Source organism: Halichoerus grypus, chromosome 6 (assembly GCF_964656455.1).
Source record: "Halichoerus grypus chromosome 6, mHalGry1.hap1.1, whole genome shotgun sequence".
In the NCBI taxonomy this organism is placed as follows: Eukaryota; Metazoa; Chordata; class Mammalia; order Carnivora; family Phocidae; genus Halichoerus; species Halichoerus grypus.
In genome coordinates this window covers 159,932,753-160,076,931 of record NC_135717.1, presented here as the reverse complement: position 1 = coordinate 160,076,931, position 144,179 = coordinate 159,932,753, and the positions used below count along the sequence as shown (strand labels likewise).

Here is a 144,179-nt window from a genome sequence, read left to right as displayed (position 1 = left end):
TCTGAAAAACAAACTGAGGGTTCTAGAGGGGAGAGGGGTGGGAGGATGGGTTAGCCTGGTGATGGGTATTGAGGAGGGCACGTTCTGCATGGAGCACTGGGTGCTATGCACAAACAATGAATCATGGAACACTACATCAAAAACTAATGATGTAATGTATGGGGATTAACATAACAATAAAAAAATTAAAAAAAAATAACCTACACTATACTTTGAAAATGAAATAAGTTGATCCATATGACAAGTGCACTCACTATGAGAAAATTCCCTTCATTTCTTCTTTTTTCATAAGCACTTTATTTATTCTCAAATTTCCTTATGGCAGCCATAGCCTCTGGTTCCAATAGGTTTGTACAGGTTGAAGCAAACACTTATATTAAGTGGGATAAAATCTGGGGTAAGGTTCACAGACACCAGGTTAAGGATCCCTGAGGTATGTTTAGATGCTCTAATACTTAGTGTATGACTCTGACCCCAAATGATCAATGTTGCTGTTTGCTTTCCTGTTCTATTTTTGGATGTTTGATAAACACACTAATATCAAAGAGTAATATCAGAGTTTGGCTGTCACACTGGACTTTGCCACTGCCCAAAGCCCTTGGACAATGTGATCATTAGTCATGACTAATTGTTGGCAAAGCTGCAAGGAAGAGTCACTCTTCTATCCAGCTATGAGAAATATAAATTGAGGATACTTTTTGGAAGACAATTTGACAGTCTATATTAAAAACCCAGAAATGTATATAACTTGTATTCTAGAAATTCACCATTAAGAATATCTGGCGGAAAAATAATACATTAGATGTTTGTTTATAAAACCTTGGAGGGGAACTTCTCAATATCCAACCAGAAACCTAATTAAATCAAGTATAGCTTCCCATAAAATGGAATACAATGAGCCACTAGACTTTTCATGATGAAATGAGAAATTGTAATCTATTGCTAAGTGAATAAAGCTGATTATAAAACAGTACATTACATTGAACACTACATCAAAAACTGATGATGTATTATATGTTGGCTAATTGAACTTAATAAAATAAATAAATAAATAAAACAGTACAGTACAATGAGGTTTTTTGTTTTGTGTTTTGTTTGTTGTTTTTACCAAATACACCAAAAGTTTAATAGTAGTTACATCTGCATGAAGGGATTATTGGTGGCTTTTGTCATCCTCTATGATTTTCTATATTTTCTAAATTTTCTGCAATCTATATAAAGTACTTAAACTGATTTCAAAATTAGGAGGTGGGGTGAAAGATGCATCTTTTTGTTCTTAAGTAGTTGATTTAAAAACAACTCTTTATTTTTTTAAAAAATTTTTTATTGTTATGTTAATCACCATATATTACATCATTAGTTTTTGATGTAGTGTTCCATGATTCATTGTTTGTGTATAACACCCAGTGCTCCATGCAGAACATGCCCTCTTTAACACCCATCACCAGGCTAACCCATCCCCCCACCCCCTCCCCTCTAGAACCCTCAGTTTGTTTCTGAGTCCATATCTCTCATGGTTCATCTCCCCCTCCGATTTCCCCCACTTCATTCTTCCCCTCCTGCTATGTTCTTCTTCTTCTTCTTTTTTTTTTTTTTAACATATATTTAAAAACAACTCTTTAAATAGCACTCCATCATAAGGGAACAGAGTAGAGAGCAGTGATTTCTGAGATGATGGGACACAAATAGCCATTGATGGTCATGCAAGATTTAAGGATCAACCTTGTTGATACTTTCCTGTTCTATATTGTTACATGTTTAAAGGATGTTATAAGTTTTCCAGGCTACATGTAAAAGATTGCCTTGCCCAGTTGCATTCCACTCCGTGAATAATACAATGGAATTTCAGTGCAGAAAGGAATCTTCAAAATCAATTCGTTTTGTTCCTTTTCTTAGATGAGGCATCTAAGCTGAGAGGAGCCAAGTGACTTGTCCTGGGCTGCAGAATTAGTTATATACTTATATATGACACAATGTAGAAAGTACATTGAGGTCCATATGATGAATGGGGAAAGATTATCACAGATTAGAAAGACCCATCACAAAACTATCCATCTGCAACAAGGTGGGTACAAAAACAGTAACAAGACAAGATGAAAACTGTGCTCGCCAACATTCCACTGGAGGAGAGCACAGTGTTTGTTTCAAGGAATGTTGTGATAAGCTTACTTGGACTGGAAGTTGAGGCCTTGGGGCCATGAAATGGTTTGGTGCCAAGGCTTCAAGAAGGGGGGCAGAACCCCCTTCCGCAAGAGGGGAGAATTGTATTTTTTCCTTTAAAAGGGAAGGATGAAGAAAGAGGAAAGAGAGAAATGTTGGTCATGAAATGTTGGTGAGTAGTTGGTTTTTTGAGAGGTCCATGAAATAGCTGTGTTCTGTACCCAAGTTGGGGCAACCAGTAGGTCCCAAATCATCCCAGTTTACCTAGGACTTTCCCAGTTTAGCGACCATAGTCCCGTGTCCCAGGAGCCCTCAGTCCTGGACAAACTAGGATAGTTAATCACTCCAGGGCAACATGAATATATATGGGAGTTGGAGACCTTATTTAACATCTAGTTTACAAAAATAACATTTTAAAAATCCAAAAGACTGTCAAATTGTGCAAAACACTGTCAAGTTTTGCAACAGGTTAAATGAGCAAAAGGGGAAAGAAAATGTATTTCCCACATCCAAAGAATGTATAATTTTTCAAAAGCCACTTCCCAGGATAATAGTAATGCTTTAAATTATTTATGAATGTGAGAATCTTAATTAGAAAGCTTCTCTCTTGTCAGTCTTGTGCATGATGAGCAAAGATTAAATTCCCACCCTCCCAATGGTGTAGCACACCAAACTTAGGTGATGCATGTAGAAATCACATCTCCTAAAAATAGAACAAAACTTCCATATGTAAAAAGGAGATGCAATTGTTGTACTATTTCAAAGTTCCAAGGTTTAAATGAGCTCATGAGTGTAGTGATGACTTAAAAAGTTGTTAGTTTCTTTGACTTTTACTGCTTAAGAGCTGTTGTTGGCATTTCTATTCCATTTTTAGATACTCTGCAAATGTGCTTAAGATTGAAGGCAGAAGAAAGCTGAATGTAAAAAGCTCCACATCACAATGCTGGGTCAGAAGCTGCTCCCCAGCCCATAGAAGCTGCCACATTTTCCCCTCCTAATTTTTCCCACTTTTCCTTTCCTACTCTAATTCTCCACAGCTCCAGAGTGAGGATTTGGGTGGCCATTACCCATGCTCTTCCTGCTTTAAAGGAGAACTTGCCTTAGGAAGAAAAGTCAGGCCAGGTGGGAAAAGATGTGCCTTCCTTCTGGTCACTGCATTAAAATCCCCCAGTGTTGGGCACAGGGGTCATAACTGCCTTCCCTTCTCATCATCTCTTTGTGGCCATAATGGAAGATGGAGTAAGGAGGAGGTGATGGAAAGATGGGAGTTGAACAAAAATACTGTCCACTGAACTCCTAAACAAGAGTTAGGAGGACCTTTTTCTAATGGGTAGAAAATAATGGTTCTCAACCCTGACTGAGCATCAGAATCACCAAAGAAATTTGTTAAAAATAGAGATGGCTCAGGATCCATTATAGATTTCCTCAATCTGTAGGTCGGCCATGGCCTGAATGTTTGTGTCTCCTCAGAATCCATACAATGAAATCCTAACACCGCAGGTGATAGTATTAGGAAGTGGGGCCTTTAGGAGGTGATTAGGTCATGAGGGCAGTGCTCTTGTGAATGGGATTAGTGCCCTTATAAAAGATGTCCCAGAGAGATCTCTTGCCTCTCTCACCATGTGAGGATACAATAAAAAGTCAGCAACCTGGAAAAGGTCCCTCACCCAACCATTCTGGGACCCTGATGTTGGACTTACAGCCTCCAGAGCTGTGAAGAATAAATTTTCATTGTTTAAAAGCCAGCTAGTCTGTTGTTATACCAACCCAAATGGAGTAAGACAAGTTTTATATTTTTAGCAGGCATGTGTATATTTAACCACTTCTTCAACTAATTCCAGTGTAAAGCCAGGGTTGAGAACTGTGAGTATGGCATATATGTGGTGCAGTGGGTCTCAGACTGGGGGTTCTGAGGCAAGTAGAATGAAAACTGCACTTTAAGAAAAGCAACGCCAGTGGTTAAGAGCACAGGTCCTGAAGTCAGGAAGACCTGGGTTGGAATTCCAGCTCTGTCCCTATGTGATCAAATTACTTAAGTTCTCACTTTCCTCGGGTATAAATTGGGAATGAAAATAAGACCTTCCTGTTGGATGAAAGGAGAAAATGTTTGTAAAATATTTAGAAACACATTAACAAGGTATACAGCAAATAACAAAAAAATGGTCATACTCTGCTTCTAACTAGTCACTCAGTCCTCTGTGAGTCTCAGCAACCTCATCCACAGAATACAGTGTGCTCAAGGCTCTCTCTATGGTGACTCTCAGTTCCCATTCTCTATGATTGAACAGGATGTAAAGTAGGCATTGGCAAACTTTTTCTCTAAAGGAACAAATTGTGAATATTTTAGTCTTTTCAGACCATATCATCTCTGTTGCAACTGCTAGACTCTGCCATTATAATGTGAAAGGAGCCATAGTTAATACATAAGTGAACAAGTGTGGCTGTGTTGTAATAAAAGTTTATCAATAAAAACAGGCAGTGAGCCAGATTTGACCCTGGGCTATAGTTTGCAGAACCCTGATATAAAGGACAAAAGGAGAAGGGAAGTTCTCGCCACTCTCCAGCAGTGTGTCTTCTCCCAGCTACTACACTGTTAGAATATATTGAGGCACAGAGAGGTTACATAACATGCCTGTAGTTGCTTGTATTTTTTAAATATAGTCATAACAACATCTCCCATTACATATGTTATTCATACAATGAGACTTTGACATCCTGTCATCAAGAGGTGGAGTCAACATTTCCTACCTTTAAGTCTGGGCAAAATTATGACTATGGCATGATGGCACTATATGTCTTTTGAGACAAGTTCATAAAAAGTGATACAGCTTCCACCTGGTGCCCTGGTTCTCTGGTTGGGATACTTGCCTTTGTAACCTAGACACTGTGCTGTGAGGAAGCTAAGGTCTCCTTGTGATGAAACCCACATGGAGAGAAATTGTCAGCACCAAATTGTCAGTCCTGTGAATAAGCCATTTGGAAGTGAATCATCCAACAATAGATGGGCCACCCCAACTGGGAAGAGCAGAGATGAAATGCTCCTGCTGAGTGCTGTACAGGTTGAAGTTCATGAGTCAAGTAAATGATTGGTTTTACTCTAATCCATAGGTTTGAAATGGTATGTTATGGAGCAATAGACAGAGTTTGGTACTGAGAATAGAGGGGGAAAGTGAAATATATCACACTGGCTTTGGGATTGAACAGGACAGAAATCTAAAGTGTCTTGAAGAGAGTGTTAGTGACAGCCTAAAGGCCTCAAGAAGGTATCAAAAGGAAAAGTGAATTCAATGTTATCTTGAAGTTGGAGGAAAGGGTATCCATATAATGTAGTGGCAGAAAATTTGACAAGTGAGTCATGTAGGGTAATATGGCCAATAGGAAATGTACCTAATGAATTTAAGGACTTAGCTAAAGGGATCTCCAAGAATATTAGAAAAACTATCTATGATAAAATGTAAGAGAAGACAGATTAGCTAAAGAACAAACTTTTATATACAAATAAGCCAGGATTTGCAGGGTTTGAAAATAAAATTGTGTCTCATTCCTAGTCTCGCCAAGATTTTCAAATCTTTAAATGGCTTCAAGGCAAAGATGATTAAATACAGGATGTGACTATAAGTCCCTTTGTTAAGACTTCAGAAATATTTAAACTGATGCCTCAAAGACTTTGATAAAAGGACCTCTGAGAATATGAGAAGCATAGATCACCAATTTTCTCCATCAAGTAATAGGGCTTCCAAAATCTTAAAGGCAATGTCATTCAGTAGACTCACAGGAGGCCAAATATTAAAAGCCTGTCTCAAATAGGTTTGTTGGTATTACTTTTGTCTAATGGGTAAACATCAATATGATACATAGAAAACCCACAATGTTTTTAAGATTTTTCTGGTGAAAGCCCAACCAATTTGGGTTGAAAGGGACAGAAACTATACAAAATTAAAAGAGAAATTTGACTGAAATGTGGACTAAGAAAATTACTCAGCGGCAAATGTGGTCTACAGTTTATGGAAAATAGAGGATAATTCAGGAGAAGGAGCCAAGTGTCAGAAGAAAGAACCAAGAGCCATGGAGAACCATTCCCAGAGAATAAGATGAGCTCTACTCAAGGAACTAACACATGTGTCTGGCTGGATTCCAAAATTATTATGGCCCCAACAGTTGTGTGTTTCTTATTTTCCCTCTCTCTGAAAGAAAATTTCTTTGTCTGTGAAGTTATTTAATGCCTGTCCCAAATTATATATTGGGTGTGAAGAGAGCAGATAACTTGCCTCTTTAGTCACAGGTCTTCAGAGCAGTATTCAAATGACTGTACCTGATGCCATAATGTGATGAGATTTGGGGAATCTAGAGAAGGATATAAGTATATTTTGCATAAAGAACAAATGTTAATTATTATGACCAGAAAGTAGATTACAGAAGACTGTATTTTCTTTTTAAAAAAATGGTAAAACAATAGCTCCAATCTCACATGTTCTTCTTACAATGTAGCCTTGGCACTCTTCTATCAAAATGTCATGCTCTGTGACTTCTGAGGCTAGGTCATAAAAGGTGATACAGCTTTTTCCTAGTTATCTTAAAATGCTCGTCCTTGATATTCAGCCACCATGCTATAAGGAAGCCCAAGCTCTCTTGTGGAGAGGTCCCTGTTGAAATTGCCAGCCATGTAAGTGAGCCATCTTGAAAGTAGATCTTCCAACCTTAAATGTGCCACCCCAGCTGACACCATATAAAACAGAGATGAGTTGTCCCCACTGGACCTTACCCAAATTGCAGATTTATGCTATAAATAAATGACTGTTGTTTTAAAGCTATTAAGTTTTGGGGTAGTTTGTCACATAGCAATAGATAACTAGAACACTTAGCAAATGGTAGAGCTCACATTTGAATATAGGCATTTTAATTCCAGATTCCACATTTGCAGTTTATACAGAGTGCTGAACTGCCCAGATCCCCCTGCAGGAAAGAAAGTCCTATTCATTCAAGTGCTGGGTGTGTTGCTCACCAACAGCTCTCAGTCCTCAGGCTTCCACAGTAATTGCGCTTGGCTGAAAAGAGACACCTTGCCTAATGTCATCATTCCCTCCAGGGGCAGCTTGCGTCCAATATCTGGTTCATGTAGAGATATGAAAGCTCAGCTTCCTTCCCCCCAGTCTGGGCCAGCTCTGAAGGGCTTCCCCAGCTTCAGAACTCTCTGGGGTCAGATAAGGCCTTGCTGCTGCCATGCCACAGTACATCCTCTCTCCCAGTCTGCTTCTTGCACTTCCTCCACAGGTGCAGATCCCGAGAAACCTCCACCAAAACTTCCTGCACACAAATCTACGTTTCAGAATCTTTTTCTTGGGGAACCCAGCCTGCAACACTATTCTTATCCATCATTAAAATAGAATGAGATGTTTACAAAGGACACAAGGCATTCAAGCACAGGCACTTGATGGGAATAGGGTAGAGGGAAGTTAGTCTATGTAAATAACTTTTATTGATTGCCTACTGCATGGGAATATAAAAATAAGAGACTGACTTTATCTAGAAAAGCTTACCATCTAATAAAGGATATAGACAAACAAACATGAAATTGTAATACAGTATAATAAGTACTATGAGAGAGAAGGATTCTAACGCATCCATGGGAACCCAGAGGACAAGGAAATGTGTCTCTGTGCTTTGAAATACAAGAGAACATGAGCAGCATATAGGGATCCACAGGCACTGCTAAAAATACAAACGATGGGAACTGGTAAGTGATATAGCTAGAAAAAGCTTTCATGGTCTGGACCATGAAAGACTTCAGTACCCTGGTTAATGGAATGTATTTTACTTTATAGGAAAATAGGGTTCCACTGAAGGGCTTTAAGAAATGGATCATCAGAGTTATATCCATATTCTAGAAAGATCACTACGGCCACATTTTGGAAAATGATTTTAAAAATGGCAAGACTGGAAACAGGAAGAGCATTTAAGGTTTGTTGTAACAATGATCTGGATGTGATTATGATCTTTTTTATTCTTCAAAGGTGCCAACTAAGAAAAATGGGAATTCTGTACCTCTCCCCCAACTCCCTGCCAAAGATTAAACCATCTACTCTGGGCAGTCTATGCTAAATGTGGCTGCCTGTCTTGATTTAACTGAGCAACTAGCTGATTAATCCTCTCTTCCATGGAGAGGCTGAGAAGGCAGAAGAAATTATAGCAGCTCACCAGTTTCATTAGGGAAAAATAGTTCCTCTAGCCCCCAGTACCCCAGAGAAAGCACCAGTTCCTCAAAATGAAGATCTGTATTAGACACTTCTGTGACATGCCACTGCCCAAGCAAATGTTGAGACATTCTGGGCACCCCTAAGGAGTGGCTTCCCTGCCCCAGAGTGTCACGGCCACTCAGAGGACTTCCCTCAAGGATGAGAACATCTCTGCTGGCAATGTATTATCAAGAACATCTAGTCCAGCTTATGCCAGAACTTATTTGTTGTTTGTGTTTGTCTTAAAAACAGTTTTCAGCCACCATTTCTTTGGTTCAAAGGAAAGCAGAGACCTATGAAACATGCAACAGCAAAAGAAGTCTGGAGGAAGTTTTCATGATTGGCTGGGAATGGAGTAATCTCAGCATTAGGGCATCTAAGAGTTCCAGAAAATTGCTGGAATCCTTTGAGATTCAATTCCCTTGTGATTAGAAGGTGGGAACGGAAGTAGGGAGAAAAGTGTCTATTTTGTTTCATTAACTACAGTCTACACATACATACACACACAGTACTCCAATTCACTTAACATTTTAATTTCTTAAAAAAGGTCCTATTTGAGCATATTAAAAAATTACACAGTACAACATATTAAAGTAAAAATATAAGTTTTTTCTCTTTCACTTTGTCTGCCTTTCTCTCATTCTCAATTTCCATGTCAGAGGAATTACTGTGTCCAATTTCTTCAATATCCTTCCAGTGATATTCCATGCATATATAAATATATATACATATATTCACATACATATATACACACATTTTTGCACATATGGTGGCATACTATTCAAACCATTATTAATCTTGCTTTTCTATATTAATAATAAATACTGATGATTTTTCCGTATCAATGTATCAATACAGATAGAGTCTTCTTATTTATTTAGCAGCCACATAAGATTCCAATATATGGTGGTGCAATAATTTGTTTAATCAGCCTCTTACACTGATAGACACTGAGACTGTGTCCAAAATGTTGCTACTATAAATAATTATGCAATGAATATCCTTGTATGTATACATGTATGTATTTGTGCAGATGTGAGTCTTTATCAAGTGCATAAATTTATAGAATTAGACTTACGGCATAGAAGGGTATAGGTGTTTAAAATTTTGCCCTGCATGCCCCCACCATACCCCTTCCTCAGTCACTGATGACTTCCTACTGCAAGCACCTGCACCTCTTTGTCTGAGGTTTTTCCCTGGCCATAAAAGTGTGCTTTGTGCACTCACAAGGTAGGCCAGAAAAATTGGGGACTGAGCATACCCAAGAGAAGTCCTCAGTCAATGACAAATAAATGCCCCCACTTTCTTCACCCTTTGGCAGGGAACAACTCTATACAATAGAGGTCCCTAGTGGAACTGAGCCTCAGCTATCCACAGTGATACTCTCTCATTAACATACCCTTTTATTGACTTCCTTCCTTTTCCTCTCCCTACCAGTGCTACATGGGATCACCTCCTAAGTAAACTACTTGCCCTCAAATCTTTGTCTCAGTGTTTGCTTCTGAGGAAACACAATTTAAAGGTTCCCTCCACAAAGGTTGTGATAATTTGCACTTCCACCAACAATGTCTGTTCCTCATCCCCACCTCAATTCCATCCCCACCCCAACTCACCATCAATTTTATTATTTATTCATTTATTCATTTGTTCATTCATTCAATAGATAATTTTTGGGCATATTCTATGTTTCAGGGACTTAGCTGACCCCTGGATACAATACAAAGCACTAGAAATCAGACATACCTCAATTACCTATATTCTTCCTCCTTTAAGTTGATACCTAAATTTCTTTTAAGAAAGGTAGGTCCAATATTATTCCATAGTCGGAGCAAAAGCATTGAAAATGCATAATCTTGACTAAAGAAACACACAAGTGAGGCATTCCAAAAATATGTTCTCAGCAGCAACAAGACAGATTACCAAATCCTCCCCAGGTTTGTGGAGGGTTGGGGTTGAAGAGAACAGGAGATGTCAGACCCCTGAAGTAGGTCAAGGGGACCTGGGACAGAAGATATTCTTCAGTGATTTCACATGGTGATCTAGACTAGGGTCTGGTCCAGGACAAAAAGAAACTGTGTAATGAGCAATTCTGTCATACAGCTACAAATGTTCTGCTTTCATGATTTATGGACATGTTTTTGTTTTTCAGACTGCCTGTTTTCATAGTAAAAAGCTTTATTCCTGGAGTACTAATTAATGGAGGTATTATTGTTCTTAAAAGAACAAGAAGGAAAGTGACCCCTATCCTGGATAAATGCCGCAGTCTGTCTTCTCTGCTCCTAAACCAGGCTGCCAAGCTTTGCTGGGAAGAAGTCCCTCCATTCTATAATCATGGACTCCAATCACAGCTGGGCCCTGGATACTTTGAATATAACTTATACTTGTCCATGTTTAACTTTCCCCCATTTTTCTCAGCAGCTATTTCAAACTTTCTCCTTTTTCTTTAAACCCCTAATCTTCTACTTTTTGCCTTAATCCAAGCACATGAACCTTTTTCCTATTTTAAGGGGAAAAAATGGGCAATCCAAACATGGGCTTCTCCATCCACAAATTTCTCCACATCTGCACCAACTCCTGCTCTCTATTACTGAGAGGACTCAAGAACCTTACCTATTTCTCTGGTCCTCTCCAACTCATTACTCTAGGGCTCACCTCCTGTAGCTCTTGTATCTTCACCTTCTCAAGGCCTTACTACAGCCCTTTATTTTTAACAAATAAACATGCCCAGATCTTTCTCATTTTTAAATAAAAGGCACTTTTTCTGTCATTCCCTCTAACTGGCTCCCTCTCATTTCTTTGATAATTTGATGTCTTGAAATAATTGCCTATCCTCATTGTCTTTACTTCTTTGCCTCCCAATCATTCCTAACTCCCTGCATCTTCATCCATCCACCACAAACACACATACTGTTCTCCTTTTCCACATTTTCAATTCCAATAAACTTTTTTCAAAGCTCACCTTCTTCAAAATCTCTATAGCAGTGATTCTCAAAAGTGGTCCCCAGACCAGCAAAAAAAGCATCACCTGGGAACTCCTTTAGAGACTTAAATTATTGGACTCCACTCAAGACTTACTGAATTAGAACTGCTGGGGTGCAAATCAGAGTAGGAGATGAACCATGAGAGACTATGGACTCTGAGAAACAAACTGAGGGTTTTAGAGGAGGGGGGATAGGGGGATGGGTTAGCCCAGTGATGAGTATTAAGGAGGGCACCTATTGAATGGAGCACTGGGTGTTATACGCAAACAATGAATCATGGAACACTACATCAAAAACTAATGATATAATGAATGGTGACTAACATAACATAATAAAATAAAATAAAATAAAATAAAAGAACTGCTGGGGTGGGGCCCAGCAATCTGTGTTTTAGTAAGCCCTCTAGGTGACTCTGAGTTTAAGTTTAATACCTCTAACCTCTTCTCTTCCTTTACAAAATTCTTTCTTCACTTAGTTTCTATGAGCTAGATAGTGATGGTTCTTTTACATTTTAAGCTATTCTTTTTAGTCTCCTTTTTCCATTCATCCATAAATATGGTTTTTCCTGGTGCTCTATTATCTCACTATCTGTCCTGCCCATGTGATGTCATCTATTTACAACACTTCAGTTACAACCTGTGTTAGTCACGACTCTTGGTTACAAATGGCAGAAAAGGCAATTCAACCTAAGTGATGTTGAGCTATGTTAAACAAAAGATAGAATTTATTGGTTCATGTAACATGTTTGTCTTTCCCCAGGATCTTAAATAATGTTATCAGGATTTGGCCTCATTCTCTTTGTCTTTTAGTTCTGCTTCCATCCGAGTTGGTTTGGTTTCCAGTTCAGGCCCCCTCTATGTGGTCTCTTGAAGCTCCAAAAGTACATGTTCTCAGTTCCAGAGCCAATTAGTTTATGTGCTCATCATGAATCAACCATTGTCTCCAACAAAGTAGAATATGATTACTTCCTTAAGCCTGAGTCATATCACTATTTCTGGAGGTAGGAGTGAGGTCAACCTTAAACAAACTGACCTTTATTTAACATACATAAAACACTTACTATGTACCCAGTACTGTTCTTGGTTCTAGAAATGCAACAGTGACCAACAGAGTCCAAGTCCCTAGGCTCATGGAGCTTATATTACAGAGGGATATATAGTCAGTAAACAAATAAAACAAACAGATAAATATAAGCATAGGAAGATAAAGGGGTAGAGAGTGATGAGACTGCTCAGGGGGACAGGGGTAACTTCCCAGAGACTATCAGGATGTTAATAGGTATAATGAATTCTAGGTGGGTAAAAACAATAGATACAATTCCCAGGTCTATGTCTTTAACAATTATAACCAATTGCCTATTGACCCTGTCACTTAATAGGAAAATTAAAATGTCCCAAACTGAAATTAGCATATTCCTTACTTTTAACTTCCTACTTGGTTTTCTTTGAATGGATTTTTCTTTTTAAATGAATGATTTTTTTAAACTAATAAGGATCAGTATCTTCTCTTCAACCCCTCAAATAAATAGCAAAGGATATAGAACAGAAACCTCACAAACAGGAATGGAGAGAAGCTAAAAAGACTATTTTTGAGACGTCTTAGGTAGGAAACTTGGGGAGGTTGGCCAGAGTGCAAAGACATGAACAACCTATGAACAACAGAAATGAACAACTTCCTATGAACAATAACCTTCCTAAAAGTCCCTTCCAATCATCCAATGAAGTACTCTGGGTAAAATCTTAAATCTAGAATGACTTCATTTGTCCATTGTCTCTAGCTTCTACTTGATGGTTCCTGATATGAGTAAAGCTGATTATCTAATTTCCCAAGTCAAGTTTCACTCATCAAATCATGCCAATTCTGCCCCCTAAATGTTTCTGGAAAATATTCCCTGACCCACATTCCTGTGACCATTTTAGTCCATGGCTCATCATCTCTTTTCTCTCTCTCTCATTTGAATCATAACCAGTCTTCTTCTTGTAGTCTTATCCCCTCCCCCAACATTCCTCACATTATTTCTGGAAAGGTCGTGGATTTCCAAGCAGTACTGCACTGTAGGTTGACTTGGAGTTTCTGGTAAAAAAACAAAAAACAAAAACCTCAGCTGAGGTTGCTCAGCCTGATCGTTTTCTTCAGCAACATTCAGCTGCACCCACGTAGTCAACAGAGATTCAGAATTGGGATTTTGCCTGACAAGTATGATGGAAGGACTGATGGACAAGGTATATATGCACATGGGGATGTATTAAAGTGATGGGTCACAGAATCTAAACTGGGTAGAGAGGGAGGCAAGGGCATAAGGGAATAACAGGGAAATATGGTAGAATCAAAGGATTGGATATCCCAATGGGGTAAAGAATGGTTAGAGGATAAGTACTAAAAGAAATGAGCTGGAAAGATAGAAAATGGTGTGCAGGGAGTGGTATACTTAAAATGAGGATTTTGGAGATGAATATTTTTTTTCCTTTCCTGAAAACATGTTTATCTAGCATATTCTGAAAATAATGAAAAAATGGATTGAATTCAATTTAAAGTGGAAGCATGCTTCAGCAATGTAATTTTAAGTGATAATATTTGGTAACCTAAGTAAGTGTCAAGTGCCACAAATCCCCAAACAGAAATTTGAATCCTGAACCTTCAGATTAAAAGTCTGATGCCCTACCAACTAAGATATCCAAGATAGTGGTAATTGAAATAGCAATGTCTAGGGCATAGTGTGTGTGTGGAGAGGAGGTGATAGCTGAGATAGAGTGGAGAACAGATGACTGGATGCAAGGAGGTCAAGGAGTTCAAAGGCCACGTTGTCTGATGTACTGTTCGTCCTCAAGAATGGTGACAAGAGCAATGGCGGAAGGAAAAGCAATGATCCAGACAACAAATCTTCAATGCATAAAGGGGAATGACCAAGAAGACAATAGGTAATAGCAATAAGGTGGCAGAGAAGGTGGCATATTCTGGTAGCTTGTGCTCCCAAGGAGTTGGAAATGGAGTAGCTTTGGGAAGACAGAGCAAAAATCAGAAAGTAATCATAGGGAATAAAGAGGACACCTATCCATCATCCCCAGACCCTGTTGTTTATGAAATATAACATGAAAAAATAAAACAGTCTCAAGACTGGGAAAAATCGCTGTCCTCCGGAGAGACAGATGGGTTTCAGTTAGAGCAAAAAGGGGAAGCAAAAGAAGATGAAGAAATGGGGGATTTTGCTGATGACATATTATGAGTTCCAGAGAGCATAGCAGAAGAGTTTAGGGAAGGAATACAGAAGACTAAGGCGGATTAAGGAATGTGTAGAGGAGGATAAAGAGTATCTCACGATGAGATATGACCTGGAATGTAAACAGGGATCAAAAACATGATGGGGTTAGTCCATGTGGTCTTTTAGAGGGAAATTAGTAACCAGCTCTAACTGTAGTCTTTTTTTTGAGACTAGTCTCTGAAGCAGTTTTCAGTAGTGAGGTGGGAAGTGTTGGAAAGCAACATGGTCTTGCTAAAAAGCATCAGAAGCTCTGTTAGCCTTATAAGGAACCCCAAAGCAATTCCTATTAATCTCTGCATAAACTGTAACCTTTTCAGGGACTGTTTGTATTTTTAAGTGAGGCTGTTTTCCTTAAGTGTATGAAGGGAAGAGATTTGTGCCTCTACATCTTGCTCCCTCTGTCCCATTTTTATGTATGCTCCCCACTTCGCCTCAGCTATTAATATGGCAGAACAGAGATTACCACTGCTACTCTCCTATCATCAAATCATCAAAATAAAATAAACACTAATATTTAATGTAATGTTTTTCTAAATTAAAGCTAACAAATATGACAGAGAGATCAATATGACTATTTGTAGGTTGAAGAAATTTCAGAATCTGAAATTTTTTGGATAGCTATTAGGTTCATATTTAGATTTGGTGTCCACTGTGGATTAATGACAGGGATGGTACATTTTATGTAGGTGATATTTCCTAAGAGCTCTGCAATCTTTCATGTTAGCTAGCTTATTTATCAAGACTTACATAAATTTGGGCTCCTGGGTGGCTCAGTCAGTTAAGCAGCTGCCTTCAGCTCAGGTCATGATCCCAGAGTCCTGGGATCGAGCCCTGCATCAGGCTCACTGCTCAGCAGGGAGACTGCTTCTCCCTCTCCCACTCCCCCTGCTTGTGTTCCCTCTCTCGCTGTCTCACTCTGTCAAATAAATAAATAAAATCTTTTTTAAAAAAAGGACTTACATAAATTTGGGAATACCCAAATCAGTTTTAAAAAGGTCACCTTGACCTTGACCTTGACCCAACTTTTCTACTAAAGAGAGGCCATCAGGAAACTCTGTATACAGATAACAAAGTAAATTCCAAATTGGAAAACTTTATGTTAGTGGTTTGTACTAAATATATACAAACATTCTCATACTAACAACATCTATTCTACTAGCACTTTTTGTGTGCTCAATCTGTGAGGTAGGTATCCATATCCTAATTTTATAGATAACTAGCCCAAGGTCACACCAACAGTTAATGATGCTGCTGGGATTTAAGTCCCAGTCTGTTTCAACCTGGGATTGTAGATAGAAAAGCTCAGAGAGAATGAGTAACTTGTCCAAGGCCATAGAACTATTTGGCAATACATCTGGGATTTAAACCCAGGTCTTGTATCAACTTCTGTGACACTTATTTTGGGGGACTATAATTTACTTTTTCCAACATGATGCTTCTATGTCCCAACCTGGACCATCGTGAAGCTTGGCTTATCCACCCAAAAATCTATGTCTAAACTTCCTTTCTTTTTGTGTTACCTCTCTTTTCTGAGGCACACAAATCTAGAAGAAATCTTTTTCCCAAGCAAGTGCCCATCAGTGTGTCAAAGAGGTCATCCTTACCATTTGCCTCTTCTACAAAGTGCCACATGAGTGAATATATGTAGCAAAAATACACATTTCTTCCTTCTTGTTCTCTTGCCCAGTTGAGATCACTGTACCTCATTATTCTGTACATATCCCTCATCAGATCTCCCTTTCTCCATTTCAGTAAGATATTAAATGAATAGGCAGCTGGACTTGAGGTGGTTTCCAACATCCTTTCCAATTCTAAAATGCCATGAATCTCTCAATCTGTACTTCTGATTCTTGTCTTGAAATATGGTACACTAAGCACTGATAGCAGATATGTGCTTTTGTTGCTACAACCCCTTCTTCCCCAACTCCAGCAAAAATATGCATAGTAATTATTTTAAGTGTTGGATTTGCATTTCTGTAGTTTCTTCTGTGATGTGATGTCAAGTAAGGTTTGATCATAAAGATGGAAGGTGGTCATGGTTTTCTGTATTTGCCATCCTAGTTTTTAAATACTAAGTAGTAAGATGAAAAGATGACATTGATTAGCCTCTCTTTGAGGCTGAGAATAGGTATGTATTTATTAAGTGGTTTATGTTCTTCATGTTGATGTCTACAGATTGGCTGTTTTAGAAATTGTCTTGGCAATTTATCAGTTGCAGCTTCTGATTTTTCATGAGTTTTCTCAAATAGCTATCCACCTACACCTAATACAATTTTGGTGCAGTTCTATGAGATAGATTAAATTATTTGCTGCCAATAAACTAAAATCATCATAGTTATAATTCAGTTATATAAGCAGCAGTATCTAATTCACCAATGTGTTCTAAATGTTTTGTGTTCTAAATGTTTATGAACTCCAAGAAATCATAGCTGCATGAAGAAACTGAGGCCTGTGGACATAACCCACTTGCTAGAATATTGGCTATGAAGTCACACTACAATACACAAGCCCTTATTTTTATTGTACCTACTTTTGAGAAGTGCTTTTTTCCTAAAGAAAATACTTCATTTCTATCCAGTTGGAATTGGACCTTTAGAATCTATCCAGTTGGAATCAGACCTTTAGAAATTCTTACCACTGATAAATTATGATTTCCCCTGTTCCACATAACTATAACTATATAACTATATATAGTTATATGTGTGTGTGTGTGTGCGCGCGCGTGTGTGTGTGTGTGTGTATAGTTCAGTGGGGAAAAGTTCAAAAAAATAATGCTCGTGGTAAAAGGAGGGAGAGAAATGAGGTGGCAGCTGGATGGGAAGGTAGAATCAAGATGGGGGAAAGCCAGCATATTTATGTACAGGTGAGAATGATGCAGGATGGAGGGCTAATACAGGAGAATATAAGAGAGAGGGGAAGAATTTCTGGAGTGAGGTCCTTGAATAGGCAAGAAGGGATGCAAATGGTAGTTAGTGTCAACTAGAGCGTGGATATTTACACCTATTAATGGAAAAGAAAACAATACGTGTAGCAACAAAAAATGGGTGGATAGAAAAGTACTGTGGGAGGAGCTTATAGGAAGTCTCTTGTGAAGTTTCTATCTTTTTGATGAAACAGGAAGTAAGGTCTTCAACTAAGAGTGAGGATGGTGGCAGAGGTGGTAGAGAATTTGGGAGAGAAGAGAAAATGAGAACAGCCATCTATAAGAGGAGGTGAGTGAATAGAAAGGAAAATAAAGTATGATTGCTAACCAAGGTCAAGGGCCTATTCTCCCCTCTCTGCTCACCATAGCAATAAACACATACCAATAATCACATAATCTAGAAATTGTTCACATGCTCAGTTTAATACTTCATGATTATATCATCTCTAATTTTTTCTTGTTTGGTGTCTCTTAAGCAAGATAGCAAGCTCCTCAAGGTCATCATAGATCATGTCTTGTATTTCTTTGTGAACCTATAGTGCCTACCAAAAGGAGCTGGACACATAGCAGAGGTTCCATGAATGCTCACTACATTCAATTAGAACCATAACTGCTACCTCTCTAGAATCAGAAACTGACCTGGTGTGGCAGAGCTCACAAGTCCGATGCCAACACAGAAAGAGATGTGGTTCAGAATGGTTGATTTTGAGCTCCTTGGCCTTTGGGACTTGGGGATTTTGGCTGGGCATAATGGTTAGGAGGGCACCAACTAAGATGCAAATACTGGAGAGTTGTCTGCTCTGTGGAGACTTCAGACCACAGAGATGGCTTTGGAAGACTTACTGTGTTCAAGTAATGCAGGAATGCATGACAAAACCTTATTTGGCCCATGGCAAATACAGTAAAATCTTTATCTGTAGCATTTAGATGAGTTAACTGAGATTTATTCTTAATTTATTTTCTTGCTCATTTTTCAAGAAAATTTGAATATTTGTTTCCTAACTGTGCTTTCAATTTATAGAAACTACAATTTCAAATGAGGAGGACATTTGATTCAACTTATAGTACTAAGCTTATTCTGCCAGCGAAAAGGTTTAAGCAACTTGAGATTTTAGCTTTTATTATTGCTTCTTGACACCATGATTATGATAACAGGTGATTTCTATATGTTCAATTTTTTAAAGAACTACCTCTAGATTCTTATATTTCTTCTTATTTCAAATTTAAATTATCTACCGTCTCTTGAGTCCAACCTATTTCTACCTGCATTAAAAGAAAGTAACTTTGGGTTCATGTTGTTTAGTTAAAGCCCACAGTTAGTGCCCACAGCACACTTACCCTTTGTGCTTCTAGGCGGCCTTTTTTCAAAGTAGGTCAGTGACACAATCAATTAAACCAGGTACTGGATAGAAGAGTACAGCTTGAAGAATATAGGTTGTATTTCCACTTCTTAGCATGTTGCCTATTATGATAAATGACTACTTTATGAATGAAGGAATAAATATACAAATAAGTGTCTAAATGCATACAAGAGGAGAAGGGCATGAACAAGTGATATAGGAGCTTACAGGTATGAGTCATCACTTATAGCTAGCGCAGGGGTGAGGAGGGCATGGAAGAAATGCCGGGAGGTTTAAGGAAGGATAGGTGGAAAATGTGCCAGAATTTTCAAGCTAAATGTGCTGGGGTTGAGGCAGGGGTGAAGATAATTTAGTAGGAGCTACAGGTACAAATGGGGCAAAGCATGTTTAGAGTATAGCAAGTAGTCTAACTTGGCCCAAGGGACAGATGAAGTTATGTAACAAGAGGTACATTTGTTTGCAAAGATCAATTCAGGCTGAACGGCAAAGGGCTTGGAAGTTGTATTAATTTCATAATAACTTAAAAAAAAAAGTTGGTGTGATTCAAAACATTACCCTCCAGGATAGAGAACATTGTGAAGCAGATATCTACAGTCTAAAAGTCTAAATACTTTTTAAGATGACTCTTTAGAGGTTGCTTAGAACTCCTCCTTTTGGAAGAGATTTTGAAATTTAAGCAACACAACAAATAGAAGCATCTTGCTCTGATCATGCAGGACATTGAAAGGTCTGATTTAACAAAGGTTGGTTATTCAGTGATACAGGCAAGGTGATCTACATCTGCATTTGCATTCCATGCCCCTAGACCTTTCCAGCAAAGGTTCTGTTTGACAGTGGAAATGAGCATGGCACCATGAGGCTAAACTGGAAAAATCTCAGATGGAAAGGTCCTTCAGTATCTCCTTTGCTTGCTCTTCCTTTTCTTTTTCTCTTTCCTCCCACTGCTTTTTACGTGTTTGTTTTGTTTTGCACACATACACTTACTTAACTGGAACTATGGGATTTAGCATTATAATTCCACACATATCATATTTCAAGTGTGTCTCTGTCTCAGTTACTAAAATCAGACTTCCTGGGCAAGGAGAAAGCCTCCATTTTGCTCCCAGCTGATGATTGGGACATAATGAACATCTGGAATGTATACTCGGCTTCTTTACATGATTACTGATAGACCCAATCCTGTTGTGTTCTTCCAAGACTATAAAAACGTGTTAACATGGTTACATCACACACTTCAGCTGGTTTGTATAAGGCATGATTTTGCCACATGATATTTACTTTAAAAAAGTAAATAATAGTCTCATTTTAAAGTGATGTTGTAACTCAGGGCACCCATGTCAGCCCTGCCCTGGCATTTCTAGCCCATTTTCTGGACTGAACCAAATTACTTGACACTGAGCTATGTAAGCATATTTTAGTATTACCTACTAACGAAGGCAGATAGTTTAGTAGTTATAGGAGAATGTTTTCCCCAATTTGGGGTAACTCTGGCTTCAGTGTGGGTGGCTGGAATGCCCCAACTGATGAGTTGCATCTTCTAGTCCTATGTTTCAGAAATGGCTCTCCTTCACAAAGAAAATCCCTCTTGTGTAGGATAACACAGCCCTGGGTTTGGCATGTTTGGGACATGGTTGCTGCTAAAATTTTTCAAAAGGACTCAATGAGGATCCTGTGGAATTGTTATTTATAAACTGCAAAAAATGAAAATTTATCACCCCTGGTACTAGATGCTGATGATTGCTATTGTCTGGTTGTTCCTGGCTACACTTAGCATCTGTTCTTAGTTCTTCTCTCCCACTGAAAAGATTCCCTTCATTTCCCATGAGCATTGGGTTTTATGTTTTGTCTATTTTGTGTTTGGGTCCTAAGAGTTGGTCAGGTTTGGATCACAAGAGTCCCTTGCCCACTGAGGCTGTCCTTGGGGGCAACACCTGGAAAATTGTCTTTGGTTTGGCAACTCGTGCTTTATCTGAAAAATTCACAAAAGTGAGTGGGTAGAAAAAGTTTAAATGTTGGAAAACTTGACCTAGATAGCCTCTTGGGAAAAACAGATGCCTTCACTTAGCAGCCCCAGCCTCTCTCCAAACCCTGCAAATACTACAAATGCCTCTGGATGTCTCTTGCTTTCCAAAGCAGTGGAGTGAGTTTAACAACCTTGGCACCTTGCAGAGAAGCTAGCCATTCCAGGATATGGGATTGCTACCTTGACGGGAACCCAAGCAGGGAAGGAGCCTGCCAGATGGATTGGCAGTGATCTAGCCCCAGCAAGATCCAAATTTGAAGTCACCATCTTCCTTGTGAAGAATCAGGGATGGAAAGCCAGAGAGCAGTTGATTAAAGGGAACTAGTTCAGCTAGTATTCATCAGCCAGGAAAAGAGCGGAAAGAAAGGGGGATGTTGAAACAGACACAAAGAATAACTGGGAGCAAAAGGTCAAAATACTAGTTAGTGAACATACAGTCTGGTCAAACCATCCTACCTTGAATTGAGAAAAGTCTGTAAGACTTTAGGAACTGTCCCTAATCCATCCTGAGCTCCATTTGGGAATTGCCAGACAGGTAAAGACATAGCTTTCTGAGAACCCTCAAGCTGCACTGGTTCTAAGGCAGGTTGAGAGGGATTTGCTATGTTTTCTATCCCAGGACAACCTGTAGATGTTTTCCTAACCTTAAGAAGTACAGAAACCAAAGACTGAGTTTGCCCAAAGACTGAGTTTCCCCTAATCTCTAAGAGTCTAAGAAGTTGAGCATAAATTACCCTTAAATAGGAAATGTTAAGGTGTTTATGTCTCATTGAAACAAAGTTTATATAAATCAGAGTAGGATTCAGTAGATAGATGCTTGACAGTGTGAGTTGCTTTACTACAGCTGCCCCATCTACATCCCAGAAAATCTATACTCTTTTCTTATTGCAATTGGAAGAGTATAAGTGGCTTCCTGTCTGAGGCAAGCTCTGCCTGAGTTTTTACCTTGGAGTCTTACACCTTTTGCGTCTTGAGGGTAATTGTCTATTTAAGCGACTTTGGTTACTTGTTTTGCTTTATTAGAGGCACCATAGTATAGCGAAAAATCTGTAGGGACTTGTTTTTTTTTCTCTGTATTTCTGAGGCACCTTGCAGAGAAGCTAGCCATTCCAGGATATGGGATTGCTACCTTCCAGCTCAGGCTGGAAGTAAGCATAATCTTTCTTTGTTAGTTTCTCCTAAAATGCTCCAAACATGGCTATAACCAGACTCCACCCTAAGGGTTCTCTGAACTTTTCAGACTAGCTATTTTGGAAATTACTATTACAATTATTCTAAATTCATGTTTAGAATTAATTATCCCTTTATTGAGCAGCAATGAAAGTACAACATTTTACAATGGGGGATGTAGGGGTCATATAACAAAATACTGAAAAGGATCATCCAGCTACTAAAGACGTGTAAATCATGTAGTGCTGTATATTAGACCAGCCTGAATTTGAATCCTGGCTCTGTTGTTTACCAGCTATGCGACATTAGGCAAATCGTTAAATTCTCCTAGCTTAATTTTCTCTTTATTCATCCAACAAATATTTTAGAGAATCTGATTATGTTCCAAGAACTGCACCAGGCACTTTGAAATGAAAGTGGAAATAGAGTATTTCATTGAGGTATGTGAGAATTAAGTGAGACAATTAAAGTAATATGAAATAGGGGCACCTGGGTGGCTCAGTCAGTTAAGCGTCTGCCTTTGGCTCAGGTCATGATCCCAGAGTCCTGGGATCGAGCCCCGCATCGGGCTCCCTGCTCGGCGGGAAGCCTCCTTCTCCCTCTCCCACTCCCCCTGCTGTGTTCCCTCTCTCGCTGTGTCTCTCTCTGTCAAATAAATAAATAGAATCTTAAAAAAAAGTAATATGAAATAAAGAATTGGATAGAATATATATTCAATAATGCTAGCGGTTATTATCATTATTAATTAACAAATATATCTTGAGAACCTATTTAAAAGCAAGCACTATGGTAGGGCTAGGGATATGCTGATGGACAACAGGTTATGAAGAAGCCATGATGGGCATTAGCAAGAGAGGAGGCTGCTGAAGAAAGGGGTGTTTTGAATGGGACGAGAGAGACTTAGATGTGGCCAAGGGACTCTGAGGAGGTGTGAAATACATGAATATGGCATTTGAGGAGGAAACCAGAATTGGCTAGATTGACATGAGGGAAGACTTTTAAGAAGCCCATGCAGTAATCCAGGAATTCATTAATCCAATCTAGAACAGTGCTGGGCAAATTGAGAGAAGGAGGCTGAACTTTTTTAGACATTACAAGGGAAGGTGGAAGAATGAAGGTGAGGCTTGATGAGCGAGTGCATATACATATCATGTAAGTAAGCCAAGACCAAGATGGTAATCATAGATGTCCAAAAGATTTGCAGAGGTAAACCGAGTTACTAGATACACAACCACTCAAACACACACATATATGTTACGTATTCAGTTAATACTAGAGACAGCACCTATCAATGATGTTTTCAATAATTTTTGAGACTTTTCCTGACTATAAAAGTAATACCTGCTGAATATAGAAAATAATAATAATTGGAAAATGCAGAAAAGTATTAAGAAGAAAATTGAAATCACTTGTTGTCCAGGTACTGCAAGGGCCATCACTCCCCATAAAGCCAGGCATGGCGTAAGTCTCTGGAGGCAAAAGCATGTAGGAAACTTCTCTCTCCATTTTGCCAAAAGGCAAGACATCACCCTACCCAAATACCACCACAGGCCTGAAACTTCTCTCCAGTGATCTAAACATCTATTTTTAAAATAAGGGAATGAATACATTTCCTATTATCTAGAGAAACTAAGCACAGATGTTTACATGTGCATGTGTTTGAGGTATATGAGTGTGTGTATGTGTGTTATATGCACACTTGTTCCCCTTAGTGATAGGGAAAAAAACCCAGGTTTTTGGGGGGCGCCAATGAGTAACATCTTCATAAAATATAATGACATAGTCAAGGCAAGTGCCCTGTGACTTCCTTTTATCAATAATCAGGGAAGAGTGAGTATAGAAACCAAAGGTTTAAGAAAAAATGTATGGAAGGAAAACTCAGAATTGGGAAATATAATCCGCTAACTTGAGTTTTCTTTTCTGAAACTGGGAAAAGACTATTATTGTTGTTCAATTTTAGTGAGGGAGGACTAGTGATTGTACCTTTAGAGAACCAGTGGTGTGATGTTTAATATATATGTCAACTTGGCTAAGCCACAGTACCCAGATATTTGGTCACATTCTAGATGTTTCTGTGAAGGTAATTTTTAGAAGAGATTAACATTTAAATCAGTAGACTTTGAGTAAAAGCAGATTATCCTCCATAAAGTGGGTGGACCTCATCCAATTAGTTGAACACCTCCCTGGAAGAAGAGGGAATTTTACCAGCAGACCACCTTTGGATTCAAACTGCAACTCTTCCCTGAGTCTCCAGCCTGCTGGCCTATCTGCAGATTTTGGACTTGCTAAGCCTCCACATTCACATGTGCCAATTCCTTAAAATAAATTTAGATAGATAGATGATAGATAGATGGATAGATAGATAGATAGATGGATGATAGATAGACGATAGATGATAGATGATAGATAGATAGATGGATAGATAGATAGATAGATGGATGATAGATGATAGATAGATATCGACCTTATTGGCTCTGTTTCCCTGGAGAACTCTGATCAATACAACTGTGTTTAAATATTTATTTTGAGTTCTGTAAGAAGCTGAGGACCGCACCACGTGTTGTGAAAACGAGCAAAGTGTGTTGTAGACATGTCTGAATGCCTGCAAGGTGTCCACAGCTGACTTTCACTCCAGGATCAGGGTTCTGTGCTTGGCAGAGGATAAGTTACAGTCTCCAAGGGTACATGCTTACCAAATGGATCATTACCAAGTGCTCCCCTAGAATCTGTATCTCCTCTTCAATTGATTACTCAAACTGCTATTTATGCAGGGAACCTTAACGGGAAGCAGTCTGAAATGTTCCTTAGCAGCCATCTTTAAGTAAAGAATTAAGGCTGGCAGCTCTGTTCCCTGCTCTCAAAGAACACAACAAAACTTCTCTAACTGACCCACATGAAGAGTGGGATGCTCTGATGAACCAGTTTTTCTTTTTTTAAGATTTTATTTATTCATTTGACACAGAAGAGAGACAGTGAGAGAGGGAACACAAGCAGGGGGAGCAGGAGAGGGAGAAGCAGGCTTCCCGCCGAGCAGGGAGCCCAATGCGGGGCTGGATCCCAGGACCCTGGGATCACGACGGGAGCCGTAGGCAGACACCTAACGACTGAGCCACCCAGGCGCCCCCTGAACCAGGTTTTCTAGCAAGTTTAGGGCTCACCAGAAACAAGACCTTTTTGCATTAACCTTTATTCTGCAAAATCTTTATTAAGTATAATTATTTCATTTTTCTATTAAAATTTACTTACCAAAGTAGAAACACAATTTAGTCTTTCAAAATGGAAGCTCTGGAAAGACCACTAGGTGAGCAAGAGATGCCTCAGTTCTTTTTACCTAGCATTGCTCTCAAATTGACCTATGTCCAGGTCTGTTGTTCCATATGTACCTTGAGGCATGATGCCATTCCCAGAGTTAATCACAGATTCAGCTACATACAAATCTTTTTATACAAGGGGATCATGAGAGAATTAGACTGTCTTCTAGCTAAGCGAGGGCTAACTGATGGGGAAAGGAGAAAACCAAAAGGTCTCCACAGTGCAGGAATCTGAGAGCATGGCTACAGGTCATCCCCCACATTGCCCCTACACTGGGAACCTCCTCATTCTGATACAACTTTGTCCATGCTGTTCCTTCTGCCCAGAACAGCCTTTACCGTTTTCTTGTCATCTTAGATGTGAACTCATACCTCAAGACCTAACTCAAATGCTACTCACTCCTCTAAACATTTTTCAACATCTTTAAGCTCTATGAAAGACTAGAATAAAAATGAGTGTGAGCTTAGAGGATATTTAAATTATCAAGAAACATAATTAATACATTTATATGGTGGTATTTTTTATACACAGGGTCTTTGTTCCCTGCTTTTTCATTGTGACTATGTACTTTTTCCCCCAACACATGGCATGTTCTACAGCAGTGATTCCCAAACACCAGATATTCAAATACCAATTACACATTTTTTTGGTCATAACTGTTGGCCACCTGTAATAGTATTTACTTGTTTAAAATTTTTTTTCTTAATTGATTTTTTAAGAGTTAGATATTTGCTTCAAAAACAGCATCACTTGCCCTAAATAGAAGTTATCCTTAAAAATAAATACAATGAAAATAAAACAGTACTGTTAAATTCTGGATAAAACCACTGCATTCGAAGACTTTGGGCTTAAGGTCCATAGTTTTTGTTTTTTGGGTGTTTGTTGTTGTAATCAGACAGGAAGATCAGCAAGTTTTAGAGAAAACTGAAGACAGACTAGTACCAAACTGAGCTTTTCTCCCTTGTACACTCAGGGTAGAAAGAACTGACAATGAGACCACTTTCACCCTTGTGTGATTCTTTAATGCCCTTTTACCATCAGTGCAAAAGCCCACATTTTGAATGCTGATGAGCGCAGAGCATATAGGGAGACTGGATTCGAGATCCATTTGCAAGCGCCTAAATCTGTTTCAGTAAACAAGTCACTTTTCTATCTATCGATGCCCCGCCCTTCATTTTTCTTATTCACCCTCAGGAGAGTTTATGATAGTTTTCACGTGAAATAGTTTACTTTTATCATCACTTATTTTCCAGACTTTCATTAAATCAACAAAATGCTTTGAACCCATACCAGAAGCTCACCACTGAGACTGCAGCCCCGGGGAAGACATTCGTGCCCTCGCTGAGAGTTATCTTTCTTTCTCCCCTTAGCTCTTTCCTCCTTTTTAAAATTACAGCGAATCAAATACCCAGTTTATTTATTTCAAACAGATGAAAAAATTAAAGATCGGTGCAGCTTAAAGTATACTTGAATCCAGAGCTTTTCAAAACGCCCCACTCCTCCCAAACACACATTAACCATGAAGATTGCCGTGGCAGTTTCCCCGCAGGCCACTAGGCGGCGCGCACATTTTTCGATTCCGAAAGAAAGTGCCTATGTGGGTACTACCCCTGAACTTTGGAATTGGTGTCTCCTTTCCCCATTTTCTATTCAACTTGGGGCAATTGTGGAGAGCCCTCAGGTTCTCTCACTCCACTGAGCCATCCTCGACCCATGTAGTGACTCCTTGTCTGCCATTACGAAGAATTCTGCTCCCCAAACGACAACAGTTTTGCTTCTGACTGTTTTCAGCATTTGCTCTTTTGACATTTTAGAAAAAATAAGATCCAAGTTTAATGTTGAAAAGAAAGCACTGATTTATTTAGTGAGAAGATTTCTTCTCCCTATTACTGTTTTCCCTAGCTGTGGGGAAAATGCTCCTCTAAGGATTTAAAGCAGCTCCTTTGAGCTAAAGAGCTTTCTGAGGAATAACAGAGCTCTTTCTGAGCAGATCTTTTGGAGCTGACATTGGTGCCCTTGTCAGCAGCATGTTGTATTTTTGAGGTCCAGCCTTTTTCTCTGAATTTTACATTCTGAATTAACAAGCCCTTGATTTCAAACACTGCAGAATACACTCCCAGACCAACTATCCCTACAAATCAGGATCCAAGACATATATCCAGGAGTTCCCCAAGTTCTTTGCCTGGTGGGTGGCCCTAGAACCTTAGACCTCACCATTTATCTGATCCCAAAGTCCCCTTCCCTCTAAATATCTACTCTGAGCTTTTCTTGGGAGTCAGCAAAGACATTAATGAAATAAATTGTAAATATGCCTTATTGCACATGGATATGATATTGCCTTTTGGATGAGCTCCTCCGAAGTTGACATGGGGAACTCTGGGAACAGGGCTTAAGCAAAAAAAGAGTGAAGACTGGGCCTTGCCCACCCCTTTCTGTGAATCTCAATCAGCCCGTTCTTTAAGGAGATGAGCAACTTTCTTTTTCTTTTTTTTTTAAGGGAGGTGTCAGAAGTCTTCTGAGGCTGCAGCTTTATGCAAATGCACTACTCAAGAAGAAGGCTTTAGGGGAGAGTTATTTATATCCCACAGGCATTACACATGCAAAAGGTGAAACTGTGAATCTCTGCATTTCCAGGAGTGGATGTTCTCATGATGAGCGCATCCTTGCAGTTAGCTGTTTTGGTGGCACACAATTCCCATACCTGTCAGATTGTTCTGGGCAGGAGACTACATAATGATCCAGTAATTTTAGATTGACCCTGTATGTTTCTCTCCCAGGGGGACTGCATGACCTGAACTTTTTCTGGGATTAGATTTACTACCACCTTCATCTATCTAGTAATAGATACATTTCATTTCTTTTTCTCCTAAACAGGTACAGCTCTCAGTTATTAAAAGGTAATGATGTGGCACATTTATTGCCCCTTTCCCTTTCAGATTGACCCCTGGAATTAACAAAGAAAATGGCCATGTCTCTAGGAATTATTGCCCTGCTCTGTCGCCGGCTTACCCTACCCAGAAATACAGACCATTCTCCACATCGAAGTCTACAGTAATCACTTCAGGAAATTGCTTTCCCTATTGGAAACTGAGAGCTCAAATCGGAATGTTTCCACAGCACAGCTGATGATAATTACGACTCACTGAAATTTCAGTTTTCTTTGATTGTGACATAAAAACTGGGACATAAATTAAAACCCAATTATCCTTTAAGGGTAATTGGGGTTATAAAACCAAGAGACTGTGAGTCAGTGTGTCGATATTGCAGAAGCACAGTGTCTGATGGAACAATATGTGTTCTGTATTCCAAACAGCCTTTGACACGAAGTGGTTGGGAATAAGGTGATCTGTGCACAGTGCACACCGAGAGTGTACATCAGACCAGGTGACAGCCTTGGAGAAATGGGCAGTGAGCTTCTAGGACATCTTGGAAAGATTAAAATATGCGAAAACTGTAATGGGAACATCCTGGCCTTCACCTGTGAAGGTGCCCAGTGGTGGAACAAGGCACTCAGCGCCAAGACTCCAGCCAACACCTGAGTGCACACTTGCAAAATGTGGTTCTTTCTACCTGGGCAATAGGTACAGTTCTTTGGTGTAACACAATCTATATCATTATAGTCCACGAAAGGATGGACTTTGTTTTTCACAAAGGGCATGATCCCACAAAGGCTGCAGAAAAGATTTTTGGTAAATCAAGTCATAAATTAACTGCACGAAGGGGAGCTCATTAAAGGAAGATTTGGATTATTCTTTAAGGACAGGAATTGCCCACATACCTGTGGCTCCCTACCAGGCCACTTCTTGATGATGCGTATGTGTATACTCTTCGGGTCAAATCTTATCCACCAAAACTTCCCAACCACGTACCCCAAGCCCTCTCGTGACACATCCCTCATTCTGGATTTTCAAAAGAGTTTCACTTCCCTGTCTTTCTAGAGAATTTTTTATTCCCTTCCATTGTGCACCGTTCGTATTTTTAAAAGAGTACATACCCACCACATGACAGTGACATTTTCCTCTCTGGCTCTGCCACTCTGCCCTTTCAGCGCCTTGACTGTGATGCATGTGTTGGGCACATAGCAGACACTCACTAAATGATGCTGAACATAATGTACCATTGAAACAGCATAACTCCAGATTTTTAATTCTTCTTTTTGGAAGGTAAACGCCATAAGTTATTAACTACACAGAAGACTTGACCAAATCCAGCTCCCTTTCAAAACCAAGCAGGTTTTCCTTTGAGGGCACTCACCTCTGCAAACACTTTTCTGGCCGCAGGACAACATAAAGGTCCAGACTAGGGTATCCAGCAGACCTCTGTTTTTAATTGTTGCATCAGTCTCATCAAGTCCCCTGAGAATCACGAGAGAGAAATGCAAGGTCCAGGTTATTTCCACAACCCTGGGAAACCAAGCTTGGATAGACATCTAGGGAAAGTGTTATGTCTGATCTGGGCTTTTGCAACCTTATTTCATAATCCACTTTCTTATCTACATCTCGCAAAACCAAAGAGCAATTGGTACAAACTGTATTGACAAAAGATCAGAACTTGATTCTCAATGGCAAAGGCAAGTATACATTATAAATAGCAAAACAGCTGGCTTGGACCATGTTGCCGGCCACTCATCCAGTTGAGGGATTTAAATGACATCATAACCCTTGAGAGGGTATTGCTAGCCAGCTGGTGTTATTTAGAATACACAAAAATTGGAGAAAGAAAACACACACACACACACACACACACACACACAGGTTCAAGTTATGCAGAAAAACATGAACAATGGAAAAATAGTTTGCCCCTCAGGTGCCCTTCCCTGGGCGGGGAGGGGAGTTGGGGAGAGGTTGGTAATAGGAAGCCTAGTAGAGAAAGGAAGAAAAAGATTTTATTTTTTCAGTTGGCTTTATAGCTCAGCAAAGTCTTTGCCCTGTTGCGGGCAAAAAGCATGAGACGGTGTCCTAAAAGGAGCCAATTGCAATGCTGCCTGCCCCTTTTCTAGGTTCTAGGAAATGAGATCATTCCCCTTGCTTGGCAACTAGGACAAGGGGTCACCCCAGTGCTGTCTTCCAACCTACTTTATCCCAGTCATTTCAGGGTTAAAATTGTAGGATTTGCTCGAGATGTTTTTTTTTTTTTTTCTTCATTTCTGCTTTTTTATTTTTGCATTTGCTCTAGAATAGAAAAATGCTCGCCCATCCTCCATTGTATGTTCCTTTAATACCGGTAAGGTGTATTAGCAGATGTGTGTGTCTCCATGCCCAGCAGAAAGTTAATCAGAGGACAGATCCTTATTTTTTATGGCAGCATCAGTATATTAATGTCTGCTAACCCTGTCACTAACACACATTCTTTTAAGGGAAAAAAATGCTTCTGTGCTCTAGTTTTAAAATGCAAAGGTATGATGTTATTTGTCACCATGCCCAAAAAAGTCCTTACTCGATAACTTTGCCAGAAGAGGGAGAGAGAGAGAAGGCAAATGTTCCCCCAGCTGTTTCCTGTCTACAGTGTCTGTGTTTTGTAGATAAATGTGAGGATTTTCTCTAAATCCCTCTTCTGTTTGCTAAATCTCACTGTCACTGCTAAATTCAGAGCAGATAGAGCCTGCGCAATGGAATAAAGTCCTCAAAATTGAAATGTGACATTGCTCTCAACATCTCCCATCTCTCTGGATTTCTTTTTGCCTCATTATTCCTGCTAACCAATTCATTTCCAGACTTTGCACTTCAGAAGCAATGGGAAAAATCAGCAGTCTTCCAACCCAATTATTTAAGTGCTGCTTTTGTGATTTCTTGAAGGTAAATATTTCTTACTCTTTGAAGTCATTGGGGAATTTTCTTTAAATTGTGTACTGTTTGCTTCTGCCTAGAAATGTTATTCACTTTAGAATTTTCATTGTTTCGGAACTGGGAGTTATTTATAAATTGCTGAATATGCAATTCTGTGGGATCTGAAAAACTAGCTCCGGGAGATGGATGCCTTTGCACAGATATCTGTATGAGTAGAAACTATTGCAGGGTACTTATGCTAAATCCTCCACTTGTGCAGGGCTTCAGTGGTATCATTATAGAAGATTCCTTTAAATCCTGTCTATGGTTAAGGGCTATAGAGCATGGATATGAACTTTTAGATTTTTTTTTTTTTTGCAGGTGCAGATGTTTTATTTTTAAGACCATGTTTGTGTGTGTGCACGCGCGTGTGTGTGTGTGTGTGTGTGTAACTCGTCAGGACTTTTTATTACAAGGCATGCCACATACGAAGTTACCTTTTAGGTGATATTAAAGCTTTTAAATATGATCTTTGGAGCTAAGGTCCCAGAACTCTCTGCACTTATGCCCAGAGAGTCAAAGTTAGAGCGAAGTTTAATTTGCTCTTCTGAAAAAGAACTTGACAACTCTTGCTGACCCTGCACATTCGTATAATTTAAACAAATGCATACTGTATATATGGAAAGCGGAAACTTTCTAGCAACTGCATGTCCAAGTTTTCCCTTTGGAAGAGGACTTTCATGGGTGAAGTTTGGACTTGGGATTTCGTGTTGTAAAACTGATTTTATACTCGGTGTTGTAAAGTCTCTTTAGGTAAATTTGGCTGCCGCTGTTAATGCCAACTTCTCGTTTCCAATCACTGGCCCTAGTTCAAGTTTCCATTCTCAGCAAAATTATATCCTTCAAGACTTGTGTTTTTCCAATTTGCAAGCATTTTTAAGCCACTGTCACTGGCTCCTCAATGCAATTGCCTAAGAGCTCAATTCATAAAACTTCCCTGCCTCTTAGTACAGCATTCATTTGCTGCTCTCAAATACTCCACCACTAGGACTTTTCCTAGTCAAGTAAGTGGCTTAGGAGTTAAGCGTACATCTTTGTCAGGCACCTGATTCTGCTACCTTCCAGGTGCCAAGACTGGCTACCTTGCTTTTAAAAGAAATGAAGTCTCTCTATATACTATATAGAGAGCATATATAATATACTATGTGGTCTGACAGCTGAGGTTTTTGTCTTCCTACTTAGATGATCATAAAAGGGGTTGTTGAGTGTTATCTCTGCATTAATTACAAGTTTGGAAAACTTTCTCCAAATGAACTTTTCAGAAATAGAGCTAGCAAATGTTGTTACTTTTCCTTTTTACCTGGAGCAAGAAGTGGCTTGAGGGAGCTTCGTGGTCCTTCAAATGTAATTCAATAAGTAAAGGTGTCCTGCCTAGAGGCAGAACTCACAAGCTGACTGTACTCTGAGTCTCAAGATATTTGTAAGTGTTTGAGTCAGAGGGAAGGGGGTAAGGCAGAGGACTAGAGCTTGGGGTCCCTGTTCAGAGCAGCTACAATAGGCACACAATGGAAATTGGTGCCTTGATGGGGGTGGGGGGAAGATGGACTCAAATCCCAGCTGTGCAATTTGTTCATTGTTTGATGGACAAAAGGCAGTTTACCCAGGCTAATGGCATACCTGCCTGGGTGTCCAAATGTAACTAGATGCTTTCACAAACCCCACCCACAAAGCAGCACATGTTTTTAAGTCCTCAGTTTTCTATTCACATCAGCCTCATAATACCCACCCTGACCTGCTGTAAAAGATCTGGAACAAACAAAAAATGGTTACACCTACAGTGAGTATTTTCTTATGACTATTGCCCTCAAATTTTGCTGGGCATTTTCATTGTAGCCCAGACATCTGGAATCAATTGATATTCCATTTATTTAAGATAAAAAAGAAAGGTCTTTTAAATTTTGAATTTGTGAATGATTTTTGAGAAACAGTGCTCTGAATTCTTTTTCTTTCTTTTTTTCTCTTCTCTTTCTGGTTCTTCCTTTCTTTCTCTCTGTATCTTTCCTTTCTCTCTCTTTGTTTCTTTTGTGTTTGACAAAATAAAAGACCAAGAAAAGGACGGACATATGGGGCCACTTGTTTCAAACTTTTAACCCCTAAGCAAGTTTGTTATTGTTTTCTTTGGGGGGAACATAATGTGATAAAATTCTCTGGTTCTCTGTGGGTGTACCGGACTGTTACCTGAACTAAGGGAAAATGCAGTGGAGGTTCTCTCTTGTCCTAGAACTGTAAGTGCTGATCTTTATCTAACAACATAACTCAGCAAAAAAGAAAGAAAAGGAAAACGAAAAGCTATAAAAAAATAAATCTTATATTCTGAAATGCTAGTGATCTATATGTGAGAACTTATATGTGTTATGCCAGAAATAACTATTAAAAATATAGTTTTGACATCTCACAAAGTTCTCAATTCACTAAGGCTACCTCTTCCCATGGATTTTACAAGAACTGAAGAACTTCAAGCCATCTACAGTTGCAGGTGCTTCAGCATTACTATAAACTCAACAAAGAGGGGAGGGATGGAGAAATAAGATTGGGACAGTAGCATGCATTCTAGAACTGGCCCATTGCCAGAGTGTGGGGTATGTTCTGTAAGATCAATTCACAGTTCGCTCTTTTGAAAAAGGCAATGAAGTCCAGACAGGTTGGAACTGTTGAGATTTCCACTGGAAATACTGAAGGGGAAACCCCCCCCCCCCAATTATTTTATGACTAAGAAAAATGTAGATTGGATGAGAACCTGTTTCCTGCAGTCCTGGTGGCTTTGGCTATGTGGAGGTGAAGGGTTTCCATGCAGAGGTCCTATTGAGAAAATGGAAGAAGTGTTCAGTTGAGCTTTCACCTCCTCTTCTATTTTATGTCCATTATTTATGATGATTTGCAAATAGAGGGCGCTTTTCATCTTAAACTGTTTTACAAGCATTAACTGAGTATTTACGTTTTGTTAACGAGAGGCAGGGGTATAAGGTGTTTTTTTTCCCCCCAGTTGCTGAGCTGAAGGTCTGGCCACAAAAATGGAAATCTTAATTAAAATGATGGAGGAAAATCTGCCGCTGATGTAGAGAGCCATTAAGTTGAGAGTTTATGGAGGGCAAGGAAGGCAAATGACTGAGTCTGTTTCTCCAAAAGGGATGGAGTTGAATGGGTCTGCCACTACTGTGAGGTTCAGAAAAGCCTTTTTTTATAATGATCACTTCCAGCATAACTCCATGACCCTTTTGATAAGGTCCCTCGCTTACATCCTGCCAGTGACTCTTCCAAGGCCACTGAAAGTAAATACAGCTGAGAGAGGTAAAGCTACTCACCTTGGGAGGCTTCCTGGAAGAAACCACATCTTTGTGCCACAGTAGCAATATGGAAAAGTTAGTGATCACCTTAGCATTGTTTCTACTACTTTGAGAGAGGATAGAGCCCTGAGCCACAGAAATCCTGCTTTTGGCCAGGCTGCCATTTGTCTGTCACCGGGGGTGCCTCAGTATATTCTGCTATAAAATGGATACAGAGACACATAAGCCCCTCCAAGACATGAAGTCAGAATTCCTGTGGCAGAAAAAAAAAACAAAAAACAAAAACAAAAAACAAAAAGAAAACTTTTGCAGGTTTTGAGCCCAATGCCCTGTTCATGGAAGGCAATCTCTCCACACATGTTGATGTGATACTGCACTTGACACAGAGGACTTTAGAATACAGAAGATGTAGGGTCTACTTAGCATGAGCCAATTTCATTCCTAAATCCTATTTTTCCTGTTTCTGTTTTTTTTTTTTTTTTTTTCACTTCCACTTGTGGTTGTGTTAACTGCTGATATTCCCCAGGTAAGAAGTTTCTCTGTCTCTCTGTCTTCCTCTCTGTCTCTGTTTCTCTCTTTCTCTCTCTCATTAAGTGAAAAAAAGCAAAAACAAAAACCCTGTAATGACATATAGTATTTTCACAAATCCGTTTTTATCCACAGTAAATTATCTTTAATCAGTAGCTGGGGAATGATGTTCTAGTTAACTTAATATTCTGGTCCATAATGAATGCATGGGCCATCTGTGGATGGCCAATCTTTGGAGAATTTAAATTAATAAAATGTATTTGGTCCCAAATCTGGACTCAGCATAGTTTAACCTTTGACAGTTCAAAAGGTTTACCAGGATCTCTGAGTGGTGTGGGATTCTACTGCAATAATAGCAGTTTTCATTTACATAGTAAATGTTTCTAGATATTTTATCTCATTGAATTGCAATAGGAATCTGCAAAGAAGGGGTTCAGTGAAGTCCACGGTGGCAAGGGGATTAAACACAGGTTGTTTGATGCCAAGAAGTGCTCAGGCCACAGCACCCTGAGGTCCGTCATGCACTCTGTTGCACTGCTGTGCAGGGTAGTTCTGACTAATGGCAGTAATGCAATGCTAGGAGTGAGGCACATTTGCCTCACCACCCCTGCCCTTGCAAGGACCAAGGAGGAAACATGACCATCCTTCTATTTTTCTGGCAGGTAAAGATGCACATTATGTCCTCCTCTCATCTCTTCTACCTGGCCCTGTGCTTGCTCACCTTCACCAGCTCCGCCACGGCTGGACCAGAGACGCTCTGTGGGGCTGAGCTGGTGGATGCTCTTCAGTTCGTGTGTGGAGACAGGGGTTTTTATTTCAGTAAGTAGCCCTCCCTCTCACTGCTCTGTGGATTTACAACCACAGGGAGTGTGTGAATAACTGAATGACTGCCCGTGGCTGGCAGCCTTCCTCAGCCTCTGAGATCCCTCACCTTAAAGTAAGCCTAGTGTTTCAGCGGGGCTGTGGCAAGTTTTACAGATTTAGGATGGAATTTTCCTCCTTAGCAGTTTGTCTTTTAACTACTTCCTGCTGAGCTTTCCCAAAATTATTGTGCTCTACCCTCGCTATTCCTTTCCTTTCAGTGAAAGGAAGGGACAGAATGAACCTGGGGAATTGAGGTTTTTGTTTTTGAGATCTGTTGGTGCCCATATAAACATATGGAAACATGGAGGCCTGTTTTAAGTGCTAGGTAATTTGGAGTAAAATAGTAAGGTGGACTGGGAAGAAGAATTAAGGGGGCACATCCCAGATGTCTCCGCGCAATGTGAAATCACCAGGGACAGAAGGTGAACTTTGCTCAAAGGCACATTTACAAAAACACAGGCACTCTCTAAATGCAAACTGAAATGCCATATTAATTTGTCCTCTATGAAAATTGACCTTGATGTTTTGTTATTGCCTTCCTTTGACTTAGCTTTTCTCTGGGACTCTCCAGTGATATCTCCATCTGGAAAAGGGTTTCTGACAAGTGTGGGGTTACTTATCCCATAAGTAGGTCTCAGGTGATTAAAAAGCTGACAGTCAATAAAAAATAGACAGCCCAGTCAATGTTTGCAAATAATAAACACAAACATAAGTCAATGTTGCCTGGGGGAACTGAGCACTTAGAGAATCTACCTCAGAGACATCTATCTCATTGTATATTATAGGACAGTGAAAGATTTAAAGCCAATTGCTCATTCTATATAATTATTTGGAATTTTAGAGAGTTCCAGGAAACTGATGTTCAGGTCCTCAGTGAGCATGAATCATTCTTGGAGGTTCATTATCACTGGAGTGTAGACAGCTTACCTCAGTTGCCCACTAAGCTTTGAATAGCTCCTCTGATGACTCACACACTTAGGTCTCTCTCATCTTCTTCCCAGGGAAGGTGGTGTGTGCCTGTACGTGCGTGCATGTGTGCGTGTGTGTGCGTGTGTGTGTGTGTGAGAGAGAGAGAGAGAGAAAGAGAGAGTAGGGGAAGGGGCTTGAATATAGCAGTCTGGGATGAGTCAGAGAGATGGCAAGGGAGAGGCTGATGGGGGACTGATGATTTGTATTCACCATAGATTTGGCAACAAATAGTCTTTAAACAACTAGTGACAGAGAATGAGAAGTGCTTTTTACTACTTGAATGGGCAAACACCCCTCTCTGTTTCCAGCTAATGCTTTAATAGAATGAATTCATTTATTTTTCTGGATAAAGCAATTCTATCCAGGTCTCTGTTGTAGGGCAAATGAATAAGTTCATTGGGTGGGTACTTTTCAAATAGCAGACTTGTTTTACTTTTGAAATATACAGTGAAAGGCAAATGTGCTACATCAACATCACCCAATGATGGGTTGTCATTATTCTTTACTTTGCTGCTACTGATCCACATATAAAAAAATGAATAAGTAATTCTCACATATTATGCCCAAGAGGATTTTTTTTTTTGCCTTGATAATCCATTTGTGCAATTTCCTTTGATCCAAGGATTAAGGTAATTGCCAAGCCCACAATTGTCTTCCGTTATGTGCCAGGATGAATTGCCTTGTTCAACTTGACGTGCTCCAGGATTTCCATGTACAGTACAAGGAAACTGGATCATTCTGTGCTTATGATGTTTGCATTAGATAATGAATATGGGAATGTAAATAATGATTTGGTCTCAAGTAACCATATAATACTGATACATGTGCACACAGACGGTTAAGAGTATTGGACAACTATGATGGAAACCAATTTCAAGGCACCAAAAAGGTTCTTTTATTGAAATCACCTAACCAGGATCTACCCTCTCAATGGGCTCCTTGATGCCAAAGACTATGTTTATTTACCACTGAATCCCAGTATCTAGCTCAATGCCTGGCTGATATAGAAAAGGCTCTATTTGATCATTGAACTGACAAGCTTGAATTAAATTGAACCCAATTGAATGGAATGGAATTACTTATTTGGGATCTCAGTCTTCAGAACCATAAAGAATTAGGCTTGTCAATTACTTTGGCTAATTCATATATCTCCTATTTACCCAGCTATTGGATAAAATTGTTTTTCTTTTATTCAACTGAATATGACTGTGAGGCTGACTAGAGGCTGCATTTTGGTCATCATCCCTAAGCTACACTGATGGTCTGTTTTGTGTCTGAGCCAATTATTCTAACAGGCATTAACTGTTGTCAACAAATTGTATTGAGTTTCCTTTTTGTCCCTTGAGATTTAGTGTGTGTGGAGAAGTTAGCTCTAAGCATTTATGGGTCTTTGAGATACTTTTTTAGAGGAAAGCAGTCTTCCTCACCTCTATCCCCTGTCAGTTGACTCTTTTCATTGTTTTTACCCTTACTTTCAAAGTTTTATTGCAGCTGTGCCTTTTATTTAAAGCTGCTTCAAATCCACTTTGAAAGTACAGTTTTGTTGTTGTTTTCTTTTTTTAATAGTGGAAAGCAGTTTCTGATCTTCGTTTGAAATTCGAACATCTAAAAGAAAATTGCATCCATATTTATCTTTTTTGTCAGGTCAGAATGTTTAACAAGGAGAGTTTTCTTAACCTATTAGACACAGAACAGTTCTGAATAAAAAAAAATAATGTTTACTTTGTATAGACTGACCCAGTGTGTGAATGAGCTCGTATTTCTCTATAAGCACAAGTTCTACTACAACACAGTGGAAGCAACCTTCTAGATTATCTGTTTTGTGAACAATTTTTCCAGCATAAGTGGAACAGTTCCTCTATAATTAATGCAGCTTCCCCAGACATTTTATGAAATGAAAGTTCCAGTGAAGAGCTAATTACTAATTCTTCCCTATGCATCATAGTAAGAGAAGGTATCAGCCAGTCTTGTGCTCTCACAGTCCTGTGAGGAAAATGGTGGCGTAATGAAGTGGCACATTGGGAAAGAGCTCGCTATTATCTTGCCAGATTGATGGAGCCCTCATAGAGGAGGGCTTGTTATAACCTCATTTTGCATGAAACATAGCAAGAGGAAAAGAGCTTCAAGTGAAAAAGAAGAAGTTAAGCTTGCCATAGATATAATTTTTTGACAGTCATGGTGATTAACCATTTTAACATGTACTTTAAGGGCTTGTGGAATTTCTCTCTTTGGAGATACTTAAAAATTTGAAAGACAACCAACGATCTTGGATGGTTTCAATTAAGAGCAACCAAAAGAAAGCAAGTTTCTGGGGTCCTTTTTAGTTTTAAGAGTCTATAAACAGTCCCTTAAATAAACTGTATATGCTTTACCTCAGCGGTCTGGGAAAAAGGAGAAGTAAATCAAATAGAAAAGAAAGTTGGATACCCTTTCAGCTATTCCAGATTTATAGCTTTTGTAAAACACACTTCCAATTCGTAGTTATTAAGAACAGGTCTGAATAAACTAAGCGCATTCTTCATGCGTTAAAACATACTGCTTTATGGAGTTTAAGCAAAACTTTGCAATGAATTTCACTGTTATTGATTGCAACAAACTTCCTAGATCTAGGTATTATTATTAACTCATGTTTCTTTCATTTGAAATATAGTGCTCAGAAAACTGCTCCCAGACCTGTCACTCATTAGCTGTATGCCTTTGGCAGGCATTTAAACTTCCTGGGTCAAAATGTCCTTGTCCATAAAACAAGGGGATTTTGTTAAAGTAAATGACTTCTTATAACTTTAACAGACTCATAGTCCAGGTTATAATGAACAAGGATTTGGTGCTATTCAAGAAAGGAGAACCTTAGATTTAAGTAGTGACCAAAGAACATTTAGTGTCCTTTAACTTCCCTAAAGAGTTTCTGTTTGCCCCCAAAGATAGAAGATTTCACCTACGTAAAGAAAGAGTAGCTAGCTTCTTTGTTTTGTTTTGTTTTGTTTTAATCTGGGTTTCAACCCCTCAGGAGTGGAATAGAAGCTCAGACATGACCAAATACACGAAAGTCATCTGGCCAAAGGAGCACATGCAAGCAGATTGCCATGTTTCTTTGTGAGGAAGGACCAGCTGACTGTTCTCATCTTTACATTTTCTCACTCTCTTGGATGTGAGAACAAGTGAGTAGGTCAGTTTTTAGTTGCCCTTTATTAAGTCAGATGGGACAAATAAGAATCTATAGGCTTCCAAACCTTGACCAACCGCCTTTTGCTAGCCTATTGATACTGCCTTTCCAATTAAAGAAGGGAGTGTATAGTTCAGGGCATTCAAAGATATACACCATTAGCATTGCTTTGAGTGGGGCTGGGTTTGAGCTGCACCATTTGTATTCCACGGCTTGGTACCCCTTAGACCGCCAGCCATGCATTTGTATGACAGCTGCTCAAAGTTAAGGGTACAGTCTCTGGCTGTGGAAAAGCTTTTCTCTTTGAAATTAATTGGCACATGTGGGGTTTTACCTTATGGCCCTGGGCTCATTAGTACCACTAAGCTAATAGGCCACAGATAGTCTTAAAGAAAAGTAATGTGTTTTTATATTGATGCTAAATGCTTGCATCCCAGAGGACCAGTCTATGCAAACAAAGGACCACTTAAAAAGTGATAGCTTCTGTGAAAAATTAGAAAATAATTTGCATTTTTCTGACATTTTAATATTCTTTAAGACCATCTCCCTGATGGAGAATTATAAGAAGCAGAAGAGTGAAGGGTTCAAGACCAAGAGCATGGTCTCTATTGCCAATAATTCAGAGTTTGAATTCTAGCTTACTTGGTAGGTGGCCTTGAGCAAATTACTTAACCTCTTTGTTCCCCAATTTCCTCATCTGTAAAATGGGGCCTACCTCATAAAACTGGTGTAAGGATTAAATGAGTTAATGTATTAGAACATATTAACTTACAATACTGCCTGGCACATAGTAAGCACCATACATGTTAGCAATACTTATTTACTCTCTTGTGGGGTCAGTTGCAGAGTATATTGTAAAGGTTGAGGTATCTGAACAGCCCAATTAGTTATACACTCATTTTCTCTCCTTAAGGGTAGCTGATAAAACCTATTATTAGTAGTAATAGGTATATAACAATATCAGTAGCAATAAGAATTCTTGTATTTGACTAGTATATTTACTTGTTCAAAATCCACTTGCATCAGCTCTCTCACTTTGGTTTTACCCCATGGAAGGCAAGAATTATTGCTTCACTGGACAAATGAGAAACATGAGACACTGAGATTTTGTGACTTACCTCACTGGACAGATCTAGAACCAAAGTTAGGGTCTCTTGTCTCCATTTGGCCATTTACATTGTTTAGTGGCCCAAAATGTTATGGCATAGAGAGATGCTTCCAAAAATCCCAGCCCTCTTCTGAGAGAGAGTAACCCAGTTGATTCTGAACACTTCTTTGAAAGGAAGCATGAGGGAGATATTCATGTGATCACCCTACATTTTATCTTCCAGAAAAATTTAGGAAATACTAATTGAATATCTTCAGGGTGCACAAGAAAAGTCTTTGATTAGGGGCTGCTGTTGTTCAAGAGACTGGACCCCACTCAGATTGAACACTGCAGTTCACCTGTGAACACCAGGATATGCAGTATGATCCGGGGGAGATCTTCTTCTGGACAACTTCAAGTTTTCTTCCTTCTCTGCCAGCAAACTTCAAGTGCCTCATGTCTTGCAGCTATTAGTTCTGTTGTTTTTTCTCAAAGACTAACTGAAGAAGGGCTGTTTATTTGGACCGGGAATTTTTCTCTGGGTGTTATGGGAGAGAAGCGGTAAAGGAGAGGGGATCACAAGGTGCCATAATCCAGATAAGGTGCCAGGCAGGAAGAGGCTTCTCCAGCTTGGCCATGGAAGGAGTTATGAGAGCAGCCAGCGGTTTGGATGTAAGGCTTCCACCTGTGCAGGTATCACTCAACCAGTTGTTTGACACTATTGGTTTTGGATGTCTCTTATCTTAAGTGGCTGGTAAGTTAGGCATTTTGGATCCAGAAGACAGTTTTGGCATTCTTCAATTCCCTGGGCCACCATATACCTTTTCCAGACATCATGTACCATGCCAGCCCTCCTCAGGGCCTCTGTTAGGAGCCAACCTCATTCTTCTACCAGCCTTCCTTCCCATTTCACAGCCTATAACAAAGAATCAGACAATGAAAACAGGTACAAGATCTCTCTCAAGTAGATTTCTCATTGTTCTCAATAATGGGCTATAAAGCCTTTGCTGTTTTATGCAGCCAGATCTCTGACAACCATGGTGGCAAAAAATCGTTCTTGCACTGGGCTGCTGCCCTGGCAGAGTTCCATTCTACACCTCCCTGTGAAACATCAGCAAGCCCTTACATCACAAAGAATTACTTTTGATTGCCTGGAAAGTTCAAATCCTCGGGCCTTATTAGCTGTTAGACTAAGAAGATGACAACACAGCATTTTGTTTGTCTTTATCTATATGCGAGATCATGTTTAAAACAGCAAAGAGCTGTTATTTGACGTGCAGTTCCTTAACTGCAGTAAGTTGTATGCCTATTTAATGCATTGTTTAGTCTCACATTGGCTAAAGCCACTTAAAGAAGCACTTGGCAAGCTCTGGCTTTTCATTCTTGGCATAGCTGCCCCTCTTACTTTTTCACTGAACCTTAAATACCAAGAAAAACCCTTCACTTACTTTGTATCTGGCATATTGCTTTATGCAATTGGCCAGAACTTTTGCACGTGGCCCTCTGCATTTGTCCTAAGGTAATTAATGGCTTTGCAATATTTGATCATCAGCAGCACGGACACAAAAAGAAATTGTGCAACCAGTAGAGACCACACAGTCTTTTAAATTAAAACCTTTTGCATTTAATGCTCAGGCATACTACAGGATAGGGTTTCCATGCAAAAAAAAAAAAAAAAAAGAAGAAGTCATGCTGAAGCCCTTGGAAAGACACCCAAGAACCTGATTATTGATTAAGTATATATCTCTCTAATATCTCCTTCTTAAAAATACCTGACTATTCAAAGGAAGTAAAATTAAAGATTGCTATAAGTTTGGAAACCCTTGAAAAATAGTCAAACATCAAGAATGAAACTCATAGAGAGGTGATGTGCCCAAGGTCACACTGCTATTTAGTGGCAGAAATAGAAAAAGACACTGTTGATTCTCTTTTCTGATTCTAATATAGTGTTTGGCCTCTGGCAGCAATGAACCATGCCTATGTCAAAGTTACCTGGTAAATTAAAATGGCCTGGGAGAGGCCTCCAATCAAGCTCACCCAAGTGAATATAGATCTTGGTGGCTCTCTCATTCCAATAAACTCACCTGAAACTTAAGTTTAACACTTTCCCTTGCTATAGAAATTTGCACGGACTAAAGGAATTCCTTGCCTGTTTCTTATACATTAGACAAAAACTTCAGATGTGCTTTAGGCATTCCAAGTCCACTTAAGGTCATAATTTAGACTATTATTGTATATTATATTATTCTGACTCTTTGGTCACTCTCTCCAATGTCAACTTGGGTAGAGCTGCTTTGGAATGACTTAGCAAAGCTGTGCTCCTGGAAAATCTGAAACAGTCTGACGAGTTGTTGGATCGGCTTTTTTTCTGGAGATTTCTCTGACGGCCCCTGGCCAAAAGAAATTTACACCTGATTTTTTTGCAGACTTCCAAGCAAATACTCTATGAATCTCTTCAGATTTTCTTCTTTCATCTGTGGTCTTTATGAGGTATTAAAAGGCTATTGGAGGGGTCTTTTTAAACTTTGAAATCTGGTTAGTCATAGAGTCAATTCTGTGAATATTGCTGGGAAGATGGTACTACCTCTGTGCCATTTACCCTGGTGAAAGGGCTCTTTCATCAGAGGCAAGTGATTAAGAAAGTCTGCACTGAGCCAACCTACATGCAGCCAATAACTCCTGATTATCTATGAAACTGGGGAAAGGAGCACCAAGAGTTAGAATTCTGGATTAAACTGATTTGAGGACACTATAGATTTTGGCCTCCTTACTTCTCCTTCCTCACTGCCCCAGCCCCTGACCCTTTGTGAGACCAAGTGGCATGTTTTTAAATCCTACTTCATTCTCATACTCCCCACTCACCTCCCCCAGGAGTGTCATTGGCAACAGTTTCTCAACCTCAGCACTATTGACATTTTGGGCCATATAATTTTTTATTGGGGGAGGGGGCTCTTCTGTGCATTGTGAATGTTTAGCACCATACTAGGCTACTACCCCCTCTGGATGCCAGTATCCTTCCTCCGAGTCATGACAATCAAAAGCATCTCAACATTACCTGATGCCCCCAGGGTGGGGGTGTGGAATCACCCCTAGTTGAGAACTACTGGACTAGAGGTCTCCAGAAGAGAAGCGACTAGAGGGATAGGAAAGCCATGAGTGAAAGAAACAGAGATACTAATTATCAGTCACTGGTTAATCAGGAGCCTATGTTCCATTGCCTAGACTAAGCAATGAGAAGATTCACTGTGGTTTTAAAAACTTTTTTCTGAAAATATAAAGCTCTTCTTATAGGCTATCTAGAAGGTATTTGTAGGTACCCCCTTTTGTGTTATAGCTATAGAACTCATTTATTTTATTTTTTTTATTTTTTTATTTTTTTATTTTTTTAAAGATTTTATTTATTTATTTGACAGAGAGAAACACAGTGAGAGAGGGAACCCAAGCAGGGAGAGTGGGAGAGGGAGAAGCAGGCTTCCCGCAGAGCAGGGAGCCCGATGTGGGGCTCGATCCCAGGGCCCTGGGATCCTGACCTGAGCCGAAGGCAGACGCTTAACGACTGAGCCACCCAGGCGCCCCTAGAACTCATTTATTTTAGTAACAACAGTAAAGGAAGGTAGAAATGGTGTAAAGCAAAACTTTGTGCTTAGAAATATGATTATGACCACTTGGAGCAAATGAAAAAGAAGCCCAGTATCTATGACCTCAATATTTATGGCCGTTTCCTTCTTAGTCGTATAATAAATAGCTGTCAATGTCCCACAGGTGAAAAGGCCTGGCTCAGATATGGTGGTCACAATTTTTCTCTTGCCTTCTGTGTCTTTCCTATCTAAATATCATCAGAGGCATTTTATTGCCCAGAAACAACCCCAGCAGAAAACAGAAAGATCAATGAAGTATTACATTGGAAACCAGAAGTTCCACATTTGAGCCTCACCCAGTTCCCCTTCTTAATAGCACTTCTCCCCCTTGGCGCAGTTAGTTAATATCCTTGGGTCTTACATTCTCCTCATTAGTAAAGTGGGAATTAAAATATTACACCTTGTTTTGAAGCTCAACTATAGAAGGCTTTGAAAACCTAAGGGGCCATCCAAATATGTTACTGTTAATTGATTGAGTTGAATGCTTTGCCTGTCTCTCTTATCATCACCACAAATTATTTCAGTGGTTTGACTTCAGTTATTAATGGCATTGACCCATTAGTTCAATTGTTCTTCAATAATTATAATTTAGAAAAGTTAATTTGGCAGTGTATCATCTCAACCTTATTAATTAGAAAGAAAAGTATATTGGTATCTTCTATTAACATATCACTTTGCATTTAGACGGCCCAAGAGTTAACTAATGGATTTTCAGAATGTTCACCCAGTATTACTGTTCATGTCCTCATTGCGGGAAGTAGCAAAAAGACAGGGCTTATCACTTTACCACACTAAGCTTGCTTAAAGAGTCTGTCTCCTCAAGGTGGTTAGGTAGTCACTGAGGTTTCACATGGAGGCAAAAGATTTCCATTCTCCCAAATCAGCTATTGGTGATTTCTGCTCAGCCTCAAAATGCAGTGTTCAGCAGAAGGAATGTACTCACTAATCAGAAAAGTATCTCTGCACTCTCAGGTTGCCCAGCGTAACTGCTTCCTTATCTCAGCCTGACTTAGGAGAATTGAATTTTTTTTGTTTGGACATGGCTTTGATGAAATCAAAATTGTGAGTTTTATCAACATATGGTCTAGTGACCATGTGGCATGTGGTTCTTCTATCCCAGATGCTTCACATCAAACAGCTCTCAGAGACACAATATTTGACTTAGCAAAGACACTTTTGAACCTCACAATCAAATACTGGTCACTCCTGCTATGAATTTTCATTCTATTTTGAGCTCTTCCAGAAGAATAAAGTTTTAAGGTTGGGTTTTTTTTTCTGTCCTCCACAACATTCGGTGTTGGGCACTTAGTTAACCTGCTTGACTTGATGTTGACAGAGTCATCCCAATAGTTATTTCCTTCTACCAGTCCCCAGAATATACCTCCATAGCTTTCCATTTGCTACTGCCACCATTAAGGATCTGAGATTTAAGGTATAGAATAAAAAAGCCTATTTGAGATATCATTTCTTGGGACCCCTTCACTATTGCCCCAGTAAAAATTTCTCCTAGCTCAACAGTAAGCTAATTCTAGTCCACAGAGAATTTTTAAGGTCTACCAAAAGAGCCTTCACAAAGAGGTTCCATCTGTGGAAGTGGCTTTGTACACAGAACCTCCACTCAGTTCCTCTCTATTTCATCTGAGATATTCATACTAAAAGGAGGGATGGTAGTCAAGGGGAGGCTCATAACAAATGGTAGATCCCTGACAAATAAGCCCCCAAGGTAGGTATAACAGCTGGAGCATCAGCCCTCAGAGAATAAGTGATTTTTATCTGTCACAGCACAACTGAAGAATTGGAGATCTAGAAAGAATTGTATAGAGCAATCTGGTTCAGTGTACTCACTTCCCAGATGAAGGAAGCGAGATCCAGAAAATAACATAATAGGCATGAGGTCACAAAGCACACTGGTGGGAAAGCCAGAACTGCAATTCAGTCACCTCACTTAGTCTAGGGCTCTTCGCACAGGAGGACACTTTAAACTTAACCTTGATAAATTCACATAAAGGTAGCACTAGCAACTCAGAACTGCTATGTCAGTCACTTCTGGTGTAATGTATTAGAATAGTGTTTGAAAATCTGAGCCCTTAACCAGTCAGAAAACTTTTTTTTTCCAACTTCTATCACCCATTGGATAACATCAAGTCTCTTTATTCCAAATCTGATCAACCTGACTGTAGGACTATGGATCTTCATAGATTGTAGTAGTTTGATGGATTAGAGGTTTAAAAGAAAATAGTAAAGAGCTAATTTCTTTTTAGAGATGCCTTTAATTTCAAGTCATGTCTGTTGGTTGCCTAGTTTATGCATTTTGTATTGCTTGTTAACTCAGAAGCCACCCAAAACAAAAGGTATTGTCGAGGCATTGTTTCTGTCTCTACACATTCCTGACTTGCTAGTCTTCCATGAAGGTCTTCCATGAAGAAGCTTAAATTTTCCTACGTATTTTGAGTTTTATGTTTCTTTCCATTAAAGTTTCCAGCCGTTCATAGACATATTTAGTTTGGCAGAAGGTAGTGGTGACTCATGGAATGAAGAAATTTGAAAGCAAAGCTACTGAAAATGGATCTAATTTCTTCTTGGGGTAATTTGGGAGCGAGCGATTGATAATTTGTCTAATTTTTCCTGGTTTCATCAGCTGCCATACTGCCAAATATTTGTTCCATATGGATGCTTTGTTATTACTGAAACATATAACAAATTTCAGCTGCAACTATATCTAATATGGTCAAAGGGTAAGACTATTGTTGGCTCATTTTCTCATTGTTTTTGGCTGGACACCCTCAATCAATGGTTATTGAGTGAAAAAACAGGATCATATTGAAACCATTTTCAGCATGTTCCTTCCTATGGATCCAACCATTTCACTGTGAGTTTGTCAAGCACAGCAAATGTTCCTTATTAAAGGGATGATTATGTTTTCAGCATAGACACGACTGCCAGTTAATTGCATTCACCTTATAATTCCGCTCTCTCAATTTGGTGTAGAGATGTTTTTGGCTTTCCAAAGATCCTTCTTTTCTGCTTATTCTTGCCTCCCACTATAGAACAGATATTTGGGGATAGATTCTGAGAAGATCAATGACATACTCATAAAATAAGCATCATTTCAGGCTTACCTTAAGATAGACAGTCTGTGGGCCCTGAGTCATTTGAATCATAAGACTTACAAAAGATATTAGTGCCACAAATCTGGCTGGCATTTCTGTAGATTACTAGTGCTTTGCATGCAATTATGGAAATCTCCCTTACCAGAGAAGCCAGACAAGGGTTCAGTAACATTGCATGAAAACACTATGCTGTGTAAGCTAAAGACACAGAAGGATTTATTTCTGGCTGGTTCTGAAGTAGGCACTGATCACTTATTGTCTTAAAGTCATCCATCAGGTAATTGATTTCAGTCAATATAAATGATTTCAATATCCGCCCCCAACAAAAAAACAATGACAATAATAAAGAACAGAGAAGTCTCTTAGAAGAAACCAGATGTTATTGAAGACCATGGAAAGTGGCAAGAAGTCTCTTGTTTATGATAGGAAAATCTGGTTTGATTAACAAATGTTCTAAGGGTCACACATGTCACATAGTAAAAATACAGTTTAATGTATGAAGACTAGAGCCTTGCTACTCAAAGCAACCTGATAGCTTGTTGGAAATGCAAAATCAAGGGCTCTACTCCAGACTAATTAAAACAAAATCTGCATTTTAAACCAGATACCCAGAGGATTCGTATGCACATAAGGATTTGAGGAGCCCTGGTCTAGGGAATAACAGGTATATGTTGATTGGTGACTCATTTGTTAAGAAAGAAAACACAAGCTAGTCAGAGTTGAACTTCCACTGAAGATTTGAAAAGTGTTGTTGGGGCCAAACATGCTTGTGATCATTAACAATATATATGTTGATTCAACCATATCAAGTCCCCAATTCCTTCACATTGGTAGAACCTTTCCTCGGAGGAAGTATAGAACTTCTCCAAGGATAACCCCAAGGCCTGACCTTCTATGAACTGGAAATTGGAACTCCTAATTGCTGTGGCTGCAATTTCCAAACCCATCACTGGGGCCAGGAACTGAGATCCAGTCTTTAAGATCTTGCCAGCTTCTTTTTCAATAGTTATATTTTATAAGAACAGCCAAGAAAGAGTCCTTAAAAAAAATATTTCTAATTGCATTGAGTGGACAAATGTGTGTTTTACTCATATCAAATTGTTTCCTTTGTCATGCTTAGCCAGGTTCTAATATTATTTCTTATGACTCTGAGTTGATTAGTTCCATTAGGTTTGCTATTGGAATTTAAAAGAAATGGTTTTGAGCTAAGAGAATTGGGTTTCTGTCTTCTACTGGAAGATGAAGGGTAAACTTTAAAACTGCTTTTCAAATAGGCAGCTGGTTCCCCAGTTGAAAGCCTTCTCACTAGACCCTTTCTGGAATTCGGCAAGTTCCCCAGCCTGAACCGATTTATGAAAGTCCAGATTGCTAAAGGACGTGCTTGTTCAGAAAGACCTCATCCCACAGCAAGGCAGGTAAAAGTGAGAGAGGGCCAGTTTATAACTTCTTTTCTTTGAATGACACTAGAAAAAAGAGGGAGGGCTTTGAATGAGGGACTTTGAGTATCTTGGATTTACTCAGAGGTTTACCACTACATGACTTGGTAAATTTGGTGAATAGTCCCATGAGTTTCAAAACCTGTTTCCATTGGAACAATAATATTAGGTTGAACCATGACATTACACTTCTGAAATGGGGTCACTATGATCTCTTTTCACAGTTCTCCAGAGGGAAAAAAATAAGCCATAGATATAGTTTTCACATTTTTTTCATATACATTTTCCTTAAACTTTAAGTATCTGTCACCTCTTGATTATATTCAATTCAATTGGTGGTATTTGACTTAGCTCACAATTATATATTTAATTTATTTAGACTTAATCCATAGCATTTTAATGCAACATCCCTAACTCCTTGGCAATCTACCCATTGAAAATATTGACAAGATACTCTCTAAGACCTTTTCCAAAACTAACATTTACTGTTGTTTCATGAAAATCTCTAAAATCCTTTAAGAAATCCAACTGGATATAAGCTACTGTTGTTCCTTTATTAGAATTCTTCTTTCATTACTTTTATTCAGAGCTTTAGTAAAATGTATAGAAGTAAAATTATGGCACTAACCTGTTTAATTATAGCATTGACTGGGCACCTGTTCTGTGCTAAGCACTACCCAAGAGAGGATGAAGCCATGCCTTCAAAGAGATTTCTCACTCGTATGTGAGGACCCATTAAATATCAGTCATGAACCCCAAGCTTGAATCAGATAGAAATATTCCTCCCCTATATTATTCCAACCTACACCATTCATTGAGTGTCCTCTGGTTAGCAAAACACTAATGATGAAGGGAATGAGTAAAGATATTAACTACCCTCATGGAGTTACTTTAGAGCAGATGTCACAAAATGGTGCCCTATTCCCACCCCACCTGAATCTAGCCCACAAACATGTTTTGTTTGCACTAGCAAATATACTTTTTACATTTTGGAATTATAAAAAACAAGAGATTTTAAATAAAAAAAAAAACAAGGATTAACAGCTTCTCTTGAAGAGTTAGGTGATCTAGCATTACTGGCCAGTATTCCTGAGTAGCAGCTTTGGCTAGAGTTTTATAGGTAGGATATATGCCCCTCCAGCTCACCACAGTGCCTGACAGGCTTGCTTTATTCATCTATATACCCATCATGCCTCAGCATACATGGACCTGTGCCACCCCTTCCCCAGATATGCAAGATCTCTTTGGATATTAACCATTCACCTTTCTTCTTTATTCAACACAACACTCATTTATTGCCTTTTCACTATCACCCATGCATTAGACTAGTCACTGCTGATTCCATAAAACTTTTCTTTAAGGTGTTTCATTGTTCTCCTCAAACATAGCAAGGGTATAGCTAAGGTAAAATTTAAAAGATGATCAAGTCTTCCTGGTGAAGGAAGAGCCCAAATCTGAAAAACTGAACGTTCAATTATTTAGAGATCATCAAAGGGATATTTCTTCAAGAGTAAGTGGAGCTTTTGGCCAGTGACTTTGTAAAGCAGGAAAGACCAAGTTCCCAGGCAATGCAATGGACAAGTTACGCAATCACTCCAAGTGTTTAGGACAATGGAGACCATCAAACCCAACTCTTTAGACAAAGTGAGTTGTAGCATTGTAGTTTGTTTTGCACCAAGATCCAGAACAGCTGTTACCAATTCACTGGAAGATTACACATGTGTCCTTCCTTCCATTCCCATCACTATTTAGGTCCTCCTCATCACTCACCAAAACTATTGCAACAGCCTCCTCAATGATCACTCTGTGTCCAATATTGCTTGACACCAGCCATCCCACCCATGAAATTAATCTTTCTAAAGCACAGTTCTAATCACTTTATTCCTTTTCTAAACAACTTCAGTAACCATCCATGCCTAAGTAAATTGAATCCAAACTCCACTATTTGACAGTAAGGCATTTTATATAAGACCTCTATCTAACTTTTCAACTGTATTTCCTAACATTTCCCTACAGCAAAGTTCACAAACTGGCAGTCTGTAAATTGTATCCAATTTTCAGAAGTATTTTGTTTGGCAAATGCAAAACTTTGAATTATCTGTCAATATAAATGACTCTTACTTCTACATTAGCACCAAAATCTTCGCCACTTTCTATTGCATTACTATGGCCCACTCACACCTTTACATGATTTGCTTGGCTCTTACAGGCATTTGAGTTTATAAATACTCCCTACATATTCCAACATCTAACCTAGATGATTTCCTACAATATATAAGATTTTCTTAGGCTTTTCTCCTGTTCTTTTTTCAAATGTCACCTCCTCTGAAAAACCTTCTACCAGATTTCAACTCTCTTTCCTCTAAATAACAATACTATTACTCTTACAACACTTATAACCTATTCTATATTGTGTTTTTTGGTGAGTGTTCATGCTTTATACCATCTGGTTGGCTATAAGCTCCTCAAAGTTGAGGGCTGTCTTATTAATCTTCTGTAAAATCCCACATACTCCCTTGAACACAACATGGTCAATGTCTGCATGGAATTAATTAAGCTATCTATTTTTCTTTGCCTTCCAGGCCTAGATTAGTAGTGTGTGCCCATAAGAAGGTAGTAACTCATTTGAAATGCAGACATGGCTGAGCCAGAATGTCCCCATGGACTTTTAAGCATTTTCAAGTAGGGAGTGAGAAATGCTGTATCTAAAGGAAACTACTGAGGGAATTTAGGTAAACAGAACATGATCCTTTTTGTTGGAAGCTGGCTGTGATCTTCCGATTAAATCCCTATTGCATGTCTCACAAGGAGCATCAGCAAACCCATTAGTATGCTCAACTTTCTTAGAATTATAGGAGTCAGTCTATTCCTGGAGGGGGGTGGGGGGCTGAAACAGTGAGTTGAGCCAGTGCCAGGTAGAGCACAAACACCCTTGAAAAAAATGAAACAGAAAGAATTTTGCACACTGCATTCAAAGGTATCCATTTCCAGAGTTACTGAACACCCAGAAAGGCAGTCTCATTCCTGTTTGCCCTGGCAGAAGGAAGAGCCCATCAACAAGTTGCAAGGTTATGGAGTCAGAACTTAGTGGCTCCAGAAATGGATCCAACTTAACGGATTTTGATCAGAATGACAGGTGGTAAAATATGAACTAAAAGGAAGACAGTCACTCTTCTAAAATATAATTCAATTAAGTAATGTTTTATGGACTAATATGTATCCAGGATAGTGCTAAAAATTAAGAGAAAGTTAAAACAAGAATGCAAGTAGAGACAACTAATATATTAACAAGCATACACCATGTTCTCCAGATATAACATTAAAACCTGCCTTAAGTTACCTTCAGTCTGGTTAGGAATGCAAACTTTACCCATGTGTAGGAATTATCATCAAGGTAAACTGACAGCATTAAAATAAATAATAAAATATAAAAATGACATTCTTTTTTTCTATTCCTCCTGGACATGGCAGATGTCAAAACATAAGTTTACTAAATTTCCAAATGAATACTGAGAATTTTCATTCTTCTCTCTATATATAGTCTTGTGAGGTTTTCCATTGATGCTTAAAAGGAAGGTGGAATTTGTTACCTTCATGTACCTTCTGTCTGCCTGGGTCCTTAACTAGGTAGAGGTATGGATGTGCTTTGTTGCTTGAGAGAGGCAAGAAATACTGGGTGAACAAGCTGCTTTGACTTTGAGTTGATGGGAAGTACATGAAAAAATCCCTCCCTTTGTGAAGTTGCCAGGCCAATCTTTCCAACTCAAGTTCAGTGATGTATCCAAATCCTACCTGGAGTCATGAGGTTCCCCTTCCACGAGATTCTCTATATTTCTCAGCCAGACAGGATCTGACGCAGAGAGCATGGGCATTATTGACTCCTTTTCTTTCAGCACAGGGATTCCTCAAAACAGATATTTTTCCAAATTAAACAGAAATCTAACTGTGGGTATCTGTGTATATTTGAATAATATTTTAGGTTAGGTATCAAAAGGGGCTCTGATTATGAGGTGAGGAGACCTGAACACCCTGAGGAGACTTGGCTTTGCTAGTTATAAGCCGAGTGCATTTAGGCAATTCTCTTGCTTGTAAACGGGGTACTGTCAGCCCTGTTCTGCCTCCAAAAGGGGGGTTTTATGAGTATCAGGCAAGATAATACCTCTGGAGTCATCACAAAATTTCTAGGGAATCAAGGCCAGCTACAGGTTTCTAGAGATAACTTGAATGAGGTGTTGTTTGAATTGATGGAGTGCTAGGCTAGAGTACATTCTAAAGTTGCAATTGGGTTAGCCAAGATGACATTCAGGCACCTTCCTCTAGAGGTTGGGACAGCCATTCCTTTTTGGGTCATGTATGCTTTTTGCTGGAATTACAAGGGCAAAAGTAGGAGTAGCTGTATTATTGGTCAGTGCTTCCCATATTCCACCATCCCATGAGTAGGGATAAGAGGTTAATTAAATATATCTCTCGGGCAACAGAAATGATCAAGGCTGTCCCTGGAACACAGTTGCTTCAAAAAGTAGGCTTTTGTTTCAGGGAAAATCTCCCACAGAGAAACATGGAACACCAAAGAGAACTATAAATAGGACTATCATTTATGTCAATTATAAATAGATTTGTTCCCTTTTGATTAGAAGATTAGTTCTAGCTGAAAGTCTGTAGTTGAACTGAAATGAGGGAAAAGCTCCTGACAAAATATTATTACATGCTAACAGATTTGATACCTTTTCCTCCCTGAGGTATTTTCTCTGATTTTCCCTAAATGAAGACATTTGTGTTTAGAATCCACTTTTAGTCTTTGAAGTACATTTATTCATACTTCATCACCTCCTCAGGATCTCTCCTTATCTTCTAAATTAGAATACACACACACACACACACACACACACACACACCACTTTTTAAATTGAAAAATTGAATAAATTGAATATCAGTGTTAGGAATTCAAAAGAGGTAATATTCTCCTCAGAGGCTCCCAAGATGGTCACCATACACTATTACAAAAGTTTGCCTTTTCATGAAGGAGATTCTTTACCAAATTGCAGGTCCTTAGCAAACAAATATTAGCATAATGACTGAAGGGCCAAAGTTAAAGATCAGTAGAGGAAGGGTCGTATCCCACAGGCTGTTGCTACTGATCACTTGTCAGATATGCAGCCATTTTCCTTTCATTCCAGAGGGATGATTTCCATTCAATATCCAGATGGACCCCAACTCTTTGGGTCTGGTTATTCAACTCCTTGTCCTCTGCTCATGTTCATGACTCATCTCTTCCCAGGGCCAGAGAGAGAAGTGGCAGCTTCCCATCCAAGCTGTCTGCTAGGTTCATCCTGGGACGAGGGTTTGTGGATGGAGCAGCAGGGTGCTGCTGTACCAGGCATGATGGAATGCAATGGAATTCATGTTTCCTGCATGCTAGGATGAAGGGTTGGAAAACCTTACCTGAGTCTAACCTACCTTGACTCTTGGAGACTCTTGATCTCAGCTATCCCAGACTCAGCATTAAGAAAGAGACTGTAGGTGAGAGTAATTGGGAGGAGAGGGCAGATTCAATGAGCAGGAACCTTTCTGGGAAATTCCTCCCCCACTTTAAATGCTCTATCCTGATTTCACTGCAGGATATTTGAAAATGAACTTAGCTTGTCAACTGGAAATTCACTGCCTGACCCAAGATTCAAGGGAGATTTCTGGAAAAACACTAATCAGGGATTTGGAAAGCCTGGGCCCCAACACATAAAGAAATATACTGAATATTTTTAAAGATATAAAATTCTTAGAACTGTTGGACAGTTTTCTGTGTGTGACCTCTCTCTTCCAAGTGGCATTGCTCAACAGCCCAGCTCTCATCAGAAGGCTGACATCATGCTGTTGTGCAACTCACAGCCATTGCAATGTCACTTTGCTAACTGCACTTGCTGTGTATTCAACTACTGAGAAGTGGAGCAGCTTTAGGTTTTGAGTCAGAAGTTCTGAGCAGGATCATTCCCGTGAAACCTGAGCCCTTGGTTCTTTTAAAAAGTCAAAATACATTTGGATCTTGCAAATCGAGAATGTCAGAGCCAATATTTTCTTCTTAATCAAAACCCAGGAATGCCACAGTGGGTGATAGGGGCCATGTCCTCCCATTTTCTCATTCCCTTCCCCCACACTCCCAGCCAAAATTCTCCAGGCTTGAAAGAACTGAATGGAAATGAAGTTCCGGGCCTTGCATGTTCAGTCCTGAACTTCTCTACTGAGCACTGCATTATGGCGGACTCTGACACAGTAGGATGTAAAAACATGAGACTGAGATCATCCATTTGTTCCCAGACAGATAGGTAAACAGAAAATAGGAAAGGCTTCTTCCCACTCAGCCTTGCATTCCCAATCAAGTATTTAGGATTCTGTTCAACAGCCCAATTCTCCCTCCAGTGTTGGCCATTGAACCTGCTGACTCTTCGATGGCGAATCTTCCATCCTCATCCCCTTGTATCACTCCTCTAACTCAATCTATGAAATGCTTTTCAAAATTGAGGAGATGAGACCCTTCTCCATTCTAAAATAGGCTGGTTCAGAATGTTCTTGGGAACTTCATGAAGAGCTCTCTCTGAGTCCTGTCTTATTCACAAAGCTGGCAATGGCCTTCAGGAGTAAGTAAAGTAAAACATAGCACATTCAAGAGACCAGGTTTCCCTTGTTCCTTTTGTGTGGCTGTCATCTTTCAGGGAAAACTAGAAATAGCAGAGAGATGAATCTGCCCTTCACTCCCCCTAGGGAAAAGGAAGGGAAAACCCTGACATTCCCCAGACCTCATGAATCACTCTAGAAGATCAGTAGTAGCTTTGGTTAATGGGAAGTTTCAAGAAAGGAAGCTTCCAAAAATTTGCCATGATGCTTGTGAAGTGGAATAAGGATACTCACATTTGGCTAGAAGTTGCATCTGGTGTTTAAGAGAGGTTTTGAATAGATAGGATTTTGATAGATGGAGAAATTCTGGGCAGAGAAAACAACTTAGTGGAAAAGCCATGAACAGCAAAGTATAGGGCATCTTTGCAAGTGCATAAGCCATCCAGCCAGTTGTTGGGGTAGTATGCTAATGGAGAATAGTGCAAAATAAGCCCAAAGAGATAGGTTAGAGAAACATTTGTATTGAAGAAGAATAATAACTAGCACTTTCTAAGCATTTATTATATCCATGGTACTATTCTAAGCACTAATATGTATTAATTCTTTAAATCCTCACAACAAAACTGTGAAGTGTATACTATCAGTATCCTCACTTTAAAGTGAGACTACTGAGGCACAGAGAAGGATATAATGCGTATAAAGGCACATAGCTTCTAAGTGGGACAAATGGGGCAAAACCATGGTTTTAACTCAGGCAGCTGACCCCAGCATCCATTGTACCTGGTAACCTTTCAGCATATTGCCCATAGCATGCCTTTTTTCTTTGCTTTTTCTTCCATCCCCTCTTCCCTAGCTATGGAAATACTGGGTAACCTCTAAGGGCAAGCTCATATATTCCTTCCTTAGTGAGATCTCTTCCAACTCCATTGGTAAGAATTTATCTTTCCCTACTCCAAGTTCCTCTTTATTTGAATTTATAGTAATTTTTCCAATCTTACTTATATTAGAGTTAAGTATGTACTCATTTACAAACTTCTATAATCCAGACTTGTCTTCATATCCCCCTTCATATCCTCAGACCCTGGGATAGTGCTTTACATGTAGAAAGTGCTCAATTAACATAGCTGAATTGAATATCAGAGTCCACTGGTTGAAGCCTGGGGAAATGTCCCCTAATCCCACCATACCTCGTTTATATCATCTTTCCAAATTCAAAACAACAACAACAACAACAAAAGACTAAGAAATCTTGAGCCCTACAAGGAACTCCCCCACCCATCAAAAACCATTTGGAGAAGCATAATGTGGACAGGCCACAGACCAAGAACACCATTCCAGGGTTACCCTGCTTGGCTGCAAAAGAATGCTAACTCTAACAGTGCTTTTACAGGCTAAAAGGTGGCCACACATGGATGAAGTATCTCACCAAGGGCTGTGGGGTTCCAGGATTTCTGAGAAGACTCCCTTTATTCTAATAAAGTTCTCGGTTTCTCAACCCCCAAATCCCAACTCCCTGTGGGAGACTCAAAAACACCCAATTTAATTAAAACCTCTCTTTTTTCACATTGAAGTCACAAGTTTTCACAGGGTGCAACGTATTGCTAACCCAGCAATTTCCAGAGTAGACTCCTCAGGAAGACAGGTACTGTTTTCTTTTTACGGCCTATGTCCTTAAATTGCTTTGCTGCTTAGATATAACTGAGGGCCAGGTTGCTCAGAGAGATTCCAGCCCAATCTCTCCCTCTTTCACCCAGCTCTTTTCTGGCCTGGAAGATTTCTTTCTCCCATAGGTGAGGTTACCCAATAGGAAGAGAATGTCTTACCCTTTTAGAAAAGTATCCTTTTAATGTTTGTCATGAGTTACCTCCAAGTTCAGAGAGTCAGTAACAACAAATAAGCACAGTGTGATGCCTTTGGAAGGATGTCAGACAAGCATGTGGAATGACCTGCAATTATCTAATTGTCAAGGCCAACACTACACAAATTGAGATATGCAAAGTTGAGTGCTGAAATGTGATGGATGAGTGCACAGTTATTTACTGAGCATCTATTATATGCCAGGCTCTGAAGCAGGTGTTAGGGATTTAGTGCTGAACCAAACTGACAGGTTTCCTGAATTAGGTGCTTAGAGTTTAGCCAGAAATGTGCTAAGGTCCAGGGCTAAGGGTGAACAAGGAATGGTGAGACTCTTATGCCCTACATTTGTCTGGGGGGAGAACTATACAATACATGCCCCAAGCTTTCTTTTCTTCCTAACCGTTGGAATATTTTTCTAATCAATCTCCCATCTTCTTCTTCTTACCCTCTCTTATTATTGTTGCCCTCTATAGCAGGCATTGTTGCATATCCACTGTTATAGGCATTGGTTTAGATGCCTTGTGGCAAGGAAGCCTCGATGTTAGGTTCAGTTTGGGCTCTTGCTCGTTCCTCGTCTTATCTCAGACAATCAAAGGAGGCAGCTTAAATTGTGTGACTAGTTTGCTTCTATCAGGAGTCAGACTCATTGTTCCCCTCTGTTTTTCTACACATACTGGGATATTCCATGTACACTAGAGTCTCTTGTCCTGGGAAAGCCCACAGTTCCTGAGGTGTTAAGTAAAGGAAACAATAAAATGTCCATGGGCCTATGTCTTGGCACCTTGATCTCAAGCTTCTAGAAGTGCCAGCTTCCTGGAAATTTATTACCTACTTTGTGTACACAAACAAAATAGAGAATGGTAGGAAACACTGGGCAGGTCTCAAATTACTTGTTTGATAAATATCCAAGTGCCTTGTGCAAGGAAGAGCATGGTCTCTGGTCCTTGATTGAATCTGTAAGGAAGTCACAGGTTTTGATACAACTTCTTTGATGAACTCAATCCCAATCTAGGAGCCAAGTGATTTACCTAGAATAGTTCTGGGAATAGATAAGCCAGACTTAATGTGGGGGATCATTGATCAAATCATATCAAGTTAGATATGAAACTGACTCACTTGATATATTAGAATGTATATTTTGACATTGTTTATTTTTCTCACCAGTAGACTTTTTGGTTTTCCAAAATCCTTTTCTTTGTTAGAATGGAAAGAATGAATCAAAATTAGATGCATAGATAGAAGGATAGAATACTGAAAAACAACATGTAGAACTTGAGAAAGTAAAATCAAGAATAGGAGAGAACTTGTTTAAGTGCACCAAATGAACTTGAAAGAAGAGCCAATGTGTCCTTTATCTGTATTCACCAACATAGAGTAAAAATCATAATCTCCAAATGAAATGGTTGAAAACCCTGGCCTTCAAATGGGAGGTGAAAAGAGATTGAGAAATCCAGAAAAGCAGTGTTTTATCAGGGCTAATTTAGTACTAGAGCTATTGGGAGTCCATTTGTCTCCAAGTAGAGCATTGCCTGGTGTCTGTGTTTCTGTTCATGCAGAAAGCTGCTGGGGCCATCAGAGCAAGAGAGACTTCACAAAGAAAATCAGAAAGCAGTGCCAAAAGGCAAATACGGTTCCTGTCACAGCCAAAATAGTTCACTTAGCTCTTTGTGTTGCTCTTTTACTCTGTAATGGAGCAATTTCTATGAGAGTTGTGTAAAAGTAAGGAGATTTTTAGCTTTGAGTGAATTGGGCAAGAAAAGCATGAAATTTAGTGAGGGAAAGAGTGATAGGGAAATAATATAAAAGCCCTGGAAAAGAGTGCTTCCTCTTTAGAAAATCTACTATGTGAAAATCCACACTTGTAAAACAAATACACTCTGGATGGATTTTCTCAGTTCAGAAAAATTTATCACTTTACTAAATGTTTTTTAAGTCTTCATCTTGTGCCTTCTCATTTAATGTGGTTGAACACTTCTTTTGCTCTCTCTCCCTCTCCCCTCTCTCTACCCTACATCTACTAGAGATGAAAAGGAGAACCCATGAGGTGTAGTCCCTCAGAGGTCTCTGTGCCTACCCATGTTTGTGCTTCATTTCTACCATAGTGACAAGACTTAGAAATATGACAAGACTTAGAAACCCTTGGTAGACCAGAGGATAAGAGTTTCTGTCAAGAATAGAGATTGGGGGGGGGGAGGGGAAGGCACCTGGGTGGCTCAGTCAGTTAAGCATCTGACTTTGTCTCAGGTCATGATCTCGGGGTCCTGGGATTGAGCCCCACGTGGGGCTCCGTGCTCAGTGGGGAGTCTGCTTCTCCCTCTCCCTCTACCCCTCCTCCCCTGCTTGTGCTCAGGCTCTCTCTCTCTCTCACTCTCTCAAACAAATAAATAAAATCTTAAAAAAAGAAAAGAATAGAGATAGAGGGACTATTGAATTACAGGGTTGCAAAAAATCTTCGAACTCATAAAATCCCTCTGCTCTTCAACATCTTGACAGAAGGACTCTGCTGAAACCCCCCAACTTTACTGCCCCGCCATGGTCTGCAAGCAGAAAAACATAGCAATGGGGTGTTATACCAATCCATGAGATGGTCATCTCTTATGAATAGAGGTCACCCCTCAGTGATTCAGCAGGGTTCTTTCTCTGAACCTCCATTGTACCTTGTACCTGCTCAGACACCTACCCTTATTCTGCTTTTTTATTACAGTATTTATGAGTTATCTCATCCCCTGCTGGGTCACAAACTCCTTGAAAGCAAGGGTTTTGCCTTACCCAACTATTTTCACATACCCCTAACACTTAGGATGGTGCATCTTAAAAATGGCAGGTAATAAAAAATTTTGTTTGTTTTTTAAAGTGACTTGTTTTTAAGTTGAATTCCATCTTAGTTCTATAGGAAGACTATCCAGATTAGAAATTATTTTGTCACCATAGATTTAAATTTCCTTAATATTCTCTTAATATTTAATCCATAGAAAGTATGTCTAACACATAGTAGACAATGAATAAGTTTGTTGAATGAATTTATGAGTGAAAAATCAATGAACAGCTGCTCATGGAGGGCGCTCCCCTCTTCCCCTGTGAAGTTGAGGCAGCACTGGGAGAATGCTTTATTTATCTGACCCTCACTCTCCTGTTTCAGTCTAGTATTGCTGATAGAAAGGTGTCATCATCACCGTTAATCCAATACTGATGTAACCTGAACTTTTGCTCTGTGTAATCACAGATATGGGTGAATTTCTTAGAAAAGAACAACCCCTGAACTAAACTGTTAAGTAGACAAAGTATAAATTGGGCCTCTTCCATATTGTCAAGAGCAAAGGAGGCCCTAACTCTGCTCGGCCCCTTTCATCCTGATCCCCCACCCCTGCAGCACCTAGTAAGCCCTGCCACAGAATTATAGGAACCTCAGGCTTGTCTATTTTATACCTCTTCCTACTTCATTCATGCACCCTGAGGGATCTGTTGCCTTCCTTCCCAGAAGTTCTGTATAAATATATCCTAATCCAATGAGACAAAGCCATAATGGGGTCATTTGAGGCATCAATAATAAGCCAGTGACCTTCAATAAACTTTGCTCTTTAAAGAAGTAGTTATCATTAAGATTCTGTGCAAGTAACAGTTCCAGGATTACATTGGCTTAACCAACATGGAAGTTTATTCCTCTCTCACATAACAAGTCCCAAGATACATAGTTCAGAGCTGCTGAACTATCAGCTGAACAGAGCAGCTCAGGTATCCAGGGTCCTTTTAATTTTCTGTTTCACCATGCTTATAGTGTGGCCCTCATCTACATGGCCCAAGATAGCTGCTAGAGCAACTTAGAACAACATTCCTGCCAGCAGGAAGATTTTTAAAAAGCAAAGGATACATGCTGGTTGTCTTTTTAGGAAGGATCCCAGAAGCTGTCTTGTGAAACTTTCGCTTATATTCCATTGTCTAGAATTTGAGCAAATGGTCACACATAGCTTCAAGGGAGGCTGGGAAATATAGTCAGCTGAAAATTAATGTTTCCATTATCATGGAAAGAGGGAGAATGGATATTGGGCAATGAGAAGGAATCCCTGCCAGAAGGACCATCCCAGAAATCTTTAAGTCATATCACTTAGGTGCTCACGTATGCACTGCAAAAATCAAAGGTTGATCTTGTGTCAGCCAGATCCAAATGCCAATTCTGGCAGCCTCACTTAATAAGCTGTGTGATCTCTGAACCTTTTCCCATGCTATCAAACATGGAAATAATACCTCCCACTTAGGTTCCTATAGGATGATGTAAGATGACTGGTGGTGCATAGCACAGTGCCCGGCACAGAGTAGATGATCAGCCAACATTTATTATTATCATTCTGCCCACATATGAGATTCAGATCTGCTCAGTTCCAGGCTTTAGACCAAGTTGGGCATGAAAACATTAACAAAGCTCCTGGTGGTCATGTTTCTTGAATAATTTCACATCCTAACCATTAGCCAGATGTGTTAGAGCAAATGAATTACTGCTCAAGAGAATGTTTTTATCCTTAGTTGTCCTTTCCTTTCTGTCTTTGTTGGATGGTGTCAAACAAGACAAAAGCAATTAATGAACTTCTCAGCACTGTAAGAGATGACAATTAGAATCAGCAACACTCAAAAAGGAGCCTAAAATGATGGAGGGGATAGTGGGCTTTTTAGAATACAAAGAGTATTCAATTCCACTTCACTCTATTTATCAGGTCAAGCAAACTACTGTGGAAAGTCACTCTGGAAAAGGGTGAAGAAATATATATACCACTTTGGCACTTCCCACTGTGCCATATCAAGTAAATGGGTTAAGAGGTATACTGGGCTTTATTTTTCACTGTTTCATATTAAGTTCCTCTTAGAAGATGCTCTAAGATGCACTAAGTTCCTCCCATTGTTTTCTATCTAGTCAGGAAGTTACTATTCTGATTGAAAAGTACTGAAGTAGAATGATTTGGTACTTGGGCAGACATGAGTTTAAATCCTGGCTTGGCCACTTACTAGCTGTGTGATCTTGAGACATATTAATAGACTTTTCTAAGCCTTGGTGTTTTCAACTGTAAGATGAGGATAATAATGGCGTTCATCTTATAGGATTGTTGTAAGAATTAAATGAGATAGTATATGTATAAACCAAATATCCCCAGGTTTTCTGGTCTGCTTGGGTCATACTTTTATCCACTATCTACATAAAATGGCTTGTGACCTCTTTCCACATTCCATGGGAAGCCCATGCACTGCCCAAAAGCTCTGAATATTTGGGGCACTAGGCTTTTCCTTGGTTAGTTCACTCCACAGTTTGTTTCCCTACTATTTCCTACTCCTAGTTGTCACTCTTGATTCCTGAAACTGCCTTCTTCTGTCACCTGCCCCCTTTGTTCTAGGACATCAAAAGATGAATCAAGGGTGCGAAAAAACTAGGGGCAGGAGAGTCGTGAGTGCCTGGAATTTTGCAGAAGCCTTGAGAGCTATGATAAATAAGACTTGATGCAATATATTGCCTGCCTGGATAAAGGGGGAAAGGAATAGCAAGTAAACAAAGGTGACTGTAAAATTTTGAGCCTGGATAAGCAAGAGGATGATAGTGCAGACATGGACAAGTCCAGAGGAAGATTTTACTTTGGTTGACTTTAGTCAATGGCAAAGATGCTGACTTTGGTTTTAGAGATACTGAATCATAATGGTGCATTCAGAAGACAATTCCCAAGGCTCATTATTGGTGCTGGTCCAAAGCTCAGAGAGACAGCAGCCCAAAGAAATAGGTTTGGAAGTTTCCTTGTACACATGATAGCCAAAGCATGATCCCCCTTATCCCAATATTTAAATTTTAAGTTATTTTTTTAAATAGGAAGGAAGAAATAAAATTGCCGTTTTGGGGTCTCAAAAGAACTGAGCATCATCCAATTATATCACAAATGGTCTCCTAAAAAACCCATTCCTTTAGAACAGCAACTGAGTTTTTATTCATTATTATTTTTCTAACTAAAATTTAGAATTACAGAATCAAAACATGCTACAGTTGGAATAAGCCCTAAAATGTTCCTGGTCCAAATGCCTCACTTACATATGGGGAAATTGATCTTCTAGAGAGTCGAGATGACCTATCCTTGTTCACTCATGCTGAATAGTGATGCCAGGTAACTATAATCTACTACTAGAATTTCTGTTCTTCCTTGCTCATTTTTTTCTGCTACAGTTTAGTTACCAAAGATATGTTTTTAGAGATTTACCTGATTAAAAATGTTCTTTCCAACTGAAGTACAAACACAAGTAGTGAAAAGATAGTGTAGAATTAGGAGCCAGAGGGTCTGGATTTTAGTTCCATACAGAAAGAACTGGCTATGTGACCTGGAGAGGTTCATTTAATCTTTCAAGATATCAGTTTTCTCACTTGAGTAGCAAGGAGATCGGTCTGAATTAGCTCTGAAATGCCTTGCAGCTCTGATGTTCCTTGATTCTTGGAAGTATCAATTGTCTCCAACTGGATCCACATTTTCTAATCCCACACAAGATGGAGAGCAGGCCCATTCCAGTATTTGGGAAGGCCCATCAGGACAAGAACTGGCCTCTTTCTGTGGGGGCTGGAGAAGGGAAGCAGCTGAAGCAACACTATCAGTTTCCTTCCCATTCAGAAGAGAACAATCGAGCTCCTCCCAGGGGAAGCCATTCGGATTTTGACAGTGCAGGGTCTGTCTTATGACGGGAATGGAGGATTACTGTAGAATGGGGGTGCTTAGTGGCTATGATTCTGAACACAAAATCAAAGATGGAAGGAAATCCAAGAGGTCCTTAGGTCCAGTCCCCTGTCTCTATCTAAGCCTTCCAAGGCAGATGGTTGTCATCCTACATTTAAAGATCTCCAGGGAAGCTTCCCACAGAGCCCTGGGTCAGCATGTTTCCCCCTTACAATCAAGAAATTCTTCCTGGTATTTAAGTGGAAACACTTTCTGTATAGCACTAGTCTGTTTACCTTTGTCTAGTCCTTAGTGGAGATGAGGAAGAATATTCTGTGTGATAATAACACTTCTTATACCTGGCAGTGGTAAGTAAGTCAACTATTAGCCTTTTTGGGGGACTAAATCTTAACTCCGTTTTCTACCCAGTTAATCTTTTTTCTTTTCTTTTTCTTTTCTTTTCTTTCTTTTTTTTTTTTTTTAACTCCTAGCTGGATTCTTTCCAGCTTCTCCAAATGAGTCTTAAAATAGGAGGATGAAATCTGAGTTCCCACTCTAATTAAAACCTCAGCAATGCCAAGTTTTGTAGAAGGATTACTCTCTAGGCTTTCATTTCATAATTCTCGACATACGCCTGCCTCATATTACAATTTTGTTGTAGTACTTTCTCGCTGACTTGGGGCCCACAGCTATTTTGCTATAGTACTTGTCTCTGCCAGTTGGAGCCCATTTTTATCCATTTTAAACATCTTCCTGCTTTTAATGACCTCCCCCTTTCTACATTGTTAAAGGTCACTTTAAATTTTAATTCTACCTTCTAATATTTGAAGATCTTTTCCTGGCTTCGTGCAATCTGAAAAACATTCTAGTCTATTATTTCATTGAGGAAGGAGTCTCAATTTTCTCCGAATACCCACAAGCATGGTTTGAGCATGAAAAGCACAGCAGACCACCCTTCTCCAGTCATCTATTCAACAAACATCTTTTCAAGCACCAGTGATAGGCACTGGGGATATAGTGATGGATAAATCATAACTTCTTTATCCATCTAGTAACATATACATACAAGGTATACAAAATGTATTCATGAAGTACTTACTCTTTGCAAACCTGTGGTGGGTATAGAGGCTGTAACAGTGAACAGGACATATAAGGCTCTTGCCTTTATGGATCTCACATTCTAAGGGAAGTAGAGGAGGAGGGAGACAAAGTACAAGTCAACCAATAAATAAAAAGTACTATGTCAAATCTTGATAAATGTTCTAAAAGAAACAATGGGATGATAAACATCATAGTGGTGGCTATCTTAGATGGGGTAGACAGGAGAGACCTCCCCAAGGAGGGGGCTCTGAAGACCTTACAGCCTAGCAGGGTTCTGCTATCCTGAACCAATCCTCTTTAGCAAACCAAATCTTCCTCATGGTCTCTTCTCTCAGACCCAGAACTAACTTTTGCTGGGATGTTAATGGCTGATAATGCACTGTTCCTTAGTAAATTATTTACATTTCCAAAGGACTCTTTCATGTTCTTTAATCAAAAGGAATGATAAATGAATTTCAGGATACAGGTGCCTTAGTTCCATAGGCAGTTAATAGACATTTGTGGAAAACAAGGATCCAGTGGTCCCTTAGGTGTGGAGAGAATGGACTTCAATACCATCACATAGATTTCTTCACTGCAGGGTTTCTTATAGCCTTGAATAGGTTGATGAACTTTAGGGCTCTCCCAAATGGGAAGTTTACAGCTGTTCCCTAAGCTTTTGGCATGGAATCTGTGAAAGAACATTCTGTGATGAATGCTGGGCTGAGGAGATGTCTTGGATCCTTTGGTGTCTTTTGACATTGGGTTTGGCATTGGGGATATGATCCCAAATCATAAGCACCCAGTATGTAGGCTAGCCTTGGATGTTTCTGAATGGTATGACAGAAACAAAATGAGCTTCTCCATGAGCCTGGGCCTGTACTTCTCTTGTTTCTGCAGATCATGGAGCATTTTGAGAGTCTTTTGAGTGTCTCAAATTTCCTCTTTCCAGGAAAATACACAAACATACATAATTACACATCATGCGGACGGTTCACAGGTCTCCTACAAAAACGCATGCATGGACTAGAAGATTTCTAAGGACCTGTTCAGTGTTAAAGTTCTGTTTCTGCTCTCAGATCATACAGACCTCTCGGTTCATATTTTTTATTAGCCTGTGGGTTTCTTGAGACTGGGTGTTCTACCTCTTCCCAAGCTTGGTCAGCCTTGGTGGAGTACTCAGTACACAAAGGATGCTAATAAGTATCTGTGAGCCTGTGGTTGCCTCCCCAGAGGGTCCTGTGGTGACTGCTGCCTGAGAAACAGCCAGGGAGAGTGGGGAGACCCCCCAACAAAGAAGTACCAACCAACCATGGGGATACCCAGTTGGCTTCCCAATTAGTGAATGAGATCATTTTCCCTCTGATCTTTTCCAGAAATAGATCTGTGAAGAAGGCGTGCACTGAAATGACCTAGCAAAGCAACGAGAAGGAAGTGACTAGAAAGGGAATTATTAAAAACCCAACTTCTTCTTTAAAAGGGAAATGGAAACAGGGACCTGGAGGAGGGTTATAACTGCCAAGCCAGCACTGGCTCCTGCTTTCCTCCCCATGCTCCCAATATGGATTTCCTGCCTGCAGGGTACCGTTTGATTTAGGGCTATGGGAGCCTCACACACACTCTCACGAGAAGGGCTTGGAAAAGAAATAGAGCAGTGTTTGCCCTCTTCCTGCCACTTCTGTATGAAGGCAGTTAGATTAATTAACCCTGTTTCCTCAGCAGGATTGATCTTGACACTTGCTTGAGAAATTTTGATGATTATGTGTAGCCTGACTGACAAATAACAAATTATGATTTTTTCTTTTCTGCAAAACTGAATGTCCTCTGGTTTATGTAATCACCTTGATTCTATAGGCAATCATCAGTGACATACTTCCCTTTCACTCTCCTTTGCCATGAGTTTTGAATGATCCATGAAAGGATGTTTTGATGATGTGGTCCTGAAGGTGTGCCAAAACCCCACCCCACCTTTTTGGCTTCTCTGCTTTACCCTGGGTGGTTATAAAGGGTGAAGGCATAGAAAAGGTAGATTTGGGTCTTTGGGAAGTCTGTCTTCTGAAGTAAGTTTTACAATTGAGCAGATTGGCTTGAATACCCACCTGACAATTTTGAAAGCCTAAAAATAAATTGAACCTGGTACTTAGAGAAGGTGGCTTTCAATATCAGAGGACGTCCCTGTGTTTCTAGCTTTCCATGTGGTCGGGGAATTTGTTAAGGCTCTAATTTCCTTCCCTGAGACCTGGCTTGTCTTCAGGTGCTAGCTGGAAGTCAGAATGACACAGACTGTGCAAATAAAAAATGCAGGGAAGGGTAAAAGGTCAACATGTGTTTTTCGTTTCAGTTTAGTTTCTTTCTTACTTTGGAGGGTTATGTGTTTTTTTTCCTTTTTGCAATAAAACTGGTCCTGCTACCAGACTAACATATGGATACCTTTATTAGGCAATTATCAAAAGAGATATCAAGCATTTCTGGAGTTTTTCAAGTGTAAGAGGTCTTTCCCAGAACTACTGTCCTCATTGGCCCTTTCCTTCTTGCTAGTGTTCTACTAAATCATATATTACATACACATGTTGGAAGTCTTCATCACACATAGGCATTGGCCTTGGCATTATCTGAGAACTAGCTGGAAATGCACATTCTCAGGCACCACCTCAGACCTACTGAAACAGAAACTCTGAGGGTGGGACCCACTGATGTTGTTTTAACCAAAGATACTGATGCAGGCTCAAGTTGGAGAAGCCTTGATGTGCATCATTGTGTAACTACCCACCTCCTGGTTCATTAATCATGTTGCACACTGGATGCTTCAGGAACCCCCACAGATTTATAAATCTGAAATCCATCCTTGCAGTGGAGACAAGTTGTGGATGGGGAAATTTTACCATTTGAAATCAAAGGAACTTCCAGATTCATAAGTCACTTGAACTCTCAGGCTCCTGGGGAGTAGGGGCAGGGGGACAGGGTGCAGGCAGGGACTGTGTCTCCTTTGTCCTCATCAGTATTCTAAACCCTGAGTCCAGGCAACATAATGGCCATTCATTGACTTTTTGCTGAATAATTATAACTAACATTTGGTAAATGTTTACTCATGCACTCATCAAATACCCTTTGAGGTGGGTACTATTTGTATCCCCTTTTGTGGATGAGAACTGAGATGTTAAGTACCTTACCCATGCCCACATAGTTAGAAATGGTGGGGCCAGCATCTGAATTCAGGCAAACAGGCTCTGGAGGTATAACTTCCCTGCACAGCCTCAAAACTAATCCATGAATAGTGATGCTAAGGATGGTGATGGGAGGTGATATTTCATGTTTGCTCTGTGCTGCTCACTGTTCCAAGCTCTCTTTGTGCCTTACCTCATTACAACCTGATAGAGGTACATACTATTATAGCCCCCTTATTAATATAATTTATTTTTATAAATGATCTCAAGGAGTAGAAAGTTATTTCAATGAAAATATTTACGGCTGCATTAGTTAAAATAAACAGAGACTAGTCCTGATGTTGGAATTACTCTTACCAAGGTAAAAATGTCTTCATATTGCACCTCCTTGTGTACTGTTTGTGCACTTGACTTACCAATCCAACTAATTAATAAGCATTTATGAAGTGCCTGATTAGTGCCCAGTGCTGTCCTTCTAGACACAGAAATATGAGACACAGTTTCTGCTCTTAAGATGCTTCAAATCAAGTTGGGAAAATGTGCCAGTCTTCATAAAACAGAAAATAAAGGCTAATAGGTAGGTAAGTGCTAGTTATGATGTATAAAGTAATCATTTTACACCTTCAGAGAGGTTGGTGGAAATGAAGTCCTCAGACAAGAATTTTCACAAGGGCCTGAAGGAGACTCCTATTTCTAGACTCAGACTTCAATTGTTCTGGGCAACTGTCATTGAACTGTTGAGTTCAGCATCCCTGCACACAGTCTCCTTCAAGCCTATCACAGTAATCAGGATTATAAAGGGAACTGTGACCTGTCCCTCCATTTTTGTCTGTTTTGTTCACTTATCCTCAGTACTGAGAGCAGTATCTAGAACATATTAGATGCTCCATAAACATCCGTGATTAAATGATAATAAGCAGGAGAAGAATAATGTGGGAGAAGGACAGATACAGTTTGCCAAATTTGGGGTTGGATGGGGAGGTCAATGGTCAGGGATATTACTCCCCAAAAGCAGATTGGGCAAGAGCCTGGTATTCCACAGAGAACCTTGGTTCAGAAGGAGAACAGGAACAGAGACTTTTGTTATTTACAATACAAATTCCCCTACTCCATACAGTAGGGTGTGGTGCTGTCTTGGCTCCTTGAGCTCCCACTCTCCCCACCCTAGAGAAGAAACCTCATAGGTACTTGGTAATTTTGAATGTTGAGAACCAGAGTCTCTTGTCATCAATTTCATTTTCCCTGGTTTTATTTCTACTTAGCAAACCTTTGGATACCAAGCCCAAGTCTTGGTTACACCCCATATTTCCTTCAGAGAAAACTGTACTAGTAATTGAAAACAGAAATTGGTTATTTTATTCTAATTCATGGGATGCAGGTAAGATTCCTCTTTGTGCTCCACCTTGGTTGTGTCTTCTCTAATCCTGGGAAAATATCTGGATATAATTCTCTGTTTTAGTCCTTTGGTCTTTCCTTCTGGTCTTTATGCAAAGCCATGGTCTTTCATCAAAATTAGATTGTCTGACAATATCCTTTGAGCCTTAATAATTCCATTCCTTGGGATTTATTCTTTTTTAAAAAAGATTTTGTGTATTTATTTGTCAGAGAGAGAGAGGGCACAAGCAAGGGGAGCTGCAGGCAGAGGGAGAAGCAGGCTCCCCACTGAGTAAGGAGCCCAATGCAGGACTTGATCCCGGGACCCTGGGATCATGACCTGAGCCGAAGGCAGTCAGTCACTTAACTGACTGAGCCATCTAGGCATCCCAACTGAGAATTTAATCCTATAAGTGATCTCAAAGAGTAGAAAGATATGTGCACAAAAATAATGCTACATAAGTTAAAATAATGATAAAACTGGAAATAGCCTAAATGTCTAGTAACAGGAAAATGGTTAAAGAAATAAATGATGAAAAATCTACTCAAAATACTCTGCTGCTTTAAAATTATAATTATGAAGATTGTGTAGCAATATGGAAAATGCTAGCAATATAATGTTAAGCAAAGAAAACACAATACTGTATTATATTTAGGCTGTGACTGTAGCTATGTCAAAATAATGTATGCATCTGGATGAGAACTAGAAAAAAACTTTTAAGTGAAGATAATATTTGTTGAGATACCAAGATTATGGGTAAAATTTCTTTATTTCAATTTCTGCTAAAGTTGTTATAACTTTGGCAATTCAAAAGAACTGGAAACAAGATGGTCTGGCTGCTGCCCCTTCTGGAAATGGAAAGAATCACAGTGAGATGTGAGCATCCCATACCCAGCTGTACCCCAAACCGCAGGATTGCATAGACTTCTCTCTCAAGGGCAAAAGCCACGCATGGCACTCCTTCTAACACTCTCTAGAATACCTAGTGTAAAACTGTCTACTGCATGCGTTCAAACCCTGGGGTTGGCTGACATAGATGGCCTCACCCACATCCTTCATGGGTATTATCATTACATGCCTTTGAGAATCCCAGTAACAGTATCAACTTCAGAGTTTTTCCTCACCTGGGATTTCTCCTGTTTTCAAGGTGTTTTAAGTTGAAGGGAACTGGCTCTGCAACTTTCTAGCTGTATGATTTGGGTCAAGTTACTTAACCTTGCTAAGTGTCAATTTCCTCATATGTAAAATGGATATAGTAATAATGCCTACTCCATGTAGTACTGTAGGATGTAAATTAAAAAAAAAAACAGGAAAAGTAATATTTACTATAGTAGTTTAATAGAAAGCACTCAACAAAGGGAAGCTATTGGTAGTGTTTTTATTGCAAAGGCCCCCATTGTTCTAAATGTCAAAGAAATAAGTTTAAATATAAAATGAACAAAAGAATGAAATGCTGCCTTTCACTCTCAAGAGAAACTTGCATTTAATGGAAAATTTTGCAATCTCATTTGATTGTATCTTTGGGTCTTGTTATATAGTTCTTTCTCTTCCACTGGCTAATCATTATCCTCTGGGTTTGAGTCTTGTCAAATGTTCTTGCTGCGTGCAGGTACTGTCTGCACTATGGTGTTTAAAACATGTTAGGGAGTTTAACTAAGCATCCAACCAGATAGCATGGTTGAGCATAGTAACTCTGACATTTGAAGAAATGCATAATTTCAGGCCAGGTAGAAGGCTAAGAGAAAGAGACACTGCTGCTGATGCCGCAGATGACTAACCAGCTGCGGGAGATGAGAAGTCTGGGAAGCCAAGAGCCACAGCCAAGGACGAGAGAGGAATCTGGTTTGAAAAGAGAGTGTTAAGACATCAAAAGCCTGGAAAGAAAAGTCCAGGGTAATTTGTGGCCTGTTGAGTACCAGGAAAAAAGATGTGGCAAAAGAAGGCACAGATGTTGTGAAGAATGCAAGGAATTTATGACGATTCATAGTCTGACTGCGGGAAATGCCTGCCAAGGGCAGATCTCAGTGGACCCTGGGAGCACTGGTTCAGTGAGAAGATATGTAAAGACTAGGACTTCACAAGTGACCTTTACCAGAGTATCATCTTGAACCAGAAGCAAAGGAAGAGGAGGAAGAAGAGGAGAACAAGAAGTTGTTTGAGAAGAAAAATAAATGTTAGCAAGTCTTTAGAAGTAATTAAAATGTTTCTAGACCAACAGCCCCCTTTTTCCTATCATTCTTTTATTTAAGAAGTCATCATCAATGACTTGAACTCACAGTTCAAGTGGTTGAACTGTGAAATGAGGTTGTATGCAGCTCTCTCCACATTCTCTTATCAGAACCCATACTACTCAGTCAAAAAGCTTTACTTCTCTCCTCTCATCCCAAGTATATAGAAGTTGCTACAAGACCTTCAGGATCATTTCTTCTCATCAACCTGAAGGTTTCTATATGTAGTTTTTATATAAATATGCATCTAGTTGACATAGTGAAGATTATGGAGACCATACCCATCAAGAGGTCAATGGATTTGATATTCTCCTTTCTCACCAGTGTGAGAGGCTTGGTGTGGGGTTACAGGGAAGAAGATACTTTCTGGAAAGCTGGGAAGAGAAAATGGAGGCTGCCCTGCTAAAAGACTATGCATCAGAAGAGATCTGTTAGCCCTCATTTGGGCCCTCACTTCATGCTGGAGTCAAGACAGAGCTAATTTGCCTAAGTATTAGCATAAGCAGTGCCACCATGCAACCTTCCCAAACCCAGATCTGAGCCAAAGAGAGCAGATAGAAGGCAAGTGTTAAGGGAAATAAAATGTCCCACAGGCAGTATCCTGCCCCAATATGACACATTAGTCCTCAGGTTGCTTGTTCCTAATGAGGCTAATTAATTCTCCAACCATGGATAGGTTTTGTGCTAAACTGAAAAACAACTTCTGGGGCAACCGTCTCTAGTTCACAGAAAGTAAATTCATGGAAGTGAACGACTGGCTAGGAGGCCAAGAGGCCACTGCTTCAGAGTGGGATCCCAGAGCGGAGCAATGCAGTCATTCATAGCATGTTTGACTATGTGAGAAAAAATTAAAAGAAAGGAGTTTGGTTTCTCTTTTGTGATTTCCCAATATCACAAGATGAAAGTATTTTTCTTTGCTAAATTTAGTAAAATAAATAAGAGAATCAGAGATTTTTCTTAATTGAGAGTATTTGCTAAATAGCATTCATAAGTTTTGAAGAGGTAGGCATGCTATCAGTCTTAGATGAAATAAAATTAAGAACAGTATTATCATGGAGACAAGCCACAACTTAACCACACCTCTCCCTATCCTTATTCATAATTTACTTCTTCAATTCAGAAAAATAATATTTGGGGGAAGGAGATTGGGATGAGTGGGTGGTTAAAAGCTAACAGGCTTAGTGATTGCCAGATTACTAAGAAATCTCTTTAGTTGACCTTAAGTTTGCTATCACGTCCAAAGATGTATGAAATTCTAAAATACAATAATTTGAGGAAATAACTTCAAGTCTCTTCGTCATGTTTAAGCAATCAAATATTAAGAGAAAAGGGAGAAAAATTATAGCAGCTTGCTTGAGGACTCCTTGTACAACGATTTTAAAATTTTAATAACCTTAACATTAGTTTATTTTACCAAAAAAGGGGGTGATGTTTGAAAAACCATGTTTATAATGGTCATCTTCTAATTTTGTTCTCTGGGCAGATGTTGGGTACCAATAGCAGAGATGATGACCTGTCTGGAAGCCCATTCACTTTATCAGAGATGAGACAGCATATGGTGGTAGCTGGAATTTTCCAGGGAAACTATGCATGTGTCCCCCTGGAAGGAACTGAATATCTCACAGAGGATTCATATACCATTCACAGACACCAAGGAAACTAGTGAAATAAAAAGTTGGCCACTCTGAGTGCTACGAAGTTTAGCATTCTGGCCAATATTAGCAACCCTCCCAAGGCTTGTCGCTTATTCATTTTTTGAAGGTGCAGCTTTGTAAAGAGTAATGGTAAAAGACTGTGCCCACGATTTCACACTAATTTTCATTTCCAAGTGCCCACACAAGTGAAAGCCCATCCCTCACTTATTCCTCAAAGCCTTCAGGACCCTGATTTCCAGAATGTAGTTTGATTCTCTCTACTATTTCAACAGCTCCAAAAAATGACTTTTCTTACCCTCTTTCTAATTCACACCTGTATCCTCCTTGAACTGGTTTCTTCAATCCCCATAGATGGTCTTGCCCCCTCCTCTTACTCAAACCTCCCTCCATATTGGACATTCCTTATTTTCTTCCATCAAATCCAACACTGATCTCTGCTTTCCTTAAATTCAGCCTATAAATCTTGTTTTCATCTAACATTAAACCTGACAAAGAGGAAACTCCTGGTTCTCTCATCAAACTTCTCTTCACTATATATTAACCTATTATTAGGGAGAAGTGCTGATATGCCATATGTATATTATTGATTAAAAAGTGGGTAGCATAGCCATCCAGATAATCCTTAGGGTCATATTGTTAGAAAGAGTGCTTGATTTTATCCAGTACTTTGGCTATCAACATGAGAAAACTGCACCTCAGAGAGTTTGGGTGACTTGTAAGTTTGCACAAAGGATCTGGGGCTAAAATCCAATGTTGTTTTCAATATACCACATTGCCTTCTTTTTATTCCCTCTATGCATATGGCACTCTTGTAGGTGCTATTAGAAACATTTCCCAGAACCTTTCAATTCAGGAACAGCACTGTTGACACACCGGCATGAAAGGGACATCACACGCAACCCAACTGGCACTAAAGTGCACACCATGTGGTTATTTATATCATGTAACACCCTGGCCACCTTCTCCCTCCTTCCTCTTCCTTCTCTCCCTGTGTTCAATCTGTCGCTGACTCTGGCTGTTCCTTCTCCACGGTAATGCCAAGGGCTGTCTCTGCTGCTGTGGAGGCTGCCTTCCAACATCTCACTCCCTGACGCAGGCCCAGTGCCTCTCCTTATGGGGCCTCCACCTCCCCGACACTCTCCCTTCAGACACGCCAGACTGCTCTGGCAGCTGTCACCCCTTCACCTGCCATCCTGACCATGTCACACCCACCCCTGGGAAAATCTCCAGATGTACCCTGAGCAAAACACATAGGCCTGCGTGAGGAGACTGACAGGGAACAGGGCCCCTGAGAACGCAGAGCAGGTGCCAAGTTGTAAAGAAAAGAGAAATGATAGACTTTAGAGTGAAACTAAAAATAAAGAGAATGTGTTTTAATACCCTTTTGGCTGATTCATCTTTCTGTAGCACCAGAGAGAGGGGTGTTACCCTCTATTCACCTGTGTGCCTTATGTTTTGCCTACAAGGCCTCTCTTACCACATTTGAAAGAGTAAACGAACAATAACAATGCAAGTATAGGAGATAATGTTGGTAGCATGGCTACAATCTCCAGGTTGGAGCCAGACTCATCTTACAATTTCCGTCATAGTCTTTCTCAAAAAAAATGAGATAAGTAAAGTCCATATACGTAATTCCTCAACATCCCTTCGTATTCTTTCTCCTGTTGTCTGTTTTCATCTCATTCAGGCATGGGTCCAAGATGGAGTAGTGACTAAGGGGGCCTGGTGACACTGTATACTTGGTGACTGCTTATTCCCAAAGTGAGGTTGGCAGGAGAGGGAGCCCTAGTTTTCAGTCATTCCAGGGAGGGAACTAAACTCTAATTCCTAGCCTACTATGAAGTCTGCATAGCATCAACTTTTGTCCTAAAAATTCATCAGTGAGTAAAAACATCAGTGGCTGTCAATAGCAGGAGAGGAGAAGATATAGAGGAAGAAGAGAAAAGAAAGAGCTGAGGCATGCAGTGAAGAGAGAGGAGAAAAATACATATGCTGGTTGAAAGTGATTGGGAAACCATATGATAATTGACTTTCTCTGCTTGACTTATTTCACTTAGCATAATCTCCTCCAGTCCCATCCATATTGATGTAAAAATTGGGTAAATAAAGGGGGGGAAATCGGAGGGAGAGATGAACCATGAGAGACTATGGACTCTGAGAAACAAACTGAGGGTTTTAGAGGGGAGGGGGTTGGGGGGATGGGTTAGCCTGGTGATGGGTATTAAGAAGAGCATGTACTGCATGGAGCACTGGTTGTTATACGAAAACAATGAATCGTGGATCATTACATCAAAAATTAATGATGTATTGTATAGTGACTAACATAACATAATAAAATAAAATTTAAAAAAAAGAAAAGAAAGTGATTGGGAAACCACTTCTGACCATCTATTTTGCCAACACCCATCTCATGCCTTGCAACACTGTTTTGAAATAAGTGGATGGATGGAGATGGTAACACTGAATAACTATTGGGGAGAAATCAAAAGTAACAAGAGGTCAAGATAAGCCCATATGACTTTGCCTTGTTTGACTTGATAGGAGCAACCATTTTCAGAGTGTCTATTCTAGATTTAAACTATTTAGAACAATCTATACAACATATAGTTTGGGTATCCTTTCAAAGGAACAGTTACTCATTTATTTCAATGGCAAACAGTCCTCCTTTATCTAGAAAGGATCTTTTTCAACCAAACATTGGAAAGGATGCATTTTTAAGAGTAAGGGAAGAAGATGATACCTGCCCAGCTAGCTATGTTATCCAACTCAACTCCATAGTAATACTACTTAAAATAGCTAACATTTATTTAGACTTTATTGCATACCAGACATTGTGCAAAATACTTTACATACATTATCACTTAATCTTCCCATTAATCCTGGGAAGTACTCTTTTACATATGTCCATTTTATATAACCTCTGTGTTCTAGAATATTTGGTGCCTTGCCCAAGGTGAACAGTGAATAAGTGGCAGAATCCAGACCTGTCTGACTCCAAAACCTGTGCTTTCAGCCATTCCACATATTGCCTCCTTCATTGGTATGACTGATGTCACAGGCAGATCATACTCAAATCCTGTAATATGTTCTAAAGAACTGAAACTACATAACTAGAAAATGGTAGCTAACTTATATAGCAGGCCCAACTGAAGTCATTCAAACATAAAAATGACCTCTTGGCATTTGATTATCTTTTACCTTAGACGTTGATAAACCAAACCATTCCCTTAGGACAACATTTCTGTCCAGCAAAGCATTTCTCTTGCCAAAGTATAATTTTGTTGGCTACATCTATCTCCTCCAAGCCCTGGAATCAGACCTAAGCTAGTAAATTGTGCTGTCCTGGCAAGACGCTTGTCCTCCAGGGCATTGTATCAGGCTAAAGTAATACATCATGTTGCTTCCCACTCTGTTGGCCCATTTCTCCAGAGTCCTAAAACGGTAATGTTTCTGCTCTGAATCGCCAGTTTTCTTGTCCCTAGGCCTTGTGCTTTAGCTTCCCGGTCTTAGAGATAGAGGCGGACTAAATTGCACTATTTTTACACCTGCCCTTGAGTTGAGGCTTCCAAAAGAAAGGAGAGTTTAAAGAAAGGGGAAGCCCCATAGATCTCTGCTTCATTCCTTTCAGACCCACAGATACACAAACATCGACTTGATTGGGTAACAAGAAGATTTTGGTCTTTGGGGGTTGTGGGGATTTAGTAGCTGAGAAAGAGTTGCTGAGTGGTGGGGGTGGGGGTGGGTCAATAGGGCCAAGATTCCTAGAAAAGATAACCTTGTCCAACTGAGAAGTAGTAGGACCAGCAAACACCAGCAGTTAAAAATTAACATAGGCCAAAATGAAATCAATGCCTAAATCTGATAGGTTTTCCAGAAAAGTTTGTGACATGTAGTTCATAGAAAAGTGGACATTTTCTCAGTGTTCACTTTTACAGATGTCAAAGGTCAATCCTACTTGGAAAGATCCTTCTGCAGAAAAGCACAAATGTATAGGGTCCACCAGCAACATATAAGGCAGGCAATAGGTATACATTTTAGAAAACCTTCTTCAAAAACAATCCTAATTTCAAAGTGTTTGACAGTAGCCTTGATACTGAATGCAAGTCACTTGACTCCCTGATACATGTGTAAGTGTGTGTATGTATGTTATTCTAAGTGCATAATGATGTGCCTAGTTTACAGAAGTGAAAGCCTCTTTCTATATCTTTACTAAGCATATGACAACATATATCTCAATAATTGTTTTCATTCAAGTGTGATTTCCATAGAATTTTTTAAAGGTAAAATATTGACTCATCAAAAGAATTTAGGCTAAATGAAAATCCTATGAATTCAGAAAATATCAACCATCAATGTATCACATTTTGTGTTTGGATAAATAGTCTTATCACAATGTTCCTTATGTTAGGAATTCACTAAAGGAGCCTAGTTTTCCATATAAAGCCATAAAATGTGTAGGAAGGATTGAGAAGTGATTCTCACTTTTCCACCAATGAAAATAGCAATTAAAATGTTAAAATAGAGACAACTTCACGATTATTCATATTTTACCAAACTTTCCTAGAGTATACCATGCAAAATTATGTCAACTGAATGATTTTTTTATTAAACAAGGTGGCCCATGGGGAAACGTTGCCCTAAGAAATTAATCATTCTGAGTTACTCTAAATTGTCAACATGTCTGGAGGTTTTGGATAAATAGTTGGTGTAAGAAACCTAATTTTCTGGCTTCTGTGGATTCTTACTGTAGTAGTTAATTTTGAGATCAATCCTCAGTTAATCAAAGTTAAATGGAAGTAGTTTCTTATTACTTAATAACCTCATTTGTGTTTTCCATCAAACACATAATTGCGAATTTTTTAAGAAATAGCCAACTTGAATTGTCTTACTTCTTTTTTTCTGCCTTCAAAATATGATTGAATTTAGAACCTACTCCTGTTAGCAATTTCTAGAGAATAGTTTTATTCCTCAGAACCCAAAGAGTAGCAAGTTGTGTCTTCAGAACTGGATATTTCCCTGTTTGCAAAATGTTTGCATTTTTCATTGTTTAAATACTGATTCTTCAAATCAATGTCTCTTCTTTCCACTGATAGGGTTAAAATAATTAAAGTAAAGCTTTCTCAATAAGAGGAGAATTTTCAAAGGGAATGAAAATTGAGTACAACATCCCAACTGCATTCCGAGAAGCCTGTAAGGAACACAAGCATACATAGCACCAGTAGAGGTAGTACCATTTCTACCAGTAATGAACGACTGGAGCTCTTTGTTCTGCAAGTGGTGACCCCAGTTTAATCTCAGCATTACACCTTCTCCTTCAGAGATGGAGGGAAGCAAGTTGCTTGCATCCATGACAAAATGTGAGACTCAGCTAACTGGTGTGGTTTTGATGATGCCACAATTCTGCCCAAAACCCTTGTAACTAGCAAGTTTGCCCTGAAGATTATTGAATTACTCCACTGACCATGCATTATTTAAAGGGAAGTGCTATTATTATAGAAGCCAGCTGCTTAACCATTGGAATTCTGTCTGTTGGCCAACTTTCAAGATACAGCAGTGCACTGTGACTGTGCATTATGTCTACTCCTAGTGGAGTCGAAGCCTAGGTTAAGTGGTGGCCAACTTGTCTGCTAAGCAATATTTGGTGTGCAAGCTTTAGAGCAAAACTGCCAACAAAATAAATAATAAATAAATATATATATATATAAATTTTCAATGTCAAGACTCTATCAGCAAGAAAAATTCTGTGAAATTTTATACATGCCTATCTGTTCATGCTAATGGTTAAGTGAGTATATGGCCACTTCATAACACCAACACCACAGAACTCTGGGACTGTACCTACTTGTAGAAAGGACTATCCTTTTTCTATTCTATTTCTTTTGTGGTAGTCTCAAGTGAGGAAAAATATTTTAAGCCTCTTGGGGAACTCAAGTAATAAATAGAAAAAAAATATTTTCACTTTCTAAGTTAAAAAATATTTGAACCTATTTCTTGAAGACAATGTAAGTAGCTTCCAACCATACTGAATATTTGGCCTAGAAGTGTTTTCTCCTCCATTTCTTTACTTGTTACAGAATCTCTGAAATAGACAGGACCATGGCAGTCATACACTGTGTACAATACAGGAATATGCTTCTAAGATCTCCGGCAGGTGTTCATACAGCCTTTACTTAACTGTTTCTAGCAATGGGAAGTTCATTACCTTTAAAAGAAGTTTGTCCCATTTTTAACACTTTTGAGTACAAATTGTTAGTTTTTTCTTATATTAAGGCAATATTTGTTTCCCATTCACCTACCAATTCTGACACGGCCCACTGGAGCAGAATTACATAGTTCCTAATGAGGAATTTATAAAGGCAAGGATAGAACCATTCATTCCATCTCATTTAAAAATTAATCATAATGACAACAGCTATAATTTACAGTCATTAAAAATCCCCATTTTTCTCAAAATTGATACTGGAGCAAATGATTTTACGGCCTTTCTAGTAAACTATATTGTTTCAGACTTGTAGTTTTAGCCCATAGCAACAAATGTCTTTATTTTAGTTCTAGAAAAAAAAAGTAACATGACTGTACTGGTGGTGGGAATGCAAGCTGGTGCAGCCACTATGGAAAACAGTATGGAGGTTCCTCAAAAAATTAAAAATAGATCATATAATCCAGCAATTCCATTTCTGGGTATTTATCTGAAGGAAATGAAACACTAATTTGAAAAGATATGTGTACCTCTATGTTCATTGCAACATTATTTATAATAGCCAAGATATGGAAGCAACCTAAGTGTCCATCAATAGATGAATGAACAAAAAAGATGTGGTATATAGTATATACAATGGAATATTACTCAACCATAAAAAAAAACAATGAAATTTTGCCATTTGCAGCAACATGGATGGACCTAGAGGTATCATACTAAGTGAAATAAGTCAGATGGATAAAGACAGATACCATATGACTTAGCTTATATGTGGAATCCAAAAAACAACACAAAGGAACAAACAAAACAAAACAGAAACAGATTCATAGATATAAAAAACAATCTGGTGGTTGCCAGAGGGAAAGGGGTGGGGAATGGGCAAAATAAGGGAAGGGGATTAAAAGATATAAACTTCCAGTTATAAAATAAACGAAAAACAAGGATGCAATGTGCAACACAGGGACTAGTTAATAACATTGTAACAAATTTGTATGGTGACAGATGGTAGCTAGATTTATCATGGTGATCATTTCATAACGTATATAAATGTTGAATCACTATGTTGTGCACCTAAAACTAATATAATAGTGTATGTCAACTATACTTCAATTTAAAAAAAAAAGAAGTAATACGAGGCATTTGAAGATAAAGGACAAAACTTTGACCCTCAACTGTGGCCTCTCAATTAGTAAGAAATGATTTTTTTGGTTACATATCTTGATGTAGAACCAGAAATCGAGCCTATAAGACACTTCAAAGGATGAATTAAACTTTAAAAGGCAATAAGTAAAAAATGAAGGTGGGGAAATTGGAGGGGGAGACGAACCACAAGAGACTATGGACTCTGAGAAACAAACTGAGGGTTCTAGAGGGTTCTAGAGGGGGATGGGTTAGCCTGGTGATGGGTATTAAAGAAGGTACGTATTGAATGGAGCACTGGGTGTTATACGCAAACAATGAATCATGGAACACTACATCAAAAACTAATGATGTAATGTATGGTGATTAACATAACATAATAAAATTTAAAAAATAAAAATAAAAATAAAAGATATGGACAAAAGGTAAACTTTTTTATGGGACATTACAGAAAAGTCCTAAATTTCTGTTCCTAAATTCATTGATCTATGGACTGAAAAAACACAGCTATTTTATAGACTGAGCCATGTAAAACTCTGAGCTCATCTAAGAAAGGGGACAAAGCAGATGCCCAGTGTGTGTTATTATTTTTTTGCTGTGCTGATGATTACTTTCTATTTCATAAGAGGAAATAGACCTGTGTTGAGTTTCATGGCTATTGATAGTCGCCAAGAATGGAATATGCAATATATACAGTGTTTTCTGCCTTCCCAAGACGAAGGGTGGTGTCTTCCTACAGAATGAAGATTACATTAGAGATGCATGAAATGGAAATGCTAAAGAGGTCCTGGAGTTGCAAACCCTAACCTTTCCATCTTCAACCCATAAGCATGAATTTTGAAATTAGTTTTTTCTGAGTTAGCCAAGTTTGAAGGTTTTTGGAACCACCTTTACCACCCCACCTTTAAACATAAAATTATTATTCTATATTATACCACAAAAAAAATCCCAATTATGTCCCATTAAGAAATGTATAGTTTTGATAAAGAGCAGCCATTACCTATGGTGAACAACAGGGATACCTCAAAGTAGGCCAAGCCACCTTCTCCTTCCCACCTCAAGAGAAAAACCAGTGTATCAGCTCCTCTTAACTGGCTGACCCCTTCAACCTCTTGAAATAACCACTTAGCAAAAAGTATGTAGAAGTCCTTTGTGGATTACAAAGAACCATGTAAACCCATTTGTGTCCTTCCTCTAATTTATAGTCCCAGGAAAAGATTATAAAAACAAAAAACAAAAAACATTGTTTACATTGCCCGGGGGACTGGCCGAGTCTCAGCTTGCCAGGGCCTGGCTGGCAAGCAGAACCAGAGAGTCTTCAGCTCTAGTGGCAATGGCGAGTGAAAGCACTACTGAGGCTTCAGTTGGGGCCAGCTGCCTGGTCCCTCCCAAACCCCTCAACCATGAGGTTGGGTTTGCCCCTAAGTAAGAAAGCAGAACCCACCCAAAGAGACCACAAACGAACCCTCACTGAGTTACTACCCCCAGCTGCCCTAAGAATGACAATAAACCTGCCTTACGGGGAGGAAGCATCCCTTGGCTCCTGTGCCAAACATCAGGAAAACATTTGGGTTTGTGGAGGATGCCATGAACGGTTGGCCCTTCAAGCAGCAAGGCAGCCAAACTAGTTTGGTAGCAGGCCATTACTATGGGTCTGATCTTCCCTAACTAGGGAGTTCAAAATATACATGGGGATTTTGACTTTCAAAATGCCATTCTGAAGAATGGTGCCATTATGACACAAAAATAAGACTTTTTATTTAAAATATAACATTGTCTTCTGTGTTGGCAATAAAGATTGAATATATGCCAGATTGATTAGTTGGATTCTTCAGGATCCGTGGTTCATAAATTTTCCTCCAGGAAAGCTGGATATCAGTGCAGAAGACCAGGCTCCCCACCTCCCAAAGGAGGTAAGGGAGATGAGAGAAAGCCAAGATTCAGTCCCCCCTGCCTTTGTCTGAGCCAGAGCAGTTTCACTTTTGTCTGCTTTATCTATTGGTATATAGGCAAGATTTGGTTTAACAGAAGTTCTACTTTAACAAAAAGCTTACAAGGAACTCAGGTACATTTTAAGTTCCTGAGTGGCAAGTTCACATAAGCTTGTTTTGTCCTCTCTTTTAATTCTAGAGCCAGGACAAGTGTGTCCAAAAAAAAACTAAACCAAAACCTATTTGCCAAGTAAAGAGGTCTAATTTGCAAATATCAAAAGAAATTTGATTCATGATGTGCCATCTGGGCAATTAGAATCACATGAAAGATGGACATTTAGTTCATTCTGTCTCAGTGTAGTAATTCTATAAGAAACAGAATTGATTGTTCCGGTCTCTCCAGGGTGATAGGAGAGGAAGCCCCATCACACTAGTACTGTTATCAATTCTAAATTCAAGGCTTCTGGATGCACTTAATACTAAAGTTGTTTCTTCACAGACTATATAAGATCCTGGAAAAGGGTACTCAGAGAAAGTAAACCAACATTTATTTAGGATCTGCTCTCTATCAGGTGATGTTCTAAGCACGTTTCATACATTATCTCATGTAATCCTCAAAGAATCCTTATAACAAAGATACTATCAAACCTACTTTACAAATGGATAAACTGGGCCCAGGAGGCTTAAATAACTTGTCCATAGTTACACAACAGGTCTCCTGGGCTCTCTGAGGCACTTGAACTCTGCAGGGAATAGATCTGAGTTTAAATCCTGATTCAACCCCTTACTGCATGAATGACTTGAAGCAAGTCATTCCCCACTCCGAGTCTCAGTTTCCACATCAGTAAAATGAGGAGCCCTTTCCAGACTTAAAACCCCTTTGATACTCAACCTGATGTTACAATGGAAGCAGTTAAGCAAAAGAGCAAACACTTGAGCCACCCTGCACATAAAAACTATGCAGATTTGCTAAAAAGATGAAGAAAATTAAAACATGATCTTCTTTTAATTAATATTCTTAGCAGCCTCCAAACTAAGTGAATATATAAGGAAAGATTAGGTTTGTGCATAGACAAGATCCTTGACTACAGGTTTCTGAGAACTCGAGAATTAACACAAATAAAGTACATGGTGCATTGAGTTAGTGCTAAGGAGTTTGGGGCAGAGTCCAGAGACACACTGGAATCCAGAAGGATCTGTGAGGTCAGGAATTGTTGGGGAAGTTTCAGGAAGAGGTTGAGACATGTAGATTGGCCAGGTGTGGGCAGAGGAGAGGCTTCAGGGGCTGGGTGGAACTGTGAAGATAGCCGATTCCCCTCTAAAGCCAGGCCACTCTGTTTGATTTGCACAGACAAGCCCACGGGGTATGGCTCCAGCAGTCGGAGGGCACCTCAGACAGGCATCGTGGACGAGTGCTGCTTCCGGAGCTGTGATTTGAGGAGGCTAGAGATGTACTGCGCACCCCTCAAGCCTGCCAAGTCTGCCCGCTCAGTCCGTGCCCAGCGCCACACCGACATGCCCAAGGCTCAGAAGGTAAGCCCGCTGGTGGGGAGGGATCCACCAGCCTCAAGATATTGAGGATAACTGCGGGTAGGCCAAACAAATTATGCCCCACAATCTCCCGGCTTACAGGTCAAAAAAAGCAGCATTCTCACCTCAGATGTCCATCCCTTTGGTCACTCCACATTGCAAATTCTTTCCACTGCTCTGGACTATCTGATACCAGAAGACAATGGAGAACAGTCACTAAACATAAGCTTTGGTATCAGACAAAACTGAAGTCCTAGCTTCACCAGTCACCGGCTGAGAGCCCTTGGCCAAATAACATAACCTATCCAAACCTTAGTTTCATCAGTAAAATTGGGATAATAATACCTTCTACATCAAGTCATTTTAAGAACTGATAAATACACATGCAATTCTTTTCACATCCTGCACAAAGTAACTGTTGGACAAGTGTTAACATCTTTCATAATTGTAATTAATAACAAAGCATGTAACTTTTCAAGTCCTGGTATTCTGCAAAGTTGCAAAGAAAAAAAATATGCTAAAATGGGAACTATTTGAAATTCACATTCAATGGCAAACTTAATTAAAGAAAAAACCCATTAAACATAGAAATTTCTGTTTGGCTCTAAGAATACCTAGAAATTTCTAGTGATCAAAATCTGTAGGTGCCTTTTTCTATGACCGGGACTTCAAACAAACCTTAGAGCTACTATCTATGCCATCAAAAGCACATAAATCATCTGATGCATATTAGTCACTTGATAAGTTTTGTTGAATGAGTGAATAAATGAGTGAACAAATGAGAAGTGATTAAATTTTAGTCCTGAAGTAGAAAGAATGAGAACTGAAAAATAGGGGATAGGTGAAGGAGAAAAAAGAAAGTGAGGAAGGGTGGGTAAGGAGAGTAAAGTCCAAGTAGGTCTCCTTGGGGACACTGTTTAAAAAAACAAAACCAAAAAACAAAAACAAAAAACTGTGGTTTTACTCTTTGGAGCCAAAACTAGCACTGTGCAGAAAGCATAAGAAGAGAAACCAAGAAGTTCACAGTGACACATGTGCTGCTTCCTGGTCCTACACTGCAGCTGAGCCTGGAGGAGGACCAGGGAGCTTAGTGGAGAGTGACCCCAGGGAGTCACCATGAATGATGGAAAGGGCTTGGGCATAATCTGGTGCACAGAGAACACAGCAGCCAGTGGGTAAGTCAGGGAGCAAGCATCACGGAAGTAACTTAGGTGAATGTGGTTGAGAAGTGTACTTGAGGGGACAAAGGCAAGTTAATTCTTTCTCTTCCCAGGTGACCCAGTGCCTCGCAATTTATAGCTGGGGAGGGGGTGGGGGTCAGAGATTAGTCCCAGAGTTCTAGAAGTTTGGGTCTTGTGACTGAGGCCTAGACATCCCTCTAGCACCAATGCTGTCTCCTGTACCACATGGAGCCCGGGCATTCTGGGCTAACTCAAAGGCTCTGTTTTCTGGGACACACCAAGGGAACCGCCTGTTCTCAATGCAATTATTTTTGTGATGTTTACAGTATCATCCCCCACCTACCACCAAGAAAATGAAGTCTCAGAGGAGAAGGAAAGGTGGGCCAAAGAAACGCCCAGGAGGGGAACAGAAGGTGGGGACGGAAGCAAGTCAGCAGATGAAAGGAAAGAAGAAAGAGCAGAGAAGGGAGACTGGAGCTAGAAACTGAATGCAGAGGCAAAAAAAAAAAGGAAACTGGAGGAGAGAAGGACTAAGCAGACAGAGGCAAGGACAATGAGAGAGAAGCAGACAGCGATAAAGAAAAGTGGGAAGTGCTATAGAGGAATGAAGAACAGTAGGCCTGGTGGAGCTAGATAATGCATGTGATGGAAGGAGAAGGAACCTGTTGTAGAATGTGGATAACAAACATGGAGAGAATGAAAAGAAAAATATAATGCCCAAAGAAGTCCAAAGAAAAACAGTGGCAAGAATGAAAAAAAGAACACAAATTATAAAAGAGGCAAATAAGACACTACGTTACCCCCCCCCAAAAAAAACACAATTAAATAAGAGTAAAAGAATTAAGATAAAAATCAAGGCTTTTATATGCATTTTAAAATTTTGTGTGAAGCTATTATAGAAGAATTGGCCATGTCAATATATGTCCAGAGTTAAATATTAGCCCAAAATTCTCAGCAAGACTGAATTGTGTCATAGAAGTTCCCAGATTTCCTTTCCTGCAGTGTCATGGAGGCTAGGTTTCTTAGTCAAGTCCAGGTTCAGGCCAAAGGGCACTGAGTATTTGCCTAAAGGCCTGTGAGGCCGGTGAGATAACCTACAAGAGGAGGTCACTGAACCTTTCCTTTTTTTTTTTCTTTTTTTTTTTTTGCACTTTGGAATCAGATATAAAAGATGTATTAGTTGTATTGGTCTGCTTGGGCTGCCATAACAATGTACCACAGACTGGGTGGCTTAAGCAACAGATATTTTCACACATTTGTGGAAGCTTGAAGTTCAGATGAAGGTGTTGACCTTATTTTAACTCAATTACCTCGGTAAAAACCCTATCTCCAAATAGGACACATTTTAGGTACTGAGAGTCAGGACTTTAACATACGAATGGCCAAGGAGAGACACAATTCAGCCCATAACAGAAGACTTCTGATGTCTGATTACTGCCTTCTAATCCTATCTCTTGTAAAGCTCTGTGTATGTGTCTATCTCTGTCTCACACACACACACACACACACGCACACGCACACACACAAATCAAGTTTTTCAGATATGAAATCCTGTGAGTTTCTGTTCCATGGAAACACTAGGACAAAAAGCCTCTGAAGTTGATTGGTTCAATCCCTTCATTTTAAAGAAAAGAATACTGAGATCCATAAAAGGGTAAAGGCATGCTTGAGTTCTAAGCTGCCCTCCTTCTGGCCAGCAGAGAAGAGCACATAATCAACATGGACTAAGAAAGAATTCTGAAAGGAAAAGATGGGGCAGAAATAGACGGCACATGAAATCTTCCATTAACTTAATAGTTTTCCACCAGAAGGAAGGGCGTGAATGAGAACAAGGGGCTGGATTTCCCTGAAGATAAAAAAAGCTAAGTAGAATCACAGAATTTAGGTCTTGTAAATCTTCTCCTTCAGCTTCTTTGATTTAATTAGTAGCCTTAGCGTCTTCATAGATATAAAACAAAAAGTCTCAAGATCATCCAAATTGTGAATTATAAGAGCTGAGAGAGGGTGTAGGAGAGAAATGGTCAGCCAAGCAAATGATGACACTTGGGGTAAGAAGATGACTAAACCAAGAAGTGAAGTATTTCATCCAAGTAACCTTCTTTGAAGATGTCATGGTATAAAGGAACCTCCTTTCCACCTGGTCCTTCATGCCCCTGCTGTTTCTACTTCAGGATCATCCTTCCTCTATGGTGCAGTGAAAGCCCAGGATATATAATAAATATAACATAACAAAACATATAAGGCCATGCCCAAGGCTCAATCCAGGAGGAAAAGGTCCAGTCAGAAACATGTCAAGCCCCAGATGGGAGCTAAACCACTTCTGCTGTGGTTACAAAAGCCTGGCCTATCTGAATAGACAAGGGTAGGCTGGTGCCTAAGCCCATCTAGCCAGCCACCTTATTCAGGAGATGCTGAGTTCTTCCACTAAGACATCCATGCTTTGAGACCAGCCTCAGGCATAAGCCAATGTTAATTGTGACCACCACCTGAGAGTAGCCTGCAAATACAGATGGTTCTTCAAGTTCCACAGAAGAATTAGTAATTCATGTCCTATGGAAAGGTTCCTTAGAGAGTTATCTCTTCCCTATTTATTGTTGACGGTGTAAATGTCAATTATGACTCAAGGCTTTGGATAAACTATAATAATACTCTATGATAAGCTTCATTCAAAAGAAGTGAGGCAAAGACTTTAAAAGAAAAAAAAAGGAATGGAACTTTCTAGTTAAAGAATGCTTAACTCTCACACTGTGGATTAAAATACACTTCTTTTTGGAATGGGTTTTATCAACTCTAAAGCAGTCATCTTGAATGCCTACATATGATTTCTGAACAATATGAACTAAGTAAATAGGAAGAACCTATTATTGTCTTTCCATCTCCTCCTTTCTAGTGTCAATACACAAGCACCTAGTGATACATGGCATATAATGCCAGATGGATGGGTGGGTGGATGGATGGATGGATGGATAGATGGATGAAATAGATGGACAAATAAGTGAGACAGGCAGCTGAATAGTGGTAGAGACAGACAGACCATAAAAATAAGTAGCATAGCTGAGATGAAATGATTCCTCTCATCCTTGCATAGGACAATGAGGCAAGAGTAAGAAAAAGGAGGGCAAAGGAGTTGCACTGACACAAGCCTTGCATTGCATGTTTAGAACTTCCTTCTAGAGCTTAAACTGAAATCATTCAAGGACCCACTGCTAAAGGTGGGAACTGGCTGAGTAGTACTTTATAGTGAATGTTATATACCTATTTCTCTCCTCAGTGCTTTCTTGAAGTGGGCAGAGTATTAATCATCATTTAAAATTCTGTTTCTACCATATCTTGGTGCCAATTGATGACTGTGTGTAAAACTAATGGGAAGATGGAAGGAATCATGATCCTGAAATCAAATTGTCGAAAAATATTTTTATTGAGCACCTACAATGTGCCAACCTCTGTACTAGGCATGAAGGAAAATTATAAAGATTGAAGGGGCAGTAAAACATAGCAGTTAAGAATACAGACTCTAGAGTCATGCTGCCTGGGTTCAAATCCTGACTCTCACTTACTGGTTGTGTGGCCTTGGGCAAATCATGTCATTTACCTGTGCCTTGGTTTTCTCATCTGTCAAACAAGGGTACAATTGAATCTACCTCCTATGGTTGTGAAGATTTATTGAGATAATATCTATATAAATGTGTATGTGAGCATGTGTGTACAAATACATATTATATTGCTTAAAATGATTCCTGGCACATAGTAATCACTATTAGAGTTTTAATTAATATTATTTTATCTAGTTCTGAAAATTAGAGCCATCTGAAAAAGTAATAGATCTCTTTAAATGGAAGCAAGTCTTGTATCACTAAAACCTTCAGGGCCAAGCTTACCAGCACTTTTTGGTGAGGTGGTAGCTGGGTTTCAGGCAGATGTTAATTGCCAATGTTAATTGTGACCACCACCTGAGAGTAGCCTGCAAATACAGATGGTTCGTCAAGTTCCACAGAAGAATTAATAATTCATGTCCTATGGAAAGGTTCCTTAGAGAATTATCTCTTCCCTATTTATTGTTGACGGTGTAAATATCAATTATGACTCAAGGCTTTGGATAAACTATAATAATACTCTATGATAAGCTTCATTCAAAAGAAGTGAGGCAAAGACTCAGTGACCTAAGGAACTCAGTGACCTAAGAGCCCTTCCAGCCCAAAGAACCCCAGTTCTATGAATAATTCCAACTTAAGTGGAAGCTCGGCTCTCCCATGGAACCGTTAACTTTTATTTCAAGGTCACAGAATGAACTTTCAGAAAACCACCATTTTTCTCAACCAGTTAAAATCAAATGTAATATGTGTTTTCATTTCTTGGTGCCTGAGGAAAATTTAATTGTAGCATGAACTCCAGCTCTTACTAGTTTTAAGTAAAATTGCCAAAATAAATAGAAATGTGGGATATTTCCGGGCTCACACAGCTTCCGGGACATTTCAGTTTCTAGGGCTGCCGATCCAGTGCCTTTCACAAGCATTTGATCTTCTTTCAAACATCTCTTGAAAACAAACAAAACCTCATACAGCTTCGAATGTGCGTGCTGTTAGGATGTAAGGGTGGAAAAAAGGCAAAAAAAGAAGTCCTCCAAGAGCCCCTCCTCCCTCCCTTCACCCCTTGACCACCTCCCACCAAACACCAACAGGAAATTATGTTTTCTTAAGTAATACATTTTGCAATTTCTCAAGTCCATTAGCATCTATGTGGGAAAGATGAGGTCTATTCTCTTTACTTGTCTATGTGAAGGGAATAAGGCTTTTTCACTATTTAATAGGTAGCAGGGAGCTGACTTTTAATCCAAGGGCAAAGTTGATAGTTTGAAGTTAAAGTGGATGGCTTTGGTAGCAATAAGAAGATAAATTGTTTTAGATAAACCAGAATGCTCTTTTATGAGGTTAGGGATTTGGGGTGACTTGTTTTCCAAAATTATAGGTAAATATAATTTCTTGGCTTTTCTTTCAGTGAAGAATTCCTCAGGTTATATGCTCATCAAAATGATTAAAAGTCCAGCTACTAATTGCTATAAAAATCAGTGACAGTGATCTATTGACCTAAGCAAGACAAGCCCACATTTAAAGAAGGAGCAGGTGAGGTTAGCAAATGTTCTTCAGTGGCCACTAAACTTCCAAGTCAAAATCAGCTTTTCCATCCTCAGGGTGCTAACTGAAATCGGAGAACTTTTCCCTGATGTCCACATGTTTGGGGTTCATCTTTGATGGGACTCTTTAATGCCTTTAGTGCTACCTCACTTTTATCCAGCAATCAAAAGAGATTATTTAGAAATACTGACTTATGTTTAAACTCAAAAAGAGAGAAAAAGAAATAGAGAATGGCAGGGAAATTATGCGAGATGTGGACAATGGACCTGTGAGTCCGTATCTGGTACTTCTAGCGAGCAGCCAGGAAAGTTCTCACCATATACTATAAGCTCAATTACAGATCTGATGGGCTACTGTTAGATAAGTAACAAGAGCTAGAAAACATTTTGGAAAATTCCTATCTTTATTTTATTAGCTAATGTTCAGGAAACGAACTCTTTTGAAAAGTGGAAGTTTGGGGGCGCCTGGGTGGCTCAGTCGGTTAAGCGTCTGCCTTCAGCTCGGGTCAGGGTCCCAGGGTCCTGGGATCAAGCCCCGCATCAGGCTCTCCGCTCAGCGGGAAGCCTGCCTCTCTCTCTCCCTCTCCCACTCCCCTTGCTTGTGTTCCTACTCTCGCTGTCTGTCAAATAAATAAATAAAATCTTAAAAAAAAAAAGAAAAGTGGAAGTTTGATAGAAATAAGAATGCATCCAACTAATTTTAATTCTAAAGGTTCTTGCTGGTAATTTACAATCTGTAATTAACTACAGAAAATAGTTTTGAGGAGAAACGGATTCTTTTCTCTACTTTCTGTGTGTGTGTGTGTGTGTGTGTGTGTTTACATAGTTTTGTGTTCTAGCATTGTTGCAACCACTAGGGATTTGGGGTGAATCACTTTCCAAAATTATAGGTAAATACAGTTTCTTGGCTTTTCTTTCAGTGAAGGCAAATTCTTATGTGAAAACTAATCATCATTCAGGAGAAATCACATTATTCCTTTGTCTTCTCAAAGGCCCAGGTTTAGTGCTAAATTAAATATTATTCAGGAAATAAAGGGAACATTATTGAAGAGGGAGAAAGAAGTTGGTTTTCTTTCTATTATATCTTCTAAGGATCCATGGATTTCAACTACTTCCAATCTGATCTACAGAGAGAAAGAATGGCTCTGTATATCAGAAAACAGAAACTTTCACATAGAACCAATTTGCAACTTTAGAAACTTTCAGGTCTAATTCTTGACCCAGCACAATCATAGTTCAGTTCATCCAGCCTGTCTTCATTCCAGCATCCCCTGCTCTTACTTCTATTAGAGATTGGGGTTATTGGCAAAAACTATCCAATGCCTTTTCCACCACTTTCCCCTTCCATAACTGTAAACATCTAACTTCCTCAGTTCACTCTGGCGTATATACACTTTTGTTCCCATTGGATCATACAAAGGTACATACATTTATTTGAGTAGGTGTGTATTACTGTCACTCTGGAAAGAAGGAGGCAATAGTTTATACCATCCTCTCTGGCTTCTCTAACTAGTAGGGTGAGAATTTCTATAGGAAGGTGGGATGTTAAGAGCAAGACCTATGAAAGACTGAGCATGATGGCAGTTCTTCTGTCTGGTAAAATAACCCCAAAGTTCCCACTGAGAGACCAAGAGATTATACATCAAACCCAAAACTGACCAAGTAGCCCAGTCTTCTAAGATGGGATTCTTATGCCAAATGTTTTTATAAAATTCTGTGTAAAATATATAAATGTTTATATGGGGCTTTCTGTCTGGCCAGCTCCAGGAGGTCAAGTAATCAAAGACCAATCATACCTGCCATCTGTGAAAATACGATGTGCTCTTTTCACAGCTATAAATAACAATTATGGCAAGACAAAAATTCCAAATGATTAGATACAAGACCATGGCAGGTTGAGGGTTGGGTAAGGATTCCTAATCAGTTGACTGTTGTAGACTTGGGAATATGCAATATTTATGTCATGGTGTGTGGGTGGCATGCTTGAATAATTCCATGAGGCATTGCAGGACTAGAAAATAAGGAAAGTATAAATGAATCAATAAATACATAGCATTATTACTGTTACTTTGTCAATATCGGTTGACTTAGGCCACTGTTGGATGCTCTGGTTTGTCTTTCTGTAAATAATGACATTTATTTCCTTCCTCAAATGAATATTAGGACAGAGGTAGAAGTGATTTTGGCACAATGAAGCAATTCTGATTTCTAAAAACCGTATACACGCATGAATTGTTCTTGCGCCATTTTCTGTCTTGGAAAAGCTCTGCTGGCACCATGAGTGTTTACTTTTATAAGCTGAAAGGCTCCCATCAACCTCAAACAGATGCAAATCACTTTAACTTGTCATAGTGTTATTTTGTTCATCCTAAAAGTTCAGACAAGCCTTCCAAACTTCCAAAATTTCTCTCAATTCAGCGAGGAGGAAAATTTAGAACACAGTATTTGAGTGTTCTGCCCAGATGTGTCACACATACAAAGAATGAGTGGAGGAGGGCAACACCCTTTCCTACCGATCCTGTGAACTCATCACTATGGCGTTAAAATGACACCAAAAGCTCTGGGCCACACATCTCCTCAGAACATGGCAATATAAATCACTTCATATACTACTTTAAGTACTCCAGCATAAGTTGTATGTCAGATGTATGGCATTTTGGAGGCTTGAGAAAAAAAATAATCAAATCCAGTTTTTAGGTTAAAATGTGCTGAATCTTTAGCCCATATCAGTGAAATTGTTAGAATGTGGTGTTTCACTTTTTAAAATACCACAACATTTGAACCTTTCAGCAATTCCAAAGTCAACTCCCTCTGGGAAAGATAGTATGCTTAAACTTTTTTTTTTTATTTAAAAATGTAACACAAACAGCTAACTAAACAAGCTGCCCATAAAATCAACAGTGTAAGCAGTCTGAACCCTGAAGTGTTTTACAACATCCTTCAAGACTATTAAAGGCAATGTAAATACCTCTTTCCAACAAGGGAAAATACCCTTCAGCACTTTTTTTCCTTTTCTTTTTTTTTCCCAGGCTTTTAAACAATTTTGGTAGTGATTTCTTACATCACAGACAGAAATATTTGAAATAGAGTCAGGTGGTATCCTTTGAAGAGTAAGAAAGTTGCTAAATCTGGATAATCCATGAATAATTATGGGACAAATATAAATTCCCTAAATCCCTAGGGATTCCTAGGGATGCACCAGTCTCTAGAAAAAAAGAGGTGTACATCTGGTATCCCAGCATTCCAGGAAAGCTCTAAGCACTCAGTAAGTAGATTCCCTTTCTCCCACTAGGGAAAGGCAACACCCTCCTATGGGATGTGCTTTGACAACAGTAACTATAAAAAGGGCAGTGGGCAGTAAGAATAGCTGGTATTTATTAAACACACGCCCAGTGGTAAGGATTATAGTGAATTATTTCAGTTCATCTTCACCATTAGATTATAAGCTAAATACTAAAATTATCCCCATTGTACAGATTTAAAAAGTTGGGCTGAGTATGGCTATATGTCTTGCCAAGGTCTTGCTCTAACAAGTGGCCAGACCAGAATCTAAACTCAAGAGGGACTCCAGTGTATTAACCATGCACTGCACTCTCTTTTCTGCATTTTTCGTTGATACTTCTTGTACCACAACCCACCAATTGTAAGTTCCAAAACAGGAAGGGGCTCTGTGCTATTTGTCCCCATAGAGAGCACAGCGGGAAGTAGGAAGCTATGCAAGGGTTGCTATTTAAACTCTATACTACTACTTCTATAGAAAAATTAAAACAATTTAGCAAGCTTTTCCTGATTTGCTATGCTTGTTCGAAGCACTGTGCATCTGGGGAGGATACAGAGGTGAAGGAAACATGTTACCTGTCCTCAAGGAGCTTACTTTTCAGTGGGGAAACAAACACAGACATATTTACTCTACAGTACATCAATGCTCTAACAAAGATAGAGGCAGAGTGGACTCTGATAGCGCTGAAGCCTGAGCAGACTGACGTTGCTAATAAATGAGTTCACAAAATGGATCAAAATCAAGGGCCCTTGAAACAGTAGGCTCTCTCACACACAACTATGCCAGGTAAATGTGTAGGGGTGATCACCTGCACTCATAACAACATTATGAGGTGGGTGCTCTTACCCAACCCTTTCTTTTTACAGAAGAAGAGAGGAGAGAACAATGTAGTGATTCTCAAGGTCCCTTAATTCCTGTGTGGGGAGGTGGGATCCAAACCAGGTGTGTAAGCCCAGGTCTTTGGGGAAACAGATGAGACTGGGTTAAATGAGCAGGATTTTATTAGGGGAAATATCTGTGTGAAATGGGGCGGGGGGGGGGGAATCGGGAAGCCTGGGCAAGCCATCAGAACACAATGCAAGTCTGACCCCAAGTGAAGGAGAAGGGCCCGCGGAGAGAATGTTGGGTGGAAATGTCTTGGACTGCTGTACAGTCTAAGGAAACGTTCAGAAAAGCCACTGAGGAGTCCTTGAATCAAAAGTTTGCCAATAAGGGAATCTTGTGTTTCCCAGGAATGGGTCTACCTTGTATCCCCACCATACTCAGTCTTATCTTTGGGGAAGGTGTCAGCTCTGGGCCATTCACCATTGCCAGAGAAAAGGGTCATATTGGAAAAAATGGCCATTCCCACCATAACCACAGAAAAGGTAGGATGAGGTAATTTCCAGGAAAAAAGGAAGAGGCTGAGCAGACTGACATTATGTCTAATCTATATACCTTTTACCTTGTTAAAGAGGCAACCATCCCACCAGGAGCACAAGTCTCTTGAAATGTGCACCTTTGTCCTTTGGTTTCAAAAAGTCACATCCCAAAGCACTGAGTAGACCGCATGACACTTACTCTCTTGGCTCCCAGAGATGAAAGGCTGACCCAACTCTCCTGGAATTTGAACTTGTGATTCCCTGAAGTAAAGAGATATCAAAGTTGATACTGAAACATCTAAATCATCCTCCACAATTTCATGTGTCTCCAGGCCAAACCAGCAAAATAGCTAGAGCACATCCTTTTCTACAGGTAAAGAGCTGATATCTGGGCGATCTTTTCAATTACCTGCTCCTCTGTTTCCCCCCTATTTTGCCCTTTTTAGAAGGTCAATGCTGAGTTAGGACTTTATGCTATACAATAGGCTGCTGTCTACCGCCATACCACCCTGAATGCGTCCGATCTCGTCTGATATACAATAGGCTGCTAATATTCCATGCTGGACATTATTTTCCCAGCATTTCTTATAGGGTGCCAGGCTTTTCTTAGACTTTATGTCATACAATACTTACTTGTTTGGAGTAGTTGAGATGGAAACATAGTCTATTGAAAACATCACTGCTTCCTCTCTGAAATTTAAAGAGACTATTATCATCCTTCTTTTAGATACTGTTTCTCAGGCAAAATCTCATAAAGATAGGTGGGGCAAAAAGAAGGGCTTATGATATCCACAGGGTTAGCTTTTGATAAATGAATACTGTGCTACTAAATTCCTATCAATAATAATATAAATGGGGCCCAGCTCACTCTTGTGGTAAGGGACGGTACCCCTCCACAGTTTAGAGTCTTGCCTTACCCTCTAAACAAGCATATACCACCATCTGGGATCATGGGCAGCTTATAATATTGTCAATTATTATTATTGGAAAGATATTTGGATCTTGAAGCATGCAAAAATGTTTTATCTTTTGGGGAAGTAATATGGTAGAATGGCTAACTGGTGAGCTCCAGAATCAGAGGAAACTGGTTGTTTTGCTTTTCTAAGCTTCAGATTCCTTAAAGGTAAAATGAACAAGACATATTATCCACCCCAAGAGAACTAGGAAAATTAAATAAGAAAAATATGTGCAATTAACATATATAATGTAGTGCCCAGCCCTGAGCGAGAGAAGTATCTTATTAAAATAATAAATTGTCTAATTAGTCCTAGGTCTATCAGTTTGTTTTTATGTGACCTCAAGCAAGTCACCAAATCTTAGCAAGCCTTGGGTTATAAATAAGACTGATGCAAATAATATCACCTTACTGGAGATTACCATGTAAACTATAAAGTGTCTGCAAATGTTAATCAAGGTTATTGTTACTGCCATTGTTATTAGCTCTCAGTGATCTTTTCAATCAAAAAGTTTGTGGATTGCTTTCCTCTGTAAAGCCAGGAGCTAGGATAAGAGCCAAGAGACAATGGGAGAATGTGAATGTCATGTAATACTTCAGGGCATTTTCCAGCTTCCTAAATATCTGTGTATGGTACACAATGTGTTCTAATATATATCACAAATTAAGATGTTCTGAAACTTATTCCCTGATGAGTTGGTTAACATTTCCTTCGAAGTGATAAATTTCCTCAACCAACCTGAGTGAGCTAAAGGGCCAACATTTTTTTTTTTTAAATAATCTTACCTTCCCTGGTGTCAATAGGAAACAATATTTACTCACTACTGTTTTCCTTTCAAAAATCTGTCTAGTTGCATACTAGAAACAGTGTCAGCTGGTTTGTTTGTCTTGGACAAGCTGTTGAAGTGAAAAGTTTTTGCTTGGCTGAATGTGGGACAGTTTCATAACCCTTCAAGAAGTGCATTGAAGGTGGGTGCCAGTTCCGGCTGCTTCTAACATGCCTCCACTTGCTGCCCATTGTCAAGGGTGGCCAATGTAATTAAATTAAGACAATAAGCAAAGCAACAGATGCAACTGAGACCAAATCCCTGAGTGCTTTTGTTTTGTCACTGTCATTGTCTGCAACAAAGAAGTCACATGTGAGAGCCTGGGAAGGGAGCCAAATGCAAACCAGACAACATCCCAGCTGGTTTTGAATGGCCTCCACCTTACGCGTGTGTGCATGGGAACCATGCTACTTGGAGCAGTGTCTGCTCTACTCAAGTTAGTTTCTGCCCGTGGCTTTGCTGCAAGGCTGAAACAGAAGAAATAGGCCAGAGGATCCCTGTGCTCAGATTGACAGTTTACACCTCTGCTTTGAGAGAAAAGAAGAAGAATCTCTCTGTTGGGGAAAAGGATAAGATCCATATGGTTGACCAATCTAACCTCAATCCTTTTTGTTACAGCCTTCATGAATTTGAAGAGGGACAGACATATAGAAGATACCTGAATTTTTTCTTCTGTAAATCTGGGATTAATTTGGCTTGAGAGAAAGACTGGAGATTAAACACCTCATCTTTTAATTTGTTATTATTTCATTCTTGAGCATTTTTCCTAGTGTGCTCATTATCCAGATTCTTAAAATCTTTTTCTAAGCTGTTATGCCTCTTAAAGAGAAAACAAGGCAAACTCAAATTAGCATATTTTTAGATCTGTTATTTAATTTGATTAGTAGTTTGGTAGAGAAGTGGTATCCTTAATAATGGCCATGTGGGGGTTTTGATGAGCCACATACCATCTGCAGGGTTCATTGCATACTAAACAGAAATGTTTCAAGGAGTTTGGGACAATAGTGATCCAACTCTGTAGCCCCATTTGTTTTTCTTCCATTTTTCAGGAGAACTCCTTTAAGAATGCAGATTGGTGGGGGGTGGGAGGGATGGGGTGGCTGGATGATAGACATTAGGGAGGGTATGTGCTATAGTGAGCGCTGTGAATTGTGTAAGACTGTTGAATCACAGACCTGTACCTCTGAAACAAATAATACATTATATGTTAAAAAAAAAAAAAAAGAAGATAGTAGGAAGGGTAAAATGAAGGGGGGAAATCGGAGGGGGAGACGAACCATGAGAGACTATGGACTCTGAGAAACAAACTGAGGGTTCTAGAGGGGAGAAGGGTGGGGAGATGGGTTAACCTGGTGATGGGTATTAAAGAGGGCACGTATTGAATGGAGCACTGGGTGTTATACACAAACAGTGAATCATGGAACACTACATCAAAAACTAATGATGTAATGTATGGTGATTAACATAATATAATAAAATTTTTTTTAAAATGCATCTGAAAAAAAAAGAAAAAAAAGAATGCAGAATAACATGTAAGATTAGGAATATAAATTTACTGGTAGCTTAACAGTGGCTATTTTTATATCAACAAATGCATGTTAAGTGGACTTGGTAAAGTTGTATGGTATCTGGGGGAAAAGTGCCAGTATTTTAAACAGATGCATTTCAAGCTATCCTATACAAATGCCAAACTTCTTCCCATGAGTTTTCAATGGCCACTGAGCTAGTTATTTTAATAAACATATTTACACAATGAAACTATCTTCCTTCTATTTAGTCAGTACAGGATATTGACCATCAACGTACAAAGTGCTAACTAGCTTTTTTGAAGGACTTGATAACTCTAACATTTCAGGTAGAGCTGAAAAATATGTGTAAGAAAAATTACCAAATCCCTATGGGCCTTAGCCAATAGGTATTATTTCCAGGGATTATAGTCGATTCTGTCCCAGCTTCTCACACCCTGCAGGTCTCAGGTCTGAACAGTTTCCAAAGTCCTTTACAATGACCTATAAGTTCCTAAGAATGATTGGGTTGAGAGGTCATTATTTTAGCCAGAAGGAAGAATTTGGAGATTCCAGACACCTTTAGTGAGAACTCTTGTTTTTGGTCATGATGAAAACATGTTCTGGGAAAAAGGGATATTGTGGATTCTTGAACTTTATTCTGTACCAATAATGATTCATTATGTCCTCCTCTAAGGGCCTCCTGGTTAGAGGTGAAACCAAGAGAAAAAGCTCCTTATGTTTATGCATGCAGATGCCATTTCCTCCTGGATTTAATCCATATCTTCTTATTTGTATAAACTTTGCTATTTAAATATATTCAAGGATAAAATAATAACTATAGGAAAAGTATAATGACTTGATTCTGCACATTATTAGAGGGCCCAGTATAGTCTTTTAATTCATTCTATAGCTATTTATTGAGCAACTGCAATATTCCAGGCATTGTTTTAGAGAAAGGGATATAACAGTGAATAGACAGAGGGGTCTCTACTATATAGGGCTTCTATTCTAAGCAAAACTCAATATTCCTTGGATAACAGCATTGCTTGCTAATAAGTGAATGGTAGCACCAAAGCAAGGAATGCAGGGTTTTTATTGCAGGAATAGTTTCCAATAAAGATGAAATAATAATAATAAGTAAATAATGATAACTAATACTTATGTAGTGCTTCCCATGTGCCAGGCCTATTATAAGTCTTTTTAGGTACTAATTCTTTAATTCTTAATCCTACAAGGTAGGAACTATTATTATGCTAGTTTATAGATGAAATTGAGACACAAGAGATTGCCACTTGCACAAGTTCACATAACTAAAACTGAAAGAGTCAAGATTTGAACCCAGCTCAGTATGTCTGTGATTTTACAGATTCTAAGTCAATTATAAAACTTCCCAATCTTCTACTTCTAAAACTCTCCCTTTCTCCATAGGAGAAAAAGAAAAAAAATGAAAAATGTCTTTTTACAAAAATTAAACCAAAACAAAATGCAATAAAACTACAGAGGATGATCCCAGAATGTGTTCCTTTTTTTTTTTTCCCCCCTCTTAGTAGGAAAAGATGCCACAGGCCAGAATTCTGGATTTTTCAGTCTCCTTCTGGTCAACGAATCCACGATAGTGGCAGATGAATAGAAACACATTTCTGTGTGACTATAAAGCAATCTGTAGTCCCCATGACACCAGGGGCACATAAAAGTAGCCTGAGTAAAGTTTGACTAAACTAAAAACTAAAGGCCTATCTACTTACATATGTCTTTCTTAGAAAAGAAACAGGCTCAAGCTGTCCGTGAGATTGACTGATAAAGCATCAAATATGAAAGGTTGAGACCCAGTGTTAGAAATAGATGAGTAGGGTACATAAAACTTCATCAAATTAATGTCACTTTTTCTCCCTTATTTTTAGGAAGTACATTTGAAGAACGCAAGTAGAGGGAGTGCAGGAAACAAGAACTACAGAATGTAGGAAGACATTCCTGAATTGTGAAGAATGACATGCCACCGGCAGGATCATTTGCTCTGTAGGAGTTACCTGATAAACATCAGAAGACTTACCAAAAAAAATAAGTTTGATAACATTTCAAAAGATGGGCATTCCCCCCAATGAAATACGCAAGTAAACATTCCAACATTGTCTTTAGGAGTGATTGTTAAAAGCTTTGCACCTTGCAAAAATGGTCCTGGAGTTGGTAGATTGCTGTTGATCCTTTATCAATAATGTTCTATAGAGAAAAATATATATATAAATATATCTTAGTCCCTGCTTCTCAAGAGCCACAAATGCATGGGCGTTGTATAGATCCAGTTGCACTAAATTTGTTTCTGAGTCTTGGCTGCTGGAGCCATTCATTCAGCAGTCTTGTCTAAGTGGTTTATTCTTTTTTTTTTTTTTTAATTTGCACTTCTTTCTACGCAACACAGGCCATTTGTTTTACAGTGTCTGATAATCTTGTTTGTCTATATTCACCCTCCCCCCACTTCATCTTTATATTTGCCAAATTTGGCCTCCTCAAGAGCAGCAACAAGCAGTCAAGTAGCACACCCAAAAGATTTTAACCCAAAAGATTCCATCTGTGGCATTTGTACCAAATATAAGTTGGATCCATTTATTTTAGACACAAAGCTTTATTTTTCCACATCTTGCTAAAAAAAATTTTGAGGCCAATCATTTTTAGGCATATGTTTTAAGCATAGAAAGTCTCAAACTCTCAACAGTTCCTTCAAATGATGAGTTAATGTGCAACCTGATTAGTAACTTCTCTCTTTTTATTTTTTCCATATAGAGCACTATGTAAATTTAGCATATCAAGAATACAGGATATATCACAAACAGTATGTAAAACTCTGTTTTTTAGTACAATGGTGCTATTTTGTAGTTTGTTATATGAAAGAGTCTGGCCAAAACGGTAAAAGGTGAAAGCAAAACAGAAGAAGCCTGGAGCCAAAGATGATATGAAGGGGAAGGGTCCTAAAAATCCATCCACTTGGGAAAGAAGGCAAAATTCCCCCAATGATCCCTTCCAAGAAAAACTTAAGACACAAAGTCCGCTAATGCAAATTTGATTGGGGAGTCCAGAGAGGAGTGGAAAAAGCAGAAGGCTAGGAATTTAACAGTCCTGGCTTCTATTTCTCACTGAAGAAATAAACATTTGCCGACTCTGTCACGGACTCACCACTGTGTGACTTTGGGCAAGTCACTTCACCTCTCTGTGCCTCAGTTTCCTCATCTACAAAATGGGGGCAAAACGCCATCTACCTACCTCACAGGGGTGGTATGAAGATTACAAAGATAAAGCTCCAGATTTTATCCTGGGTTGCTATAAGGGCACAAGGTCAGAGCCCTTCAGCTGCTGGGATGCAAGGAATTGTAGAAACAACCCATTCACGTCATAGCTAGGAAACTGATCAGCTGAATGTTCCTGACGTGCTAATTCTTGTCAATGTAGCTATCCCACAAACTATTCAACTATCTAGTTGTTAAAAGCTGCCAGCTCCATCTCTTTTAAAACCCTTTCAAAATAAGTAAGAAATATCTGATTTACAATCAGATCTGAATTCTGCATTTGGATTTATGAATACAAAGTGCAAAGAGAGAAAGGAAAAGAAAAAAAGAAAAAAAAAAGACTTCCACCAGTGAAAGAGGGACTACTCCATCTGTTAGCATTCATTGACTCCTCCAGGCAGTTACTAGTAATCTAGTAATACTTTTTGTAAAATTATAAATGATACTCTATTCATTTTGAACAATATAGTTATTCCTTCTCTTTGGGTAACCTAAAAAAATGGCCCAGGATTTCAAATATTGAAATAATATCTTATTCTAAAAAATCACAAAATCACTTTCTTTAATAAATTTTGCTCTTATCCTTAGCTATATTTACATATACATATACATTTTTTAAATTTTTGTTAAAATATGCTTGACTGGAGTTGCTAGTTGAGAGGCAAAATTTTCCTTTAGAACTAGAAATTTTCTTTTATGTCTGCTGACAAGAGTGACCCCTGGCCCTCTGCGGATGCATCTTATCCATTCAACTGAAAATTGATATCAAGAAAATCCAACAGTGAAGATAGGCCCATGGTGACCTAGAAAATGTTTCCCATCTACATTTTAAGATTTTCTTATTAGAACAATGAATCATCCATCATTCAGATCTTTTTATCTGCCTTCAAACTTTTTGGTGAAAAGCCACCAGGCTTGATTACTTCATGCAAAGTGTATTTCTTTGTTCTTGGAAATTGTGCATGGAAAACCAGAATAGCATCTTTAGTTTCCATCCCACTGTTTCACCTCAAGGTTCAGAAATCAGAAAACGTCTAAGACTTCCTGGATCTTCAAACATATGCAAAAAGAAGCCCTATATAGTGGGTACCCTTGCTCAGCCAATAAGTGCTTAAACCCTCAGACCCTCAGCATTACTTGAATTGAGCACCTCTGTCATACTGAGCAATGTTGTGATCACTATAGACAAATGTAAAAGAAACTAGAAGTCATTTTTGCCCTTTATCTGTTTTTCAGAGAGATGTGTTCTGTGGATTTAGATGCTGGACCTCTCTTCCCAAAATGGCCCTTCTGGTTTTTATTTCTTTTTCTTCATGTATATCTTTTAAAATTGCTATCTCCCAGCAACACTTTACATGCAATCTTCTGCAGACCTATGGGTTTCCAGGCACAGTTGGATATGGTAATTCTAAGAGTATCTATGACTTATTTGATTCACTTAATAATTCTATTCACAGCCAAAACTACCCTAGTGAGGAAAGCTTAAATATGCAAAGCTATATTATCTTTCTTCATTTTTTCTGACACATAATCCTCTCCAACTGTATCATAAATCAATGAACTAAAAATTAACTAATTATACTAACTCACTATCTTATTTTTAAATGAAATAAAACTGGAAGACAAATCAATGTAAAACCTCAAAAATCAGTTGATCTACATACTACAGCAGAATGACCCAGGATCAATAGAAAGGAGCACCTAAAATTTCACATCTCAAAACTTTTATAAGCTTTGCTTTGGATTTTTCAAATGAGGCAATTTCAAAATGTTTATGAAAAAGCTGTAAATATCGGTAAGAATAAGCTTTCAGCTTACAAGCTTAGCTTTAATTTAACTGACAATACTGAATACCTAGATCAAATTTCAGTTCCCAGTTCCCCAAATAACATTACAGTATCTTTTGAACACCTTAAGATGAGGAAGATCCACTGAAAAAGTTAATGTATCCTTCCATCAGAATCCACTCTTCTAGAAATAAAGAAAAACTTGCAACACCCACCCCCCGACAGGCACGCGCACGTGCACACACAAACACTCAATCTAAGAGTCCAATGGAATACTGAGAAGAAATCACTTCCTTGAAAAAACTTATTGGGGGGGGAAAAAAAAGGCCAAGCCTCCCTTGAGAATCCATCCCCTCCTTGGAATGTCAATGTTTGTGTAGATGACACCATCTCATGCACTGTGGCTCCAGGGTTTCTGTTACTAGTTTATGCACTTGGGAGACTGCTTAAATGGACGATGTAGCACATTTTGCTTTCCCATTTATTGTTTGGCCGGCTATGCCAATGTGGTGCTATTGTTTCTTTAAGAAAGTACTTGACTAAAAAAAAAAAAAAAAAGGAAAAAAAAAGAAAGCATAGACATATTTTTTTAAAGTATGAAAACAACAATTCTATAGATAGATGGCTTAATAAAATAGCATGAGGTCTAGTCGCCACCACCTTTCAACTTTTTATCACAAGTAGCGTACTGTTCACCAAATTGTGAGTTTGGGGGTGTAGGGACAGAAGATGGAATTTTTGTAAAGTTAGAAGGCTCTGTTATTCTGCTGGCTCTCAAACTCAGCAAAATTAGCAATATGTTATCCAATCCAAACACCTCGATCAAGAGCATAGAGTATACATGGGGAAAAAAAGGACCTTACACACAAATGGCAGAACAAAACATGATGAAGTTACTTAAATTGATTTTTGTGCTCTCTGCTCTAAAACAGATATTCAGCAAGTGGAGAAAATAAAAACAAAGAGAAAAAATGCATAGATTAAATCTGCTAAAAATAGCTTCTGCCACATCCCCCTTAAGTCATTCTTTGGCATTTACTGATTTATAGAAGATACTCTCCCTTCATCTAAACATCTCAAAGAGCAGTAGCTCTCATAAAAAGCAATCACTGATCTCATTAGGAAGTGTTGGAAAGTATTTCCTTATGAGATGGGGGTTATCTACTGATAAGGAAAGAGAAGAATTTATGAGAAATCGTTGAAAGAGATGGCTAACAATCTGTGAAGATTTGTTTTTGTTTTCGTTTTGGGTTTTGTTTTGTTTTGTTTTTTACTTTATACAGTCTTTATGAATATCTTAATGTTCAAAAATGACTTGGTTCTTTCTTCTTTTTTTATATTGGAATGAGGGATGATAAGTTAAACCCACATAGACTCTTTAAAACTATAGGCTAGATAGAAGTGTATGTTTGACTTGTTGAAGCTATAATCAGACTATTTAAAATGGTTTTGCTATTTTTAATCTTAAAAGAGTGTACTAATTTATTAGAGACAGTTCCTGTTTGGCTCTCTTCATAAGAAAGAGCATTCCCACTCAAATCACCTGGGCTTTCCCATCAATGTTTTCAAAAGATAAATCTGATTTATCCGTCATTATGGCATCATTTATTTAAAAAAATTTTAATAGAAGAATTGTAATTCTTTATGCCCCTCTCTTGCAATGATCATGAAGTTCAGAATATGAGGGAGCAAAAACAAGAAGAAAATTTTGTTGATTTTTTGTTTTTGGTTTGTTTAAATGCTAGTGTTTAATCCTATAGTACATATTTGCTTATTGCTATTTTAATATTCTAAAAGACTTTCCTGTTAGGTGTTAGAAACTGATACATAGATATCTTTTTTGTGTGATTTCTATTTAAAAAAAAAGGAGATGAGAGGACTGTCTGAAGCTTTAAAGTGCATATGGTACAGGATAAAGATACCAATTGAAATAACCAAGTCCTATCTAGAACAATACTTTTTTGGGGGAAACCTCTCATAGATAAGACAGAGGCCCAGGGAATTTTTGAAACTGTCTCTATTCCTCCCAGTCCTTATTCATTTAGTATTTGCCTCAAATTTTTGTAGAGGGGTGACCAAGCTGAAACCCTAGAATTAAAGGGACCTCTTTAAAAAACATATATTCCACATGTTCCCTCTTAATTTATGATTACACCTTGATCTTAAACATGGTCCCTCTTTCTCCCCATTCTTCAGCTGTCATTGATAGGGTCTTTGAAGGAAAAAAAAATGTTAATTTTAAAAGGGGAACACAAAAGTCCAAATGTAACTGACCAATTGAAATGTGAGTTAAGATGGAGATAGTTTCTCCTACTTTATCCCTGCTGAATCATCTGATACCTTCAGAATGACCTTTTGCAAGCCTTAGAATCTGCCTTTTATTTAATTGCCCAGACCTACTGCATCCTAAAAGTAAACATTATTCATTTTCTTTTGCCCAAAATGCACTGATGTAAAAGTTGGAAAAATAAAAACAAAACTCAAAAATCCCTTCGAAGTCACCCACTGGCCCCATTTACCTACCCAGAGCAAAGTCACTTCTGTTAATCCCTTAATCTGATTTTGTTTGGATATTTATCTTGTACCTGCTGCTAAACACACTGCAGGAGGGACTCTGAAACCTCAAACTGTCTACTCACATCTCTTATCTGTGTCTGTGTATCATTAAAATGTCTATTCAAAATATTAAAAACTTTCAAACACCATGCAGCTTGTATTCAGTTTACATAAAGGCCCCAAATACCATGTCAGATCTCTTGTTACTAAGAGAGTTAATGAACTATGAGAACTGGGATTACATCATGTGTTTTGCTTCATATGGTTTTATCACACTTACAGGCCAAGTGTGATAAGTACACTTACAGACACTGAATTTTTCCCTGCTACTTTGAAACCGGAAAATAATGATTGGTCATTCGTTATATCTATCTTATTTCAAAAGCATATTTTTTATTAAATTAACTCTGATTGTATTTGAAATCATTATTCATTTATGGCAGAGAAATATCGATCCTAATGACTTCTAAAACTGTAACTAACTGAATCATTATCTTACATTTACTGTTAAGTAAGCATATTTGGAAAAATGTATGGCTAGAGCGTCATAATAAAATGATATATCTTTCTTTAGTAATTACATTAAAATTAATCATGTTTGATTAATTAGTTCTTTTGGACAATGTTGGTGTAATGTGTCATTCCTTAAGAATTCTATTGTTATGTAGCATTTTTATTAATGAAGGTCACTGCAACAAATTAACAAGAAAACTTACCCAGAAAAATAAAACTAATCATACACCAGAATGGAGATATCTTATAGAATTTACAGATTATATTTAAAAATAAATGTTTGAAAGAGCTTGTACAAACTATGTAAGAGATGTATGAATTGTACGATATATGCATTAACAATAAAGCAGGTGTAATTAACTAACCCCACTCACTGTAACCCAACGGTGAGTTATAATCCATGACACAAAGGGTCTGGGAAAAGATTTTCTATCAAATAGGGCACATAATATACAAGTAGCATTCAATATTTACCCATATTGTGAGATTTCATAAGAATGTGGTCTCTCAGCATTGAGTTTTTATTTCAATAAATCTTTCTAAATCTTTACTGAATATCAAACTCACAGCAGCATTTGTAGAAGCACAAGGTGGAAAGATTAATAATTTCCCTCTTGTTGTTTGAAAGTATCTCATTCTATTTTCCTTTTCTTAAAACTTCCATGAACTATTTGGAAAGTTACCTAAATATAAAAAAGACTCAGGAGACTTGTACTTGATTTTAAGGAACTACTAGCTATACCAGTTTATTATTTTCCCACGTGCAGCTCACCGTGACTCCCGTCACTCCCTGAGTCCCCACAGCTCTCCTTAACCCTATCCTCCAGACCTCCTTGTCCTATTTGTGCTCAGCATCTTGCTGCCTATGGCCATGAGCTTCTAACTGCATTGCTTCTCTCCCTAGACAATACTTTTCTCCCTTTATTCATGCTAGGCTAAGCTGGGCACAGCCTTTCAGTAAAGGTTTTGGGGATGATGAAGTGGGAGGCAATAAAGCAGGCGGCAGAAATTGGCTGCTAATGTCAAACATCACTGTTAACTAAAATCCATTAAGGAAAGTCTGGCTGCTCATGTGTCTCTTGTCATTTTAGTAAGACTCCTTCCTCCATTCAACAAACTCTCCCTAGAATTACTTCCTATCCAACACTTCATCCTCTCCCTTAGAAAGAACTTGCAAAGTTGGAGTGGGAGGGAGCACCTGGGTGGCTCAGGCAGTTAAGCATCTGACTCTTGGTTTCAGCTCAGGGCATGATCTCAGGGTTGTAAGATTGAGCTCACATTGGGCTTCATGCTGGGCATGGAGCCTGCTTAAGATTCTCTTTCCTTCTCCCTTTGCTCCTTCCCCCCCAAAAAACAAATAAAATAAAAATACTATTCATATTTGCTGAGCATTTACTAGGGGTCAGTCACTATGCCAAGTGGTTTACCTCTATTATCTCATTAGTCTTTACAAAAATTCTATGAGTCAGGCACTATTATGAACCCTATTTTACAGGTGAGAAAATGGAGACTCAAAGACAGTATGTAACTTACTTAAGGTCACAGACAGGCAGGATGGGCTTGAATCTGGGTCTGAGGACATCAAAACCTGTGTTTTTAGTACTTTGCCATTCATGCCCCAATCCAGACACAAGGACAGTTCCATATGGTGACAGATCTATTCCTATTAAAATTTGGTTTTACATGCTACAGGCAGAAATATAGCTAATTGCACCTTTGAGTGATAAACTATTTATGAATATTATATTATCAAGATAAATAAGCATTTTTGCTCAACAACTAATGTATCTAACTGGGCTTTCAACCTTACCTCCAGCCATTTCTCTGCTCATTCACACTGCAATGTCAATTCTTGATAGACCTTTACATGGTGTATATAATATCTGATGTTAAACCAATCTCAGGATTCCTCAGTGAGGAGGTGTGACTTGGGTCCTTATACAGTCCAGAAATAAGCCATTTCCACATAAGTAAAACTAGAAGCTGATGATGAAGAACCTTGCCAAGAGCTTTTGCAACAATACGCCTGTTGTTCTCTTCACAGTTTGTCAAAGCCAGTGTGGTATCAAGGTTGAATCAGGGCTTCCACAGACAAAACTGTGGATTCGGGGAGTGAGTTTCATGAGACCCATGTTCTTATATCTCTGCCCTTCGAAAAGGGCCTTAGTTATCCCACTCTCAGGAGTTCCAAAGGGTATAATGCTAGCTCTAGATGGCATTTTGGAAATGTGTAGGGACATTTGGGGTTGTCATTCATGATGATTGAGGAAGGCATTATTGGCATTTAATTGGGCAGGGGGTTAGGGCTTCAGACATTTCATGTGGATGACAAACCTATTTGTAATCACCTAAGCCTAGGCTATAACTCTAATCTACTTACAAACTCAAAGTATTTTTGCATGATTTTAATACAAACTGAATTTTCCAGGAATGCAATTACCATGTAAATTAAGAGGAAGGTGGTACTTTATTTCATTTGGAACTTTACCAAGTGTTGTCCGCTATTTTAGAAAAAACATCATTGATAACAATGCTAATTGTGCTGTTTGAATCTCTCCATTCTCTGAGCGGATCAGTCAGCTTGCAGCTGTAACATTCATGATTCTCCACATTAAGTGTAAACATCTGACCACTTCATTACCTGTTCTAATGGAGTTGTGCCTGAGCCTTTCTATCTTGTAATGCATGTTATCTTATTATAAACTATTTTCATTTTAGTTCTCCTTTATATTATGGTTCAGGCATCATTTTTATTTTTATTGAAATTGTGTATGTCAGCATTATCTATAAATTTCTCTTTGGGACACCAGAGGGTATATCATAAAATATTTGTTACATAAAGGGGAGCTTTGGGTTTGCTAGAAATGAACCACTGGGCTATACATACCAATTACAATCCTCTCTGGGTCATAATGGCAGGTGGATGTCAGAGCCTTTGCCCTCTTCTCGATGAGGCATCTTTAAAGTGTAAAGCTGAGCTGAAAGTTGGTGTCTTCCTCACCTGTTTATGGATAGAGATTAAATCTCTTTGGGATCCAATAAAGGATAATGGCTATGGTTAATATAACATCTGGTTTCTAAATGTTCTTTCCTTCATCCTGTGATGGGATGAGATGATTTTCAAAAGAATAAAGCAATCAGTAAAAACAGAAACAGATGTAAATTGGATTTGAGACAATTGCAACAGTACATCAGAAGTAAAATTCAACCTTGGATTTCAAGCAAGATATGAAATGTGGCCTAGAAAGGAGGTTTCTCTCTCTCTCTCTCTTTAAAGATTTTATTTATTTATTTGATAGAGAGAGAAAGAGAGCAGGGGGAGGTGCAAACGGAGAGGGAGAGAGAGAATCTCAAGCAGACTCCACACTGAGCAAGGAACCTGAGGCAGGGCTCAACCTCACGATCCTGAGATCACAACATGAGCTGAAACTAAGAGTCAGACACTTAACCAACTGAGCCACCCAGGAGCCCCAGGAGGTTTCTCTTTTTAATGGCTACTACCAAGAAAGTTAAAACTGGAGTACCTGTCCTATAATTTCCTAACTTTACTTTGTTTATTTAACTCAATGGCTCCTACTTAGCCCCCAACCTCCTCCAGGGGAAACACTAGTAACAGTCTCTCTCTCCAAATGGAAATTGGAGAGTAGGGGGTGGGGAGGTCCTCGTCTCTATTCATGACAAGTCTCTATATAAGTGCGGTCGCTGAATCCATCATTCTACTCCACAAATATGGAACTGTCCTTCGCAACTCCAAATTTCTGAGAGAGGGAGAGAGAGTGAGGAGAAAGTGACTGTTCCTCTAAAGAGGAGAGGAGACACAATGACAGAGGCAGAAATGATAGCCATGGTTGGCCTCTGTCACCTTATTTGGCCCAGAACATCTAATTCAGCCACCCTTATAGAACCTAAAATACTCAAAGGCAGGGTTACCCCAAGACCAAAATTCTCCCCTTATTTCTTTTGCCTCTCTCTGCTTTAAAGGTCATTTGGAAATGGAAACATGCCCATCCTCCTCCTATAGCCAAATAAATTCTCTTACACTGTTAATATTGAAAAGTTCCTTCTAGTATCTCTAGACCTCACTGCCATAGTAAAAGGTACACTGAAATAATTTAATACATATTTAGGCTATAATATACTGGTTGTTTATCTGTTTGCTCTCTTATCCACTTCCCAACATTCCCTTCATTGACTTTGTTTCACAAGGAACATTTCCCAGTCCCTACGTTCTCTGGTTTCTGAGTAGGTTTGCCTAATAATAAGAGGCACTAACGAAAGAAGCAGGGCAGGAGGAGGGAAGAAGCCAGGGTATTTCCCCCCGTTTTCTCTCTCTGTTTCAAGTAGCATCTTTGGCAGCAATGGCAGTTCCTCGCTCCATGGACCCTGCCCCCACCCCGAATAGCACCCTGTCCCTGGAGGGAATCTAGACCCATCCAGGTAATTTTTCTCAGATGGGAACACCACCTCCTCTCTGGGTCTCTCTAGTCCTAGGGATGGTAGTGACTTCCTGATATTGATCTCTGGGTTGACTCCTCTCTCTAATTTGGCTACTCATTTCTTCCATCACCTGTTTTAAATACCCTCTGTTTACAATACCTAGAATGGTTTCTGCTTCCTTCAATGGACCTAGATACCCAAAGGAATAACACAGTGGTAAGAAGCATGAGCACTGAAATCAGGCAGACATGGGTTGTGTTGTGATTCTGACACTTCTAGTTGGATGTTTTGGACAAATTAAAACAATGTCTGTGAGACTGTTTCCTCTTTTGTAAAGTGATAATAATAATAATAAATATAATCTACCTCATATTATTTGAGGGTTAAACATTATCATGCAAGTCCCTAAACTTCTAGATTTCTCAAAATAGTGAAATTTCCAAAACTAAAAGTATAAATTGACTTAAGGTGGAAAAATATATTTGGCTAAAATAAGGATTTTTTTTTAAAGAAACATCGATCATTATGTCATTACAAGGGAATTTATTTAAATAACATGGATATAATCTCAGAGTAAAGGGAAGTTTCTTAAGTTTACTACATTAACCTTTAGGGAAACTCATCACTTTGTATTAATTTGTTCTTTTCATCTTTCAGTTTCTCTATGGTTAGATTAAAACACTGGCGCAGTCCTGCATTGGTCTGCTCATCAGCTCTTGTGTGGTGTGGTTCCTAATGTTTGTAGAGTTACCTTCAGTATCACTACTGCCCTTGTTATTATTACTTATGAGAGAATTAATTAAAGATCTAAGATATCCAAGGTAGAACCTCTCCATTGGCTTGTCACACTCTTTTTTAAATATTAATTAATTAATTAATTAATTAATTTTGAGAGAAAGAGCAGGGGGAGGGGCAGACAGAGAGGGAGAGAGAGAATCTCAGGCAGGCTCCACACTGAGCACAGAGTCTGACAGGGGAGTAGGGGTGGGGCTTAATCTCACAACCCTGAGATCATGACCAGTGCTGAAATCAAGAGTCGGATGCTTAACTGACTGAGCCACCCAAGTACCCCTTGTCATACTCTTTTCTGTGTACATTCTGGTTCATAGCCTCAACTTTTCTGACACTGACCAAGTGATCAGTGTCACTTTTTTCCCTAATTTGATTCTGACTTAGCAAAATCAAGTGAAAAGTACTGTTTGAACCTAAAATTCCTTGCACTACAAAGGCAAATGTAAAATCTCAAATCTAACATTTTCTTGCTATGTCACTGATCCTTTCTCTTTATTCACCCCAGCCCAGCCCAGCCATCAGGGCTACAAACTTTCCATATAATGATTTTTAACTACTTATATGGTATTTTCAGGCTGTCCCTCTATAGTACCAAAATAATTACTCTTAGGGGCGCCTGGGTGGCTCAGTCGTTAAGCGTCTGCCTTCGGCTCAGGTCATGATTCCAGGTCCTGGGATCGAGCCCCGCATCGGGCTCCCTGCTCCGCGGGAAGCCTGCTTCTCCCTCTCCCACTCCCCTGCTTGTGTTCCCTCTCTCGCTGTGTGTCTCTCTCTGTCAAATAAATAAATAAAATCTTTAAAAAAAAAATAATAATAATTACTCTTGTCACTATAATCAATTCAAGAAAACAAGGTAATTAAGTCCCTTGTGTGTCATTATGTACAACCTAAACTCCACTAATTTTTTAACCACTTTTCCTGGATTCATCAGCATATACCTTTAGTTATTCTACATTTTACTTTTAGTCATATTTGTTCCACACCATATTCTTCTAAGTCATCACTGTAATTCTTGGCAGTCTATTAAATAATATTTGATGGTCTGGTCTTTTACTCCTCAGCCTTTCAAATTTTCCATAATGTCAAATAGAAATATCCCTGACGTGGCAAACACAGAGTCCCTGAAAGAAAATTGAACCTATTTTCAAGTCCTTCTTAAGCTGCGAGGATTTACTTTGAATCTTTCAATATGTGTGTAACATTATTCCAAATCCTCTTTGGGGTTGCTCCTGCAGGACCCAGGGATGTATCAGTCAACTGGAAAAGCAATTTGAGAACCTCTAAGATTGATTTTTGAAAATGCAGTATCCACAGAAACAGACTTCAGATGCTATCCCAGCAAATCCTGGCAACTCTGCTTATGTAGAAAAAGCCTCCTGTGGGTTTTTCCAAAGGTTGTTCTATGGACATTGTCACTCGTTTAAACATAGCACATTCTATGCTGTATCCATGTATGACCATTTCGCAAGAATTCTGAGTGTAGACTTGTATTTCCCAGTAAGAGTATGCAGCAAGCTAGAGCAGCCTGATAAGATAAGGAAAATCTGTCAGTGAAAGGTTTGCTAAGAGAGTCTTTTGGGCACATTCATGCTCTCCAGAATTTATTTGTACAATATTAGTAAGCCAATTCCCAAAGTCAGACTGATAATATTCAAATATTTCCAAGAAGACACTTGCACTGAACAACACAGTCTTGGATCATCATACTGCCTTTTACCTGAGAAGTAAATAAATGTGGGAAAACAGATGTGGGTGGCCATAAACAATACAGTTCTATGTGCTTTTGGTCATGACGTTGTCTCTGAAAATATGAACTCTGTCCACAAGCTGAAGGAGGAAGGCAGACAAAAATTTCTTGAAGAAGCAACCCAGATAAACCCACTTGAAGCCACTCTTTCAGTATTTTTAATGGATTGTACACAATCACTCACACTTTCTCATGGGCCCCCTTGGGACCAACTACATAGTTTAGAGACAAGTAGACAAGATTAGGGGTGAAGTCTGTGAACCACAGAACACAGTTTTCCTCTGAAACTAACTGGCCCTTCTGGGGATCAAACCCATGACCTTGGGCTCATTAGCACTCTACTCCAACCATGCCCAAAACAAATACAGGTTTGAAGCCAGAGAAGCTTCAAACCACACATAAGAATGTAATCAACAGAGCCACAGGGAAACACATAAAGTAAACACTTTCTATATAGGCAAAAAGAAAAGATTTGGAAAGAGACTACATTCTCTGAATCCCTTAGTCATCTAAAGGCTTACTGGAAATTTCCACTTGGATATCTTCCATCACTTTGACTTCAACCCATTTTCCTCTCTCAGCTCCCACCCATGTAAGGAATTTACCATTTTGAACTTCTGTCTATGGTACCATCACTCAGTCAACCAAGTTCAGAACCTTGGAGTTGTCCTTAGCAACACATTTGACCATCCAATGCATATTTAGTCCAAAATAAAATCCCCCTGAAACCTGTATTCAAACAACATTTTAAGGTTTGATAATATCAAGTATTGACAAGAGTATGGAAAAACAGGTATTCTCATATTCTGCTTGTGGATGTATATCTAGTTCATTGGAGGGTGAGTGGGCAGTAATGATCAAAATTTAAAATGTCTGTATCCTACATCAATTTAACTTACTACCCTAGAGAAGCCCTGACAAGTGTGTGCATAAATGAAAGCACAAGGATATCTTATGCAGCATTATTTGTTAAAGCAAAAATCTGTAAATAATATCAATGTCAACAGTGGGGAAACGATTAAATAACTGTGATTGTATTCATGGTAATGAACACTTCACGTAGTTTTAAAAAATGGGGTGTATCTCTATAAAGTACACGAATAGATGTCTAAAGCAAGATTTAGAATGATATCTATGGTAGCATTTTTTATGGAGATGATAGGTTGATGATAGATAGATGATAGATAGATAGATAGATAGATAGATAGATAGATAGATAGATAGATAGATAATATATCTTAGTCCATTCAAGTTGCTATAACAAAATACCACAGCCTGGGTGGCTTATAAACAACTGAAATTTATTTCTCACGGTCCTCGAAACTGAAAGTCTGAGGTCAGGGTGCCAGTATGATCAGGTTAGAGATTTCTTCTGGACTGCAGACTTTTCATTATATCCTCACATGACAAAAGGGAGTAAGGAGCTCTGGGGAGTCTCTTTTTATAAAACCCCTAATCCCATCCATGAGGGCTCTACCTTCATGACCTAAGCATCTCCCAAAGCCTCCACCTCCTAATATCAACACATTACCATTAGGTTTTCAACACACGAATTTTGGGCAGACACAAACACTCAGACCATAGCAATGGACTAGATAGATAGATAGAAGAAAAGGAGGGCGGAAGAGGGGGGAGGGAAAGAAGGGAGGAGGAAAGGAAGATCATTTAGAACAAGAAAATGGATAAAAAACACCTAAGGAAAGAGTATGCAGAAGAGTGAAGGACCCAGAACTAAACCCCAATGAGCTATATTACTCAGAGTTTGGGGAAAGGAAGGAGGTTCTGAGAAGCTGCAATCACAAAGATAGGAAGAGAACCAGAACATTGAGGTGCTACTGAGCGAAGTCAACAAAATGTTACAAGGAGACTGTCAGTGTTCCACTAGATTGATGATGATTAGTAGGTTACTTTTGCAACATAGCAGATATCAGTGGCTTTTCTTGAGTAATTTTGGTGGATAAGAGAGAGAACACACATTAAGGTGAAAGTAAAGAATCAATGAGAGGTGAGGAAATGAAGAAAAGGGTATAGAGAACTTTTGATCAAGAAGGTGTCAGAGACACAAGGGGATGTGAGCCCAAGAGTTATTTTTAATGGAAGACACTAGAGAAGGTATATATATTAACAGAAATGACCCAGTAAAAAGGTAAAGATCAAAGATGAAAGTGAGAGAAAAGGGGAAACTTGAAGAACAAAGTCCTTGAAAAGATGAGAAGGGATATGATCCAGACCCTTGCAGGGGAAAAAAAAAAAAAAAAAGTGGTATTTGATAAGAGAGGGGTACTTCCTCAATGATAACAGGAAGGAAGGAGGAAAAAAGTGCAGCTGCAGATAGGCTTATAAACATGGTAGCAAAAAAAAAATGGGGTGTGCATGTCTGATGATGTCTACATTCTCTGTGAAGTAGGTAGGATTCAAGGTCATCATAAAAAGAATGAAATCTTTCCATCAGCAACAACATCGATGGAACTTGAGGGTATTATGCTAAATGAGGTAAGTCAGAAGAATAAGACAAATACCATATGATTTCACCCATATGGAATGGAATTTAAAACCAAAACCAAAACCAAAACCAAACAAATAAAAAAACAAAACTCATAGATATACAGAACAGATCAGTGGTTACCAGAGGGAAAGGCGTTAGGAGGGGGAAAAAGGGGCAAAGGCAGCCAACTACAGGGTGATGGGTGGTAACTAGACTTTTGGGGGGGGATCACTTTTTAGTGTATACAGATGTTGAATTATAATGCTGTATACACCTGAAACATATATAATAAAAAAGTGAGGACAGTGTAGGGTATGGGGGACGTCAAAGTTTGAGGTGGCAGTAAAAGGTCTAAAATACATTTATTGTGGTAGGTAAGAGGACAGCCTTAGTAGGGAAATGTATTAGCAGAGAATATCTATTTTAGGTTGAGGATTACAAATATATATGCCAATATGATCACTTGTCTGTGGCTATAGGTTAAATATACTAGAAAAAATGTACAGCATTAAGTTTTACTTTCATTCAACTTTCAGTAAACTTATAGTCAATCAGAAAGTGTACATTCTATCAGACATTTATTTTTTGAAATCAAAGAATTATTTGGAGAATATTGTTTGGTGTTGCTTCATTAAAGCTATTCTGAAAGCTTCTCCATCAATTAAATGAGCAGTATTCTTTTTGTTTTATAAATATATGAACTGAGAAACAATAGTGTGGAACTTATCTCTTATGTTTTCTTGTAGGAGTTCTATGGTTTCAGGTCTTTTTTTTTTTTTTTTTTTTTTTTTTTGAGAGAGAGAGAGCGAGGAAGGGCAGAGGGAGAAGGAGAGAGAGAATCTTAAGCAAGCTCCACACATAGCATGGAGCCCGATACAGGGCTTGATCTCACAACTTTGAAATCATGGCCTGAGCTGAAATCAGGAGTCATATCCTTAACCGACTGAGCCACCCAGGTGCCCCTATGGTTTCAGTTCTTATACTGAAATCCTTAATCCATTTTTGAGTTAATTTTTGTGTGTGATATAAGATAGGGATATAGTTTCATTCTTTGCATGTGGTTGTCTAGTTTTTCCAACACCATTCATCAAACAGACTGCCCTTTCCCCACTGAATATTCTTATTTCCTTTATCATAAATTAATTGACCATATATGCATAGGTTTATTTCTAGGCTTTCTATTCTGTTCTATTGATAGATAGTGTCTGTTTTTATCTCAACACCACACTGTTTTGATTACTATAGTTTTGTAATATATTCTGAAATCAGGGAGTGTGATGCCTGCAGCTTTGTTCTTCCTTCTAAAGATTGCTTTGGCTTTTTGGGATCTTTTGTGATCCTATACAAATTTTAGATTTGTTATATTTCTGTGAAAAGGCCATTGGAATTTTGATAAGGATTGCATTGAATCTGTAGATTGCTTTGTGTAATATGGACATTTTAACAATATTAATTCTTCCAATCCATGAGCATGGAATATCTTCTCATTTATTTGTGTCCTCTTCAATTTCTTTTATCAATGTCATAGTTTTCAGTGTACAGGTTTTTCACTTCCTTGGTTAAATTTATTCATAGGTATTTTATTCTTTCTGTTTTGATTATAAATAGAATTTTTTTCTTAGTTTCTCTTACTGGTAGTTTGTTGTTAGTGTATAAAAACACAACAGATTTTTCTATATTGATTTTGTACCCTGCAACATTACTGAATTTGTTTATTAGCTCTAAAAGCTTTTGGCAGAGCCTTTAGGGTTTTCTATACAGTTGACTCTTTTTTTTTTTTTTTTTTTTAAAGATTTTATTTATTTGACAGAGCGAGATACACAGCGAGAGAGAGAACACAAGCAGGGGGAGTGGGAGAGGGAGAAGCAGGCCTCCTGCAGAGCAGGAAGCCCGATGCGGGGCTCGATCCCAGGACCCTGGGATCACGACCTGAGCCGAAGGCAGACGCTTAACGACTGAGCCACCCAGGCGCCACCTACAGTTGCTCTTGAACAAAATGGGTTTGAACTGTGTGGGTCCACTTGTACATGAATTTTTTTCAATAAATATAGTACAGTACTATAAATACATTTTCTCTTCCCTATGATTTTCTTAATAACATGTTTTCTTTAGCTTACTTTATTGTAAGAATACAGTATACAGTACATATGACATACAAAATATGTGCTAATCAACTCTTTATGTTATTGGGAAGGCTTCTGGTCAATAGTAGGCTATTAGTAATTAAGTTTTGAGGGAGTCAAAAGTTATACACAGATGTTCGACTGTTCAGAGAGTCAGCATCTTTAACCCCTATGTTGTTGAAGGATCACTTGTATGTAAAATCATGTCATCCACAAATAGCAACAGTTTTACTTCTTCCTTTTCAATTTAAATACCTTTTATTTCCCCTAATTTTCTAATTGTTCTGGCTACTACTTCCAATATTATGTTGAATATAAGTGGTGAGAGAGGGCATCTTTTTCTTGTTCCTGATCTTAAAGGAAAAGCATTCAGCTTTGCACTGTTGAATTTGATGTTAGCTTTGGACTTGTCATATATGACCTTTATTATGTTGAGATATTTCATCTACATTCATTTCATTGAAAGTTTTTATCATAAATGGATGTTGACTTTTGCCAAATGCTTTTTCTGCATCCACTGAGATGATCATATGGTTTTTATCCTTTATTGTATTAATGTGGTATATCACATTGATTGATTTGTGAATGTTGAACCATCTTTACATCCCTGGAATAAACCCTACTTGATCATAATGAATCATCCTTTTAATGCATTGCTGAATTTGGTTTGCTAATATTTTGTTGAGTTTGGGGATTTTTTTTCATTTATATTCATCAGGGATATTGGCCTGTAATTTTCTTTTTGTGATATCTTTGCCTGGTTTTGGTATCAGGATAATGCTGGCCATATAAAATGAGTTTGGATGTGTTCTCTCATCTTTTTGGAAGAGTTTGAGGAGGATAGGTATTAAATCTTCTTTGAATGTTTGGTGAAATTGACCAGTTAAGCTGTCTGGTCCTGGACTTTTGTTTGTTGGAGTTTTTTGATTACCAATTCAATCTCCTAACTAATAATTGGTCTATTCAGATTTTCTATTTCTTCATGATTCAGTCTTGGAAGACTGTATGTTTCTAGGAATTTACCACTTCTTCTAGGTTGTCCAATGTGTTAGCATATACTTGTTTATAGATCCTTTGTTGTATTTCTTTGGTATCAGTTGTAACTTCTCTTTCAGTTCTGATTTTATTTATTTGAACCCTTGCTCTGCTCTTTTTGTCTTAGTGAGTCTAGCTAAAGATTAGTCAATTTTGTTTATCTTTTCAAAGAAACAGCTCTTAATTTCATTGATCTTTTCTATTGTCTTTTTAGTCTCCATTTAATTTATTTCTGCTCTGATCTTTATAATTTCCTTCTACTAACTTTGGGCTTCATTAGTTCCTCTTTTTCTCGTTCTATTAGTTGTAAAGTTAGATTGTTTATCTGAGATTTTTCTTGTTTCTTGAGGTAGGCCTCACCACCATAAACTTCCCTCTTAGAACTGCTTTTGTTGCATCCCATATATTTTGGCATCTTGTTCCATTTTCATCTCTCTCAAGGTATTTTTATTTCTCCTTTGATTTCTTCATTGATCCATTGATTGTTCAGTAACGTGTTGCTTAATCTCCACATATTTGTGAGAATTTTTCCCATCTTATTCTTGTAATTCTTTTCAAGTTTCCTACCAGTGTAGTCAGAAATAATGTGTGATGATTTCAATCTTCTTAAATTTTTTGAGACTTACTTTGTGGCCTAATATATGTTTAATCCTGGAGAATGTTCTACGTGCCCTTGAGAAGAATGTGTATTCTGCTGCTTTTGGATGAAATGCTCTGTATATATCTATTAAGTCAATTTGGTCTAATGTGTCATTTAAGGCTGATGTTGATTTTCTGTCTGGGTAATCTAACCATTGGTGTAAATCGGATATTAAAGTCCCCTACTATTATTGTATCACTGTCAATTTCTCCCTTTAAGTCTGTTAATATTTGTTTTATATAATTATGTGCTCCCAAGTTGAGTGCATAAAAATTTATAAATGTTATACCTTCTTATTGAATTGACCCCTTTATCATTCTGTGATGTCCATCTTTGTCTTCTATTACACTCTTTGTTTTAAAGTCTATTTTGTCTGATATAAGCATAGCTACCCCAGCTTCCTTTGTTTTCCATTTGCATGAAACATCTTTTCTCCATTCCTTCACTTTCAGTCTGTGTGTGTCCTTACATCTGAAGTGGGTCTCTTGTAGGTAGCACATATATGGGTCTTTTTTTCCATTTAGTCCCTCTTTGTCTTGATTGGAAAGTTTCACCCATTTATATTTAAAGTAATTACTGTAGGCATGTACTTACTGCCATTTTGGTAATTGTTTTCTGGTTGTTTTTAGTTCCTTTCTGTTCCTTTCTTTTTCTCTTGCTTTCTTCCCTTGTGGTTTTCCTGTAATGTTAATGCTTAGATTTCTTTCTCATTATCTTCTGTGTATCTACTATAGGTTTCTGTTTTGTGGTTACCATGAGGCTCACATATAAATATATATGTCTATTTTAAGTTGATAGTGCATTAACTTTGAACACATTCTAAAATTCTACTTATTTACTCCACACCCCCTCATGTTTTATGTTTTTGATGTCACATTTTACATCTTATTTTGTATATCTCTTAAGTATTATAGTTATAGTTATTTTTACTACCTTTGTCTTTTAACCTTCATACTAGCTTTATAATTGATTGATCCATTGCCTTTACTATATAATTTCTTATAAGGCCAGTTTAGTAGGTGATAAACTCCCATAGCTTTTGCTTATCTTCTTCAATTCTGAATGATCACTTTGTCAGGTAGAGTATTCTTAGTTGGAAGTTTTTTCTTTCCAGCACTTTGAATATATCATGCCACTTCTTTCTGGCATGCAAAGTTTCTGCTAATAAATTTGCTGACAGTTTTACATGGGTTCCCTTATACATAATAAGTTGTTTTTCTCTTGCTGCTTTTTATATAATTATTGTATTCTTCAGCTCTATGACTTTTGTTTGGTACTTTCTTATACTTTCTATCTCTTTGTTGAAGTTCTCACTGTGTTCATACATTCTCTCAAGCTCAGCGAGCATATTTATGACCACTTGAACTCTTTACCAGATAAATTACTTATCCACATTTTATTAAGGTTTTTTTCTGGAGTTTTATTTTGTTCTTATGTGTGTAACATATTCCCATGTTTCCTCATTTTGCTTGACTCTCTGTGTTTATTTTTATGTATTAGGTGAAACATCTCTCCCAGTCTTGAAGGAGTGGCCTTGTATAGAAGATGAATCTTATCATTTAATGTTGCCCTAGCTCTTGGTTGTCTCCTGAACTTTTGTGATTGTCTAAGCAGTCTGATTATTAAGGGTATGTCAAGTGTTCCAGAAGGTAGGATCTCAGTCAGCACCTAATTTCAGGCTGATTGGAAGCTAGAACTTCGGGAAGCAGCTTTTAAGATATGTAAATATATACAGTCCTGTGGGGTTGCAATTGTAAACCCTGTTGGCCTTCAAACCATGTGATCTGGAGGTGCCCCTCGGCAACAGTTGCAAAAATCAGGGCTCCAGACAAGCATACGAGCTCCTTTCTGGGAGGTAATGGTGAGCTGTAGTGAGGTCAAGAGAGAGTACAACAATGGCATCCCCTGGCCTATGTTCCTTGAGAGCCACTAGATGTGTGGAGCCTGCTCCTCAGACTGAAGCTCCAGGATGAGTAGATTGGCCTTTTTCATAGGAAGACTGGGGTATTGTTTGGTCCGCTGTCTGTGCAGTGCCTTGGAGTGGTAGCCTACCAGGAACTATCTCTCTGATTGTTTCAAATCCATGGGGCCCAGAAAGAGAACCCCTCTGGCCACCAGACCTAAGTGCTCAAGGGGCATCCCCTGTATGAGCTGCATGTGTGGCTTTGGCAGGGCCATGGGAGCAGCGCAGAGGTGGGCCCCCTGTTAGCAGGTTAGAGGGAGAATGCAAAAATGGCACCTGCCAGTGCCTCAGTCCCCAGAGAGTTTTAACAAGCTCTTGCCCTACTAATAGATGCTTTAAGATTGGCAAATTAATCTTATCATGTGGTCTAGGTGCTTTCCAAACTGCTGGTTTTTCACTGAGTCCCAGGCTAAATGGGTCTGCATGTGAGCCCTTTAAAAGTGGAATCTTCATTCCTTACAGCGCTCTGGTTCTCCTGGACATAAGCCATATTGGTTTTCAGAGTCAGATGTTTTGGGAACTTGTCTCTCCAGGACAGATCCCAAGGGCTGGGGTGCCTGATGTGGAGCACAAACCCTTGGCTCCTTAGGGATAAGCTCCATATGTGTGAGATCCTTCACAACTGTGGGTCATCATGCCAGAGGTGGGGTTTTAGCAAGGCTGCATCTCTGCCTCCCCTGCTTATCTCAATATGGTCCTTTTATCCTTTGTTGTGGAGATGCTGTTCAGCAAGTTTTCAGGTCTTTTCAGAGGGAATCATTACATAGGTGGCTGCAGATTTGTTGTGTCTGTAGGAAGTGAGTTCAGGATCTTCCTACACCATCTTCAGGCTAAGCTCCTAAAATCTCCATTTTTAACAAATTCCTCAAGTGATACTTTTTCAGTCAACATCTGTCCACATTTGAAACATACTCTACCACATGCAAGGTATATTTTGGTCTTTCTTGACTCTGTAAAGAAGCATCGCATGCACACACACACACACACACACACACACACACACACACCACTGCCCCACCTAATAGAGAAACAAATCTGAGAAAGAGAAAGAGGACTTCCATGTCTGAACCAATAAATCATCCTTAGAGATGACTGCTTGAGTCTAAAGTACATAAGGCCATTTTGTGTGTAAGAATTGTTTGTGGAATGAGTAAATGAATGGATAACAGTTGAGTCCAAGGAGGAGACAAGGAGATGCTACATTCAGTAGTAGTCTATAAGACTGGACAAAACTTTTGCACATCCTGTGTTGAAGAGCTGCCAGGGAGAATAAATGCTTAAGGCCAAGGAAAAGTAGTGTAAGAGGAAAACTTAAAGTGGAGTATGAAGCTTGGAAGGAGCCACATATGAAATAAAATGTCATTTATTCTTTTCTAATCACAACTCATTTTAATGAGGAGATTTGGCAGGGAGGGGGCCCTGGTTGGAATAAAGATGCTCTATTAACCAAAGAAGCCAGTGGAGATTACGTAGTCAAATAAACTGTAATGGCTTTCCCTAATTTACCAGCTGTTTCCTTTCTGTTGAATGGAAATAGAAAAATTAAAACTCCTAAACTCAATATAAAAATAATTCCTTCAGACTCTAGAGAGCATGATCAGGTTCCTACAAGAGAAGCTATTTAGCAGTGACTTAATAATGCATCTTCAGAATACAAATTCAAGGGACCAGACATGGAATGTTCATCAGCCTTTCTAATGACATTCGCAGAGTTATTTTTATGCTTAATCAAATGAGTCTCAGACAGCTTTTGAATATGGAAAGGATGATACACAAATGTTTGTGCCAATTTCTGGTTATGCACTTTGCTTAAAAATTGACTTGGACTAGTTGGATTTTGGCTGAAAGGTTTTCTTGGTAAGAGCAGAGTAAAATATGTGGGCATTTCATCTGAATTGGGGAAGGTGTCATTTCACTTTGGGTCTCAGGGTTGTAAAAGTTCAGCTAGGTGACAAAGTGACAAATTCTCATTACAGTATTTAACAAGATTTTATAGATTACATGTTGAAGTAGGAGATTTCCATTACCATTTCCTGGATGGGGAATACATTGAAATCTTCTATTAAAAGGATAATAAATGACTCAAAACATAAAAATTAAAGCATGTTCCCTTCATTTGCTTTTTTGCCTTAGAAATACAAATTCATAATACAATTTGCAACTAAAATAAAGCATCTAACTCAAAACATTTGTTTCACAAATGAAGAAAAGTTGTCAGATTTAGTTCAAAGTTAGAGCACCTAAGAGTTGATTGGATTTTTGATAGCACTGCCGACTTAGTATGACTGAAAACCTTGCTTTGATTTTCCATATGCACTGGAAAGAAGACCAGCGCTCCCAAAATAATACCCCATAATGGACAGTTGTCATTTCCCTCAAAGTCCTTGTCTTCAGATCTTTCCCACAATATGCTGATTTCTAGGAAATACCTGGTGGAACAAAGCGAAGAGAGGAAGGGAGACCCCTGCAAAATCTTGCAAAACTACCAATTCATGTGAAGAGAAAAAAATCATTTTTTCCTTGGCTAAAGTAATTTGGTTTGGCTTTCCACATGACCCAAATTCACCAGATAATTACCAGTTCTCTGTTTCTCTTCATGCCATTTTGGTCTGGCCTTTGAATCCTGAGTGTACCCACAGTCCAAGGGATTAACTGAAAATTTCCCCTGACATTATTAAACCCATATACCATGCCTTTTATGACCTGCTGCAAGACCCCAGATTGCCAACACTAGGGAATATTCTCAGAAGATTGTCCTGTGTCCCCAGATCAGATAAAGGGAAAGAAGTTATTTGAAAAGATTAGCTGGGGTGCAAATTACATGAGGGTAGAAATATGTCTCTCTTATGTCATTTTATCCTCACCACCTTGCACAGTGCCTGGCAGTCAGATAGAAGGGGCTAGGTAAATATTTCTTTAAAGCACATATAAATGAATAAACAGAAAATCAAATGAACAAATCTATGAAGTTGAAACAATGAAATGTAACTGACCTCTTGGTTATTATAAAAAACTGTCAGTTTGTCAGATCTGTACCACACACACAGAAATTTGTTCTGGTGTGGCTGAACACAGATAATAAGAACAACTAGAAATTACAATTAGTGGACTCTTCTATCTATCAGGCACTATTCTAACTAAGTCCTTCATATGTATTAATTCATCTTAACCAAAGCAAACCTATGTAGCAGACATTGTGATTATGCCATCTGGCAGACAAGGAAACTAATGGGTTGAGAGTCTCATAAATTTTCTCAAAGTTTCCCATCTAAAAAGGAGAGAGAACCAGGATATTAGGCACACACTCTTAATCACTATGCTGTGTTAACTCCCAAAATTAATGTTAAACTTAAGTAATGAAGATGGCTGGTGACTCAGGATAATTGTGCTAGGGGCTCACCCTCCACATCTCCACCCACCTTCTAAGAAGTGTGGCTCTGTTTTGGGGTTATTTGTTAGTGTCATTGGCCACTAAAGGAGAAATATCTAAATAGGTAGCTATTATGGAGCTTAGCAAAATCTTGGGACATTGTGGGGTTTCACTTCTGCTGAGAGCCCACGCAAAGGTGATATGCAGGCCACTGTTTACAGAAGGTCCTCAACAAAAAAGCTGAAACAGCTAACATGACCCTCTCCTAAATGGCACCTAATTTTATGCCATAGATTCTCTAGCCTGCTTCCTTAAGGACCTTTCCTTTGGATTCTCAAGGGTTTGTTTTTTTTTTTTCCCCCTCTATCAACAAAACCTGTCTCTTACAAATCAAAAGCTCTGACATTCTAATCTATGTTTCTGTTGTAGGCTGCACGAACATATTTTATTAGTTTCTTTCTTTTTGCTTTCCTTATCTAACAATCCTAACTCTCCTCAAAGCAATATAGATGCCTGTGGCTAAACATGGAAGAAATGCTGAAACATAAAGAAAGGTTAGTATTTCAAAAACAAAAATAAAAATAAAAACCTCCCTTTCATGCCAGCCAACCATGGTCTACTCAATTTAAGAGATCATCAAAGCTTAATAATTTACTTCATTGAAGTATGTTGTTTCATTTTCTTTTGTTTCATTTTGCCTCCTCCCAAAACCTGCGGAAGCAATTCTTGTACATGGCCTGATTTGCTCCAGAGTGGAAAACAGCTCTGGGCTTTAACTTTTGTCCTAAGTCTGCCATTAACTTACTGTAAGACTTGGGCTGGCCACCTCCCTGCACTACTGGGTAATCTGTCCCAGTTGCACAACCTATGGAACAATCCACTGTTTATGAGGCAATTGCCATGAGCCAGACCTCTCTGGGAAAGGGTACATGCATTGCCTCTCTTGACTTCACAAGAATCCTGAGAGCAAGGAAGGTATTTTCATCCCCATTTTACAGATGAGGCAACTGAGGCTTATCATCCAGGTGTAGTGATAAATCCAAGATTCAAACCCAGGTTTTATGGACTCTGAAACCCTTTTCACTCTACATCTATTATTGTGTGTGTGTGTGTATGCGTGTGTGTTACTATAGAGCTGCTAAGTACACCATAGGGGAAACATTAATGGGCAAATACACATTCCAAAACACACCTATCCCCACTACTGGAAAGAGAATACCCAATAGTTAGTCACCCTAGTCAAGGGGCAGAGCCATGGGGATATCCTCATCCAAGAAGATACAGAAAGCAAATGTGAGTGAACAAGCAAATTCCCTTTGGTTGACCAATCTGGGTTGATTACATTGTTGGGACAATTTCTCACCCTTCTAAGGCAGACCAGAGTTGCAAAATCTTTAGAAAGGGCAAGGCAGAGACCACAAGCATTCTGGCAAAATTCTGGTTTGCAGTGGCCTCTCATGATGACTTATTTCTGCTGAAATGATAAGGATCCCAGACAGGCTCTCTGGGCAGGAAACTCCAGGGCCTAGGGAGGGAACCTAATTGGGAAATGGACAGTGAACCATATGCAGATTCTCATATCCCTGACACAGCAAAATACTCTTTGCTCTGCATGACAAAGTTGTTTTCCCACTGTGTGCGTGGGAGAGAGATGACACATTCTGTGACAGTAACTGCGAACAGGTGGGGGGAAAAAACAAGGGTCACTTCCAAGAGGTCTGTTAAAACTTTCCCTTTTCAAAGTCTGAGGAAATAATAATGTGGCTGCCCAAGTGAAAGTCTATCTGTTGCTATGTGTTCAGTGTACACCTTGCTTATCCACTCAAAAGTCTCAATTAAAATCACAGCTGTTATTTGTGTGTTGGGTTCAGAAACTCTCCCATGGCCATGGCAAAGGAACAAAGGAAAATACCCTTGTTGGTTGTTACACCTGCAAATGGGATGAATGGAGGTTGATGTCAGCTCCGTTCATATTATATCTGGAATAATAATAATGCCTTTCATTTGCAGAGAGCTTTACAGTTTGCGAAGCCCTTTTATGTACATTTCATGCATTCATTTAAATATGGTGCCTCCCTTACAGAAAATAATACAAAGAGATACTTTTAAAAAAATCAGTTTCTGCAGCATGTAGATGACCAAATGGATCTGAGTGTCTAAGTATATTCATTACATGGTCATAACACCCCATGATTTCCCACTCAACAAATTTCTCCTCTATTGTAACAACAGTAGCACACACACACACACACACACACACACAGCATATAAGCATATTTCTTGTTTTTGTTGTGTTGTCTATCATTTGCTTATTGATTTATAGGAGTCCCTTATGCATTCTTGATATGGGTTCTTTGATATGAGTTCTCAATATGAGTCAGATATATGATTATGACCATCTTCCAATTCCTTATTGAGTCTGTGACTCATACTATTTGTTGAACTTTGGAGTAAGAAAAATTACTAGTGATTCTTTAGCCCAACCTCTTCATTTACAAATGAGGAAAATGGGCCCAGAGAGAAGTTTACCAAGCTACTTAGTGGTAAGATTAAGATTAGACCCCAAGTCTTCTGGCTTTTTCTCCTGGGCTGTAGCTAATATTCTGCATTGGTAAATTCTTAAATTGTATGACTGTCACACAATGTGATATAGTCATACAATTCACATATAGCGAGTAAAAATAAAACAATCTACTGACATGTGAAACAACATGGATAAATCTCAGACATAATTCTGAGTGAAAAAGTTAGACATAATAGGTTATATACTGTATGATTACATTCATGTAAAGTTCAAAACTAGGCCAAACCAGCCTGTGGTGGTAGAAATTAGAGCTCTATTCCTTGAGAGGACAAAGACTAAGAGAGAGCATGAGAGAGTTTTCCCCTGGTGTTGAAATGTTCTATATTTTGATGTGGAAATTGTTGCATGGATGGATACATATGTAAAGATTCACCAAGCTGTACATTTAAGATTAGTGCATTTTACTGTATGTAAGGTATACATTCATAGGAAACAAAAAAGAAAACCAAAGCAGATACTTAACTATTTCTCATTGACTTGATGGATATTGAGCAAAAAAAAGAATAATTCTGGCCCTCAAATGATTTTTAATCTGAATTATTCTTTTTGGCTGACTTTCACTATTACACAAACCACAAAGTTGCCAAATCTCCACTTTTTTGAATAGTCTGGCTCTGGCTTGAACAAGCTGTGGGTTGGGCTAATTGACCTTCAAAGTCACTCCTGGTCCAAATTTCTGGGATTTTTTGAAAGAGATGCCAAAATATATATAATCTCTGAGTGGGAAGGAACATCAGAAAGTGTCTGGTTCTTGTCTGTTATTTTGTAGGAGCAAAGAGTGAACTTGAAGAATGGAAACGACTTGTCCAAGGTTGCCCTGATAGTAATTCAGTGCAGCTCTGCAGATGTCATCTCAACTCGGTTCAGCAGATAACCTGAGTACCTGCTATGTGTCTGGCACTGAGTGAGACACTATGTTGGGTTCCCGAGTTCCATAAGGCCACAGCCAAAGGCACCACTGTATTACTTTGTGAGAGAAGCAATGAGCTCATATCCCACATTCTTGTGTGAGAGCAGCAGCAGATAAGGTCAGAAGACTTGAAAAGGAAATAAGACAAAGGTCACAGCACCAAAGTAATGTAACCACATAATGGGCTTTCCTGCACTCAACCACAGAATCATAAAAGCCTTTCCTTGTCCCAGGATAGTGGTTCTGGGAGTCTAAATAGTGATAATGGCAAACTATAATTCTAGAACCTACTATATGAAAAATCTGATCATATGGCCTAAAATTATATGAGCCTGAAATTCCCTATTTTGTAAATTTGTTCTTTTCTGGAGGAACTTGTGTTTTTAAGCAAAGTAGTTTTCTTCTTCAGTTGCCTTAGCCAACATGATGAACTAATTGCTGTAGCCTTCTTATAAAGTGGCTGTAGGAACCAAACTGATGAATATAAAATTTCTCACTCAAAGCATGCAAAACCTAAGAATTCACCATTGTGACAACAGCTTAGTACAGCAGACACAGTCTCAGGGAGAAAGTCAGAAGACATGGGTCTGTCTTTTGTTTATGAGGTTGGTTGGTTGATTTCTTTTTCAAGTTTTTATTTAAATTCCTGTTGGTTAACTACAGTTTAATCCTAGTTTCAGGTGTAGAATTTAGTGATTCATCACTTACATACAACACTGAGTGGTCTGTCTCATTTCTACCACTGACTAGTTGTGTATCCTCTCCTCTCTGGGTAGTCACTTTCCTTCTTTTACAAATTAAATGAGTTGGACCAAGAATCATCCACACTTTTCTCAGCTCTAACATTCAACAAAGGCTGTGACTCGTGGGCTCATTTAAAAACTTCTGAGTCTGGCAGGCTTTGCTGGTTGTTCCTGGGAGCCCTATGGGTAATGAGGATGCAGAAGGTTAATGAAAAAAAGAAAGTATGGAGAACACAGAAAAGGGAAATGGGATAATTGGAGCAGACTCTAAGGGGAAGAGATTTCACTGAGGTCTGCTTGACTAGCTGCTAGGTAGGGCCTTCAGGTGGCTCCTGTACTGGAATTCTGACCTTTCTTTCCCTTCACACCTTTACCCATGAAATATCTCATTCTATCTTGATCAAGTTGATCACTAAGGTTCCAGGACCTTAGCCTGGGATGGTGACTGGCTGTTTTCCTGTACTTTCTCCCTCATCTCCTACCTCTCCCTCATCTATGCTATTTTGGTCCACCCCAAAACTTCTCTATGTTCCAAAGGCAACATAATCCACATATTTCTTTCTATCTGTGAATCTCATGGAATTGGTTGAAGTTTATACCTCTAACCTCTGAGCTTAAAGGAGACTACGTAACCCCCCACTACCAATCTCCTTGCAGTCTTGCCTCCTTTAAGCTTAGCATGGCTCAGAATTCACCTGGGATACAGACAGGGATTTTTCAACAGTGGGCACAGTATAGGTGCCCAATGCATCTCTGAAGAAGTAACAGGAATACTCAGTGCCCAGTTACCAGGAAAGCACAGTCACACACAGCTGAGCCACTTCATGTAGACAAGCTCCCAGGAGAACATCCCTTCCCCCAACACAAAGTGTGTACAAACCAGATTGGGTCTTGTTTCCTACAACCACCATTTAATGAGACCTAAAGAAAAATGTGACCTTGTAGGAGCAACCCCCCTATTCTATCACTCATAAAATCAAAACCAAATTCCCCAATCTCCCCGAACTCCCTCATGAACTTCTTACATCTCCATCATAATCTTTAGCATTTCACCTTCTTGAATCTGATGCTGTGGTCCTGTGGTTTTCAATGTGGGGTGGAATGGTTCTCCACATTAGAACCACCAGGGGAGCTTGCCTTGATGCCCAGGCCACACCCAAGATCCAATAAATGAGAATCTCTGAAGGTGAGACTCAGGATTAATATTTTGTAAAGCCCCCTCACCCCCAATGATTTTAGCATACTGAAGTAGAGAATCACGCATTAATTGGCTTAAGAATCATCTAGGAGACTTGTTAAGAATAAAGATGGCTTAGTCACCACCCCTGAGATTCTAAATCAGTGAGTAAGAGGTGGAAGCCTTGAAATGTGCATTTTCAACAGACTCCCTAGGAAATTATGGTGCAAATGACGTGAGGACCACACTTGGAAAAAACACTGCTCTTTGTCCACCAGGATACGCAGTCCAAGTTGCCTGAGCACAGAGAGCACTCTCACTCTCCTTGGCTTTGATTCGGATTTGCTCTCTCCTTGGAATGCCTTTCCCTCACTCTGACCTCTGAGAGAATTTTCAGTCACCTTCCAAATGTAAACTCTTCTCCGTGACTTTTCCTGACCCTTCCCAGGAGGAATTAATCACTTCCCCATCTGAGTTTCCATAGCACTTTATACATGCTGCTGCTAAAGCATTTATCATACGGTATTATGGCTGTTTCTTTATGTGTCTGTCACACCCTTTAAACTATGAGTATTTTCCTTTTTTCATCTCGCCAGCACCTAGCACAGTGCCTGGGACATAACTCAAGTTAGTAAATGTTTATTGAATTAAATGAAGTTTTTTTGTGGAGTTGGTCATCATATTTGATATCCATCCATCCATGTGTGGCAAGACTACAGACACTGGGATAAGGCACAGGAAAGATCCTAGTGCCAGAGAGGAGTGTTGGCCATAACAAGGTGGGGTAGGAGGACTGCCAGCCCCAGGACCAAGGCTAGGGCATGACTCTTTCAACACAGAGGGCATACAAAACAGATTCAGGTTTGTGTCCTAACACCAGCAGGGACAAGGAAAATACATAGGATGGTAATTGAAAATTAGAAGTGGATATGAAGCAGAAATCAGGCTCATGGATATGGTTAATAATCATAAGAATAACTGGTACAATTATTTAAATTCAAATAATGCAGACTCTCAGACCTACAAACAAAATTTTCATGAGATATGCTGAGAATCTGAAAGTTTAACAAGAGCCCCAAGTGATCCTTATAATCAGTCAGGTTTATGAAACAACTGGCTAAGAAACTTTAGGAAGTGGTGAGAATGGGTAGAAAAAGTTTTTAATGCAAAGGAAAGCCAGCATCCCCAGGCACCTGATGACCTGGCCTGGTGGTACTAAGTCTGTACCTGGTGCAGAGTGAGGGAAGTTTGAAGTCTGGGGAATACTTGTCATGGGTCATCCCTAGGTCCCATGTCTAACTTTTAGAGAACCTATAGTAAATTGCACCAGCTGAGAGGCAGCTCTTGTCCATCCAACCTCTATGAAGTGTAGAGCTGAGCAAGGCTTAGTATAAGGTAATGGACATTGTGGAAAAGGAAAACAGAAGCTGAGAAAGGCTGTAGAAACAAAGCTAGCACAGACTGAGTGGGTGGAAAAATAAATCAGAACAAAAGCAAAGGTCAGCCCTGTCTCTCCCAAACTACAACAATGTAAAGTTGTGCTTCTGCTCATTTCAAACTCTGAGAAAGGAGGGGACTATAGGGGTGTCATTACTAGAGTTAGCCAAACTGCAAAGTCTCAGGGCACAGTCTCTCAAAATTCACTCATGTATGACACTAAATGCAAGTTTGGGGGATTCCCAACACCACCTCCATTTTGACCATTCACTAGAAAGATTCATAGAACTCATTGAAAGCTATTACATACACAGTCATATTTATTAAAGGGATTAAAATCAACAAAAGGAAAATCCATATAGGACAGAGTTTCAGAGAGCTCCAAATGCAAAGCTTGTGTCATTCTTAGGACACATTACCCTCCCAGCATCAATGTGTGACAATACAAACACAGTAATTGCCAACTGGGGAAACTCAGCTTCAGTGTCCAGAGTTTTTACTGGGGTTTTATTACATAGCTATAATTGATTGATTGATTGCTCATATTGTTGAACTCAGTTTCTAGTGGCACTTTCACTTCCCCAGAGGCTGGGCTAAGAGGCCTGAAGATAACAGGGTGCCTGTTCTTTGCCATACTTGAAATGGGAGTTAATGCTTGCAGAACTAAAACCGGACTTTCCATGGAGTTCTAGGACCCCCATCAACAATACATAATCATGGCATTGATCCAAGAACAGCCTTACTGAAAGTTTGGAATTGAAATAAAGGTATTAAAATATATATGTGTGTCATTATATATAATATATATGTTATTATATATATATGTATACATATATATAAACCTATATATATATAGTGTTATATTGAAATTTAGGTGAGTCATTATGTGTGTGTGTGTGTATATATACATAATGACTCACCTAAATTTCAGTATAACCATCAGTTAGTAATCAATAAAAAAAATCTATCAATCAATTACTCTTTGTTGAAAAGAGTACTTGCTATGTGCCTAGAACTATCCCAGATGTTAAGCCACTATTTGGAGGAATACTGTAGAAACATGAGATACAATCAAGGATCCCAGAAGTTACAAACCAGTTGAGAAAGATAACTGAGACAAATGAATAGGTAGAGGTTTTCAAATAGAATGCAGCAGGGCATGTCAAATTCTCCACTACTGATGATCATTGACAGAAGAGAGATCTTGGTAATGAGAATGTGGGAACCAGTAACTCTCTGGAGGCAGAAAAGAGTTTAAACTTACCCCACTGAAATAAAATGCCAAACAGTTTGCAATTAAGGGCTTAAATGTGAGGTAGAACCAGTATATGTGAAGTGAGCTCAAAGAGAAAAGCAGTGAGGCATGGAAGAGCAGCAGAAATTTCTGGACAAACCTTGAAGCAGCAGGATAGTGTGGACAGAACAAGTGGAAAAGAAGGCCACCTTGACTACCCTGATGGGACAGTAAAGAGTTAACTCCATACTATATTTCTTGAGAGCCAGCCATCTGAGTGGCAGTGCGGACATTCTGATAATGAAAATACCAAATAAAATCTTCAGAATAACTTCAAAAGCTGATACGCAGAAGTAAACAGGCACATTAATTAAGCAGGATGATGGGTGATAACAAAGATATAAGGCCCTCTCCCACCATCTTTATGAAGCAGCTGCTAGATAATCAAGATAATCAAGACATATCACTTGGAGAAGAAAATGTTGGGAAAAAAAAGTCAGTAGTTTGCTGGAAAAGGAAATGAGGGTGCTCATTTGGGAGATTTGGAAGGGAGATTTGGGATTAGTTTGGGAAGAATAGGAACATAAAACATAAAAGCATTTTCAGAGTAGAATAGGCCATCAGCACAATTCTGAATGGCTAAAGAATTTGGAAGATAGCAAAGAACCCTGAGCAATTTCAAAAACTCTCTAAAACATCTTCTATGTTATGCTTAGTAAGTTGTCTGAACTTTGAGAGATACAGGCATCTCATCTGACATCCAAGGCTTTCTGTTATCTGGTAATACATTTTATCTAAATTAGATAATAATTTATCCAATTAATTAATGAAATCACTTATTCAATGAAATCTGAACACCTCCACTATTCTAGGCCCTATGGATATAATAATAAACAAAAAGTTTCTGTCCTCATCGAGATCATATTCCATTGGAGAGGGACAGACAATAAACATACATATGTCTATTATCTAATATGCAATATACCCATTAGAACTAAAGCATGGAGGGCACCTGGGTGGCTCAGTCGGTTAAGCATCTGCCTTTGGCTCAGGTCATGATCCCGGGGTCCTGAGATTGAGTCCCACATCAGGCTCCCTGCTCAGTGGGGAGTCTGCTTCTCCCTCTGCCTCTGCCTCTCTCTCTCTGTGTCTCTCATGAATAAATAATAAATTAAAAAATCTTTAAAAAAAAAAAAGAACTAAAGCATGGTTGAGGAGGTGGAGAGTTCATATAGAGTGGGCAAGGAAAGTTTCACTGATGAGGGGCATTTGGGCAGAAATCCAAATAAAGTAAGAGATGAGATCATGTAGATATCTGGGGGGAAAGCATTCCAGGTGGAGGGAAAGCATTCCAGGTTGGGGGAACAACTAGTACAAATCCTTGAGACCAGAAGGAGCTTCACTGGTAAGCTTTAACATGGCAGGCAATGGGTAGAATGAAATGAAGTGAGAGAGGTAGGCAGGGGCCAACTCACACAGGCTTTTGTAAATCAGAGTAAATTTTGGATTTTATTCTTGTTGCAAAAGTAAACATTCAGAGGGTTTCCTTTATGTTCCTGAAAATGAGGATTACTTCCTACTCTTTTCATGTCTACTCTCAAACCATGACTCCCCTGGTAAGAAGACCATAGTAAATATGTATTATTTCTACCCTCCACTACTCATCCCTTTACTTTCTCTTCAGATGGCCAGTGTTTGTACTGTGGACTGACCCAAAATTTTATTCCTGAAGGATCTGAGCTTTCAGTGGTTCCCACTTAGAGGGAATTGAAATAGCTTCCCTTAACTTATGACTGAACAGGGAAGTCCTAGGAGTTTCCTCTGGATTTCATTCATACTCCTCTCCGACCCCACTGTACCAGAAAGCTTTCATAACCAAAATCAGTCACATCAGTCACCCCAGCCAATGCTATGGCCTATATTTTCCTGGCCCAGTGGTAAAAGGAGCCTGGGATGGCAGAGTGGCAATCTCTGTTGTCTCCTCTGGGAGAGGCATGTCTCCTCCAAGTACTAAAGCTTCTACACAACTATTGCCCAGAAGTCATAATATAATGACCATAATATTAACTGTAATTGTGAGAAGTGGCAGTCCCATTTCTTCACCTTGGTCCCTGGATCCATATTTTCTGTAAAAGTCTGCACCCCAACATTTCAAGATGTTTACTTTATGTTGGCACAATAATTGAGTCTTATCTTAATCATTCTACTGTAAAAAGCCAGGTGCTTCCAGGACAGAGTTTATGATGAGACTATGAATTTCCATGGGCATCAGCCCATTGGCTTCCTTTCCTAAAATGTGAGTTTTGTGGTAGGAAACATTGGGTGAGATACCGTAACAATGAACAAGGTAATCAGAGTATCTGCTGATGATGGCTTTGGCAGAAGCATGGAGGGAAGGAAAGCAAATCAAAATCCAAATAGTATCTATTTTAGTAAGGACATACTGCTTCTCCCTCCACAAAAAGTCAAATATGATGAAACTGCCACCAGTGAATGACTGGAATGGTATCAGTTGAGATGATTAGGGCTGGTCACTAGAGCTGACAAGTTGGTGATTCTGGGAAATCCTTAGTGAAGGGAATTCCACATAATTAAGCTAGTAGGTTAGTTCCTGCTGCCATGGCCACTTAAGTAAAGAGCCCACTGGGCACCATTGGCACAGCTGAGGTCAAAGGCCTACTGGCATTCAAAGGACAGATCATATTAATTATCTAATTATCACAGGCCCTTTTAGTGAATTTTTATACGGAACTCAGATATTGTGGACCCATTTTGAAAGCACATCAGATTAGAGTGCACGTGGGCACACCAGAATGTATGGTTTTTATGGATCAGAAAACATCGTGCATGGTTTCAATTTCTATATCTATTATTTAGCTATAAGTATCAGAAACAAATTTTTTATGATTTACCAAAAAAATGATGTTGGATAGCTCACAAAATCTCTAGGAAAGTCAGCAAACCAGGCTCAGATTCTACACATTCATGGATCATATTCTAAATCATGCTACAGAACCTGGTTGGTGAAGACACCATTGCCATTACCACTAACACGGTACATTAATGATAGCCCTGAGGCCATTGCTGTCCCTGGAAATCAGATGTAGCTGCTGATCACTTTAATAGATCTGTGTGTCCTCAATGTTCTGCATCCCTGGCTTGCTTTTGCACTTGTGTTTATTCATTTTATTTAAAGGCTTGTCTCTAGCAGCAAAGTCTAGAGAAATAACATAGAGTGTGTAACATAAACCAAAGAAAAGGGGAAAATGGATGATGAACTAAGAGAAGTTTTTTGACCTCAATAAGAAATTAGTTTAACCAATGGGAGGGAGGACAAGGACAATCTCAAGAAGCTTAACTAGTGTTTATATAAAGTAGCTCACTAAGAAATTACGAGCAACACCAAAGAAATACAAACAATTATAAGAACATATTATGAGCAACTATATGCCAGCAAATTAGATAATCTGGAAGAAATGGATGCATTCTTAGAGATGTATAAACTACCAAAACTGAACCAGGAAGAAATAGAAAATCTGAAGAGACCCATACCCACTAAGGAAATTGAAGCAGTAATCAAAAATCTCCCAACAAACAAGAGCCCAGGGCCAGATGGCTTCCCAGGGGAATTCTATCAAACATTTAAAGAAGATTTAATACCCATACTTCTGAAACTGTTCCAAAAAATAGAAATGGAACGAAAACTTCCAAACTCGTTTTATGAGGCCACCATTACCTTGATCGCAAAATCAAAGACCCCATCAAAAAGAATTACAGACCAATATCCCTGATGAACATGGATGCAAAAATTCTCACCAAAATACTAGCCAATAGGATCCAGCAGTACATTAAAAGGATTATTCACCCCGACCAAGTGGGATTTATTCCTGGGCTGCAAGGTTGGTTCAACATCTGCAAATCAATCGATGTGATACAATACATTAATAAAAGAAAGAACAAGAACCATATGATCCTCTCAATAGATGCAGGAAAAGCATTTGACAAAGTACAGCATCCATTCTTGATTAAAACTCTTCAGAGTGTAGGGATAGAGGGTACATACCTCAATATCATAAAAGCCATCTATGAAAAACCCACAGCGAATATCACTCTCAGTGGGGAAAAACGGAGAGCTTTCCCCTAAGGTCAGGAACACGGCCGGGATGTCCACTATCACCACTGCTATTCAACATAGTACTAGAAGTCCTAGCCACAGCAATCAGACAACAAAAAGAAATAAAAGGCATTCGAATCGACAAAGAAGAAGTCAAACTCTCACTCTTTGCAGATGATATGATACTTTATGTGGAAAACCCAAAAGACTCCACCCAAAACTGCTAGAACTCATACAGGAATTCAGTAAAGTGGCAGGATAGAAAATCAATGCACAGAAATCAGTGGCATTCCTATACACCAACAAGACAGAAGAAAGAGAAATTAAGGAGTTGATCCCATTTACAATTGCACCCAAAACCATAAGATACCTAGGAATAAATCTAACCAAAGAGGCAAAGAATCTGTACTCAGAAAACTATAAAATACTCATGAAAGAAACTGAGGAAGACACAAAGAAATGGAAAAACATTCCATGCTCATGGATTGGAAGAACAAATATTGTGAAGATGTCAATGCTACCTAGAGCAATCTACACATTTAATGCAATCCCCATCAAAATACCATCCACTTTTTTCAAAGAAATGGAACAAATAATCCTAAAATTTGTATGGAACCAGAAAAGACCCCGAATAGCCAGAAGAATGTTGAAAAAGAAAAGCAAAGCTGGTGGCATCACAATTCCGGACTTCAAGCTCTATTACAAAGCTGTCATCATCAAGATAGTATGGTACTGGCACAAAAACAGACAGATAGATCAATGGAACAGAAGAGAGAGCCCAGAAATGGACCCTCAACTCTATGGTCAACTAATCTTCCAACAAAGCAGGAAAGAATGTCCAATGGAAAAAAGACAATCTCTTCAACAAATGGTGTCGGGAAAATTGGACAGCCACATGCAGAATGAAACTGGACCATTTCCTTACACCACACACAAAAATAGACTCCAAATGGTTGAAAGACCTAAATGTGAGACAGGAGTCCATCAAAATCCTAGAGGAGAACACAGGCAGCAACTTCTTCAACCTCAGCCGCAGCAACTTCTTCCTAGAAACATTGCCAAAGGCAAGGGAAGCAGGGGCTAAAATGAACTACTGGGACTTCCTCAAGATAAAAAGCTTTTGCACAGCAAAGGAAACAGTCAACAAAACCAAAAGACAACCGACAGAATGGGAGAAGATATTTGCAAATGACATATCAGATAAAGGGCTAGTATCCAAAATCTATAAAGAACTTATGAAACTCAACACCCAAAGAACAAATAATCCAATCAAGAAATGGGCAGAAGGCATGAACAGACATTTTTCCAAAGAAGACATCCAAATGGCCAACAGACACATGAAAAAGTGCTCAACATTGCTCGGCATCAGGGAAATCCAAATCAAATCCTCAATGAGATACCACCTCACACCAGTCAGAATGGCTAAAATTAACAAGTCAGGAAACAACAGATGTTGGCGAGGGTGCGGAGAAAGGGGAACCCTCCTACACTGTTGGTGGGAATGCAAGCTTGTGCAGCCACTCTGGAAAACAGTATGGAGGTTCCTCAAGAAGTTGAAAATAGAGCTACCGTATGACCCAGCAATTGCACTACTGGGTATTTACCCCAAAGATATAAATGTAGGGATCCGAAGGGGTACGTGCACCCCAATGTTTATAGCAGCAATGTCCGCAATAGCCAAACTATGGAAAGATCCAAAATGTCCATCAACAGATGAATGGATAAAGAAGATGTGGTGTGTGTGTATACACACACACACACACACACACACACACACAATGGAATATTGTGCAGCCATCAAAAATATGAAATCTTGTCATTTACAATGACGTGGATGGAACTAGAGGGTATTATGCTAAGCAAAATAAGTCAATCAGAGAAAGACATGTATCATATGATCTCACTGATATGAGGAATTCTTAATCTCAGGAAACAAACTGAGGGTTGCTGGAGTGGTGGGGGGTGGGAGGGATGGGGTGGCTGGGTGATGGATATTGGGGAGGGTATGTGCTATGGTGAGTCTGTGAATTGTGTAAGACTGATGAATCACAGACCTGTACCTCTGAAACAAATAATACATTATATGTTAAAAAAAAAAAAAAAAAGAAGAAGAAGATAGTAGGAAGGGAAAAATGAAGGGGGGGAAATCGTAGGGGGAGACGAACCATGAGAGACTATGGACTCTGAGAAACAAACTGAGGGTTCTGGAGGGGAGAGGGGCAGGGAGATGGGTTAGCCTGGTGATGGGTATTGAAGAGGGTACGTATTGAATGGAGCACTGGGTTTTATATGCAAACAATGAATCATGGAACACTACATCAAAAACTAATGATGTAATGTATGGTGATTAATATAACAATAAAATAAAAATTTAAAAATATTAAAAATAAAGATTAAAAAAAAAAGAAATTACAAGCACCCTGTCTCCCTCACAGGGTCATAAGCCCAAGGGGTAAGTGAAACCCAGGGTATGTTCAGGGACACCTAATTGTTGCAAAGAACCATTGCTTAGTTTCCCAGTGTATGGCCTGGGGGACTACAAGCCTTGTCTGGGAGCCTCATGTCCAACATGAAGATAAAATAGCATTAACTGAAGGAGGTGTAGAAGTTGGTGTCTAGCAAGGTAAAGAGACATGCCAGAAGCATTTCAAACAGAAACAATGTCAAAGGAACTAGTTACACAGGTGATGAAAGAGCTAAGAAGTCAAGGAAAGATGGTGAGGCAACTCAGGTATTAGCAAGAACAGAAAGATGCCACTAGCCTAGGGCTGAAGGGACACAGGGAAGATGTGGTATTACCAGAGCCAGTAACTAAAGCCGGTGGGTGAGATTTAGAACTGTGGTAGGGACCACTCCACAGTAGCTGGGAACACAGAGGATGGGATTGACCGATAGGAGCTGAAACTGCATAAATAAACAAGCAAACAAAAGCAGCTAGTGCTGGAGGCCTCATTTGAAGCAAAAAGGAGGAGAAATACTTTGGTCCACCCTGCCTTCTGGTCTTCCACCAATACCTCGCAGTGGCCAAACCCATCTGCAAACCAGGTGGCAAGGAAACCTGGTAAATGCAGCTCCCTGCAGGCAGATGACATAAGCTCTTCAAGGTCCACCAGAAGGTACAGGATTCCACATTATGCACACTGCTGACCCTTGAATCACAGCAGCCTGCAGCACCAATACTGCAGGCCTGGGGAGGTTACAGCCAGGCTGGAGGTACTCAGCCCCTTCCAGGCCTAGGGCTAAAAGATAGGTCATCATTAAGGTCACATTTGTGTAAATTATTTTATAACCTGTGGCTAAGACAGGAATGCAATGTTAGTGCAATCATGAGGTCACCACACTGGGTTCTAGGGTGATGTAGCTGAAGGTCCGGGAAGCACTTAACTGTATTTCCTGTTAGGATTTGCGGATTCCTGAAAAGCCACATTTAGCAAATGATCCTATTTGATATCATCCCCAGACTTGCTAAGACCTACTTCCTTTAAGTTGACCTCAGGTAAGTATAACTTACATAAAACATACATGCACTGGTGCCCATTTTCACCTGTTCTCATGCCCGGTCCTCTGTTGTACTGATGGAGGGGTTAGTGGCTGACCCAGTTCTAAGAAGAGCTCTACTGCTGAGGGATGAAAGCGGCAATGAGACTGTCCATTACTCATGCCTGTTCAGCTATTTAGGAGAAGGGTTGTCTCTTTGGAGCAGTTTTTGACACCCTTACACCATGCTGGCTTGCTTTTTTCTGGGGCAAAACCCCCCAGTAAGACAGACTAGATGTCTGGTCTTCTGAGAGCAGGGAAATATTTACTGGATGCCTTCTGTATACCACATGCCTTGGCACTTTTCAAATATATCATGTCATCCATTCATAGAACCTCCCCGTGGTAGTGCTGGTACTCCATTTTATAGATAAGGAAACTGAAGTTCAGAGAAGTAAGGTACTTTCCTAAAGCTATAGCTAATGGGTGGAGAGCCAGAGTTTGAGGTACTAGCACCCAAGGCTATCTTCCCAGAGAACATTTGAGAGGACCCCTCAGAAGAAAAGATTCAAGTCAAGGATCTAGTTACCCAAACTAGGGGAATCAAAGTCCCTTAAGGTTAAATCAGATCTGCTTCAACTGGGATCCATAAAGACTGCAAAGGAAAAATAGCTAAGGACTCATGACACCTAACTGACAGAGGATTCTGGAAATTTTCTTAGCATTGGTTGTTTTACAAACTCTTCCTGTATTTGCTTTGGATTTTCAGTGACCCCCTTAGATAGCCTAGATGATGGAAGTATTACAGTAAATTATACAATGCCATCACGTGAAAGCAACCGTAGGGTGATGGATTTATCAATCTGAGTTCCCCATTACTCACCTAATCTGAGAACTGGGGAAGTGGGGGGTGGTAGAAAAGAGGGAATTGCCACAATGCACTTGCTTTCCAACACAGGGTACCTCTCCTCCTCCTTCTCTCCACTCCCACTCATATTTGACTCAGCTTCTGGGAGGGAGTCATCTCCCTCACACAGTACCTGTTCAGCATCAACTCCAGACAAGGCATTTCCCCACCTGTGAGGAAATTTCAGGCTCTCAGCTTCTACAGTTGGAACCGAATGCCATGCTGCTGGTAAGCTCAGCTCAAGTTCAATGCTTCCCACTCCACACACTCACTTATTCAAAAAATAATGCTTTCAAAGTATGAGACAAGCCCTTCCTGGCATGGCCTGTGACTGCAGGCCCCATTAGTATGTTGGCCTTCCTGCCAGACCTTCCCTGGCTGTCCCCTGGCTTGGGGGCTCAGGTTCTCTCTTCTTCCAGGCAGTTTGTTCCATTTCTACCTTCCAGATTCAAGCTATTGTCTTGTGAGAAGGGTTAGGGTGGGGATAAAGAGGGGGGTAGGTGGGTGGAAGGGCAGGCTTTGCTCTTTGGGTCCCCAGAGAAGCTGGGTTCTTTCCTGTTATCTATCTTCTCCCTCCAGCCCTTAACCTAGGACCCTTTAGAGGATGTCCTTTTTCCTGTCTCTGGACTAAACAAACTGGGATTCTCTCTGGCTTTTGGTCCTGAGGGCTTTGTCTGCAGCCCTGCCTTGATTCTGCATCCTCTCTGATCTCGTCCTTTTCCTGCCAAGATTTTCTCACCTCCCCCACACCCAGGGTCACTTTTCCTGCCCTCTCCTCTTTCCAGTTCCCCAAGCTCTCAGGCTATTGTCCCAGGAACTCAACCATCCTCCTCCCTCATCATCTTTTCTACATATAACCTTGGCACTACCTGGTCACATCTGACACAGGTCCTGCCCTTTTCCTCCATCCTAGACAATGCCATTTTCCTTGTGCAGTTCTGTTCACACCTTCACAATCCACATCTGCATTTCAAAGCATAGTCATTGATCCCAACCGTAATAATAAAATAAAGACTGCACTTTTTTTATTTTAACAAAACATTTTTAGCCAATGACGACTACTTTATCAGGGGACACTGCATTCTTTCCCAGAGAGTACTGGCAAATATACACAGCAAATCAGAAATATTCCTACAATTTGTGCATATGAAATATTTTGGTATAATGTTAAAGTCAATATGTGTCTAACAAGTGTTTCTCCTCTCCCCTCTTCAGTGTCTCTAGAAGATCTTAGTACACTACACTTACCATCAAAAACCTCCATAATCTCTTGGGGAAGTCTCCTTGACATATCCCTGGTTTTATTTACTATATACATAAGCAAGTCTACTAAAAAGAAAATTTATGTTGTCCAGTGTCAAAGGCCAAAAATAAAAATATATTTCAGAATGAGAAAGAAGCAAGCAACTACAAAGCTAAATAGAATTCTAGAGCAACTTTAAGGAATGATGGAGTGGACTAACGGGAGAAAGTTGAAGCAAAATAAATTGATTTTTTGGTAGACTGATTTCTTGCTAAGCCAAAGAAATTCTGCTGGCATCTGTTCCTTCATGTACCACAAAACTCAAACCACAGCTAAAGCAACTCTAAGTAAAGTTAGGGACTAGAAAGCAAGGTATTTCATAGAAGCATAGAGTTTTAGAGCTGGAAGGAACTTTAGGGATCATTCACCCAAACAATTAGACTGTAAGAAGACTGAATCCATAAAGCCAGTCTCAAATGGCACCAGATAATAGAATGATAGCTAACATTCATTTTTTAATTATTGTAGAAAGAACACTCAAAGTGAGATTCATTCTTAGCAAATGTTTAAGTGTACAATATGTGCCTATTGGCTGTAGGCACAATGTGGTACAGCAGATCCTAGA

General features: G+C 39.1%; 1 protein-coding gene across 5 annotated transcripts; it reads left to right on the top strand.

The window, feature by feature from the left end:
* Nucleotides 1-30,835: 30,835 nt before the first annotated feature.
* Nucleotides 30,836-107,246, top strand: IGF1 (insulin like growth factor 1). Of its 5 annotated transcripts, XM_036105405.2 has the most exons (5): nt 30,851-31,217; nt 35,722-35,878; nt 84,581-84,762; nt 86,267-86,318; nt 100,904-107,246. In XM_036105405.2, the coding sequence occupies exons 1-5, from the start codon at nt 31,155-31,157 to the stop codon at nt 100,927-100,929; spliced, it is 480 nt and encodes a 159-aa protein (XP_035961298.1). In that variant the 5' UTR covers nt 30,851-31,154; the 3' UTR covers nt 100,930-107,246. The 5 variants fall into 5 exon arrangements, with proteins under 5 accessions (XP_077932605.1, XP_035961298.1, XP_035961387.1 ...); XM_078076479.1 differs by lacking the exon at nt 100,904-107,246 and having other exon boundaries at nt 30,836-31,217; nt 86,267-88,973; XM_036105494.2 differs by lacking the exon at nt 86,267-86,318 and having other exon boundaries at nt 30,858-31,217.
* Nucleotides 107,247-144,179: the final 36,933 nt, after the last annotated feature.

Bases quoted from the DNA above. Each gene is read 5' to 3' on its own strand.
- IGF1 (XM_078076479.1), top strand. From the start codon at position 31,155: ATGGGAAAAATCAGCAGTCTTCCAACCCAATTATTTAAGTGCTGCTTT. The intron at 35,879-84,580 runs GTAAGTAGCCCT...TGATTTGCACAG, and splicing joins AGACAGGGGTTTTTATTTCA to ACAAGCCCACGGGGTATGGC. The intron at 84,763-86,266 runs GTAAGCCCGCTG...TGATGTTTACAG, and splicing joins ACATGCCCAAGGCTCAGAAG to TATCATCCCCCACCTACCAC.